The following is a 144,179-nucleotide window of genomic DNA, read 5'->3' as shown; positions in this document are numbered from 1 at the left end:
TCTAGCCTTAAAATGCCATATGTTGTGAGATGCCTGGCGCGAATTAACCTCCATGTCCTGTGCAGCTCTGCTAGTCCCTGGTGTCTTAGTTGCAATATGGTGCCACTAGAATGCACCAGGAGACTGATTATTAATTTGATATGCGAATATCTGGAGCTCCTGCAAACTTTTGAAGACTCATGGACCAAAGGGTGGGGTACATGGATTGCTAATATGGCAGCATATCTTAATGATGTTGGTATACCAACAACTTTAATGACAAAAGTGAAGTGCTAATACCATAAATGTGTAAATACATCAACATTGTGTCACTATGTGTATTAAAATGAGCTGAATAGTAATCGCCATAATATGGGGAATCGTCCATTTTATCACAAAGAGCAGATAGTCCAGATAGATCATTTCCACAATGGAAAGAACTTTCATTGGAGCAAAATCAATCTGAAATAGGCATGTATCACCTACCTTCCAAACTTCGGGTAGGGAAGATACAGCAAAACAAAGTGCTAGTATAGAGACCTTTTGATTTAAAGGTTATTTTAATAGAATTGCCCCTGTTCAAAGTCCACACATTAAAGCGTAACGTGTTTCAGACAAAAGTATGTCCTTTGTGTGTCTATTAGGCAGCATCTACCATTTTATTGTGCAAATTTTACAGAATTTTTTTTATATATGCCAACAAGCTTATTTGAGACATGGCCTCCTGTACAGTGAAACAACCAGCAAATCAAAAGTTATTTAAAGACAGTTGGTCCTTTCTAGGAAATGTTAAGACATTTACATAGTTTCCCAAACGTGGTCTTTAAGGATCCCCAACAGTTCAGCTGTGGGAGCAGGGGTTCCCAACCACTGTCCTCAAGGCACACTAACAGTCCAGGTTTTAGGGATAGCTTTACTTGATCGCAAGTGACTTAATTAGTACCTCAGTTATATTGATTTAACCATCTGTGCACAATTATGGATATCACTAAAACCACGACTGTTAGTGTGCCTTGAGGACTGAGGTTGGGAATCACTGTATTGGAGAGATCCATGGCACAGCACAGGTGACATAATTAGTACCTCAGTCAATTTGTTAACCACCTGTGCTCAACCATGGCTATCTCGGTACTTCCTCATCTTTGCGGCTCCCTGCTGGAGGTGCTGGTTACGCTACTTACATAAGTAGCGTAAAGATCAGCCAGTGTCCAACGTCATTCCCTACCATCCAAGTGGGCATGGAGGGGGAATATAGCCTTATGGCGAACAAAGCGAGCCCGCAAGGGGCTGAATGGTATTTCCTCATGTTTACGCATCTTCACTGACTAGTGAAGATACGTAAGTAGCGTAACCAGCGGGGGCTGAAAAGATGAGGAAGTGCCAATATCTCTAATACCTGAACTGTTGGTAATCATGCACAGGTGTGTTCATCTATTTTGCTGGGTCACTACATCTCACCTGCTTCCACAGACAAATCATCAACACATGTTGGAAAAACTTGAGGGTAGAGGTTGAGAACCACTGCTCTACAATACAATCATGCACATTTTGGAGTAATCAAGACTTTGTGAAATTCTACTGGCCTATGATGGCGCAAGAAGTCATACTTGATCCAAGGAGAAAGTAACCATGAAGCAGGGACCTTGTGCATGCTTACAATTGTTCAAGGATTGAATCCACAGGCTTCTCCCCCCTGCTTCTTGCTGTTTGACAGAGCCTAGACCAGGGGTGGCCGAGCCGCATGTAACTCTTTTGAGTTTCTGATGTGGCTCCTGGCTCGGCAGACAACCCACTAGTACTGGGAACGCTGGTCTCTGAAGCGATCAGAGATTACAGAAGCACGCGGGTGACATCGCCCACGATGTGAGGAGTCAGCGTGCCTGTCAGCAAGTAGCTGAAACGGCAGCAGCGATGCCGAGACTCAGGAGCCCTGATGGCGTGGAGCGGTGCCAGCATGAAGACAGGTAAGGTTCTTCATAGGGGTTTTGGTGGGGAGGAGGAGCTAGCACTACCTTAGAGGCATGACTACAGGGAACATTGCAGAAGGGGCAAAATTACTGGGGGCATTGCTTAATGGACACAGCTACAGGGGGCATTGCTTAATGGGTACAATTACAGGGGGCATTGCAGATGGGCCACAACTACTGGGGGCACAGCATAAAGGGCACTGGCTTTCTCATTGTATTTTATGTGGTTCTGAATTTAATATGTATTTGATGTGAATGTGTATTTTAAATGTATTCTGTGGATCTGGCCTATTTTATGTGAACGTGTTTTCTACAGTATATTGTATATTTTATGTGAATGTTTATTGTATTTTTGGTGTGTTTTATGCGAATTGCATTATTAGTATATGCTAATTAACTGTATTAATTGACCACCTTGAATACTTGTATTTTTAGTTTTTTATATTGCTCTGGCTTTTTCTTTCACTTGCAGGGGTATTCAATATGGGAGCGAAAACTCAGTTTTTGCGTTAATATCGTACCTATGATGTCATTATCTCAGGTTTTAGTTTTACACCGTATTCAATTTCAAAGACTTTTTCGCAGGTTCGAAAAGTCTTTGATAAAAAACGGGGATAACTTTTCACCATTGAATAGGTGTCGAAAAAAATTGCAGAATTGGGGTTTAGGGGTGCAGGCTATTTTTTTTAAGCCTGCACCCCTAAACCCCAATTCTGACATTTAAAAAAGAACTGTGTCAAAAAAGATAAAAAAAAAAAAAATAGGGACACTCCAAAAAATTAATGAAAAAATTGGGGTGAAAAAAAAAAAATGGGAAAAAATTGTTTAACAATAGGGAAATAGGTTCAGGGCTATTCTGCAAGTATATGGCAGGTGTTTTCTAGAATAGATTTATAGCGGCAGGTGCACATTGCAGAATTTTTAAAAACTTACTTTAGGGACATCAAAATATGCTAGTACCCATTTTCATGTACCCCAAATTTGATGGGGCCACTTAAATGAAAAAAATAACAAGTGCTCTTCTGCAACACTTCTTCAATGTCAGGAAAAAACACCTGCTGCCGCTATTTAAATCCCCAACTTTCATTTAAAGGCTAAAACGGGGGTACCCATAGTGATCCATGTTTTTACAACTTTAGGGGGTCGTACAATTTTTTAAAGAAATTTTGTAACTTTACGCAAATCCCACTTCGCAGGCTCCCGTTTTCGTTCGTTTCATATTGAATACGGGGATAAGCGGGCGCGCGCCCGCCCGATACTTTAACGCAGGTAAAAGCTCCGATATGAAACGTAAACTTCGACAGCGAAGTTTACGTTTCATATTGAATACCCCTCTTAAACAGTGAAAAAATTATATTGGGAAACTTATGTAAAATGTGTGTTCAATGTGCTGGGCTCACCCCCAGCATGACTAAAAACACAAGGTCATGCTCCTGCGAATGTTATACCAAAGGCGTGTGCACAAAAATGGGGTGTGACCTTGTGACTGCTAGGCCATGCCCCATTTTTTTTTGCATGCAATCGGATCTTTAACTTGACCATAGATATTTTTTGGGACTTTGCCTCTGACTGGTTGGCCATCCCTGGCCTAGACTCCCAGTTTTAATATAGGGTGTATCCATTACCTGCAATATATTGATAGATTAAAGCATACAGTGTCTGTCTAAAACTATTTATGTGAAGCCTTCGCAAAAGAGTGTGTGAAATCCTGAATTATAGCCTGTTGTCCTGATCCGATATTGATGGGTGTCCTGCAAGCACAAAGTTCTATATAATCGGTGACATCACCTACGCAAAGTGGTGGAAAAGATTAAGAAAGTTTCCCTAAATATGTAATTCAGTTATTAATGAGAAAACCAGCTAATCTGCATTCCATCTGCTTCCAGTACTGTACAAGCCCAATGTAGATGTTGTCATATTGCTTATGGCACTCAGCACTCCTAAAGGATACTACGTGGACTTGCTATGTTCTCTGTCGCATTGAAGGTGGGACAGAGTAGAATGTGGGACACTGAAAGCTATTTATTCCATTTTTGTCCTACTGAAGTGAGTTCTCCTGAGATGTCACTTGCTTGATTTGAGTATGAACATCTGATGGAGAAGGTTTGGCTGAGTATGTAGTTCCTTCTTTTCCACAGACAGTGCTTACCCCTTTTGAGGGCAGCCTAGGTAGTGGCACCTCCTAGCATTATCTAGTTAGCGTGATGAGGTTTCTTGCTGCCACACTGAAGTGCCAAGGCATAGTGTGGTGGGATGTGTAAAGAAAGGGGGGGGGGGGGGTCATTAGCAAATTAGGTGGGTAATGAAGCAGCCAAATCTTATTTTGTAGCGTGAGCTGCTAAAACGGACTGTTGGCCCATCTGTACAATAATCTGTTGAATATATACATATGGAAAGCCTATTTAATGAATTTCTTCTAATTCTTCCCCAGACTTTCATGTATTTGTTGGTTTGTTCCATGGACTATATACAGTCAGGTGCATAAATATTGGGACATTGACAGAATGTTCATATTTTGGCCTCTATTCACCACCATAATGGCTTTGAAATGAAACAAACAAGATGTGCTTTAACTGCAGACTTTCAGATTTAATTTGAGGGTAATTACATCCAAATCAGGTGAACGGTGTAGGAATTATAATGGTTTCTATATGTGCTGCCCACTTTTTAATTTATATGCAATATACCACTGTGCCACATTCCCATATCTTGTAGTTTGCTTAGAGTCTCAAAATTTACAAACTGTTTTAGTAGAGACTTCTTTGGGTAGAGTGTCCAATTGTTCGTTGAGAAAGGGAATTATTTAGCCAGGGCATTCAGCGCCCTTGATATCATAAACAAATAAAGTTGGAACTTTGCGATTTAGCATATGTTGCAGTTTTAGCAGTCTACAAGGAATATGAACACTTTTTTTTTTTCCTTAAAAATTGTTTGCCAGAAGATTAATTGAAAGTTTGAATTTGAAATTCAACTCAAACAGAACCCTCAAAAGGTGCCTTCTTGATACTAAAACTGTGTTCCGTTAACCTAAAAATATGCAGATAAAAAAAATTATACGAGATCTTTGGTCGGTTTGGACTATTCAGCACTTTGCCTCAGTATTTGATTGTAACTTAGTAGAGCATTGACTGTAAATGTGTGAGGTTGTGTCACTGCACCACAGCATGTGCAATATTTTAAATGGGAAAATGTTTTTGTTTTTATTTTCCAACCAGCAAAAGAGCAAGCAGTTGCCTTTCTTGTGGATTTTCTGCCCATATTGGACTAATATACCTAAAATGTAAGTGCACACACTTTGACGCTTCTGTCAACAAAACAGTTATCCTAAGGGGTTTTTGAATTTAAAGTATATTGCAGTTATTCATAAAAACATGTTTCATAAATGTCTTCATTTTAATTCAAAACTTTTGAACATTTGCTGCCATCTGAAAAGCCACCATTAACTTTGAATTAGACATGCAACCAATCGTACAAGGAAAACAAGTCAGTCTATTTTTATTCTCTGTTCTTGAAAACACATGGAGGGGGTTCAGCTTAGAGCCTTGCACATGGATGGCTTAATCCTTCTCGCCGTGCGTTATCCCTTAAGTGTGCACAGATGAGAAGTTTTTTTTTTTTTTAATCATAACATTTTATTGCATGTTCAAAAGAGAAGTTACAAAGGTGACATGGAAGTAAGAGCAAAAAATAGCAGCATTGACAACAGCTGTCTCATGTATACACAATAAAACAAACACTGACATAAGACATTTATGTGGTGATGAATGTTGTAGAAAAAAAGACGAAGAGGGAGGGCTACATATGAGGTGGGACTCCTAGGGGAGACAATTTGAAACAATTAGCAGAAAAATAATTAGCCAGAGCATCTGCGGATAATCTATTGTAAATACTCCCGGAGAGTCCAGGGGGATAGAAGGGACACAATGGCAGACAGGGGCAGAAAGGAGGGTAGGGATTGACCAGGCGTGAGAAGTTAGGGTGGTAGAAAATAAAAAGTTGGAGAAAGGAGAGGTGAAATGACCTGGGATTAAAATAAAGGAATAAAGAGCAAGTATTAAAACAAACAAACAAAAAAAAGAAAGGGAGGGAGAGGAGGATTAACAGTGGGAGAAGATGTTTAGAAATCAGGAGAGTAAAAGATGAGTGGTTAGGTAACAAAGTTTTTCAAGCCAGTCAAAATGTTGATGATGAACTGAAACATAATTTCCCTTTAAGGGTAATTTCTTGAGAGAAATTTACTTTCCTTCTACTAGCCTTGATGTATTGTGATGTCAGGATTAAACTCAGAGGCTCACACATGCGTGTACCTTACTACTGAGAATCGCTTAATAAAACAAGACTTGACAATCGCAGATGCAAGAAAAAGCCATGACCGCTGCATCATAGCACTTCATATACAGATGCAGATTAATTCGCACACAGATATCTGGAGATGCTCTGACATGTTTTGCCCCTACAAAAGGGGGGCTTTATCAAAGAGTCACTCTTTGATAAAACACCCATTTTGTAGGGGTGAAACGCGTCTGTCAGTCTTTGATAAAGCCCCCTTTTGTAGGGGTGAAACGTGTCAGTGCACCTCCGATTGTGAACTGCCTGAATTGGGATCTGATCCTGCCTGGCAGTATGCTGTAAGCTGCCTGGAGCCTGTGGGCTGATTAATTGAAGGCGGCCCTGATAATCAACAGCCGTCGGATGTACTCTGGGGGGAACCCCCTCGAGAGAGAGATTCTATTTACAAGACTGGTAAATATCTGGCGTATTTCCTGAACTTTGCAAATATATTCCATTTACTTATGTTGCCACACAGCGGTGCCTCCAGATTCCATGTGGATCAATCCATATAATTTATAAATTGATTGCACATGGACAGGATTTAAGCCATTGAACACTGTTACATGGGACTTTTAAAGCATCAGCTGCAGCTAAAGCATCTATGTTATGACAGAACAGCTTTGAGATATCATGTAGTGCTCACAATGGATAATATAAATGGTTGAACAGTTTTGGTTTACTAATGGATCCAATTACAGAAACGTATTGAAAGATTGCCCCAATTTCTGGCAAGGGTTGTAAATGGTTATAATGTTTATGATCATCATTTGACACACTTTTGTATGTACTACAGTACCTTATTACTTCTGAATACTAAAAGTTGTAAATTAAGTGTTGTTACGGGCCTGATTTATCAGAGTTTTATCATTCACAGAGAGTGATCAAACTTGTTGCCTATGAGAATGGTGCTCCAGGCAATCAGCTCCCAACTGTCATCTGTTTGAAAAATGACAGTTGGGAGCTGATTGGCTGGAGCATCATTTATCATACTGTTAAATTTGTAAATAAACCTTTTAATATATTCCTTCCTATAAACCTCTAAGACAAAACCCTGCCTATACCTTCTAAAACCACAAGATGTCGCTATTTTGATTATACCATTAATGAAATACCGAGACAGTTGAATAGCGGTCCGAAGCGCTAAAGATTATTATTAAGGTAAAAGTACAGATGTTACAACGCTATGATCTAATAATGAGCGCAAATAAATTGTACAAACATTAGGTCATAAGGTACAGTTAAAATACATGAAACTGTTATTAAAGATCAAAATACAATGAGCAATATGAGAAAGAGAGAGAGAGAGAGAGACATATTAAAATACAATGAGAGATATATCAATGTCTGCTGAGAGCACATGTTCAAGATGGCTGGTGATTGTGTGCGTGTTTGTGCGTGAGGGGGGTTGGGAATGCTTCCTGCCCTATTGTCCAAACCGCATGGTCTCTGAACCTACAACAGACCTCATCCAGTAGTCACTAGACCGTGGGGAGGGGGAAGGGCCGAAGCACATGTTTTTCCTTCGTTTGCAAGCCTCATGATCCCTAGGCAAACTCCATCCTGCACCAAGCTGCAACTCCGCAAATCATCCATCAATGACCACAACCACAACAAAGACAATATACCTATCTGACCCACACAACACCACAACTGGGCAGAATCACAATTTCCCTTGTTCACCCCACATGGAGGCAAGCCATCTCCAACAAACCGCAGACAACATACCCATCTGACTCACACAACACCACACGGCAACCACCCACGACCATTCAAAGCTGCCATCAATTCAACCTCCACGATACAACACGTGACACCACCCTATGATCACATTCATGAGTATACAGCACACACAAAGCCCATCTCTCCCAAGCAGAGATACCGTTCAAGCACACGGCAAGGCCCAAACACAGAACACATGGCAGGGCCCAAACACAGAACACATCAGAGGATCTCAATCAACCAGCATCAATCATTCACAAATATCACAACAATTCCACAATCAATCCCTTTCCTGCATGCTGACAACAGACCACTGTACCCTACAGTGCAGATGAAAAGCACAGACCAGACAACACATCATCCACTGCATGCCAACACAGACCCATGAATATCCTTAGAAAACTACAAACCACACACCATGCTAAGCTAATAACAGACTAACACCAAAAAGCCACAGACACCCAAATAGGCTAAATATTGCACAATTTATACTTAGCTACAACAACCCAGGGGAACTGAGATCCATATTCTTCCGTTGTCTGGTCAGGGAGTGTACCTCTCTCTTCCTCTAAAATTTGCAAGTGTGTCCCAGTCTGTTTCTCCAAGTGTGTGCCTGCTATGTTCCCGCCCCCTTTTATCTGTGAGGTCATCAGAAAGGGAGTATCCTTTTGGTTACCTGAATTAGATTCTACTCCCAGCTAGCTAGCTCTATTGTTTAGACTGGAATAACCAGTCCTTTGGAGAAAAATGTAAATAGGCCTACACCATGTTATTGTCTTTTGGTAAAGGTTAGAATTCTGTTACAGGGCATACAAATGGATACAAAAGGTCTCCAACCTCCTTTTGTATCCCCCAACATGCAAATCTAAGCTGCTATGGAAAACAACATTTCAAATAGATATTCTCTCTAACATTCATATTTCATAGCCGCATGTTCTGATCTTCATATTGATGTCACCGGAATGCTGTGGAAATAAGGTAGATCAGAACGGTTCCAAACACAGTTCAATTATCATTTACTAAGCCATAGTTACAGAAAACATCTCTTTACACAGTATACTGACATCGCGTTTAAACCAAGTAATAATTATCCTTTTTGCGTTACGGGACCATTGCTTTTAAATGTATGTATGCGGGGAAAACAGCACTGAATTGCATTGTGCGTCTGATTGCAAACAGATTCTGTCTTCGCCAATTATCCGGTTTTGACAATACGCAACAAGTTTTATCACTCTCTGTGATTGATAGGGCCTCATTATCAATGATTTTTAAGTCTTTTGCATTTCCTGATGTTCTGCAAATGGTACCTTTTATCTTCTGAGTTAGTTGTTGAGTATGATATTTCCAATGTACAATAAGCTACATAAACGGAGAAAAGAAAATTGTATCAGTGCCTCATTAGGAGCGAAATTACTTAAGGGTGTTTTATCAAAACTGCCATTTGTTTTGGTCTTTTTTTTTTTTTTTCTGGAAGGTTTGAAGCCACTGAATTTATTAAAGACGCTACAAAGCAATTTTTCAAACAGCACACAACACATCTCCATCCCATTTTCCAACTGTGAAGAATAGACACCACCATATGTATTAAGCGCCATAAAAACCATCAGAAAAAAGAGAGAGCTCAAGAATTATGCTGTTTTAGTGATCTGGCCAACTTAAAAATGACACCAGCCTGAGTAAGTGGATGGATGTGAAACGCGTAGCTTTTTATGGTGATTTTATGTATACTCTCATTTGAGCTCTTTTTAAACTGCTAGTACTAGTGTGCATTGTCTTGTATATATTTTTTTCATTTTTAATTAAATACTTTTCAAGCAGCATTCATGCAATAGTTTTACATCCTTTTCCAAAATTGTCTGCTTGGATCTATATTTGGTATTAAGTACCGACGGTCATCGGTTACTTGAAATGTCCAGAGAGATATATGAAGAGGGTGAGTATAATAACCCAACTGTTTCTAAATAACATCTTTATAACTGAGGTGTTCGATGTCTGGCAATCTGTCATTCCATTTGAGTTATCTAACATTGAAAGAATACTGCCGAACGAAGATCCAAAACATCCCTAACTGAACAGATGAGACTCTTCAGGAACGTGTGCCTGCATCTTGAATGATCTTCACCTGTTGCTTTTGCAACCACCGAAGGACATTGGTTTAAACACTGTCCAATGCCTGTATGTAATCCCAAAATTGTGAGTGTTCACCTTTATTTAAAAAGTGCCATATTACAAGACAGTGTCCCCTATATATTTTATCTTTTCTATATATATATATCAAATGATACCAATATACATGGCTATTTAAGAAGCGCCAGAACCAGATGAGAAAGCACAAAACATTCTGTATTGAATGAGATGGAAAATAACTTTAAATTAATAATGCCCCCATAAGATGATTTTTAATTAATAGAATACTTTTTTTTTTAATTAAATTTTGAAAAAAAAAAAAAACCTTTACACGTTGTCATTATGGGGTATTGTGTGTAGAATTTTGAGGACAAAAATTCATTTATTCCATTTTGGAATAAGGCTGTAAAATAACAAAATGTGGAAAAAGTGAAGCGTTGTGAATACTTTCCGGATGCACTGTAGGTGTAGCACCATGTATGTGGCTGGTAAGGGGTGGGGTGAGAGCTGCTTTGGGCCCGCGTTCAATTGGATAGGATAGGCTACATAGCAGTCTGTGCACAGGGTACACAGTGACATTGGTGTGAGTGGTGGGTGAAGGAACTGCTGCCACTAGTCTGTATAGCACTGCTGTTCATGTGGGCCACTCTCGTGACAGATCCCCTATGTAAAGCAATACAACTAGATTTCATCGTGGGTGAGGCCACAGGCAACAGCTAGCATTATTTATAAATCATATTAAGTTGCCAATAATAAATTATTGTTATTAGTGCCAATAAAAATATGATGGGGAAAGCGATTATTTTATGCCCTATAAACTGCGCGCACATCATAAAATAATATTGTTAAATCTTGTAACAAATCCTCGCATTAGTGAGCGGATACTAAAACAAAGTAACAGACACTTCCAATTATGCTAGCTCTGTCTAAGGATTCAAAACTAGGAGTTTGTGTCAATATAGTCCATTATCTTTACTGATAAGAGAAGACTAAAATATCTAGGAAAAGGAAGGTAGAATATTAACATCCTTTCCATTTAAAGCCTAAAGTAAGCCTCCTGGCAACAGGATTACAGTACCATGGGAGGATAGCATTACAGTAGCTGAAAATATACTGTATACTGTAGGGTGTACTCTACAATAAAAATCAGAACACAAGTGCATAATAAGTTTTTTAAATTAAATACATAAGATAACATCATATGACACATTTTAACACAATATTTATTGTTTATTAATTTTCTATATATGTTTTTATTTATCTGATTTTATTATTCCACAGTATCCAAATTTTAATTTAAGTAAAAAAAATTTAAATGTAAATAAATTTTACTTACAATAAGAGTATAAGTGGTAACACCTCTCTATTATTAATAATAAACAACAGTTCACCTCTAAAACATAAGTTATATGTAACTATATTAAGCAAGATCTCAAATAACTAGTACAATTTTCTTTTCTCCTATTTGACCACCATGTCCAATAAACAGTCAGGTTGCATCCCACATTTGTCCCTGGTGGGTTCTGATACCCCACATATAAGCCCACCTTCCATAATTATGCACTTTCCTAAAATACAAATTATTATGGGGTCCCGTTTTATGACCTCTCAAAGTTTGTTGTCTCAAGTTAATTAAGTCCCCCAGGTAATCATTAATTTTTCCTAATCTCGCTAGTTCCAGTGTAGGAGCTTGTAGTGGATTCTGCCCCAAATTAAGCCTAACCATATAATTCACTAGCAGCACAATGTGGCATAACAGTATGCAAGTATATGACTCATAGTGGGAGCTAATATCATCTAGCATTAGGGACCTCCGGTACAGAAACGCCTTGACGTGGCCTGGATGGCTTAAACATCTTTGCAAATATATGCAACAAAGATCTCTGGATTTCTATCATCATGTAGTATTCAAATCTTATTGCTGGTCTTTTGCAGTGTGCTGGGGGGAACATTTTTTTTTCTTCTAATATAGATTATACCCCTCCCTTTTCAAGCACCTGTGAAGGACCATTAATTTGATTTGAGCAGTCACTATTTTATTTTACTGTCCTGAGAGGCATAGATGGGGGCCTGCATTGAGAGAGTATGCAGTTCCTGTAGTGCTATTTGGAGGATTCTGGGGTACTTCCAAGTGAGTTGGCTCTCAATTTAGATATATTAATGTATGTGCTGTTATCATGTGGCATAACACACTGCAAGTATATTACCCAAAGTGTGTGCTATTATCATGGAGCGTTTGGGACCTCCGGTACAGAAATGCATTGACGTGGCCTGGATGGCTTAAGCTAGGTACACACTGACCGATATATTGGCCGATCAATTGATCGGCCAATATATCTGGTGCCCGTCGGCCAGTGTGTACTAGTGATATAATATTTTTGGCAAATCCCTAGTGAATGGCGCAAACCTAAAAGCAGCCTATACAATGATTCAACATGTGAAATCTCACCAAATTTCAATACAAATAAGTGAACAAACAAAAATAGAAAATGTAACTCAAAAAGAAGGCGCTAGTGAAAAAAATATAAAAAAAAAAATTATATGGAATATTACGTTCCTCAAACAGCACGTATCCATGGTGAAAATCTAGAGAATTCTTCCTTCTTTATCCTCCAGTGTACATAAATATCATAAAAAACAGAGGTATGTGTAGTACAGTTTATATCAAGTTTATAGATTATTCGTTGTAGAGAAGATAATTCATTCAACAGGGTGCAGGCGTACCCCAACTCACACTCAATTGTGTATTTTCAAATATCAAAAGGTTTCTTTAAAATCACCCCTGTGTAAAAAGGGCTATATGACCCAAAGCCAGGAAACAGGTATAAGAAAGGTGGCATACCCCACTCACTATAAAGGTGTAGGGTTGAAACACATCAAGGTATCTTTTAAAAGCCTCTACGAATTATGGGCGTACCCCACTCACGGTAAGTATAGATGGCTTCAAACGCATAAAGGTTTCTTTATCATTTTTCTTAGTAGTTTATTTTCCATATACAGCCACTCTCTCCACGAAATGGTTAGTCCCCAGAAAAATTTATTAAATCCAAGTGAATAAAAAAACAACTTTATTTTAACAATCACCCATAGAATGGGATAACAACAACTGATCATATATAAAAGAGTAGACATGACCTGGGAAAATGGTCAATCATACATCTGGGATATACAGTCAGGTCCATAAATATTGGGACATTGACAGAATTTTCATATTTTGGCCTCTTTTCACCACCACAATGGCTTTGAAATGAAACAAACAAGATGAGATTTAACTGCAGACTTTCAGATTTAATTTGAGGGTAATTACATCCAAATCAGGTGAACTGTGTAGGAATTACAACGGTTTCTATATGTGCCTCCCATTTTTTAAGGGGCCAAAAGTAATGGGACAAACTTAATCCTAAATCTAACTTTCACTTTTTAATACTTTGTTGCAAATCCTTTGCAGGCAATTACAGCCTGAAGTCTGGAACGCACAGACATCACCAGACGCTGGGTTTCATCCCTGGTGATGCTCTGCCAGGCCTCTACTGCAAATGTCTTCAGTTCCGGCTGTTCTTGGGGCATTTTCCCTTCAGTTTTGTCTTCATCAAGTGAAATGCATGCTCAATCGGATTCAGGTCGGGATTGACTTGGCCATTGCATAATATTCCACTTTTTAGCCTTAAAAAACTCTTCGGTTGCTTTTGCAGTATGCTTCGGGTCATTGTCCATCTGCACTGTGAAGCGCCATCCAATGATTTCTGAAGCATTTGACTGAATATGAGCATATAATATTGCCCGAAACATTTCAGAATTCATTCTGCTGCTTTTGTCAGCAGTCACATCATCAATAAATACAAGGGAACCAGTTCCATTGGCAGCCATACATGCCCACGCCATGACACTACCACCACCATGCTTCACTGATGAGGTGGTATGTTTTGGATCATGAGCAGTTCCTTTCCTTCTGCATACTCTTCTCTTCTCATCACTCTGGTACAAGTTGATCTTTGTCTCATCTGTCCATAGGATGTTGTTCCAGAACTGTAATGACTTTTTTAGATTATGTTTGGCAAACTCTAATCTGGTCTTCCTGTTTTTGTGGCTCACCAATGGTTTGCATCTTGTGGTGAACCCTCTATATTCACTCTTGTGAAGTCTTCTCTTGATTGTTGACTTTGACACATATACATCTACCTCCTGGAGAGTGTTCTTGATTTGGCCAACTGTTGTGAAGGGGGTTTTCTTCACCAGGGAAATAATTCTTTTGTCATCCACCACAGTTGTTTTCCGTGGTCTTCCGGGTCTTTTGGTGTTGCTGAGCTCTCCGGTGCGTTCTTTGTTTTTAAGAATGTTCCAAACAGTTGATTTGGCCACACCTAATGTTTTTGCTATCTCTCTGATGGGTTTGTTTTGATTTTTCAGCCTAATGATGGCTTGCTTCACTGATAGTGACAGCTCTTTGGATCTCATATTGAGAGTTGACAGCAACTGATTCCAAATGCAAATGTCATACCTAGAATCAAGTCCAGACCTTTTACCTGCTTAATTGATAATGAAATAATGAGGGAATAGCCCACACCTGTCCATGAAATAGCTTTTGAGTTGATAGTCCCATTACTTTTGGCCCTTTAAAAAGTGGGAGGCACATATTGAAACTCCTACACCGTTCACCCCGATTTGGATGTAATTACCCTCAAATTAAATCTGAAAGTCTGCAGTTAAAGCACATCTTGTTTGTTTCATTTCAAAACCATTGTGGTGGTGAATAGAGGCCAAAATCTGAAAATTCTGTCAATGTCCCAATATTTATGGACCTGACTGTATCTATAGATGGTATAAGTCCATAAAAAATAAAAATACACCAATAAAAGCACAAAAAATTCCAAAAAAAAAAAAAAAAAAAATGTAGGATAAAAATGGATGCAAACCTGATATTACAGGAAAAAAAGCTATTCACACTCATGGTACTGTCAACGCGTTTCGGCCTGTGGTAGGCCACAGACATCAAGACATATCTGGAGTGTGAAAGGGAATGTGTCTCAAGGCCCCTCTTGATGTTTCGTATATGTTCCCCTAATCTAATTTTGAGGGGCCGAGAAGTTCTTCCGATAAAAACTTTATCACATATGCAACGTATTGCATATACCATGTTTTTGGTGTTACAAATGATAAATTCCCTGATTTTATCCCTTTCAGCTCATTTTAAACAGTGTCATAACAGTGCTATTTCAGGTATAGCATCTTTTTGTGCCCTAAAAGCGGTTAATGGGGAATCCACGACACAAAGACTGTTCTAATGTATTAGCCAGAACTGAAATTAATTTAATTTTTGATTGTAAAACTCTTATGCCAGGAGGTTTAAACAATGATTTCGAGATTAAATGGTTTTTGTGATTTTGAAGTGTTTACATAATTTTTTCCTGGTGTAGACTCACATATATAGTGTATAAGATTATCTTGTGGGGGTTGATATATTTTAACTCATGTTTTTCAGTCTCTCTAGATCTTTACTGCAATCCATGGATTTGAGAACAATTAGGATAATAGATCCCCCCACTACAGAAAGAAAGAAAATTATATATTGTCATTTACTAGTATATATGTTTGTTATGTATCATGTTTTCGATTCTGTATTTTTCTTATTTTTTTGGTATATTCAGACTGTCTAGTTGATTGAACTTTAGTGTAATAATGTATAAGGGCATTGTTCCAATAGTTATCATGGCCGCCAATATATTTCTGGTTTTGCCGGGGAGATTTACCCCTTGGATTTAACAAGTAGATTGTTTGTTTGTTTTTTTTTCCCCTTGGATCCGGAAGTGACGTTTGAGTTCCACTGAATGCTGCGGGGCTGAACAAGGTGGACCGCGGCATCACTTCCGGTCGCTGATCTCCGTAGTTAGTCCTTTAAGTGAGGGGATGATCGCGTTAGAGCGGCGTGATATACTGGGATGAAAACAAAAATAATTCCTTGTGTCCGGACTTTAATACCAGTGCTCCGATCTGGGGATTGCTGCCGCGACACCACTTTCGGTTATTAGAATTCCGGAGTGTATCACCATTATGCGTCCCCCATGAACATATTTCTTATAATCGGTAGATATAAATATCCACTAACAATGATATTCATTGAAATCATTCGTTTTTCATATTGATCTAAAATTTATATATGGTTCTAATCATCAGCTATCCAGGGGAGAGCTAGAATACTTCCTGCAACACAAGTGGTTGCCATGGTAACACATGGAATTGGGATATTGCTTTTGGTCTGCGTATATTATTTATATGTATTGTAACCATTTATGATTCTTTGTCTCTCTGTCTTGTATCTGTATCTATTCATGGATGAATTTTGATATATTTTTGCTTGTTTATTACTAATTGGGGTTAATGACTGATGTCACTTCCCGGATGCTTAGGATTGGCTGTTCAGGGTTTAAATATTGGGCTACTTCACACTCCAGATATGTCTTGATAAAGGCCTACCACAGGCCGAAACGTGTTGACAGTACCACGAGTGTGAACAGCTTTTTTTCCTGTAATATCAGGTTTGCATCCATTTTTATCCTATATTTTTTAGTATTTTTCTTTTTGGAATTTTTTGTGTTTTTATTGGTGTATTTTTATTTTTTATGGACTTACACCATCTATAGATATATCCTAGATGTATGATTGACCATTTTCCCAGGTCATGTCTACTCTTTTATATGTGATCAGTTGTTATCCCATTCTATGGGTGATTGTTAAAATAAAGTCGTTTTTTTATTCACTTGGATTTAATTAATTTTTCTGGGGATTAACCATTTCGTGGAGAGAGTGGCTGTATATGGAAAATAAACTACTAAGAAAAATGATAAAGAAACCTTTATGCGTTTGAAGCCATCTATACTTACCGTGAGTGGGGTACGCCCATAATTCGTAGAGGCTTTTAAAAGATACCTTGATGTGTTTCAACCCTACACCTTTATAGTGAGTGGGGTACGCCACCTTTCTTATTCCCGTTTCCTGGCTTTGGGTCATATAGCCCTTTTTACACAGGGGTGATTTTAAAGTAACCTTTTGATATTTGAAAATACACAATTGAGTGTGAGTTGGGGTACGCCTGCACCAGTGCCAGATTAATGTCCACATGGGCCTGGAGCTGAAATTTATGAAGGGCCTAATGTGTGTCGCCAGGGCGGTGTGACCAGTGTTGTGTGGGTGTGGTCTACACAGGTGGTCTGGCCTGTGCTCCTGAGTGCCGCCTTCGTTTGCCTCATGTATGTATATCTTTATATAATGTATATATACACACACAGTATATACTCACACATGGTGGAAGCTAGGCTTTCTGTCACCTGAGGCAAAGACTCAGCTTGGCATCCCCACCCATTGGATAGTAGTCACTTCACTGCTTGAATACAGACGTCAGCATTGTAATTGTAATCTAATACCTCTTTTCCACTGCCCAAAATACCTGGGTTATTGCCGTGTCAACACGGCAGCGGCTCAGAGGAAAAGGGTCCTAGGAGGCTGTAATCTCTCTCTGCCCGGTGACAGCTGTCACAGACAGCCTCCCAAATGACTGCCCCCACTAGGAAGGACCCCCTCCCCTGGTGCCCGGTTTGCTCCGGTCCGGCATTCAGGGTGGAGTTTCCGGGACTTAGTGATGCCGTCATCGCCAAGCGCCAGCACAGCACCCGGGTGCAGTGTGAACGGAATCGACCGGGTCAACGCCATAATGGAGAAGGGGTAAATCCCGCATCTGACCCCGGCTTGGAACCATGTTCCAAATCCCGTGTCAGACCCAGGATTTTTGTTGGGGTATAAGTTCCTAGTGCATAACCAGAACTACTTCTGCTAATAGAGTATAAATTTAGAGGGATATGCTTTAAAAATAAACTAATATAACACTAAGGGGTCTATTTACTAAGCTGTGTTAGGAGATAAAGTGAAGTGTGATAAGGTACCAGCCAATCAGCTCCTAACTGCCATGTCACAGGTTGTGTTTGAAAAATGGCAGGTAGGAGCTGGTTGTCTGGTACCTTATCACCGTTCACTTTATCTCTTAACACAGCTTAGTAAATAGACCCCTAAATAGGTAAATTATGAGTAGTTTATCTAATGATGTAGGGGCTTACTTTTCAAATAATATTTGGAGGATATTCCCCGAATACACTAGTTTTTGGGAACTACCCCAAAATATTAAGGATCCCTTGAATGTATGAAGGTTCTTCCATTTCCGACAGCAGCTGCAGCCCCCATATGTTTCTATGGGGCTGTGAAGCTGTCAGATGAACCTTTCACATTTCGGAGCTTTCCCCGATAGGATAACGGCATCTCCAGATGGCGTTATCCTATAGTAGCCTATGGCCAAAAATTACAGGGAGAGGCCACCTCAGAAATGGCCTCCGCACATGCGTGGTCTGCTGACAGTGCATGCGCAGGACGGCCCCGGATATAGAAGAGAAATGATTCATTTTGTGATCATTTCCCTTCTTTACACATCGCAGGGACGAGCTCCTTTTGGAGTCCCTGTTCCTGCAGTTGATTTTTTTGTACATTTGGGGGAAAGTTAATTTCTTATTGCCGCAAATAGTGGCGATAAGAAATTCTAATTATTGGGTCTGAAACCTGATATGCCCCATAGAAATAATTGTAGATCTTATAGTTAAATAAAAATTAGAAATGTATGTTGTGATGGCCTGATACTGGTATACAAATTACACACTTACGACACAACATATAAGATTCATACAAAATAGTCAAATTAAAAAAATTTAAATATAGTTAAAAAAAGGAAAAGTCCACTCAGCCACTCAATAGGATTAGGCAGTGTAGACAGTGCTTAGAAGCTCCTGTAGAACCCTGTTAGTGAATTATACCCTTCTCACAGGTCCCTAATGTATATGTAAAGTGCTCTGTAACTCTGGGCCTGATTCAGAGCTGCTCGTAAGCGGCCGCTCGTTCGTTCCGAGCGATGTTCGCACATCTGCGCATGCGTATGGGTTGTAATACGCATGCGCGAACCAGTCAGTGCTGTCGGAAATCATGTGCTCGCAAAATAGCGAATGCCTGCTAATTTGAGTGACAGGGTGAGGCGTATGTGGGTGGTAACAGGGGAAGGTGCTTGAAAACGGGGAGTGGAATTCCGAACGCAGGTGTGCCAAAAGGTCAAAACGGGCGTTTTAAGGGTGTGCATAATTAACAAAGCAGCGTCATCGACCACGTCAGTTGGTTGTCTTTTAGTCTGAACTGCTCGCATGATTGCGGTAGGAAAATGCAACCACAAGAATAGCGAGCAGTTCATACGCCTTTCGATGTACTCGATTAATCTTATAAATAGCGGAGATGACGTATGATGCGAGCGGCCAGGGGGCGTTTTTAACAAAATAACGACCGCATGTTTTGTTCGCTCGTTCAGACATGGAGGCGTCAACAGACCGCAAAGAGCGAATGGTCACTTTAAATAGCGTCCGGCTCTGAATCAGGCCCTCTGGCCCTGATTCAGAGCCGGACGCTCTGACAGAACGCTCGCTCTGAATCAGGGCCGGCCTTCTTGTTTTTTAGAGCGGCCTCCTGGCTGCTCGCATAGCTGTGGGTGACCACCCACAGCTATAGCGAGCGGCCAGGAAGATGGTCGCGATGGTCAAGACCATTTCGACCATCGGGCTTGCGACGAGACCCTTGTGGTAAGGTCTCATTCATCGCAAGCCCCAGAGAGCTTTTGGCTCTAACAGAGCCGGAAGCTCTCCACTGACATCACTCGTGATGTCAGTGGGGCCGCCCCCAAATGGCAAGCATTCCCTCGGGAACGCCTCCGTTTGGGCAGCCACCCCCCACAGCCCGCCCACCAAACGGGGGAGTATTCACTCAACATCGACAGCTCGCCCCCTTTGGTGCGAGACCTGGAGTGACGGATTACCCATCACTAGCCAGGTCTCGCGCATGCGCACGACGGAGCCAGCTCCGTCATGCGCATGCGCTGTGGGCCACCATCGACCCGCTGCAGCCATTTTCCCGGTGACCAGCGCATCCTCTATAGACTCTGGGCGCACTCTAGTGCCCAGAGTCTATAACTCCGGCACTGGCCGCGCACAGCTCAGTGCGCTGCCGGACAGAGAGGAGGGGACCCATGTCGGAGACTGCACACGGGCCCCCTCCTCTCTAGAAACGCCCCTGGGTCCAGGTCACCACCCCCACTCGGTCTCCCAAACGCCACAGTATGGGACTGTGAGTGACCACGCAGGACTCGCATGCACACACCCACAAACATCCTAGATGTACATAAACCAATGGGACTCTGTATATCTCTGAATGTTCTTAAAACACAATATGCTGCCTGCATTACAGACAACTACAAGGAATACAACGAAGTACAGTAAGTAAAAATCGGTTGTACCACTGACTCACCCCTCCTGGGTTGCAGAGTTACTGTACAATGCTGTACTTGGTCCAGGGTCCAGGAACTGCTGCTCCCCAGAAAAAAACCAGGGGACCAGGGGGCTCCCACACTAGTGGCACATTTTCCAGGAGACCAGGGGAGGAGCTTAGCGAGACCAAGGCATAGCAGCACACTGAGGACACAGTGTCGTATGCCGGGGGCGGAGCTTACTGTGGCCAGGGGGCGGAGCTTACCTCGATAAGTGGGCGGAGCTTAAAGTGACAAGGTGGCTCCCCCGCTGTGGGAAAGGACTTCGGAAAGGCCAGGGACAGATCTTAGGGCAACCAGGAGGCAGCGTTTACCGCGACCAGGTGGCTCCTACACTAATGACACAAGTTTGGGGGCGGGGCTTTGGTGGTCAATGCTGGGGGGGGGTATGGAGTGGACGATTCCTTTGCCGGTCTGGAGGATAATGTGCTGGGCTGCTGGTGGTGACAGGAAAAACTGTTTCTGTCACCACTGTTACTGTGCACTGCAGGGGATCCTGTGTGGGCCTATTTTCATGGGAGGCTTGGAGCTGAAGCTCCACCCGCCCCATTGTTAATCCGGCCCTGGCCTGCACCCTGTTGAATGAATTATCTTCTCTACAACTAATAATCTATAAACTTGGTATAAAACTGTACTACACATACCTCTGTTTTTTATGATATTTATGTACACTGGAGGATAAAGAAGGAAGAATTCTCCAGATTTTTACCATGGACACGTGCTGTTTGAGGAACGTAATATTCCATATAAAATTTTTTTTTATTTTTTTCACTAGCGCGTCCTTTTTGTTTCACATTTTCAATTTTTGTTTGTACTAGTGATATGTCTGTGAACGACCCAACAAAAAAATTCAAATGAATGGCATAATTCACGGCTGAGTGACATAATGAATTTGTGCCACAGCTGTGTGGTATATTATGAATTGGTAGCAATGTGATGAGGTACATTATGATTTTGGTGCTCTGCTATGTGGCATATTCTATATAGTATATTATGAATTTGGGACACTACTGTGTGGCATATTATAAACTGGGGAGACTTATGCGTGGCATATTATGAAATGGAAGGAGCAGGGGCGGTTGGTGAAATCTTGTCTAGGGCGCTCAGAAACCTTGCACCGGCCCTGCCTACTCAGTCATAAGGAGACACAAGTGCCAGATATGCAGAAGCCTGCAATGTCACACATGTATGTGTTCTCCTTGTGGGCATACACACTTATTATTTGCACAATTGATGCTACACTAACTGTTGTAAGTCCAACTCAGTAGCAGGCCCAATGTCTTAAGCTCTAATAAAGGTTGAGTCTCTGATATCCAAACATACCGAAATACGGAATATTCCGAAATAGATTTTTTTTTTTTTTTTTTTTTTTGTTAGCATGATGAGATAGTGAAACCTTTTGCTTTTTGATGGTTCAATGTACACAAACTTTGTTTAAGGCACCAAATTATTAAAAATAATGTACAAAATTACCTTCATGCTCTTTGTATAAGGTGTATATGAAACATACATTAATGTCATGTGTGTACACAAACTTTGAGCCACCAAATTATTGAAAATATTGTGTAAAATTAACTGCAGGCTTTATGTATAACGGGTGTATAAAACATAAATGCATTCTGTGTTTAGATGTGGGTCCCTTTCCCAAGATATTTCATTATGGTATGCAAATATTCCAAAATACGGATTATTCCGATAACAAAAATACCCCTGGTCCCAAGCATTTTGGATATGGGAGACTCAAACTGTACTGCGCTACATCCTCATTTTTCTGACACACCTCTGTTGCACCTATGATTGAAACCATTTTTGTATGTGCAACAAACATTTGATATTAGGCACCAATTAAACTTCGAAAACCTGTGTAATGTAGCATTAACTCCCCATGGTACATGTGTAGTTCCACAGCAGCTGGAGTGCCACAAGTTGTCTACCCCTGCGCATTCATTATGTATTTTTCCACCCCCAATGTTGTGTGCAGGTGCTGATATTGCAGAGTTATGTAGACACACACACCGGCATATGACTCCAACTATGAACAGTCCAGTTACTTAATTAGTAGTAATGGTTTATTGAAAGATAACTGGTACTGCTGTACTCACTGTTTTACATAGTGGTAGATGTCGTGAAGCAGGGTCCTATATAGCTCATCAGCTGATGACTGTATGCTGCTAACTAGTAGAGATGCACGGCTGGAACAGCTGTATGCAGGTATACACTGGGGTCACTCACATAGAGCTAAGTAGAAGGCTTCTGTCTCCCACCATGCCATTCTGCACACCGTACTAAGATGGCTGTAGTCACATGTGCAGAAGCACCTCAGGTTAGAGAACAGACCTCCCTGCTGACTGCCCAGCATGTACACACAGAGGGGAGAAAGTGCGGACTGCTTTCTACCAAAAAGTACAAAGTATATGAGCACTCTGAATGAAAAGAGCTATCCTAGGTTTAAAAAAATAGATTTATTTCTAATACAGGGAAAAGATATATCCTACTGTACTGCAGACAAATGCAGTTACTGTACATGTTATTTGAACTCTCAAAATTATAAGTACATAAGTCAATGGGTCTAGTATAGACAGTATGGATTTGCTTCTTGGATATGATACTAGGTTGTCATAATAATAGCTTAATTAGGAAAATAAAATATTAATATTGTCGTTGTCTATACAAAGATTTGTAGCTAAAAAATGGTTTCAGCAAATTACTGTGTGTAAGCAAACAATAAGCTAATCTATTTTGATTAAGGAAATAGACTTTCTTTGGGGTCTTGAATGTATATTCAGAGATGATTACTTTCTGTGACAACAGTACAACTACTTTAATTGCCCTATTATGATTCCCAGGTGCTATCAAAGCTTGGCTAAAATACATTTGTGTAGAATACCACAAAGTAGTTCCCAAATTAATTTTATGCCAAACAGAATATGTCCCTAGGCAGTGTTATTTTAAATAGTACATGTTACACTCACTGCACTGCTTTGTCTTCTGGGGGTGGGCAAAAACATAGCACCCAACATTAGGGTGTCCCTGGGAGCAGGGGTGGTTTAAGAGAAGAGTGGACTTGTGTGTAGCGTCCGTGCGGGCCCCCTCCTCTCCGGCAGCATGGTAAACACTGACCCTGTTACGATCTCACACGATGAGATGAGACCGCAGGACTGCTGACTAGGACAAGACAGGATGGTGATGCGTCAGTCCTTCCACAACTGGCTAACTGGAGTGAGGCTGCAGGTAATCATACTAAAATAGGTGTAATGGACAGGGTACACCAGCAGCGACAGATGATGGGTCTCAGGAAGTCTAGGGACTATGGTGCAGCTAGGACACCAGATAAGGAGTGACTGGACAATAATAACTAGCTGCTAAGCAGGAGAGACCTGTCACGGCTGCCGACACTTAAGACTCCAGGAGGGAGGCAGGCGTACTATGCACAATAACCTGGGGTGATCTTAGGAATGACCTTTCCATAAAACTCAGTAGCACAGGATAAAAGTAAAATAGAATTTATTCACATATGATTATAAACAGCAAGGTCTCAAATAAAGTCTCAAACAGCACAGAGGTTCACATATGCAATAATATGTATAGTAGAGAATCCCCAAATATATATAAGCAGTCTTTAGCATATAGGAAATAACGTGGTAGGGAACCCCGAGTCCAGAATGAGGCTAACACCTCAGGATGACATTAAGGACCTTTGCCAGGGTAGAACCCTGTAGTAATGGAAATCCGAAGCAGAGCAGGACCTGCAGAATAATATAGTTCCGGGACAGGACCGAGCCCTGCGGTGCAGTGAGAGATGAAGCAAACTTGAGCCTTGTGGAGTAGTGAAGTCGGAGCAGGGTTAAGCCCTGTAAGATGATGAGATTCCAGGACAGGGTTGAGCCCTGCGGCGTGGCTACAGTTCGGAGCGGGGTTGCGCCCCATGATGCAGAGGATTGTAGCTGGGTTGAGCCCCATGATGCGGTGAAGATTGTAGCAGGGTTGAGCCCCGTGACGCAGACAAGATTGTAGCGGGGTTGAGCCCCGTGACGTGGAGAAGATTGTAGCGGGGTTGAGCCGTGTGATGCAGAGAAGATTGTAACGGGGTTGAGCCGTGTGATGCAGAGAAGATTGTAGCGGGGTTGAGCCCCGTGATGCGGAGAAGACTGTAGCAGGGTTGGGCCCTGTAGTGTGGCTAGGGTTCGGAGCGGGGTTGAGCCCCGTGATGCAGAGATTACACTGTAACGTTGCAGTTGACAACTGTAACAAGGATGAGTTCAATATCCACAGGAACGGAAAGACAACAGTCAAAGTAAATAGTGCAGCAAAATGGTGAAAGTGCAGTGATGGAGCAATCAGCAATACTTAGGCAATAGGAATGCTGGGCCCTGTAGTGCAGCGGGTGACTGACATCAGAAGTTCATCTGGAATACAACAAAGTCCACAGCAATCCACAGGCACAGCGCGAATCTGGCAGGAGTCCAAGAAAAGACCTGAAAGCAACGTTGCACGGACACTGAGAGACAGTTAGTAACAGGCTATATACTAGAGGTCTGTAATCCATAGGAAGTTTCAGAACATGTGACCCAAATGGAATCAGGTTTGAAATAATGAGCAATCTAGGAATCCCACAACGACACCTGGGAAACAGATGATCACTTTAACACTCTATCCCCTGAATGAGAAGCATGCCAGCAAGCAGGATAGCACCTCCAACGACCACAATGGAACTTTGGCAAAAGTAGTCTATCTTTATGTACTGAAATAGTCGCAGTCCTGACAAGACCAGAACTGTGGTATTGCAGGATTACAGACTGGACTAGACAAGACAGGACTGGCAAGGTACAGACAAGGACAAGAACTGGACAAACAAGACACAGACAAGATACAATGATAAGGCAAGAACACTGGCAGTGGTACAGACACCGTTCAAGGTGTAGCTAAAATGCTGAGATGGTTGCAGACTATGATGTTGCCTAGTTGTCAGAGACGAGACTTGAACAAAGTGGCCTTGAGGGCGTGTGACTGTAACAACTGAGATGCGGCTACTGAGCCGCCAAGGTACGGACAGAGTTCGGTGCAGCCTTGCGCGCCAAGATGCGGCTTAACTGAGGTGCGGCTACTGAGCCGCCAAGGTACGGACAGACTGATGCGGCTTAAACAGCTGGGATGCGGCTAGTGAGCCGTGATGATACAGGGTACGATGCGGCCTTGTGGGCCATGATGCAGCTTAGATAGCCGGGATGTGGCTACTGAGCGGTGAAGGTGCAGACAAAGAACAATGCGGCCTTGTGAGCCGTGATGCAGCTTAGACAGCAGGGATGCGGCTACTATGCTGTGATGGTACAGATAAAGTTCGATGTGGCCTTGCAGGCCGTGATGCAGCATAGACAGCCGGGGTGTGGCTACTGAGCCGTGATGGTACAAACAGAGTTTGATGCAGCCTTACAGGCCGAGGTGCAGGAACCAGTCGGCAGACAGGCACACTCAGGCGTGGCAGGCACACAAGCTGGAGGCAGCGAGGTGGAGAACACTGCAGAAGGATTAGCTAGAATTAAACAGACACAGCTTGATGCGGCATTGCAGGCAGAGGTGCAGGAACCAGATGGCAGGCAGGTGCACTCAGACATGGCTGGAGTCAGTGAGGTGGAGAATACTGTAGGTAGAATAGCTGGAACAAAACAGGCAAGGCTTGACAGGCTGTGGAATGGAAATGCTGCAGGGCTGGATACTGACAGGTTCAGGATACAAAACTGTAGAAATAGGTAGACCAGCTAGGACTACTGAGGACAGACCAACTAACATAGCATGTCAGACCATATTTTCGGCATGGAGTAAAGGGCTGGCTGTAACTTAAGGAATACAGGGTCCAATCAAAGCCATTTCCAGCAGAGCGCTAGTCCTAATCACAGGCTAGTGTGCACCTGAGCTGCACACAGACAGATGGTGATTAGTGAGAACCTGAGACAAACACACAGACAGGAATGACAGGCTATGTAGGAAACACAGACAAGACAGGAATCCGGCTTCCTGCAACAGCCGGAACATGGATCAGGACGAGATGCAGTGTCCCAGTGACAAGTCCTGTTCTGCCCTTGATACAGTTCTAGACTTTTTTGACACCTTTATATATTATTTTTGTGGAGGCTTAGACCACACCTGAGACCCCACTTGCACTTCATTGATATTGAGTGCCTGTATACTTTGTGCATCCTATATTTTCCCATCACATTCTTAATTTACAGCAGGCTAATAATTATATTAATTTCTTCCATAGGGGGTCCACAGGGATACCATGGGAAAATGTGGTTGGAGTGATCCAGGCACCAAACAGTTAAGCTTTCAGCTCCCAGGATGCCTCGGGTTCTCCTCCACATATACCCCACCCCTGGCCACATGCATTCAGTTTTTCGTTTGATGCGGCAGGATTCAGATGCACCTTTGTAACAGGGGAACTGCTCAGGCCTTGGCCGGCTCCAGAGCACCCTGTGCCAGCAATACAAATAGCTCTCTTACTAAGCCGCGTGCGAACAAAAATGGGGGCTTGGCCTTATTACCATAGGCCACACCCCATATGTGGCATCATTTGGAGGCGTGCCCGCATGGCATGCCTCCAAATGTCAGGCTGGGCTTCCCCCAGCCATCTCCCGTCACTGAATGGATGCCACGCGCATGCGCGCAGCATCCATTCAAACTCTGGGGTTCGGCCCACAGGTGGAACATCGGGATGTTGGGGAGGTGTGCGCCCTCTATGGGTGGTGCCCCTATTCGACCGCACTGGTCGAACACCCCTAGAGCCGGCCCTGGCTCAGGCAGTCCCAAGCTTTTTAGTTTAGGTTTTATTTTATTTATTTCACAGCAAGCAGCACTAGGCATCCTAAAGGATGCCTGTGCTGCTGCTACACCAATAACCAGACTGGTGATTTCGGCGGGCACCATCGGAGCTTGGCTAGCGGCGATGCTGGGACCCAGGGCTGCAGCTGGAAGCACGGGGATGCAGGTAAGGTGGTTCCCTGCTCGCGGGGAACCACGTGGAAGTCCGTACCTCTGGCAGTTGGAGACCTGCCGGTGGTTGCTGTAGTTGGGCGATCACTGCATCCGCTTCCCCACTAGACCACCGGGACAAGTCAGTCTAGCATTGGGGACAGTGGCGGCTGCCATGTTATAAGGCTAGCACACCCATGGGGTTAATACAGCATAGCGGACGTAGGCTCTCTCCGGCATCCCCTCCCCCAGCCCAGACGCCTATCCAGCTGAGTTTTTCCCGCGTCTGGGTTTTACCCTTCTCTGTATATGAGACGCCCAGCGACAACTATCAGTGCTCTGCTGTAGCTGCTGGTCTCAGGAGGTTTTGGGTCTAGTCTCCCTGTATACCTATCCCAAGAGGCCAGGTTATACAGTGCTCAAAATCCTACCAAACCTTGTTTTGGGTAGTTGATTCAGGACCCATTGCAAGTATATTGTATATGCATTGTATGTGACTTTTGCTACAGTAGCTCTGCTGTGTTATACCTGACAGTACAGAAAATAAAGGCAGTAACAACTATCACTACTATTTCTCCTCAACCCTTTTGCTACAGGTGTGTGGGGAATATTTTTTTGTTTTGTTTCTCAAAGCGTACTTCACATTTATTGTTGCTTGTGAAGGCAATCACATTTGCACCTATTTATTATGTCTAAGAATAAGGGGAAACAGGAAACTGAGGCACTGGGTTTTATATAAAAGTTGTTTGGTGGGCTTGTTCCCTCATGACTTTATAAAGGATGGTTTGTGTGCTATTCATTATACAGAACCACCTCACCAGTCCAGTCGATCAGCCCCTATACATGAGCCAACTTGGGTGTCCTCCTTGTATCAGGTTATGACACAGCTAGTGGACCATTTGGCGGCTCCCACAATGGGATACCCACAGCAGTTCCAGCCTACAATGTTGGCCCCCCCTATACATCCTTCCTAGATGGATGTTTATGCCCACTCAAGTCAGAGTACAGCTCAGTCAGCTGCTGTGTTACAACATATGTTGCAGGCAAACAGACCGGTAGCCATTAAAGCACCTAAGCGAACAATATAATTTTGTCTGTCTGCCCAGCATGTAGATTCAGACGCATCATTAGAGTCAGATAATATGCTGGGTTCTTCTCCAGGGTAGGAGAGGAGGACCATCCTTCTACAGTGGATGTCCCTTCTTTGGTGAGGGTGGTCAAATCAATCCTAAATATAAAGGATGATGAGCCAGCTCCTAGACCTAAGGCACCAGTGTTTAAACACCAGAGGGTGGTAAAAGCTGAGTTTCCTAAGTCTGACCAGCTTACTGAAATTATAGGAGAAGCATGGGGTACTCTGGTTAAACGGTTCCATGTTACAAAAAGATTAGCATCTTTGTATCCTTTTCCACCTACTGAATGTACTAAGTGGGAAGTCCCTCCTACTGTGGATGCTCATATGATGCATTTAGTCAGGAGTGCTACGTTGCCTATACCGTCCACATCTTCCCACAGATCGAAGACTCGAAACATGTCTTAAATTAGTGTTTTCATTGTCTGGAGCTGTTACCTGGCTGGCTATGGCTGTAGCCCGGGTATCCAAGGCGGTTGAAGAAGGGACAGGGGCATTGGAAAACACTCTACCAAATGCTACCAGAGAACAGCTGACATATCTCCCACATAGGGAAAGCAGCCTCATATTTGGGGGAAGCTGCAATAGATGCTGGACTCCTGACTTCTAACGCATCAGTTGTTGCTTGTAGAGCCCTTTGGTTAAGATACTGGAAAGCAGATGCTGGAATCCCTGCCTTTTTATGGAAACAAAATTATAAGATAGTGGTTATTCTGGCAGCCTCAAGATTTGCAGGTCTGCCATCAACAGCTACATCAAAGCCTAGGCAGTCCTCTTTTCGGTTCTTTTCACACTCAGGGAAGAGCAAAAGGACAGCCTTTCTGCAGACCGTCTAGTTCTCGCAGGACCACCGAGCCGCAAACTAAGAGGTATTGGCCGGTCAGACGTCCAGCTTCCAAGTCTGACAACAAACTCTTCGCCTGATGGGGTGAACCTCCTCCTGGGGGATCCCAGCGTGGGATGCCGATTTTTTCATTTTGCGGACTCCTGGCATCAAACAACAGATGCCTGGGTCCGAGAAATGGTCTCTCAGTGGTATTCCCTCACCTTCCCGGAGGCATCCTCCCTAGAAGTTATTTTTGGGTACAACTCCCCCATCAGATTCTATTAAGGCTTTGGCCCTCCAGGAGGCCATTTACTCCCTGTTTCGGGTACAGGTGATAATCCCGGTTCCTGTGGTTCAACAAGAAAAGGGTTATTTATTTCAATCTATTTTTGGTTCAGAAATCAAATGGGTCTCATCGCCCTATTCTGAATTTGAACTCTCTCAATAAATTTATCCGTGTACCCAAGTATGGATACTCTTCGGTCAATTATTCTGGCAATGTAACCTGGGGATGTTATGGCTTCCCTGTGCCTATTACGCCATCCCACCAACAATTTCTATGATTTGCTGTCCTGCAACAACATTACCAATTCCAGGCATTGCCCTTTGGTCTATCAACGGCCCCACAGGTCTTCACCAAAATAATGGCAGTTATGATGGCCCACCTCAGGCATCAAGGAGTCAGAATACTGCCATACTTGGACGACCTCCTGATATTGGCACAGTCTCCAGCTGTTTTACATCACCATCTCCAACTGACCATTGCCTGCCGACGCACGGCTGGATCATCAATTGGAAGAAGTCCTCCCTTTCTTCAATAGAGAGGATGCTACATCTGGGGGCATTTCTGGATTTGCAGGCACAATCTGCAAGGGGACAAGATTTCGGACCGATATTGCGAGTGTGCAAATTACTCCACAAGTGAAGGGTATCCATTCTATCAGCAATGCAGGTCCTGAGGTCAATGATATCCACTTTCGACATGGTGGAATATGTTCAGGTAGACTCTAGGCCTCTGCAACAATTAATCCTCCCCTGGTGGAATGGGCAGTATCATCTATTGCGGCTCCAGAGGATCCTTCTCACTCCAGAAGTTCGGCGCTCTCTCTTGTGGTGTCTACAAAAATCTCATCTGGACAAGGGTTGCCCATTTTGGATTCCATCTTGGGTGCTCCTCACCACGGACACTAGTCTTCACAGATGGGGGGTGGTGACAGGGTATCATATCAGGGAAAATGGACAAATCAGGAAAGTCACCTGCCCATAAATATCCTGGAGCTTCGTGCAGTATACAAAGCGTTCATCCTGGCACAGGACCTCCTTCAAGGCATGCCGGTCCAGATCCAGTCCAACAACACAACCACAGTAGCCAATCTCAATCATCAAGAAGGCACGCAAAGTCAGGCAGCCATGAGGGAAGTGACAAACATTCTGATCTGGGCAGAATGTCATCTTCCGGCTATCTCGGCTTTACTCATCCCGGGAGTCCTCAACTGGGAAGCGGACTTCCTAAGTCGTCAGGACATACACGCCGGAGAGTGGGCTCTCCACCTGGGAGTCTTTCAACTCCTTGTGAACAAATGGGTCCTACCAGACGTAAACCTCATGGCTTCATGTCACAACCACAAGGTCCCCCAGGTACAGGTCCAGGACGAGAGACCCCTCAGACGCCTTCGTGGGCGCGCTGGCAGTGAGGTGGGACTTTTAAGTTGGCATACCTCTTTTCTTTGATTTCCCTCCTCCCAAGGGTCCTCATGAAATGCAAGCAGGAAGGCAGCACAGTAGTACTGGTAGCTCCTGCTTGGCCCAGGCGCCAATGGTTCTCCGACATACGGAATCCATCCATAGACATTCAGTTTCCTCTTCCTCTATGGCCGGATCTGTTAGCGCAGGGTCCCTGCTTGTATCCGGACCTACCTCCTCTGTCTTTGACGGCGTGGCTTTTGAGTCTTCTCCAGCTCTGTGATTCAGAAGATGCTTAGGGAAAGAAAGCCTTCCTCTGTCCGCATCTATTAGTTTGGCACTCCTTTGGTCAATGGTGTTCCCAAAGAAAGTATGACCCTAAGGTTTTTAGGGTTTCCCGGATACTTGCTTTTCTCCAGGCTGGGTTAGATCTCAGTCTCCGCCTGGCCACCCTTAAAGTGCAGGTCTCTGCACTGTCAGTTTGGTTCCAGTGAAGGATCGCTTCTCTGACGGATGTTAGAACTTCGTTTCAGGGTAATCTCAGAGTTCAGCTACCTTTTGTCTCATCGGTGGCACAGTGGAATTTGTCTTTGGTTCTCAAGGGGCTACAGGCTCCCCCATTTGAACCTCTGGACTCAATAGATTTGAAGTGGTTGACAGCGGACATTTTTTCTCCTCGCTAACTCCTCTACCCGCAATGTCTCTGATTTGGCAGCACTCTCTTGTTGCTCCCCTTCTTTGATTTTCCATCAGGATAGAGCTGTCCTCCGTACACGGGTGAGTTACCCTCCTAAGGTAGTATCCTGTTTTCATGTGAAGAGATTGTGGTTCCAGCCTTCAGATCTTTCTTTAGGTGAAGCCTCCCTGGATGTGGTTCGTGTTCTCCTTATCTATGTGGATCGTACAAACTCTTTTAGAAAATTAGACACTCTTTTTATGTTGTTTGGTTTTCACAAGCGAGGTTGGCCAGCTAACAAACTCTGGCTCAATGGCTGCGCATGACTATCTCTCAGGCTTACGCGCAGGCAGATCTCACTGTTCTAAACACGGCGACAGCACATTCTACTCGGTTTATGGGACCATCGTCGGCGTTGCGACGTGGTGCCTCTGCTGAACAAATGTGCAAGGCGGCCACACGGTCTTCTGTCCACACTTTTCTTAGGTTCTACACCTTTGACATCTTTGCCTCTCAGGATACTTCCTTTTGGGTGGCTGATTTTCCTTTCTGCTCAGGAGCGTCCCCACCATTAAGGAAACTGCTTTTGGAAATCCCTGTGGGCCCCCTATGGACTCTGAAGAAGAAAATAAGAGTTAATGTAGACTTACCTTTGTTAACTCTTTTTCTTCATGGTCCATAGGGTCCACAGGGCACCCACCCTGACGTTCCTGGCTTCATTGGGTAATTTTTCTCTCTGTCACGGATTCCCTCATCTTCTGTGAGTGTTTCTGGTGTACATTGTCCTTCCTTCTCCTCTTCCCTTCTCCTGCAAGCGGCGGGGTATATGTGGAGGAGGACCCGAGGCATTATGGGAGCTGAAAGCTTAATTGTTTGGTGTCTGGATCACTCCAACCACATTTCCCCATGGTATCCCTGTGGACCCTATGGACCTCGAAGAAAAATAGTTAACAAAGGTACGTCTACCATAACTTTTATTTTTGTATTGTATGCATGCAATTTATTGTCTTTCTCAACTTGCATTCCAATAAAACTAAGAATGTAAAAAAAGACCTAAACACTGGAAGATTGCTCCATAATAAATAGTTTTCTTTTATTCTTTGCTATGATTAATAAAGGATCGTTCGGATTATTTAACATAGCATTTCAGGGGCATTGTTGCCATGCACATGGAAGCATGCAATAGAAAAAAAAATATACAACATAACATTATGTACCTATGCTTTTTGTTGTTCTTTGGAAAAATTTATATGACATGGACATTAAAGGGCATTATAAAACAACTACTAAAACAAATGTAAAAAGATTAAATATAAAAGTAATAAAAAAACAGTTTACTTTTGTGAGACTGCCCTAAATTTGGACTGTAAAGATGATGCTAACCATTCTTACTTATTACTCGTAGGCTACCCCCAACTACACAGATTACATAATTGTTCACATTTTCAATCGACAAGTAGAAATTTTTATTTACATTTTCTTAGTGCATGTAGATTTTATTTTAGTTTTCATACGGATAGTAAGTACAGATAGGTTGTGGAATTGTCCATTTCCTCCTCTGAGTGGTAGTACATATAAAATCCAGGAATTGCATTATAAAAAACAATATTCACATTCATTGATAGTGTTTGCTAAGAAGATTTCAGCCAGTCCTATTCTTTAAAATGTCACGCCCACGTGTCCTGCTTCACTTCAGTCGTATTTCAGGTTGTTTTTTTTTGGGGGGGGTTTACTTGAATATTTGTTGTTACCTTTTCCCAATCATTGATGACATTTCTGAGGTAGAAAAAAAAACACAAAATCTATAATCATTTTCCAAATAAAACCATGACCTTTCAATGTTATATTGATGCATATGCTAGATAAAACCTTTAACTGCATATAAGTCAATTAGATTAAGGATATAATTGACTTATTACTTAATGATTCTTAACTGACTTAATTAATGACTTACTCCTTGCCCCTATGCGAACTGTGGCTTATAAATTATACAGTTTCTAGGAAACGTGACTTAAACCTGATTATTGGATTTTTGTAAGTAAGACAATCACCTGCTTATAAAAAAAGAAAACTATTACGGTATTGTTTTTGCTTTTCCTCTTAGCGTAATGCCTACATCAAGTGTTTTATTCTTCAATTCAAAAAATATTACATATATTGACTAAAAAAGCATCAACTGTTATTTATTAAAAGGATGTGGAATAAAATACAATTTATCATGTAATGTTATTACCTGGTCAGTAACATGGGACAGCACAAAGCAGTATTTTAGAATGTAAATTGTGTGGTTATGTTGCAATGATTTCTGCTCAGGGGTGTAGTGTGAATACAGATGTGTCCTCACTCTTCTTTGCTGAAGTTGCACCAAACATCCCCTCCTGGCGCGCCTGGTCCTTTGAGACTCTGCAAGTGCCGGGAATCTTTTTATGCCGAAAATGTGTCTAAGGGCCGTATTCAATTAGAGGCAAAAAGTCCGAATCCGCGGAAAAGTATCGCAGGTGACGTCATTTCGCCAGGCGGAAACTTTTTGCTATGAATAGGAGGCGGAAAAAAGTGCAGAATTGCGGTGTTGGGGTACAAAGGTGGGGAAACCACCCTGCACCCTTGGGACAGTTCCCCAATGCTTAACCATGTCAATTTTTTTTTTTTTTAAAAAGTGAAGAACACACCAAAAAATGACTTTGAAAAATGGTGGAGAAAAAGTACAAAGTTGGGGTACAAACTTAAAAACTAGTGAAATAAGCTTTTGGTTGGGCTGCAAGTATGGGGAGGTGTTTTTTGATTGCAGATGCATGCTGAAGGTGCGTTTTTCAAGTTTTTTAAACTTCACTTTTGCGATTTTTAACCATGCTTGCACCCATTTTCATGTACCCCAAATTTGCTGGGACTAGTTATTTTTGCAAAAAAACCCTGCTAAATGCTATTCTTCACCACTTGTGCAAAGACGCTAATTAGCAGCTATTGAGAGCATTTAAGTACCCCAAATAGTTTCAGTAGAGCTGTTCGGGGCCAACTACATTGATCCCCAATGTTAGTGCATTTTTTGGGGGTGTCAGGCTGATTTCCCCAAAACTGACAGCACTTTTCGCCTGTTTGTGTTTCACCGGGTCCCATTTTTTGCATCCTTTGGAATTGCATTGGGTGAAAAGCAGGGGGGCGCCCGATAAGTTTCCGCTTCCAATACACGCGATGTAGGCGAAAAGTACAATTCGTCGACTGCAGCGAAATTATCATGGCTAATTGAATACGGCCCTAAGTCACAATACGATGCACCAGGAGACTGTGCTGATTAATTTGATATGTGACACTTGTATATCTATGTGCGACGTAGTCTCTCAATCAGTATGCGAAGCACAATAATGCAGCGGCCACAGCTTTTTTCCACACCAAGTTCCATTTACAGTCTCAGTCGCACACAGATATACAAGTGTCACATATCAAATTAATCAGCACAGTCTGCTGGTGCGTTCTAGTCACATTGCATCTTAAGACACATTTTCGTCCAAAAAAAACCCGGTGCTAGCATAGTGGCACGGGACCTTTCGGCTCACACATGCCAGGCATATCGCGCTGCATGATGTATTGAGGCTGTAACGACACATCTGTATGTCAGTAAATAACAAACAAGCAATGTCTTCATGTGCTTCTCTTGCCCCATGTGTTTTTCCTTCCCTTACTTTTACCTATGGCACCTAACCCTTGACTTCTGCCTCCGTAGTTCCTAATTTGAGGGATAAGACCGATGTTGCAGCAATGTTTATATACCATATCCTTGTCCTGCATTGACTTGTACTGTAAAGCAGCGTGTCCACTACGCGATGTTACAGGGCAAATGCACGATCACGACATCGTAATCGTGCAATCGCTCAGTAATCGTGCACAAATCGGGCACTATTATGTCGGAAATGACCAGCGATGCGCGCTCCCATTGTCATTTCCGACATCAATCATCTACTGAACATGCTGGTCAATCTGTCGATAACGACAGATTGACAAAAAATTAAAAATGGCAGCTGCTCAAATCAATCTGGCAGTACTCTTCAGGTGCATGAAAGGGAGGGGTCATACCAAGTAGAAAAAAGTGGGGGGTTTTAACCCCCTATTGTTCCTCAGCACACTGAATTGCACCTGCAACAATACATGAAGACTCTATGGTGATAGAAAATCAGAGATATTAGTTGCATGCATTTGCAAATCCATGGGAAGCTGCTAGACCATGTCACGGCTTCTCTGTTACTAGCAGTCCCTAACACTACGGGGTTCACGTCCGGGGCACAGGGCACACCAAAAAACGTCCAGCCCAGGACCCCCCAGGGCATCACACGAAAAATGAAGGGTGATGTTGAAGTGTAAAGTATAGATGTGTAAGACTAATTAAAAAAAAGTGTTGAAAAAGGGTTAAAAGTAGAGATGTGCGCAGACCCCCGTTTTGGTTCTGGATTGGTTTTACCAAAACCTCACCTCCGTGTTTTGTTTTCGTGTTTTGGTTCTGGATTTTTTCTCAAAAAAAAAAGCCAGCTAAAATCACATAAAATGGGCCTTTTTTTTGTTCCTACAGTATTAATAACCTCAATAACATTTACTTCCACTTGTTTCCAGTCAATTTTGACCACCTCACAATATTGTTTCTTTCATGTAGTTAAAGGGCCAAAAGGTTGCATCCAGCTTGCTGGCTCAAAACTGATTGATATAATTATTAATAGAGTTGAGAACTGTGCAAAGATCATGGTTGGGATACCCTTGAGGATTGAATAATTGATAGTTGATAGTTGTGCAGCCCCTGGCTGTAAAATTGATAAATTAATTAAAAAACAATTCATTGGGTGCAGCCCCTGGCTGAATAATTAATAAAAAGCAATTCATTGGGTGCAGCCCCTAGCTGTTTGATAGTAAATTAATTAAAAAAACAATTCATTGGGTGCAGCCCCTGGCTGTCTACATTGATAATAAATTAATTAAAAAACAATTCATTGGGTGCAGCCCCTGGCTGAATAATTAATAAAAAGAAATTAATTGGTACAGCCCGACTGTAAAATTGATAATAAATTAATTTAAAATAAATCTTTGGTTCCTAAACCAACCATAACATTAATTTAAAATGTCAGGCAGCAATGCCCCAACCAGCACATAATGGAAAGGAAAAAGGTGCAAGATGGAATAGTCCTTGGGCCCTCCCACCCACCCTTATGTTGTATACGAAACAGGACAGTTTAACAAACCAATCATTTCAGTGACAAGAACTGCCAATTGTAGCTGAAATGATTGGTTTTTTTGGACCCCCATAAAACAAGCTGTCAATGTGCATTGAACATGGAATGAAAATGATCCCATACACAAACTGGCTTTACATTACAAGTTGTGGTCGTCCTCCCCATCAGTGTGTACATCCTCTCCGTCACACAATATTAATTCGTCCCCGCTGGAATCCACCAAAGGCGCCTCTATAAGTTTTTGATGTAATTGTTGGTAGAGGTCTTCCTCATGGAATTTGTAATTAATTTTAATGAACATCATTTTTTCCACATTTTGAGGAAATAACCCCCTACACCGATCACTGACAAGGTTGCCAGCTGGACTGAAACGTCTTTCGGAGTACACACTGGAGGGTGGGCAACTTAAGCAATGCAAAGCCAGTTTGTGTATGGGACTCCAAATTGCCTCTTTTTCCTGCCAGAATTAAAAGGGACTGTCTGACATGCCTATTAGAATGTTATCTCTGAAATAGTCCTCCACCTTTCTGTGAATGGAGACCGTATCACACTTAGTCACGGTAGAAGACATGTCACTATTAGGCAGTTCTCTCAGGCCTGACCAGATGTCATTATTTGGTGAACGATCTGCATGACCAGCAGGCATTCTGTAAGGAAAATGTAGCTTTTTCCTGGCAGCTGCAGAAACTGAAGGAGGAAATTATGATGTTTCACATGCGGCTGCAGCTGACAATTTTTTTTACCAACAGCTCTTTGCACAGTTTTAGATTTGGGTCTGCTGGAAGAAAACTCACAAGGTAGGAATTAAACCTAGGATCCAGAATGGTCTCCAAAATATATTTTTCAGATTTCAATAGATTGACGACTCTTGGATCCTGGTGAAATAAATCAAGGGCTTGATCCACCAATCCGACATACTTTACGCAATCGCTCCGTTTCACCTCCTCCTTCAGTTTCTGAAGCTGTTTTTGCAAAAGTCTGATGAGAAGAATGACCTGACTCAAGCTGGCTGTGTCTGAACTAACTTCACGTGTGGCAAGTTCAAAGGGTTTGAAAACCTTGCACAACACACAAATTATTCTCCAATGCGCTTGAGTAAGGTGCATTCCCCCTCCACGGCCTGTCATAGGCCGTTGTACAGGCCTGGGTGGCCTTTTGCTGTTCCTCCATCCGCTGAAGCATATAGAGGGTAGAATTCCACCGAGTTACTACCTCTTGCTTCAGCTGATGGCAGGGAAAATTTAACAGTACTTGCTGGTCATGCAATCTTCGACAAGCGGTCGCTGAATGTCTAAAATGTCCAGAATATTTTGCTGGCCACCGAGAGCATCTCCTGCGCGACCGTGTCAGTTTCTAAAAAATGTTGCACCACCAAATTAATTGTGTAAGCAAAACATGGGACGTGTCCACATGTAATGCTCTCACAATATTGGTGGCATTGTCCAAAATCACAAATCCCAAGGAGAGTCCAAGTGGGGTAAGCCATTTAGCAAAGATTTCCCCTCATTTTTCTAAGAGGTTCTCAGCGGTATGCCTCTCAAGGTGCCCATACACGGGACAATTTTTAACACGATTTTGGCAGTTTCTACAGGTTGGACAGACCAATCATTTGAAAATAGATGTATTTTGAGTCTTCTGCAACCCCGATGCGTGTCCCCGCCATCATCTAGTTGGATCACAGATCAAATGGTTTTGCAGAGAGATCCCAACCGATCGTGTACGATGTGACACACTTCTATGCATCTTATCCTATGATCGTAAGGATCAATCTTACACCATTTGACCACATCTTATGAAAAATTTCAAATTAAGAATTTCAAGGACAATCGTCCAACTCATCTTACGAACTTTGAATCTTACCGTGTATGGAGGCCTTTAGTGAAACCAGTTATACAAAGCGTAGCCTGCCTCTGTATCAGCTGTCTTTTGGTAGATGTTGCTGTTGCTGGCAATACACCTACCCAGTGGGCTGTCACAGTCATGTAATCCTTAGTTTGCCCTGTCCCACTTGTCCACATATCAGTGGTCAAGTGGACAGTGGGTACAACGGCATTTCTGAGGACATTAATAAGGTTTTCTTCAATGTCCTTGTACAGACCTGGAATTGCTGTTCTAACGAAGTGGAATCTAGAAGGGATCTGGTAGTGAGGACACGATTAACTGTTGAAAACCCACTGCAGTAATGGCAGATACTGGACGTACATCTAATACCAGCATAGCTGTTATGGTGTCAGTAATCTGCTGTGCAAATGGGTGATTGCTGTCATACTTGTTTGCCCTTGCAAACGATTGTTTAACAGTTAATTGTTTTTTGGAGGATACGCTACAAGTAGTCTTCCTCCTGGTCCCCTTCTGGGATGAAGATCCACTCACAGCAACAGGCGTAGTCATCAAGGATCCTTCTGAGGAATCATGGATAGGAGAGGAGTCAATCATGCTTTGAATACCAACACTGGATGCAGCAGGACTACTCTTGATGACGAATGAGGATGTTGATGATGCAGGTGTTGGTGGTGGAGATCGAAGGCGCTTGGATCTCACAGAGAGGGAGCAGGTAGGTGACACTGGACTTATTACGTTTTGAGTTTTGGAACTTGGCGACATACACTTTGATATTTGATGAATGCGCTCCAAGTGACGTAACAAGGAGGAGGTTCCTATGTGGTTTAGGTCCCTCTCTCTACTCACTCTTGCTTGGCAACGGTCACATATGGCTTGACAACTGTTGTCCGGATCGGGGTGGAAATAATTCCACACGTGAGAAGTGTATTTTTTTGTCTTTTGTCCCGGCATGACAACAATGGGCTTTGGCTTTTTCAATCCATGGGCAACAGCTGTTGCCTTACTTACACAAAGGACATCCTTGTCATCAACATCCTTATCACCAACATCTTCATCATCCTTAGCACCTTCAACTACCAAAATATCCTCCTCCTCCATGTGCAATTCCACAGAAGCATCCTCGATGACTATGTCTGCAAGATGTTGACTGCCCTTACCCCCATTTACAGAGGGCACACAAATGTTGGAACTTGGAGGATCCTCCAGTACACTAGTATTTAGGTCTGGCTCACACATGGCAAACGCGGACACACTTGCACTCTCCTCGGGGATTTGTGATTTCGATTTCTCAAGGCACACAGTTGGTTTTTCTGAAGGGCTATCAGAATCAGAACCCGCAGTCTTCCTAAAGAAAGGCCAAGGCCTTATCCTTTCCTTATCACTTTGTGTAGTGAATGGCATATTGCCAATTTTTTGTTTCTCTAGAGGCAAATTTCCTTTCAATTTTTTTTTCTTAACTTCAGTAAAAGTAGCTTTACCATATGGATGGGCCTTCATAGAGGACGAGGAAGTTTACAGCCTTGCACTGCTGGTGGCAGCTACCACATGTGGTTCTTGGCCTTGCTCTCCTGTCATGTGACAACCCTCCATATTTTCTGCGGTCTTGAAGCAGTTGCGTTGCCGACTTGCTAGATCTTGTGCGGCTAAGCCTAACACGCACAGACAATTAGACAAAAAAAGACAATTTAAAAAAAAAAAAATTTCAGCTCCAAAACTTGGGTCCAGAGCACAGATTGATGACGACTGGAGTCGGGCAGCACTAGGTTGCGTTGCTGACTTGCTAGATCTTGTGCGGCTAAGCCTAACACGCACAGACAATTATTATACAAAAAAGACAATTTTTTAACAAAAAATTTCAGCTGCAGAACTTTGGCCCAGAGCGCCAATTGATAACTACTGGAGTCGGGCAGCACTAGGTTGCAACGTACTGTATATTGTGCGGCTAAGCCTAACACGCACGCACACACACACAGAAAATAAATTGACAATATATATTATTTTTTGGGGGGTCTAGAACTTGGGCCCAGATGGATGCAGCAGACAGCACAGCACCAGCCCAGATGGATCAGCAATAGCCCAGATGGACACAGCAGACAGCACAGCACCAGCCCAGAATGGATCAGCACCAGTCCAGGACACAGCAGACAGCACAGCACCAGCCCAGATGGATCAGCACCAGCCCAGATGGACGAAGCAGACAGCACCAGCCCAGATGGATCTGCAACAGCCCAAATGGACACAGCAGGCAGTACAGCACCGGCCCAGAATGGATCAGCACCAGCCCAGGACACAGCAGACAGCACAGCACCTCTCCCCAGCCCTACACTACCCTCCCTCCCTGTTCAGTCTCCACAGCCGGAGTGAAATGTTGCCCGGCGTGTCCCTTATATATGGAGACGAAAGCTCGCGAGCTGCAAGATTTAGTCTTTATGGTTTTGCCTCAATCTGAGAGATCCGAGTCAGGCGGGAAACTCCGAGCCGGCTTGGATCCGACTCGGATCTACAAAAATTCGGGTGGTTTCGGATCTCTTAGATCTGAACCCGCTCATCTCTAGTTAAAATATATGTTAAAAAATTACATGAATAAAAAACAAACATAAAAGGTTATATGAAAAGTGACTATGTGTATTAAGTGGTGATGCCCTCAATAGGCCCAGCCAGAGTAGCCCTGGGGGCCCTACATCCAAACGCTCACCCCAAAGATAATATATTTACCAATTATAAGGCCTCATGACAAAGGCACATATATATTTTATCAATTGTAAGGCCTCATGATAAAGGCACATACATAAATGGATCCAAATTGAGAGCCAGCTTACCTGGGAGTCACCCCTGGGAACTAAAACTAGCACTACTAGAACCAGCATGCCATACTATTGCTGGCTCATTCATGCATCTCACAACAACAAACAAAAAATGGCAGCTGCTCAAATCAATCTGGCAGTACTCTTCAGGTGCATGAAAGGAAGGTGTCATATCAAGTAGAAAAAAAGGGGGGAGGGGGTTAACCCCCTATTGTTCCTCAGCACACTGAATTGCACCTGTAACAATACATCAAGACTATATGGTGATAGAAATTCAAAGATATTAGTTGCATGCATTTGCAAATCCATGGGAAGCGTTTGGATGTAGGGCCCCTGGGGCTATTCTGGCTGGGCATCTTCAGCGCATCACCACTTAATACACACAGTCACTTTTCATATCCCCTTTTATGTTTGTTTTTTATTCATGTCATTTTTTCACATATATTTTAACCCTTTTTCAACACTTATTAATTAGTCTTACACATCTATACTTTACACTTCACTGTCACCCTTCTTCCTTTTTTCGTGTGATGCCCTGGGCTGGACATTTTCTGGGGTGCCCTGCGCCCCGGACATGAACCCCTTAGTATTAGGAACTGCTAGTAATAGAGAAGCCGTGACGTGGCCTAGTAGCTTCCCATGGATTTGCAAATGCATGCAACTAATATCTCTGAATTTCTATCACCATATAGGCTTCATGTATTGTTGCAGGTGCAATTCAGTGTGCTGAGGAACTATAGGGGGTTAAACCCCCTCCCCCCCTTTTTTCTACTTGATGACGACAGATTGCCCATGTTCAGAGATGATTGATATACCTACACTGAATGATCAATCGTTCAGTGTAGGTACTGCAGGGGAACAGCAACGACGGTATGATTACAATGTTGTAATCGTACTGTCATGCCGCCGTCATCTAGTGGATGTGCTGCTTAAGTCATTGTTCTCTTGTTCTCCTCAATTGTTTATGTACTGTGTAAGGTGCTGCTGAACCCTTGTGGTGCCATAGAAATAAAGGATAATAATGTGCTACAGAGACTTGTTGGGTAATATTTCATTAAAGAAATGACAGGAGATTGTGCATTTAGTGCAGTGGTCAGGGAACAGGGGTAAATTACCCCACATGTGGCAAAAATGAAATTCCTGGGGGTAATGGACGGACAACCGGGCTTGCATATGACTCATTCTATAATGATTCATATGAAAGCCCGGCTGTGCCGCAGGGAGGCTCTAAGCCGGACACCCACTGAGATGTTATTACCAGTGGGCGCCTGACTCCTTCCCTGCAGCGCCGCGTTAGCAGGAGGCTGGAGTTCTCTTCTGAACTCCAGCTTCCGGCTCTCTCCATGTGCACTATGGGAGAGATGTCATAACATCTCTCCCATAGTTCCGAGGAGCAGCCAGGCATACAGGACGGCAGCGGATGCAGGAGCGGGGATTAAGGCAAGTGTTTTTTTTTGTACAAGTGGAACTACAGGGGCACTACTACAGGGGCACTATATGGGGCACTACTACAGGGGCATAACTATGGGGGCACTACTACAGGGGCATTATATGGGGGCACTACTACAGGGGCATAACTACGGGGGCTCTACTACAGGGGCATTATATGGGGGCACTGTTTTGGAGGCGAAAACTTTTCGTGCGTGCTCCCAATTTACTCCGTATTCAATTCCCAAACAGGTGAAAACGGGACCCGTCGAATGTGAACCAGGTGAAAAGTGCAGGATGAATTGGGGGCCTAACTCTGTACCCCAGAAAAGGTGGGCTGACTTCGGAAATTATTATGGTAATTTAGTATTAGCCCTAATTGAACTAGTTAGGGGACTTACTGTAAGTGGTGGTAATTGCTTGCTATTAGCGTCTAGGTTAAAAGTGTTTAAGAATGGAATAAAGCAGTGTTTTTGAGAGAAAATAAGTAGTCCCATCAAATTTGGGGTACTTGAAAATGGGTGCTAACATATATTTATGTTTCTAAAGTGAAGTTTTAGATAAAGTGAAACTTCACATACAAGCACCTGCAATATCAAAAACACTTGGCCCCTTCTTAGAGCACCCCCAGAAGCTTATGTTGCTAGTTTTTGAAGTTGTCCCCCCACTTTTTTATTTTTGCCCCAAATTTCTAATTTCACAGAATTACTTACATATTAAAATGAGGATACGTTCATAATGTCCACATTTAAAAATGTAAACATAGTCATAATTTCAGCAGTGTGAATGACAACAAAATGATTTTAGGGCTAGGGTTAAGCTGCGGTTAGGGTTAGAGCTAGATGCAGAATCAATGATCAATGACATGTCAACTGTCAACATTCACAATGTCAAAATTATGTCCATTCTGTCCATGTTGACCTAATATACCACACCCTTTTAAAATGAGTTGTCAGAAACATACACTGTACAAAACCACAATAGGCCTAGATACCATTAGAGAAAAGCCAGTGCAGTGAGTGAAGAATAGATCACCTTGTCAACTTTTAGGCACAGGGGTAGCACTATTATGCTTAAGGATTGTGTAGCAGCCAGAGGCGCAGGAAACATAGTCCTGGTGCATTACCCTAAAAAGGAATCCGGGGAATGAGAAAGCAAAAAGAATGGCAGTGTGCTAAAGGAGCAGTTCTGTTAGTGGTTATAGCAGCACAAGAATAGGAACTAGGAAAAGTCCTAGAAAAAAAATATTTAACAAATTCATCCCTAAAATAAGTTGAAAATTTAAAATACAGGTTTATGCACCCTTTAAGGTTGTGTTATTTCATCCTGTGTTTTAGTAGTGCATACCATTTGTTTTTACTTTATATACACTATACAAATGCACAATGCATTTTATTATGTCTAAGTTTATATAACTTTATTTTTAATTTACAAATCATTGGCAAGACTTTGCAAGCATTCCAATCTATATTGGAGACCTTGCCAAGTGCTGGTGTTGAGGTCATTATATTGTTCGCCTACATAACAAAAAGAAAATGACAAGGCATTGACATTGATTACCACACTTACCATATGGTTACACGTACATGCCAATTTTTACATGTGTAATTGTAAGAAAATGGAAAACGGAAAACTGTCAGTAGATTCCACCAGGGAACCACACAGCCGTCGTATACTGCGATTTCACTCATTGCCTACTAGCCAGCTGGGTGTTGCCCATACTCAGTAGCTGGTGATTACTAAAGAACAGCAAACACCAAACAGAGTGATTCACTGCCTTTTGTGTGTACCGTAGATAGATAGATGTGAGATAGATATAGATAGATACTGTAGAGAGATAGATACTGTAGATCAGGGGTGGGGAACCTTTTTCCTGCCGAGGGCCATTTTGATATATATAGCATTATTTACAGGCCAGATGCAGGCCATGCCCCCTCTGTGTGTCATCGCATGGGGGCGGGGCCACAATCACCGGTGATTACAGCAATGCCCGGAGTATCCTGAGGATGCTCTGGGAGCTGTAAGGGCAGCACTGTGACCATCTGAAGTGTCCTAAGGATGTTCCAGGCGGCACTGCTGCATAGATTCTGGCTGCAGGATGCCATTCTAGGCACCCTGCTAGCCAAATGAGGCTAGCAGAAAAAAGCTCAGAGGGCCAGACCAAATGATTCCGCGGGCCTTATACGGCCCCCGGGCCTGAGGTTCCCCATCCCTGCTGTAGATAAATAGATGTGAAATAGGGGATGCAATCGGGAAACCGGCTGCCGTGATCCCAACAGCCGGCTACCCGACTGCTTTATGGATACTGTAGATAGATGTGAGATAGATATGAGATAGAAAGACAGAAAGAGATAGATGTGAGATAGATATATACTGTATAGATAGATATATGTGAGAGAGATATACAGTAGATAGATACCATAGATAGATGTGAGATAAATAGATAGATACTGGAGATAGGTAGATAGATATATACATACTGTAAATAGATAGATGTGAGATAGAGAAAGATACTGTAGATAGATAGATGTGAGATAGTAGATATATGTGAGATCGATACATAATGTAGATAGAGATATATATTGTTGTTAGATTGATGTGAAATATATAAATATGAGATAGCTAGATAGATACTGTAGATGTCTGATAGATACTGTAGATGTGAGACAGATAGAGAGAGAGATACTGTAAATAGATAGATACTGTAGATGTGAGATAGATAGATACTGTAGATAGAGATATATACAGGTTGAGTCTCCCATATCCAAATATTCCGAAATACGGAATATTCCGAAATACGGAATATTCCGAAATACGGAATAATTTTGGCATGACAGATAATGAAACCTTTGACTTTTGATGGTTCAATGTACACAAACTTTGTCTAAGGCACAAATTATTAAAATTAATGTATACAATTACCTTCAGGCTGTGTGTATAAGGTGTATATGAAACAAATGAATTTCATTTCTGTACATAAATTTAGCTTGAGCCACAATATTTTTGAAAATATTGTATAAACTTACCTGCAGGCTGTGTGTATAAGGTGTATATAACACATAAATGCATTCTGTGTGTATATTGGGGTCCCATTCCCAAGTTATTTCATTATGATATGCAAATATCCAAAATACGGAATATTCCATTATCCAAAATACCCCTGGTCCTAAGCATTTTGGATATGGGAGACTCAACCTGTACTGTAGTTAGATAGATGTGAAATAGCTAGATAGATACTGTAGATGTGAGATAGATACTGTAGATAGATAGTGTAGATGTGAGATAGATAGATATGAGATAGATAAATAGATGTGAGATAGATAGATATGAGATAGATAAATAGATGTGAGATAGATCGATACTGTGTAGATAGATGTGAGATAGATAGATAATGTAGATAGATATATATATGATTTAGATGGATAGAGGTACAATGTAGATAGATAGAGGTAGCATAATGTGAAATGTGGGCCCTATTGTGTGGCATAAAATTAAATGTGGGCACTACTGTGTGGCATAAAATAAATTGAAAGTACTATTGTATGGCATAATATGATCTGTGGGCAATAGCATGTGGTATAATGCGATATGTGGGCACTAGCATGTGAACTGGGCATAATTTGACAGCACATGTAATTTAATATTTCTTATATTAATGTATAAAAACTGTATATCAGTTTTAGCTCTGCACCCAAAATGTTGTCCTTCGAAATTAAAATGTGCCCTCCTCGATGATCAGCACCATGCCCAAAAATATCCTAAAGTGAATACTATTAATAAAACGTACCTGTGCATTTTATGGACAGCCTTTAAAATCTATATGACATTAAAATTGAATGTAGAAAAGAAGGATAAAAAAATTGTACAATGTAACTATTGGGGAGCAGAACAGCCCTTACTGGAGACTTTAGGGAATGTATGGCATTAATGGGATGAGTAACATATTTTAGTTATTACTGTTGCTCACACTTTCCAGTAAAGTTCTGAAATGCCTAATAAATGTAATAATAAACTTAATGTTGAGAAATTAAAAAAACAAAAAAAACACCAATAATTGAAAAGACTTGTTGGTTAGAAAGCTAGGTCTAGAGAATGAAAGTAGAAATGATGAACAATATTACCAAGAGCAGAGTCATCAGCAGGATAAACGTGACTAGGGCTGTCCAAGATGCCCTGGATGTCAATGCCACCAGCTGGAGCAGTCAGCAAGGAGTGCACTGGAGATCTAGGTCTAATTTCTTGGTTTTTGATGCGTTTCTTTGGAGAGGAGGTGTAACATGGTTCCACCAGGTATGAATTTTCTTTAAGGGAAAAAACAATTATAGATGTGAATAGAAAACATAAAACATGTTTTCTACATTTATCTAACATTGATGAAATACATCAGTTATCATCCCATTTTATACCATGGTCCTTCCATAAAAAAACCCTGGGCTTCATTCAGTATCCCACGGCTTAAGTTCTTCTTTGCTCTCCCTAGCTCACACACTGTCTCACCAAGTTCTGCAGATTATGTGGCTACCCTCATGGGTGCTGCAATGAGCCATGTGTTATTTCAATTCACTGCACACATCCTGCTTACATTGCTCAAGATCTTATTTCTTAAAATATAAATGTAGCCACAATTTAAATTTCTCTCTTCCACCCCTTTCCAATATAGAATTTTTGTTTCCCTTTATACTTAACTGTCCAGCTATTCCAGCCGGGATCAAGCAATACATTGGCTCTATTTGAAAGCCTTAGTTTTTGTACTGGATCTTCCCTGATATGTACAGAAACCAGCTTCCCCAGCCTTATGTGAACGACAGGAACAGTGCCAGATTAACAACAGGGTGGTCAACCAAAGGCCCACACACACAGCTATATCACCAGCGTGGAGGACAATGTGGCATAATATGAACTGGGAACATTACAGTGTGTTTAACACATTTGTGGCTCTGGGAATATGTACACATTATACCTAATATCATCACCAGCATATCATATTAACAATTTTATTGGTAGAGGCCCCCACAGGTTATTTGAACAATGTGACACCTTAGGGAATTTCGAACAGAGGTTAAAGTGGAAAACTCCTTTAAGAAACTGAAGTAACTGTGTATGCTTCCTACAGGGATCTCAAAGAGATTAGAGGTCTCTTTTTTCTCTGCAGATACTAAAACATTGTTGGATGTTGCAGATGGACAAAGCTGACACATGTAGTGGTAAGAGTATCTTGAATATAACAAAACAAAATAAAAAATAACACCACAATTTTATTATAGCAAAACAATATATATTTTTTTTCTCATTTGGTCATAATTTTGCAATTATCAAACACATCATACTTAGCCTTATGTCTGACTAGGCAACTACTGATGTCCCATGCATTGATGTGCTAATTTTAAAGCAGCTGCTACCTTGCAAATAAATATAAAAGAAAGTATTCTGTGCATGTTGTGTGTTTATGCCAAAGTTTTTGTTAGTATGTTTTTTTCCCTATTTGTGATGCTACATAATGACCAAGTAAAAAAAAAAAAACATAAAAACATTATTTTCTGTAATATTTTAGATTTGCTTGAAGGGCAGGTAAGTAGGAGTGTGCAAGTGGTGCCATCGTATAGTGTGCAGGGCCCTCGAGACATCAATGTAGCTGCCCCACGGCACCTGCATGTGGTTGGCAAGGTGCCTGGAATATCACTTCGGCGTGAAAAAAATAGTGTATATAAATTACACTTTGAATGTGAAATTCAAAACAAATATGTAATTCCCAATGCAATGTAAATAGGGGAAAAAAATTACTTTTTAATGCACCGTAAAATACCTTCCATGGAATCCATCTGGGGGACACTGCATATCTTGACAATGGGTAGAGGGGTCGGCACAGGAGTATAGGCACTAAATAGGATAGTGTGAAGCTCTGCCCCCTCCCACCTCCACAGGACCTGCTTAACCAAGCAGAAAGAGGAAGAAGAAACAGAACAACAAACCACAACTATGTAACAGGAATAACCAAGAACATAGAAGTAACAACAAATCAGGGAAGGAATGCAGTGTCCCCAAGATGGATTTCAAGGAAGGGATTTTACTTTGAGTAAATAATCCAATTTCCTCTATCATCCGATCTTGGGGGCAATGCATATCTTTTCAATGGGACTTCCCAAAGCAAGCCTAAAAGGGGGTTCTCAAATCCACTTGTCCAGGGCTTTGAAGGTCTCTGAAGAGCCTCCAAGACAAAGTTAAGATCCCACGGAGAAAGAGGAGACCTATATGGAGGCTGACTATGAAGCAACCCTTTGCAAAAATATCTGGACCTCTGGAAGTAGGGCTAAATGCTTTTAAAACAGAACAGACAAAGCTGACACTTTTCCCTGGATGGAAGAAAGGCAGCCTTTAGTCATCCCATCCTGAAGGAAATTAAGAGCCACGGTAGTTGAAAAGTAGCTGGGGAAATAGACTGTTGCACGCACCAAGATATATAAAGTTTCCAGATACAATGATAAATCTTGAAAGTAACTGGTTTACAAGTCTGAATCATGGTCTGAACTACTTTCCAGGAAAACCCTCTGGCCCTCAGGATCTGGGTTTCAAGAAATCTGGGTGTAGGCATGATCCCTGATGAACGAGATCGTCTCGGAGAGGAAGGCGTTAAGAAACGTCCGCTAGCATTTCCTGATGGATGGCGTACAAAGGACGACAGGGCCAGTCTGGGGCTACAAGGATCACAGGAAGACCCTCTCGTCAAACTCTTTGAAGAACCCTGGCCAGCATAGATATCAGTGGAGATATCCCAGCTGAAAAGACCAAGTCACCGTCACAACAGCGTCTACAAGAACTGCTTTAGGATCCCTTGAGCAAACCCTGTACACAAGAAGCTTTTTGTTTAAGCGCAAAGCCATCAGTCTCAGATCAGCTGACACACTGTCTGGGATGGATAGTGTGTCGACTGGGGAAGTCCACCTACCCATGCCTGGAATGTGAAGAGCAGAAATGGCAGTGACCCAGATTTCTGCCCAAGGAAGGATGTGAGACACCTCTGACATGGCTTAACTGTGTGTGTGTCCCTGGTTGTTGATATAGGCCACGGTAGTGGCATTATCTGATTAGACCTGAACGGTTCTTCCTTGCAAGACTGGTTGAGCCTGGACTAGTGCATTCCAGATCGCCCTCAACTCCAGGATGTTGATGGGGAGAGTGGATTTCCTCTCTGACTAGAGACCATAAAGTCAGAGGTCCAGAGTAACTACACTGGCATCTATAGTGTGCAGCACCCAGTCCCAAACTGAGATTGGGGATCCCTTTGGACAGATTGGGGGGTATGGAGCCACCAAAGAAGCTACTGGCGTGTCAGGGGTACAGACAGAAGAGCTGTAAATCCAGATGAGAACCGGTCCTGGACCACCGACGCAGGATCTGCCTCTGAAAAGGCCAAGCATGAAACCTAGAAAAGGGGACCACCTCATAGGAAGATACCATCTTCCCCAGAAGTTGCATACTTTGGAGAATAGAAACTCAAAGTAGCTGAAGAAGTGATAGCACCAATGACTGGAGAGCTTGGATCTTCTGAGGGGGAAGGAAAACTTTCTGACAGCGGGTGTCGAAAAAAAGACCCAAGAACACCATCCTCTGAGCGGGTGTGAAGTTGGACTTGGGGTAATTTAGAATCCAACCATGAGTCTCTAAGAAGCTTACCGCAAACCGCAGATGTTGTAGGGCGAAGTTCTGTGAAGGGGCCTTTATAAGGAGGTCAACCAAATAAGGAATAATGGTGATTCCCTTCTTGCTCTACAAGTAAACCATATGGGCCTTGGCCTCTCCAAATAGGAATGTGAAGGTAAGCGTTCTTGACATTTACAGATGCTAAAATTTGGCGCCCTCCATTGTGCTGATAACCGAGTGCAGAGACTACATCTTGAATTTTCCAAGAAAGATGTGGATTCAGCGGTTATAAATTCAGAATTGGATGAAATTACCTATCCGGCTTTCCCATAAGGAAGAGGTGAGTAAAACCCTTGGCCTTCTCGGGAAGATGAAATCGGAACAATAACTCTGGAATCTAAGGCCCGTAACCAATTTGAGGCGAAAAGTCTGGATTTGTGATACTTTTTCGCCGATGACGTCATTTTCGCCTGTTTTGCTTTTACCCCGTATTCAATTTGAAAGATTTTCTGCCTAGGTGGAAAGTCAATGCAATGTAATTCTATGAATAGCAGGCGGAAAAAAGTGCAGAATTGGGGTTTTGGGGTGCAACGTTGCGGGAACCCCCGTGCAGTCTTCAGACAGTCCCCCAGAGGTAAACTGTGTCAATTTAAACCAAAAAAACACTTAAGAACACCCCAAAAAATCACTTTCTTTTTGGGAGCGAAAAAAAAAAAAGTTGGGGGACAAAGCTAAAAACTAGCAAACTTAACTCTAGGGGGGGGGGTCCCCAATTATGCCCCAAGTGTTTTATTTAATTGCAGGTGCTTGCGGCAGGTGGATTTTTTACGATTTTTTCAACTTCACTTTAGTAACTTTTAAATATGCTGACCCCCATTTTCAAGTACCCCAAATTTGCTGGGAAAACTTATTTTTTGCAAAAAATACTACTGAATACTATTCTGCATCACGTATAGAAAAACGCTATTTAGCAGCTATTGAGCCCGTTTAAAAACACCAAATAACTTCAGCAAGCCAAATCGGGGGGTACCATAGGGAACCTCCATGTCATTGCATCTTTTGGGGGGTGTCAGGCTAATTTCCCCAAATCTGACAGTACTATCCGCCATTCAAGTTTCGTCCGGGTCCCGTTTTCGCGTACTTTCAAATTGAATACGGGGTAAAGCGGGCACGCGTGCGTGATACTTTTCCACCTACAAAACGGTCTGAAAAAAAAAAGTCTGGACCGTGAAAAAGTATTGCTGCTTGGCTCAAATTGAATACGGCTCTAAGAGAGAATTGACAGCTGACAGGAGAGATGTACATTTGGATGGCTCCTGGGGAAGAGGAGTGAGCATAACATTTGTGGGCAAGGGGCCTACTGAAGCCAGTCATCCCAGAACCTAAGCAGACAGGCCACTATCACTGGACGATGGGGTCCGATTACCTGGGAGTCATGCAGCTGGCTTAAGGGGTTTGGGCCCGGGTCGGCAAAAACTGGTTCCCCTTTGGGCGTAAATTGGAGCGTCTCTGAAGGTCTGAGATTTGCCCCTTCAAGAGAAGCGAAAGGAAAGAAACCGGGACGGTTTTGCTATTTAAAAAGTACCTTACTCCAAGGCACTAAATAAAAAACTAAGGTCTGGTGGAGGTGGTAGGCGTTAGAGGGGGCGGAGCCTCACACTTAACTGTCCCCCAGATTGGATGATGGAGGAAGAGGACTAGCTTAAAGCAATCAGAATTTAAATGACATAGTAATAAAAGCCAGCAGGCTGCACTTACTGCAGATTTCTGTTTGCACCCTCCTGAGATGCGAACAGAAACCAGCGATAAATAGGGCTTTCTGTCCTTACCACAGCCGCCACAAGTGCATTAACCCATAGCTTTGGGTACTTAACCTGGAATCTATGGGTGAACACGTGTTAGCTGTGGGGTTCCCGCAGGAGAAAACGGGCTTATAATTGAATAGCTCCAAGTGTTAAAGCTTGAGGCTATTTGCCAGTGGTAAGCACTGTGGCTAATGGAATATTACATTTAAAAAATATTCCTCTCTTTCCCCACAATGTTCCTGGCATGTTCCTCATTACAAGATATCACACAACAGCCACAATTTAAAAAAAATAAAAATAAATTCTGTTTTATAGAACTTTCTGGATAACGGGTCTTTGAGTAACAGATGCCATACCTGTATATACTATATACCCATTCCTAAACTCACCAGTGTTAATAATTGATATAAGTTGTTCTTGATCTTCAAGATCTTCTGTGTATAAAGTTAATGGTTCACTGAAAGCAGATAAAAGTGAATATCAGAGAATGGTTTAATATGAATCAGGCAATTTAGAACATAATATTCAATACTGTTGGGATATTTAGGGTAACTGCTGTAAAGCTTTCAAAATGAAATTCTGATATATTATTAGTCAAGTCATGTAACATTTTGCTTGGACTCAAAAATGGCAAAATCAATATACAAAATGACACCTATTTTGTGAAGAAGCATATTTTCAATCACATTTGACACTTACAATAAAACAAAAGAAAAATCTGCGCTTTTTGATCTGCGCGGGGACACCAGAATTATCAAAACATGAGAAATAGGTGATATAGATTTAATAAGCTGAAAATCAGCACAAGAGAACACATAAATACATAATAAAGAGTTGATCAGACTCTATTCAAAACAAACATACATATAACATTAAGTGTACAGACACTAAATAACAATATACAGTGTCCTGTATGGACACTAATAGAAAATGTTTTGTATATGGTTTACATCTGTGAGAATGATAGGATACAAACAGAATAAATTAAAAACTAAGATTCACAAATAACCAGACAAACACATCAATGTGAATATTGACCGGCTGGAAAGAATCACCTGTATAGCAAATTAACCCTTAAAATGAGGGAAAACAGTCTCGTATATGGCACCAGTCATATGGAATGTTTAAATGAGCAAAGGATATAATAATTTTCCCAAATGTTGGTACCACATCAGAGGTATTAGATCTCAGTCAATTGGCGTGGAGATTCCTTGTATTTAATCAATACAGTAATAATAAAAAAGTTACTTTGTAACAGAACAAATTTCTGCAAATGAAAGGGGAGTAACTGAAGGTGGTAATAAACTCACTAGATGCCTGCTGAGTACCGTGTCTGAATCACTACGGCTGAATGGTATCAAGATGGTAGATGGCTCTGGTAAGGTAACTCACGGGGGTATAATCCTCTCCAGATATCCTCAATCACCGGAGCACTGTAGATGGAAACAGTGGGCGGTATGAACGAACCGCAATATAACACCCGTTGGGCGCTTCAAGATAGTAGCGGCATTCAGGATGGCCGCAGCAGCCGGCTGCCAAGAGTCTCGAGGGATCAGCGTGAAGATGACTGCAATCAACCACCCGGACCAGAGCAGCAGTCAATCAGACAGGATCAGCCGTTCGAAAAACAAGGAGACCGGCACATAGGCAGTCAGGTAGGGACAGCTTCCGTCTCCAATAATATGAAGTAGACAGTAATGTAGCCAGTATGTTTGTCAGCTTTCCAATGAAGAAACAATGGGACAGATACTGACTCCAAACTACTTCAGTTGTACAGAGGGAAACAGCAACGCGTTTCGGCTACAGCTGTAGCCTTTTTCAAGCCAGGATGTTTCCCTATATCCATTATAGGGTTTAAACAGTGCTAGAACAGAGTTGATTGGTCAGTCAATTATCTAGTTTTAATTTAACCCCATATGGCATATTTAGAAGCAATATAATGAGCTCACAGTAATTAAAATTCAATACAAAAATATATTAAATGTACAATGTACAGAATTTGTTTTAACACAGGTTAAATAATTTTAATAAAAATAAATAAAAATTATATATAAAAATATGTAATGAAATTAAGACTAAAATTAGTCATAATAAATTAGACAACAATCATTATCAGCAAAAGGCTAATGTAAAAATCTGATGTCCCAGCGCAAACATGACCTGTTTTGTCATGGTATAACAATAATATTTATACTTACACATCAAGTATTCGCAGTCATCAATCAATAATATTGACAACAATACTATTAGTCTCGTTATCGTTAGAGATAAATCTATAGAATATCATTACATTTACCATAAGAAACAATATTGAAGGGAGAGGGTGTATGTATGAGGAACATCCTTATTTGATCTAATTCACACAATTTAGATCCATATCTCTCTAAGTAGACAAATAACAAACATACATATACACATACACACATATATATTCAAACACAGAAAGGGATCTGATACAGATATATCTAGGATACCAATGATACATGGAAAACCCGAAAGGGATAAGGGGCTGAACTAAATGAAAGGCTGAACTAAATAGGAGGAAAAGGGGCAGACCGAGACCGATCAACTGACCACACAGTACATGTCGAGTGGCGACGGTCCACCCCTTGTCCCCAATGAAACCAAATAAACCTAAACACATAGGTTCAGTTGCAAAATTCAAGTGCTTCATTCAAACCATCTGGAGAGAGGGTTTGAAGTTTGAAAATCCACTTAGATTCGGCTTCACATAATCTCCTATATCTATCACCGCCCCTACTAGTGGACCTATAAACTCCAACCCCATGACCCTCAAACAAGAAGGTTATTTTGGTGAACCTCAGCATAGTGTCTGGAGACACTATGTGTCACCAAACCTTTCTGGACATTCAATCTGTGTTCGCGAAAGCGTTCTTTTAATGTCCTAGTTGTACGACCAACATATTGTATGGGACAACCGCAACTAAGTGCGTACACCACATAAGAGGACTCGCAGTTAATAAAACTATCGATATCAAACTTATTGCCTGTTTTAACTGAAAGGACTTGTACATTTTTAGTAATATGTTTACATGTAAGACATCTCGTTCGATTACAGGGAAAACATCCTTTTGGTTTAATTGGGAGCCAGGTGTTAATACTAGTTGTTTCTTTTGAGCTTCTAGAAAAAGTGCTTGGGGCTAGAAAGCTTTTTAAATTTCTGTTCTTTTTGAAGACAATATGTGGTTTTGGGGCAATATTAGGAGAAAGTATTGGATCAAGCAATAAAGTTTAATAATTTTTAGTGATAATTGCTTTAATTTTATTTGACTCATTATTAAATTGAGAAATATAAAGTAAAGAAGTGTCTTTTTTTATTTTTTTAGATTTATTTATTATCTCTAAGGGTGCATCCGTAGTAATAACATCGTTTTCTAAAACACTCATAGAATCAACATTAGCACTGGTGTAGACATTATTATCATGTAATTGAGATTTGTGTGTCAAATCAGCATGCATAAAAGCACTATCCACCAACTCCAGGGGGTAACCTCTATTTAGGAAATTTACTTTCAATTTATCAGCATGTAAATAGAAATCTTCGTCTCTTGTACAATTCCGCCTAACTCTACCCATCTGACTCTTAGGAATATTGTCAATCCACGGACGATAATGTCCACTTTTATAATGAAGATACGAGCTAGAGTCCACTTTTTTGGTATAAAGAGTAGAGATAATTCTATCTTTTACAACTGATAGAGTGACATCCAAGAAATCAATAGAACTGTGACTAAAGTGCGAAGTGAAACATAAATTCATATTATTAGTGTTCAAAAAATTTGTGAATTTCTGGGCAGAAAGAAGATCCCCATCCCAAATAAAACATCTATGTAACGGCCATAGAACACCAGACTCGCTCCGGCTTGTCCATCCCAAATATAATGATCCTCAAATAAGCCCATGTACATGTTAACATAGCTCGGAGCGAATCTGGTGCCCATGGCTGTTCCGTGAATTTGTAAGTAGTGGGTCGAGTCAAAAACAAAATAATTGTGTGTCAAAATATAACGAATACAATTTAATAAAAATTCCCATAAATCATGAGGGGTATCAACATCCCTTTCCAAAATTTCTCTCACTGCCAAGATCCCAGCCTCATGTGGGATATTGGAGTAGAGAGCCTGCACATCCAAGGAAAAGAACGCATACCCTTGACGCCATGTGATAAGCTTCAATTTATTTATTAAATCCATAGTGTCTTGGATATGTGATCTCTGTGTGACAACAAATTTCTGTAAAAAGTGATCAACAAAAAAGGATAAATTAGAAGTGAGTGAATTAATACCCGAAATAATAGGATGCCCCGGTGGTAAAATTAAAGACTTGTGAATTTTGGGTAAATAATAAAACACCCGTGTAATAGGGTGACTAATAAACAAAAAATAAAATTCATCCTTATTAATAATATTTTTATCTTTAGCTTCATCCAATAATGTTTTTAATCTCTTCTGGAAAACTAAAGTTGGATCTCTCTCTAGAGTTAGATAAAATCTAGTATCCTGGAGTTGGTTCAAAGACTCCTTAATATAATCACTTGTATTCAGGATGACGACTCCACCACCTTTGTCCGCAGGCTTTATAGTAATGGAGTCATCATCCTGAAGAGCCCTTAGAGCCAACCTCTCACCATGTGACAAGTTTCTCTTACCAAAATCCCTATTTGAGTTGGAGTTACACAGTGTCTGGAACGCTTTAAATGTATTTTTATAGAATATTTGAATACTGGGGCTTTTGTGACACAAAGGATAAAAATTTGACTTTTTTTTAAATTTGGTTCTATCTAGAGGAACGGGAGGACCGTTTATATCAAACATTTTAATTTCATCCTCTCTGTCTCCCCCTTCAGCTTGTAAGGATTCTAATATAGAAAGACTTTCTAAATCATGTGCATCCAAAATAATCGGATCATCGGCCTTATCTAATTTTTCTTTTCTAGTTTTAGAAAAGAAATAACGTTGTCTGCACAATGATCTTACATAACGGTTGAGTTCTGTAAATAAATTGAAAAGGTTAGGGTTAGTACTAGGGGCAAAATTAAGGCCCTTCGAGAGCAACAATGTTTCAGTAGTGCTAAGGGACCTAGTGGACAAATTAAAAATACCTGATGTATCTAATAAAGTCTGGGACGTCTGGGATCTCCTCCCTCCCATTCCCCTCTTTCCCCTATTTCCCTTGTTCTTTTTGGGGTCCTTTCTTGGAGGGGTAGATATCGATTGCGGTATGGAAACGTTTTCCAATCCTTTTCTCGATTTGAAAAATCCTGTTGGTGGATTTGATTCAATTTATTTTTAGGTCTCGCTCCTGGATCTAAATAAGGGGATCTAATGGGAGCTGTAGCATTTCTATCCATGTTCAAAGGTTCATTTATAGATTTGGAATTAATATTCGTCCTAATTGATCTAAATCTAGGAGCAGACTATGGTGAACTAATTCTAAAATTGGGAAAATATTTCTGTTTTGGATGTGATCTTTTTTGATATCTTATTGGATGATTCTCATCCCTTAAAAGCTTTAACTTTTTCTTTGTTATAAGTTCTCTCTCATACCCCCCATAATGGTCTGATTTAATTCTGAATCTCTCCTATTAAAATCTGGATCATCCTTGAATTGTAATAGCTCTTTGTGGCTCTGTTCAATTTCTTTAGTAATTTTTTCTATTTTCCTTTCCCTATAACTGATCAATAGTTTAATCAGAGAGATAGAACAACGTTTAAGGGTTAAATCCCATTCCTTAGTTAATTCCAAATCATCATTGATGGATAAATGTTTATTAATCTGTAGACCTTTAGGTATCCTATCCAGTTCTAAATATTTGGACAGGAACACACTATCCAACCAATGTCTGCTTTCAGCCAACAAAAGAGACTCCAGCTCCAAGAAACCATGATTCATATCTGGTTTTAGATCAACAGGTATAACATAATTTTCAACATCAAATCTTGACAAAAATTCCTCTCTCCGGTTTTTCCTCTCTCTAATCCATGACAATTCGGTCATATTGATCCCCTATTTATAATGCAGCTGGGTTGACAAGATAAATATAACACAAAAAAAGGTACCGAGCTCTATATAAAAACAGGGAGATCAGAAAAAAATGCAGCAGAAAAAATAAGGTGATTGTCAACCTTATATAATAGATAAATAAAAGAAAAATCTGCGCTTTTTGATCTGCGCTGGGACACCAGAATTATCAAAACATGAGAAATAGGTGATATAGATTTAATAAGCTGAAAATCAGCACAAGAGAACACAAAGAGTTGATCAGACTCTATTCAAAACAAACATACATATAACATTAAGTGTACAGACACTAAATAACAATATACAGTGTCCTGTATGGACATTAATAGAAAATGTTTTGTATATGGTTTACATCTGTGAGAAGGATAGGATACAAACAGAATAAATTAAAAACTAGATTCACAAATAACCAGACAAACACATCAATGTGAATATTGACCGGCTGGAAAGAATCACCTGTATAGCAAATTAACCCTTAAAATGAGGGAAAACAGTCTCGTAAATGGCACCAGTCATATGGAATGTTTAAATGAGCAAATGATATAATAATTTTCCCAAATGTTGGTACCACATCAGAGGTATTAGATCTCAGTCAATTGGCGTGGAGATTCCTTGTATTTAATCAATACAGTAATAATAAAAAAGTTACTTTGTAACAGAACAAATTTCTGCAAATGAAAGGGGAGTAACTGAAGGTGGTAATAAACTCACTAGATGCCTGCTGAGTACCGTGTCTGAATCACTACGGCTGAATGGTATCAAGATGGTAGATGGCTCTGGTAAGGTAACTCACGGGGGGTATAATCCTCCAGATATCCTCAATCACCGGAGCACTGTAGCGCTCGGTACCTTTTTTTTTAATTACAATAAAACAGTCCCCATGTATAGTGTCTTGTGTACTAAATATATATATATATATATATATACACAGTATATATATATATATATATACACAGAGAGAGAGAGAGAGAGAGAGAGGGAATGGGTATGAAATCCCCCCCTAACCCTAACCCTCCTTGGGGGTGCCTAACCCTAACTTCACCCTCAAGTGCCTAACCCTAATCCCCCCTCTAAGTGCCTAACCCTAACCTCCCCCTTCCCCGCTACCTAAACCTAAGTCCCCCGGGGGGGGTGCCTAACCCTAACCCTCCCCCTAGCCTAACCCTAACCTAACCATCCTGGGGGGGTGTCTAACCCTAAGCCCCCCCCGGGAGCCCTAAACCTAACCCTCCCCCCCGGCAGCTGTCCACTCACGGTGCCCGGCATCACTACGATCGTGATGCCGGGCGCCGGTCTCCCGGCGTCGGGGAAATGCGGGCGTCTACATCTAGATGCCCGGCATTTCACCCTTGTCGGGATAAGACAGTCGGGAAGCCAGCTGCCGGTATACAGGCTTCCCGATTGCTTCCCATAGAGAGAGAGAGAGAGAGAGAGAAAAGTTCACAAGTCTTGCACACTCAAACAAATTATTTCATGGGTGCCTGGTCCAAATAGATAGATAAACAGAAATGTCCACGTCAATAGACAACCAGCACGCCAAAATGATTGCAAAAAGGTAAAAGTCTTTTTATATCACCACAGCATATTTCAATACAGCGCCAGTTCACAATAAAGTGCAACAGTGCAAAAAAAGAGGTTTAAATGTGATACTCATCAAGTCAGTGACCCATCGCTGTGGCATGGTGTGTAGCCCGGCCCGACAGCTGTTTCGGCACCCTCAGGCACCTTCCTCACGAGGCATAACCACACAATTACCAGCCTATGTTCTTATACCCTCTGTGAAGCACACCTGAAATCTATAATGATGATGTTCCATAACAATCACCTGTGTAGCTTGCATCCACTGGAACCTCCACATGTCAGAGCGACGCGTCCAACGGGGAACCGGAAGTGACGCGTGCGCTCCAACGGAGCTTGCTTTCCACAGCCCGGAAGTCATATTCCGGTTTTGCTGTCAATGCCTAATATTACGGTACATTACAAAATTATTCACAGGCTATTAAGTATTATATTCAGAGTCAGGTGATAGCATCATATAGTATAAGTTATGTCTCACAGAGGGCAAGAAACATACAAAAATTACAAATGTTAAAAAGACACAAACAGACATGGAAAGAGAAGATGTTATTAAATGCAACACTTTATAAGAAACAACTAAAATTTAATTCTTCTTTAAGCCCCAAAGGTGACAAGGAGCGTAAGTCATAAATCCAGCGACATTCATTCTGAAGCAGTTTTTTACCACGATCTCCGCCTCTGACAGAAGGAGGTATATGATCGATTGGCATCACTTTAAAATCCAAGAGACTATGACCCATGTCCACGAAATGCCTAGCAACTGGAGGAGTGTTGCCATCTACCACTGTAAACGCTTTACGTATGGATGAACGGTGTAGTGCAATCCGTTCTTTGAGCATGCGAACAGTCTTGCCCACATAAATACGATTACATGGGCATTTAATTATGTATACAACAAATTTGCTTTCACAATTTAATCGATGGTGAATTTTAAACACTCTTTTAGTTAACGGGTCCTCAAATTGATCACCGGTGATTAAAAATCTGCAATTAATGCATCCTGAGCAACGAAACACACCATTCTTCAAAGATAACCAGGTTTTTGATGATTTCGTTCCAACATTCATTTTTGTAACCATATCTTTGATGTTACTGCTACGTCTGTAGCTAATCAATGGTAAATCTTTACAGCTCTTTTTTAATGCTGGGTCTGTTTGCACAATATGCCAATGGCGAAAAATAGCACTCTTAATTATTTGTGAACTGACAGAAAAAGTGGTATTAAATACCAGTCGTTCCGGTTTCGCTACACATGCAGTTTTCTTATCATCCAACAGCGCGGTCCTATCAAGTTGCAGGCATTTTCCATTGCTTGTTTAATCTCCTTTTGGTCATAGCCTCTCTCAATAAACTTATTTGACATCTGTTGAAGAGCCATCGGTAATTATTTAGTATCTGAAGTTATGCGTGCGACACGTAATAATTGTGAAAAAGGTAGGCCCTTTTTAAGGGGTCTTGGATGGAAGCTATCCGCCTCCAAAAGTGTATTCTTATCTGTTGTTTTTGTGTATACAGATGTCTTAATTTTGTCACCAGTGAAATCAATCGTTACATCTAAATAATTAATCGATGTCGCACTAAAGCTACAGGTAAATCTAATAGTACTTTCAATAGAGTTAAGATAATTTGTAAACTCAAGTAAATAGTGTTCACCACCAGACCACACCATGAAAACATCATCGATGTAACGAACATAAAACAAAATATATTTATCTAACGGATGTAACATAATATATCTCTTTTCGTACTCATGCATGAATAAATTAGCATACGCCGGGGCCATGTTCGAACCCATCACGGTTCCCCGGCATTGCAAGTAAAAGGTGTTATCAAATAAAAAATAATTTTTATGTAATATAATATTTATCAATAACATGACAAAATCGACTGGTGGTCCATCATACTGTTGACTGGTGGTGATCATATCCCTAATTGCCTGCATTCCCTCCTCATGGGGAATGTTCATATACAGATTAACGAATTATCTTAACCCCCCCCCCAAAATCCCGATATGTGCGCGGGAAAAAAATGGGCGTGGTCACTTAAAAATGGGGCGTGTCAACATGACACACCCCTTTATTTTCACGCTGAACATTCCTATCCATATGCACCTTAATCCCAGTAGTACCCCTTATACAGTACCCCCAGTTTGCAGTTGTGGTCCCTCTTATGCAGGCCCATAGTAGTGCCCCTTATACAGTATCCCCAGTAGTGGTCTCCCTTATACAGCCCCCAATTAGTTCCCCTTTCTCAGTGCCCTATGTAGTGTTCCCACTTATGCAATGCCCCCAGTAGCAGTCCCCACAATGCAGTGCACCCAGTAGTGGTATCCCCTTATGCAGTGCCCTTTATATAGTGCCCCCAGTAGTAGTCACCCCCCCTATGCAGTGCCCTTTATATAGTGCCCCCAGCAGTAGTCCCCCCCATGCAGTTTTCCCAGTAGTGGTCCCCCTTATGCAGGCACCCAGTAGTGATCCCCCCTATCTAGTGCCCCCTGTAGTGGTCTCCGCAGTGCCCCTAGCAGTAAGCCATTTATATAGTGCCCCCAGCAGTAGTGCCCCCAGTAGTAGGCCACCTGATGCAGGCCCCCAGTCCAGTGGTCCCTGTAGTGGTCCTTCCTGTTATTGCCCCCAGTTGTGGTCCCCCCAGTGCAGTGCCCCTAGTAGTAGGCCCCATTTATAATGCCCCTAGTAGTAGTTCCCCCCCCCTCAAGTAGTGGTCCCCAGTTGCGGTTCCCCCTCCTGATTAAGTGCTCCCTGTAATAGCCCCCCCAGTAGAGGTCCTCCCAATACCCAGTAATAGCCCCCCCCCAGTAGAGGTCCTCCCAATAATGGTGCCCCCAGTGGTAGCCACCCTCCCCCCGTTGTGCCCCCACCCCAGTAGAGGTCCCCCCAGTGGTAGCCACCCCCCTCCCCAGTTGTGCCCCCAGTAGTGCTGACAGGTTTTTAAAAGAAAATATATAGAAACATACTTACCTGAGTCCACGCTGCTGCTCCGGACCGCGACACCTCTCCTGCCGCCGCCTGCCAGTCCTCCCGGGCTGGCGCGCTCAGCATTATGGGAGAGACGTCATGATGTCATGACGTCTGTCCCATTACCCACTGCAGGAGCCAGACGGAAGTCCGGCTCTTGCAGTGGGTGCTGCAGCTGTCAATGAGAGTCTGTCTGACTCTCATTGGCTGCTGTTTAACACACGCATCGCCGCCAGCGCTGGCGTCGATGCGTGTGTTATGCACAGCCTGAGCCTGCCTCCTGGCGCTATTGGGCAAGCGCTCAGGGGGAGGGAACGGGCTCATGTGTGTAGCACAGGACCGGCGCTGGAAGCCTGGCGCCGGTCCTGTGTAAATGTGTAGCGCTGACCGCACTCACTGCGGCCCGGACCGTGGCCAGCGGCGCCCCCCCGCGTCGCCGGTCCCACAGCACCCAGGGCACGCACCCTGCTCGCCCTGCCCTAGTTACGCCACTGTGTATGTATATATATATATATATATATATATGAATAAATAATGGGCAGTGTGTTTTAGGTAATTTAAAAAAAATTTGGGCTACAGTAGATCAGTTAAAAAGAAAATGTTTTATTTTTATTTTGTAAAGTGAAGTATAATTTTAAGAAATGTTTTGTCCACTAAAATATTATTTGAAAATTCTGTTATTTATTTATTTAATTGTTTTATTTAATACTTTAATTTTTTAGTAAACTTGGCAAATAATAGGTGGGTGCAGTATATACAGATGTGTCCTTGACTCCTTATACATCTTTGCTGCAGTTGTACTAAAGAGCTCCTCATGGTGCACCAGGTCCCGTCAGAATCTGCTAGCACTGGGCGACTATTTTTTGGACGCACCAGCAGATTGTGCTGATTAATTTGATATGCAACATATATCTGTGTGCGAATGAGTCTGTGAATCTGTATACGAAGTGCTACAATGTAGCAGCCGCAGCTGTTTTCATTCCAATCTCCATTGTGGTTCATATACAGACTCAGGTGCACAGAGATATACAAGTGCTGCTTATCACATTAATCAGCACAGTCTGCTGGTGTGTCCTAGTCACATCACATTGCAACTTATTTTCAGCGAAAAAAGACGCCTGATGCTGAGTCGCGCAAGACCTGGAGGCTCACCCATGCCAGGCTAGATGTATGAGGACACATCTTTGTAAGAACTCATTTATACACACACAAGAGTTTTGTTTGTGTGTGTATTATAGAAATAGAGCAATGACAATTCAGTGATAGAGTATAACGGTTTTGTAAATTACCCAGTTATCCATGGGGAGTAAATAAATAGAATCATATTTATTAAAACAGGAAGATTTTTCAATTAATTATTTGGAGGCAAATTTCTGAAATGGCCAAATTCATTTACCCATCTGTTTGCAACAGAAAATATCACTTTGAATTAATCATCATATCACTCACCTACTAAAACTTTCCGGCCTTGAACTGGAATCAGTTAGGTCTATTATAAGGGCTTCTCTGTGAAAATAAATAAAAAAAATTTGTGTGCGCTTTTTAAAATTTTTTATAAAAAACTTGCGTAATATTTATTGAAGTTTTGAAAAGTTACGACCATAACCAAATAAAAGAATATCACATACAATAATTATGGCAGATATGAAAAATTACACATACCAAGTTATGATTCAGATTCAATCAATGGGTATAGAAGCAATGAATTACATAATTTCATAACAAGGATGCCACAAGGATATGCAAAAGCACCATAAACTATACGGATAATCAGATGAGGACCCAAAGGAGCCATTCAGGTCCACGTGACATAGATCCAACATATATATGTCGCAAAAATAACAGCAACCTATATAGTTGTTTTGTGTGCTTTTATCATTAATTTATGCTATCCATCTAAACAAAAGTATAGATGCTGTGCTTGCTCCTCAAATATACCCTCAGTAGTGGAAAATGTACAGAGGTGCTGGAAATAGCTTCACGCAATACATATAAGTAGGGATTCTGTTACATCCATAAAGTGACTTATTCTTACTTGGAAACGTGTTCTGAGGTCTGGTCAATGCGCTTTCTTAGTTTCAAAGTAGCCTCTTCTTTATAAGGCAATGAAGATAAACTGTCTGAAAGATTTATGACATCCTCAGTTGGCTTTGCTATGTTATCGTTAACAGATGGCTGAAACATTGAAGCATCAGGTGAGTTAGTGAGTTTTAGAGGTGGTAATACAGATTCATAACTAAATGCACAAGTGCTAAACCAGAGTGAGACCTGACAGGAGTGGGGTCCCCCTGCTATACGGAAAACATGCCCCGGGCTGGTAAGACAATCGTGAGATTGTTAGCGAACTTATTTTGGGTATTCAGGCCCAGTGTTCCCCTGGTAAGTCACAGCTTCTAGGTTTGCTCTAATTAATACATGCACACACAACAATAACATCAAAGTAGCCCTTGGAAACCATAATAACACGGTAATCTTTGAGTTACAGTAAAGGAAAGAACAGTTTCAAAGCATTAGTTTAACATAATATTAAACTACAGTGAAAGCTACATATGTACATAATGTATACAGTTTCAGAAGTTATACTACTCACCTCGGTAGGCTTCGTGGTAATATTATTATTTGCCTTGATGTGCAGATTATAGTCACGCACAGGAAGGTCAGTAGGATAAGGGGAAGACACTGGAGCTGTTAGATAGAATTGTTTCATAGCCTTATCTTCTAAGACTGGACCTTTAAGCTCCTGAAAAGTGTACACATACAATGTATTCTTCATGTTCATAGACACTGATACAAATCCCCAATTTGTGTAATTAAATAGATTGATTGCATCAGTCAGCATGTATAAATTATACAAAACAAGCTTGGGATGCTATTCATAGACACACTCCTCACTAACAACCACTGATATCATATTACTGACATTTATAATGTTAGCAATTCATCTTCAGACATGAGGAACACTGTGCAACGTGTATGTCAATCTTTTATGAACATATTGAGTCAAATGTCAAATTCTTTTCAGACATAATATGGCAGAGGTCACATTCACTAATATAGTTTCCAACATTTACAAGTACATAAATACTGCATGCAAAGAGTAAAAAGCACATAAGAGACATATTGGAAGACATCTGTGAACTAGAGCGCAAGGAAAAGATGATGTAGTGCTTAGCAACTAGATCATAACTGTCTTTTGGTAGTACTGTTTAGGAAATGAAGGTGCATGTCATTGGTTATCCTGTGCATCAATTGTAATAAATGTTTGTGTCTCCAACCATAATGTCAAAATGCAGTTCAACCCATGGATACCCCAAGTACAAAAGTAGTCAAAACGTAAGAGTACTTTCTCACATTTACGAATAAAAGCAGCTGTAGTTGTGTACTATGGGGCTAATTCAGCATTGCAGCAAGTGCACTGCACAATTATCGGGAAACTGCGAGTGCGCAGGACCCATTCTGTAAATGTGTATAATTGGTCCTGCGTGATCGCACACAGCCCCTTCTATGCCTCTGCCTGTCAGGAACGGGGCCAGGGGCCTTGCAAGCCAGCCAGCCTGAGTAAGCTGAGGCTTAGCCAGTTGGCCGGCGGCCCGGCGCCGTCCACCATAACGAAAATCCCAGCCTGCAACCTCAGTCACAGTGCTGGGAACGCAAATGCAGCAGGGGTTGTCATACACATCCTACTGCATTTGCATAACAGCAAGGACGGAATTGCAAAGCTGCTATGCATGCTGAATCACCCCCTATGTCCAGGCTAGGGGAGGCCACTGCTGCTAATGTACTCACATTCATAGTGGTTGTACAGCATGGAATGGGATTGAAATGCCGGCGGCTGTTCAGCTACCTGCTCCTGGAGCAACTCTGGTCACTGTTTTTTTCAGGTTGATTTAATTTAAGCACAGTGTTTGTTTATTTTTTTACTTATTAGTGGTTACAGTTTTGCATCATCGCTTCATTACTGTATACATACAAAGCTGTGCACACATATATGCCATAATCAACATGTGTTTGAGAATACAATCTCTTCTGTGGATGCAGGGCCGTAGCTAGGGTAGTGCGGCCGGTGCCATCGCACAGGGCACCACAGGTCAGGGGGCACTGTTTGGGCTGTCAAATTTCTGTTTATTATCATTCTTGCGTGTAGCTTCCTCTTATTTCATCCCCAGCATCTCCTGGCCTCTCCTATCTCTTCCCTGGCCCTTCCCCATGAGGCCATTCCCCTTGTTTGGGTGCATTATGTCCCTTTGAAAAATGAGGGGGGCGCCAATGCTCTTTCTGGCACAGGGCACCAAAAAGTCTTGCTACGGCTCTGTGTGGATGTAATACTATTTTTTTTTCTTTACTTTACACTTCCTATAATATGTGAGACAGCATTGGCACCCGTGGTGTAGCTTATACGTCCAGAGTCTGCAGCATCTGTGTGGTATTTTCTTGTCTGTAAAGTGTTTAAAGCATGTGGATTTCATCTGTGTAAAGTGCATGTATGTATAGGTGAACATATTATAGAGTATGTGCAGAATCAACCTTAGGTAATGAAAATAAGGCAGACTTACAAAGAAATGGGCTCAGACGAAAATATGTTGGTGTGGTTTTAAACAGTTAATGAAACCTACAGTATATAAAAAAGTGTTGGTTGAAAGACTTAGGCCCTCATTCAGAGCCACTCGCTAGCGGCAGTACGCTCGTTCCGAGCGATGTTCGCACATCTGCGCATGCGTACGGTTTTTAGTACGCATGCGCGAACCAGTCAGTGCGGCCGAAAATCGTTGGTACGCAATATAGCGAGGGCCTGCTATTTTGAGTGACAGAATGAGGCGTATGTGGGTGGTAACAGGGGAAGGTGCTTGAAAACGGGGAGTGGAGATCCGAACGCAGGCGTGCTTAAAGGTCAAAACGGGCGTTTTAAGGGAGTGCATATTTAATACAGCAGCGTCATTGACCACGTCACTTGGTTTTTTTTAACTCAGAACTGCTCGCAAAATAGCGGTTGAAAACACCAACCACAAGAATAGCGAGCAGTTCATACGCTGTACGATGTACTCGATTAATCTAATAAATAGCGGACATGACGTATGGTGCGTGCGGCCAGGGGGCGTTTTTATCAAAAAAACGAGCGTATGTTTTGCTCGCTCGTTCAGACTTAGAGGTGGGAACAGACTGCAATTTGCGAACGGATCATTTGAATAGCCACCCCTTGTTTTTGAACGAACGACCACAAATAGTGAACGGCTCTGAATCAGGCCCTTATACCCTAATACAGAGCAGCCCAACTGACACAGACTCAATGCAAAATCTATTCTAATGAGCGGTTTACAACAGATGGTGACAATTCTCAACTAAATCATCTTTACATTATATACTATACATTTCATCCTATTTAAATCTATATGGCAGAATTATTTCTCAGTGTTGGTTATAGTGCACTGCAATAAGGGCATTTGCATTGGCCCAGTTATAGATATCACATTATCCCCAATATGTGTCTTGCCTTTAAGTCCAGTGTGTACTGTAACCTCAGGCACATTGCTTCTTGCTCCAGGCGTTGGATTACTGTTTGGCATTCTGACAACTGCAACAAAGTCTGCAAGAGATGGGGGAGGATTTATATTTATTTTTTCTCATTGCTCACAGACAAAAATTGGGGATCCATCATAGGGACACTGACCAATCCCAATATGTATCCCCTGTTTTTCATACATTCTATTAGAAGAGAGGCACTGATAAAATTCAAAATAATAATAGAAAAAAAACATTAAAAAGGTATTTATTGCTTTTAAAGGGGATTGCCCATATCTGAAGGATGAGGATGCTTTTACAGTCCCCCTTCCTCACAGGTGGAGAACGCTTACCTGACTTATTGGCTACATACAGCTGTCCTTTACATCATTTGTATTGTGGGTACTAATAACCACGGTAAAAGTGGAAGATCAAATGATTTGACTGACATCAGTTTCCTCTGGAAATCAGTGTGTGGGACGGCTGTATGTCAGAAAATCACCCACCGCCCCTGCCAAATATAGATAAACTGTGGGGTTCCATGCCAGGGTCCCTTGCAGTTAAGAGATAACTTACCTCTGCTGTTGCTTGTCCACCCTTCATTGACAGTACTGTGATCATTTCTACCCTTAGAAGCTAAGCAAACATTGTTTGGATTTACATTTTTCCAGGTTTTCAATATTGGCTGAGGCAGCATTGGAGTCTGGGGCACTGAGAATGGGGAAGGGGTCGAGTTACAAAGTATCCACAGGGCCGGATTGATGGCCACATGGGCCTGAAGCTGAAAATGACCAAGGGCCTATTATGAGAAGCAGAGGAGGCGTGACCAGTGCCATGTGGGCATGTACCCCCTATACTCTCAGCCCCAGTGTCTCCCTAAATATGTAAAGGAAAAAAAATCCTTCATTTTGTGAGGTAAATAGAAATACAATTTTACTACTTATGATTTATGGCTGAGCGTGTGGAGAGCAGATGGCCAGTTAACATCATGTTGTCATGACAATGGGCCTATTTTTATGTGGAGGCCTGGAGCTGTAGCTCCATCCGCCCCATTGTTAATCTGGCCCTGAGTATCCAAACCCCCAAAAAGATGGCACAGCCATGTTCCCCTCTGTGAGCGTAGCAGCACATAGCTTCCTGACCACACTCTTCTACGTATTGGGGCCTCCCTGCCTGAAGCAGAAGTGAGTACATTCTATGGAGTTGCAGGGATCCCTGGTACGAAGCACCTACACTCAGCAACACCATGAACAAAATCTGGTGTATTTTTTTTTAAATAAATAACTGGGTAGGATATAACAAGAATCTTGGCATTTACCATTTTCCTTTTTTATCTGTTAGACTGCTATTAACCACTTAACTGTCCATAGGTGTCATTGTAAAATGACCTCTCTCACCCAGTGTCAATAGATCCCCAGCAACAATAAATCCACCATTCCCCAGTGGCATTACCCTTCCACACCCTACTGGTGGTAGATCCCCAGTGGCAAAATCCATTCTGCCCCAGTGTCTATTGGTGTTAGTATCGTAAATGTGTCACTTTATATGTGAATAACTGCCCACCCTCTCTGTGGCAAAAGATCACCCTAACTTCATTACATCTCCTTCGCCATGGCAATACCCTTCCCTTTTGGCATTGCCCCCCCCCCCCACACACACACACTCCTGATGCACAGTGCAGCAGAGCATGGGTTAGCACGGGACTGATCATCATGTGAACGTGTCAGCAAAAGCCCAGGTGAACTTGCCAGGTAAGTGGTTAAAATGTATGATTCTGGACTACCATAGCAACCAGAATCACATGGCATATGATTAAGTGAGCAATTTGGTTTTGTAATGCCCATCTGAGCGCTGTTATATTCTCCCTCTGTGCCTGGCAGCCATTTGTCTACTACACAGATTATGAAAGGGAGATAATGATTTTTAGAAGGACAGCTAAGAAAAATTAGATACATACTTAAAAAGGTGCTTATCTTTGTATTTTAAGAGAATACATCTTCTATGTGGGCATGTTGCTTTAAGGGGCAGGTAATTTTACAAAATCTACACAGTAAGATTTTTTTGTCTTACAGTATCTATTTTTAATTTCAGTATATGAGTACAGAAGAGTATAGAAGGGGACTTATACGGAGTGACATACACGTCTTTTTGCTTGTAATGCATATCAACATTTGCCTGTGCTGTCAGCATTTCTTCTACGACTAATAAATGACCTGCAATGTATCTAGGAGGTTTGTCCTAGTCAGATGTAAAACAAGGCTATTTGCAGATCTGGGATACTTGGTGGCCCATTGTTTTGTTCGTCAGGACTTATGTTGTGGAGACAATCAGGTATTGGATAATGTATAGTTAGTACCCTGAATAGGAACTTCAGATAGGTTGCACAGTAGGAAACAGATCACGCGTGTTGGCTGGCGCTAGCTGGCGCTACACTGCACATCTAGCTCCTAGTTAATAAAATGGGGCTTCTGGAAAGTTGTGGATTAACTAGAGTTTGATACCAGGAAAAGATAGTTCCTCTTTAAGAAGGTTTGGTCAGTACCTTATGTCAGTGACTCAGTAATTGTCAGTAATTTATGTGCATCCGCTCAAACTAATGAATAGAAAAATGCTCACAATTTGAATAAATTCACAAATCTTGTGCATATTATTATAAGAATGTACTGTACTATTACAGCATTTAAAATACAAGAACACCGTTACCTTGTCCAGATGTGTTTCTCTGCTTGCCAAATTGCCTTTAAGAGTATCATTTTCAGATTTGAGGATCTCAACCAAATTAGACAGCTTATTCCTCTCAGCTGCTTCTTGTCCACATTCCTGCATTAACTTTGTTTTTTCCACTTTTTGATGCTGTTTATCCTTCCAAAAATAAACATGTAATGTCGGCGACACTGCACATCAACATTGAGAATATAACATTTCCCCAAAGTACATGTCTAATATAACAAGGGCATCTGATCAAGTTGGTAGTGATAAGGTAAGCCTCATATTTAGAGGTTATTTACCTACATTAAAAATGATGCATTACGTTTTTGAAATGTAAGGGGGTGTGGTCTGTTTTTTTGTGTACATATAGAGAATATAGAGAAAATAAATAGCCAGGAAGACCGACCTGAGCAATATAGACTACGGACTATTGAATCAAGCAGTTCAGTAACATAGCTTACAATCTGCCAGTTCTTCATTACTGCATTCTGGTAAATGGAGCACTTTAACCTTTATGAAGGGGTCTATGGTGCTAATTCATGCATTGGAACATTGGTGCCAAGAGCCGTATCCAGAAGCAGATTTTTACAGACTCTCATTGGTACTACCATATCAAAAAGAATTGCCTGCAAATTAAATATCTGCTCAGTATTGCTTGCCATGTAACTAAGGGCCTGTTTCAGACCCGCTCGCAAGCTGGTCGATGTCCGGGCAGTGCGCACGTGCGGCGTGAGTACTGCGCGTGTGCGCGAGCCCCGGAGCGAGTGAGAAATCACTCGCTCCGGGGCTCGCAGCAAAACGGGGCGGCTGTTGATGTTGATCGACAGCTCGCCCCGTTCTGTAGGCGGGGTGGGGGGGTGGCTGGACAAACGGAGGCGTTTCCAAAGGAACACCTGCCATTTGAGGGCGGCCCTACTGACATCACCAGTGATGTCAGTAGTGAGCTTCCGTCTCTATTAGAGCCGGAAGCTCACTGGGGCTTGCGGTAGACGAGACCCTACCAAAAGGGTCTCGTCGCAAGCACGATGGTCGCAACCATGACCTGGCCGCTCGCTAAGCACCCACAGCTTAGCGAGCGGCAAGCTCCTAAAAAAAACAAAACCCCGTCCTGATTAAGAGCGAGCGCTCTGAAAGAGCGTCCGGCTCTGAATCAGGGCCTAAGTGCTCTAAATGCAGCACACTGAACTTTTTGGGGAAATAACAAGGTGTACCTGTCACCAAAATGAATGAGAAACCGGGATATATAGTCACTGCGTACAAGTGGTACTTTGCACCTTATCCCTATGATATTACTAGTTCAAAGTAAACTGCTAGGTTGAATAAATTAGTTGACCTACAATATGGCTGCCTCCACTATGTTTAGGTCATACACACGCTTTAAATGAATGTATTTTAACGTACCGCAAATTTCTACACCAAAGAACCCCACAAACAGATAAGACCCAATAACAAACTATTATTATTTTACGTGTTTCATGTGGGGCTACAATACCAGAAAGATACCTTTACTGCATTGGATAGAGCCTCCTCCAAGAAATGAATCCTGCTTTGTAGTGTGTCTATCTGTTCTCTCTTGGCAGTGATTTTCTTTTGCATTCTCGTTGCAATTTTAATAGCTGAAAATAACATGATTATCTGTAAGTAACTATAAATTAATGAATAATGGTGATATAGGGGTGTAAAGCAGAAATAAATAATAATTCCTCTGCTTGGTAATATCCACCTACACACAGACAGGATCACTTGCTGTCACTGTGAGGAGCACTGCTAAACCATTAGGGAGAATGCCAGCGGCAGCACGGTGAAATAAAGGGGTGTTGTTAAATGTGTTTTATTAGATTTTTAGACAGAGGCTCCAAACTATGGGTAAAAAAAAGCCTAATCCAGGAAGCTCTCAAATATTCCATATGAAAGATCCCATTTATGTGTACAGTAAGTCCAATATGAGCATGATTATAGCATAAGATAAATGGTAATAAGCCTATAAAAATAGTCTGGCATACGCAACAGGTTTCACTCATGAGTACAAATTTATCTAAAATATGTTGTGAGCATTTGCATAAACATTATAATTCTTCAAAATTGCCCTGTGGTTTAAAGGTTATATTAAATAATAAAAGATTCCAAGAACATTATGGAGACTGGAAAGATTATTTTTTTTCATTGCTAGGTGACTGGACAATGATTGACGAATCTTACCATGACCATCACAATCTCCCACAGTCTTCAGAGTGTATTTGGTTTGCTCCAATTCAGCAATTGCTGTTTTCAGCTGCATTTTGAGTATGGTCGTCATGTGCTCCTTATCTCCATTCTGGTTTTGAGAATTCCTCTTCAATGCCTTGTAGTCTTCTGTAAAGCAAAAACTCATGCATTAAGTTTGCACATCTATTTTAAAATCATAACAAATTAAGACAACAGTTCTAAGGAAACAATGTGTGGCTTTTACTTTCCCCATTAAACCGATTCAACCGTCCCCCTCAACAACCTCAGTAAGCCACGTCCCAAATCTTTCTAGGACACTGTCTAAGTGGATCTAATGTAGGACAATAAAGGTAAACAGGAGCACTATATGTCAGTCCACTTGCAGCAAGCCACAAGCAGATTACCTGCCACAAGCAGACTGGGTTGACAACTCAAAAGGGGTCAATGCAATTATCTTGGCCCAGCAAGTAAGTGGCTGTAATTGTACAAAAATCAGTGAGTCCAGGGTGAGGTCAGGCCACAATATGAGGTGCCGTTGCTGGAGTTTACCAGCTAACTGAATTGATTATTTTATAAACATTTGCATACATAATATTTAATGACATATGTTAATATACTGTAAACCTGTAGTTGCATAGAGAGAATGCTGGGAAAAGTTACTGGAAATAAGCATTTCATAGTCTTATTAACATCTACATTGCTAGTGTGGCTCATAGTATGTTAATAGTGTCAATAGTGTGTCATGTTTACTGATTTTGCTATTTTCCTTACTGGCAGATATTTTTTACCTGTTTTTTTTAACGAAAGTAAATTTACTGACTGTTTGCAATCATGAACATCACTTCAACTATTTAGGCAAGGAGGAAGCTACTGGCATCAGTCTAAATTGCGAACTACATAAAAGTAAACGATAAAGGTTTTAGGGTAGAAGAAACTTAACTTATAACCAGTGACGTGAGTTTATTTTTCAGGGCTTGAACGGACACATAATATAGACAGGTACGATTGCAGGAAAAACAGCTTTCAGCTGTACGCATAAGCTTTTCGAAATTAAGGATGTAACCTCATGCTCAAAAGTCAATACTTTATAAACAAAATAAACTGTAAAGCACATGGAAATCTAAGGGGAATGAAATAGCAAAAAAACAGTCTAGCACTCTCCCTGACACACTGATGTTATCCGGATGCTCCTTGAACAGACTGAGCCTTTTATGGCACTACATACCATTTGTGGATTATAAAAGTACAGCTGTAGTTGGCCTCAGCCCTCCCCCATTCTGCTGTAAGTATGATCTTAGCAGGAGGCAAAGGAACTTGAGGCAACAGGTTTGCTCTATATTCCATGGACCCTGGAATGTCCATCTTGTACCTTCTTGTATATTGCAGCATACTATTAAAATACTTTGGTTGAGGACATTATTGTGAGAACTAACACAGACGTGTTATATACGGGATAATAATGAACTATGGGCCTGATTCAGTACGGATCGCAATTGCGAAATTGCACGCAACACAGCTGCGAAAATATGCTAATGCCTGCCACAGCTCAGCCAGCATAAAGAAGCCCACTGCTGCTTTCTCACATCCGTCCAACCTCGCACTCCTGCGTAAATATTGGTACCATCGACGCACATCGGCCAGTCACGCAGCATTTACAGCAGGTCTGACCAGCTGCAGAAACTACAAGTCATGTCACACGCAGAGAGCTCTCATGCTGCGTATGCAATCGCAGTGGCTAATTTATACACGCCCATGAAACAGAGTTCAAACGGACAGACACTCCTGCGTTTTTCCAACCACTCCCCCGTCACCTCCCCCAAACGCTGACAGCCTGTCACTCACTCTGCGATGGATTCCTCTGTGTGTGCGTAATCGCAGTGTGATCGCAGCGCACGCGCAGTGTGGCTTCTGTGCATGCGCAATGGCTAACAATCGCTCGATCTGCATACGTAGTTGCAATTGCGATCGCTGCTGAATCAGGCCCTGCGTCTGTTTCAGTGAGTGAATATAAAATGTACTGTGTAATCCTTCAAGGGCTACAGGTGAAGTTGTTTATATTATACTCATGATTAAACATAAGTTTAGAACAGTCAAAGTTGCTAATTTTGCAAAATAACAAAAACAATTAGCACTTAGTTTATGGTATAACAGCTGAAATAAATATCTGCATTGTGGAGCTGCAACTTTCGCTCTGTCTCAAAGAATTGTCATTTTTCCCTGTGCTGCTGATCAGTGCTGTTGGTTGGCATGAGCTACAGCATAGAACAAGGGAGATTACCTGTGATACCCAGCTAGATCCTGGTGGAGACACATAGGAGGAACACATATATAAATTATATTGTTAAGTGACTGTATATAGCAGGATCAGCGTATGCAGTCCCTTACCAGCTAAGTTTGTGAGATCACTCCTGGTTTCTCTGAGCTCAGCCATAAGTTCTTCTTTGTCTTTTCTCAGTTTCTTGGCTGCTAGAGCCTTCTTAGCGCTTGAATTGGTCAGTTTGGCTTTCTCCAGCTCCAGCACTGTGCATATTTCTTCCAGCTCAAAGATTCTCGCAGCTTTCTTATCTGCTGTTGTCTATAAAGTCAACATGGAAATAACCAGCCATAGATTATTTACATACTACCAATTCAAATGACTCCATGTTCTCCTCAGGATCAATTTCCTGGGTGCTCCACCCCGCTTATTTTACATGCCATCCAGCACTATCCTGCTCCAGGGGTCTGACGGACAAAATCAGGATTGTGCTGCGCTTATGTTACTATGACAGGCACAGTAACAGAGATCCCTCACCCATCCTTAAGAGGCAGGACACTTTTTGGATTATGCACACATTGCAGAAAGCATTGACGGAGAGTGTAGACATGTACTGGGTCTCAGCGTACAGCAATGTGTCTCAGCGTACAGCACCGTGTCTCAGCGTACAGCACCGTGTCTCAGCGTGCAGCACCGTGTCTCAGCGTGCAGCACCGTGTCTCAGCGTGCAGCACCGTGTCTCAGCGTGCAGCACCGTGTCTCAGCGTGCAGCACCGTGTCTCAGCGTGCAGCACCGTGTCTCAGCGTGCAGCACCGTGTCTCAGCGTGCAGCACCGTGTCTCAGCGTACAGCACCGTGTCTCAGCGTACAGCACCGTGTCTCAGCGTACAGCACCGTGTCTCAGCGTACAGCACCGTGTCTCAGCGTACAGCACCATGTCTCAGCGTACAGCACCGTGTCTCAGCGTACAGCACCGTGTCTCAGCGTACAGCACTGTGTCTCAGCGTACAGCACTGTGTCTCAGCGTGCATTGCTGGACACAATTATATCTGTATTCAGCTAGCAAGTAGGCAATATCTCCAAGGGTCTTTAAACATTATTTAATTTATAATTGTTAATCTTGAGTTCAAGTCAATATTAAGATTTCAATATTTTTCATTATTGTAAAGTATTACACTGCCCCGACCCGTCTACTCTTAATGCCACTCAGCTGGCAAAAATTTCTCTGGAGGGCACTGAGGACTGAAATATCAATTAAACAAAACCACATATATGATTAAGGAAACATTTTTGCTAATATTTAATATTTTTTATATCAAGCAAGTAACCTTGAAAAGCCTACTGTATGCAGGGAAGCGTGCTTTGAATGTTAATTTCTTGGGTAGAAATAATTACATTAATTTCTTGTGCCTGGAATTGTGGGGCTTTAGAAATGGACAGGCACATAAAAAGTAGTATAAATATACATCCATTATTAGTTTTTTTTTTTTTTTTTTTAAATCCTCTTTATCATGTACATTTTGGTTACTTTATTAATCCTTTGTACACCTTCCCTTATACATGTGTACAGTTTATTTTGCATTGTAGCACAATATACTATACATGGAGTTAAAATGTCAGGGGTTTCAGATTTTTTTACATTTTTTCATATATTTCTATATTTCAGAGGTACTTTTTTGCGTTTGCTAGAAATGGTATTTATATGTAAATTAAGGAAAGTGTGTTTTCTTACTGTTTATCTCTATGAAGCAAGTGTTGGACATTTAGGACATGGTCTTACCATTACTTCCTGTATTTCAGCTTTTCTAACAGTTACTTCCTCTAATAGCCGAGACCGTTCTGCTTCCAGTGCACCTAGTTTCTGGTTCCGCTGTCCAATCATCTGAGTAATGGCTCCAATCTGGCCACGAAGAGTTGTTATCATGTTATCCTTTTCCACCAAAAGCAGCTTTAGTGTATCCGAGTCTTTCTGTATCTCAGATATCTTTTCTGTGTCAATTTTCAGCTGCTGCAACTCGCGCCTTCTGTCTTCAGCATACAAACGCAGTTTCTTCAGCTCTCCAACAGCACTCTTTAATGCTTTATCTTTCTCGACCAGGAGGTCTTTTGATTCTGTTGCCCTTTTCTCAGCATTCTCCAGGCTCTGGGTTTTGACTGCTATCTCATCCGCTGTTTTCTGCAATGCATCTTTCATGGACACTAGCTGGGACGAGGTGAAGTTGAGACTAGCCGTTTTCTCCTTAATAGTTATTATCTTGTTAAGGAAATTACAAGAAAATAGGGATCATTTTAAAATATCTTGCAACTTTTTTTTTTTTTTTTGAGGTGTACAATAGTGCTATAATATACATAATAAATATATAAAAGCCTGTATATGTTGTCTAAAGCACTGGCAATGACAATACAATGCTGATCTTAACTACTCTAAGTGTCTATGTTTGACCTCACCTATTAACCAGTATAAAATCAAAAGAAACACAAAAAAAATCAAAACAAAATATAAACCACTCAGGCCGGGTACACATCAGAATGAAGTGTATCCCAGCCAACCCGACACCCCCGATGTATCGCGCGTCCATACACACTGCACGATCTGGTGTACGACCACGTGATATACCCTTCCATACCTCCATATCGTTATCAGCCTGGTTATCCCATCTGACATGCAGGACATCAGATGGGACGACGTTGTGAATGCGCAATTGAGCATACACACTGACTAATATGGACGATATATTATTCCGATTCGCGTTGGAACAATATATCACCTAAAGTGTACACCACCTTAGTCATACACTTTGATGAGATCAATGGCTTCCATTTATGTTGTGCACACAAGAACCCTTTCAATATTCTTTTAAACAAACCTGTGCCTCGCTCAGCATTCAAGATCTAAGTGGAAATAATTTTATAAATAGCAATAATGACTATCTGTATTTTCTGTTTATTTACTGATCCAAATCACTGACTTTGAATGTGAGAAGAACTTTTATGGAAAAATAGATGAACAATCTTTCAATCATTTAAAAGTTAGATGAAATGCCTACTTTGTTTTGTCTTGTCTTGGCGTTGCTTGACATGTCACATACTGATATAATATATAATATATAAGGAAACTTAGGGGTTCAGAAGGGAGATCTAATGCATGAATGAGGAACTGTCCCCCTCCTTCTTGCCTGGTTCGGGAGAGGCACCATTAAGTCTGGCACATAACATGCTTATCAGTATGTATAGCAGCTGGCCAGACAAGCTGAAAATGCATTAAGCCTGATTTGAAAACTACTTACTGGCACAACTGCCCATAAGCTTTACATCAGGTCAGGATGCCTGGTGGTTATTGTAGTGGCCATTTACAGCTCCATGGGAGATGCAGTATGTGTTAGCTCCCTACTGGTTCGTGCTGTCCCATCTCTTCTAGGTTATGCATGCAACATTGGTTTTTCTGCAGCCCAGGGAGTCTGTACAGTCACAGCCACAATGGAACCCAAGATTCCTCTTTGCGGCTCTGATTGTCACTCTAAACAAGAGTACAGGGCTGGTGAGCAAGTGACATAGTTCTGCCCAGTATGACATTAACATACTGGTGTCACTTCCTGCCTCTCTTCCAAGTGAACCAATATAATGAAGACATTCTCTTTTCCCCTTACAGTTTGACCAGCCACTTTTTTTAAACCAGAACCTGCCACGTACAGAACAGGTCATATTTAACACTGACTGCACAGCATCGAGTGATCGGCAAAGGACGCTGGAGCATAATAAGCTCTATAAGCATCCTGCCTGCATAGGACTGTCTCCATATCATTTTATGGTGGGAGAAATATAGTGCAGTGAAATAATATAATACATACTACTTTCCTTAACAAAGCAGAAATACCAACATGGATATACTGTAGCTGGGTCAGGAGAGATACTCATTACTACTTAGCCTTATTTGTTCACAGACATCGGCAGTCACATAACTTTCTCAACGGATAAAAAGGAGGAGATGAGGAAATTCGGGATGAAACTGGTCACTGTGACATTTCCCCTTTAGTTAAAATAATAAAATTCAGACAAAATCACAGCAGAATAAAAACACTACAAAATATAAGACCTGTTGTTCTGCCTTCTGCTGGCTCTCTTCCTTCACCATATTCACTATTGCTTGAAGCCGATCTACCTCCATGCTACGTTCAATCAACTCTCTACGTAAGTGTTCATTGGTGAGGCAGTTCACCGTTTCCCTTTCCCGTAATCGTTGGATGTGCTCTTTTTCCAAGCTCAGCTGTTTTTCACACATTTTTAAGGCTTCCTATAAGTTAAATTGTAATGTTAATAAAATCAGCAAGTTCAAGGCCTATTCTTTTACAAATGTTTTATATCTCTTCTACAGCTCTTTAATACTTTCATGATATTCAGTTTAATTAAGCAGAATAGGATAATACCATAAGTGGTAGTTCCGGAACTTAAACATAATGAGGATCACATACTGCTTTCTTACATGTAACTGCTGGAGTTCACCACCAAGATCTTGACTGCACTGGGCATGTTCTTTTTGGGCATTCTCCAGGGTAGAATTGGCTTCCATTAGTTGCTTTTTCAGCTCTTCTACCTAGATCAAACCCATAATAAACCACCGAGTAAAACATGCAACACATTCGTATAATTAAAAATAGTTTTCACATTAAATTTGCTCCAAATTCTTTTGCAGACCTCTGGGAAAAATATGACCTTCTGCACTCAAGTATTACTACATTCAACTGAAAAGTTTCATACTATTGCTAAAATAATCTTCTAAACTTCGATCTCTTCTAAACTACAATCTTAACCCAGAGTGAATGCAAATATAATTTATGTATAACACTGGTGGCTCTGGCTCTAAACTTTTATTGTATGGCACCATTGTCTCATCTTTCTCTACAGCTATAGAACCGTTTGAACAAGCATGGGAACAGGATCTGGGGATCTCGTTGGGTCGGCAAGCATGATAAAGGATTTGCTAGCATATAATAAAGTCATTAATACAGCTGTGAAAGAAAATGCTTACAAAGGTGAACATCAGATGGTACATTGGGCCTGATTCAGTACGGATGGCAAGTGCAATCGCCACTGTGATTACGCACACAGTCTCGCTGCAAAGATATGCTAATCCTCTGCCATCGTTATGCTGTCACAGCACAACATAAGGACGCCCACCTTACCTTGCACACATCCGTAATACTTAGCAAGACTGCGAACCATCAGTACCATCGCAGCCTCACGCACGCTTACACAAGGTCAGACCTTACTCAGAAATTGCTAACCTTCCGGTACGCAGTGAGAGCTCAGGCTGCTTATGGCATCACAGTGGCTAATTTATGCATGTCCCTGCAACGGCGTTCAAATGTACTGTAACACGTCCATTTCGTTGACCACCCCCAAGCGGTACTTCCTGTCAATCACTCTGCGATGGGTCTGTGTAGTCACTGAGATCGCAGTTCCGATCGCAGTGAGGCATTCGCGCACGCGCACTGTGATGCATACGCATGTGCAATAAGCAACAATCGGCCATCTGCATATGCTGTTGCAGTTGCGATCCTCGCTGAATCAGGCCCATAGTTCCTACAAAATTACACTCAATATGCCCTCAACCCCCCACAACATATTGGAGGAATTGTGATCAATGAGGTTTTTTTTATACATACAGTATATGGTGAGAATGCCCATTAATATCCCCCTTTTGGGGCAATATTTTTTATTTGATCATTCAAATTGCCACCATACAAATTGCCAAAACAGTCTTAAGGGGCACATCCACTAGACGATCTACTCCCTGTCCAATCTCTAAACGATTTTCCCTTGAAATTTTATCTTTCAGTCTGAACGATTTGCAAACTATCTTAATAGATCAAGTGAAATTGACCTGCATGTTCGGTCGACTGACGAGACGATCAAACGACCAGCGTGAGCGCGCATCATTGATCGTTAACAACCAAACACTGCACGATTTTTAAATGATTGAACGATAACGACGTCGTTATCGTTCAATCGCCTGCTAAAATCGTGTAGTGGATGCCTCCCTTTACTCTTATTCCACCCACTCAAGGCAATTAATACATTCTCTAATAAACTAATCCAACACATATGCAACAAAAACATAAAAAAAAAAAAAAAAAGACAACCCTCCAGTAATGTAGTCTTAGTTATGGTTATGGTATTACCAGCCTATTGCAAGAAAGATTAAAGAAAAAAAATCACTATTGGCAGGTAATTAGGCTATCGTTTTAGACACGTTTCATTGGTGTGCGCTATTTCTTCAGAGAATCATGTGTAGAACACAACGTTGACTACTGTATGCTCCATGTTGCTGTTCATGTTCCTACTATCAGAGCTCCAATTTTTCCACTTTTGGATCAATTGATTAGTGTCCTTCTCTTTATTTATAAATATATATATAAAATGCATTTTAATTTACATAACAAAGTCACTGTACAGCAGTCTAACAATGCTCCAAATATGTTTTTAAAAGTTATTTTTATATTTTTCCCAGTGTATCTGCATTTTATGTTGTTTTTCTCTATGATGGACTTGTTTATGTTCTTGAATGTGTGTGTTGTTTTTATTCTCTCTTAACAAATTTAATAAAACATATTTTGCACTAAAAATGCTCCAAATGTTTCTTCTTTGTGAACTTGCTGGCTATATTATTCAATTTCACAACTGAAATCCAGCTACCGTCACAAGTGACTTATAAGTAATTTATGTAATAATTGGATTAGAGATTCCATCTAACTGTAACAATTTTTAGCTTTGTTTTTTCTGTGATGTCTAATGTATATGTGATAATTTAGATAATCCGTGTCTGCATCTTTTGGCGGCCGCCCTCTGCAGCTTTTTGCAAACGCCTTGTCCTTCCCTGGTGTACATCAGTTTGTCCTTAATGACCAGGACTGAGACACCCACCTTCAGCATCTGAAATACCGATTGGCATGTCTTTAGATGCACCATCGAAACTTGCACCAGCCGATGGCAAGTGCAGTTCCTCCAATCAAGCATGGCCTCCTATGTGTGTGTTATGAGACACTCCCATAACGCATCCACTTGGCCCCATATTCCCTGGACCATCTTTCATACCTCTCTTGTCTATATTATTCATCATGTGTGATAATCCTATAATAAAATTGGTTTGGGTGTGGACTAGATGAAGGGGATGGTATGACTCATTTCAGGATAGGCTATAATGTCATATATGGTCCTGAAGTCTAAACATATAACAGAAGAGGAAAAAAATGGGAAATACACAGCTCTATATGTCTGCCTATAACCTGTGCAGGATTCAAATTAAGAATAAAAAAACATGTGAGGTCAGAGTGCCTTTAACACTGCTACTTTGGGTCTGCAAACAAGTCAAATGGCTGGAGCAAATATTCATAGATTTTCAGGGTCAAAATCAAAAGAACATTGAACTGTGGAAATTACACAATGAAACCTTTTTAGAGATAAATGATACATATTAACATTCATTACTGAGCTGTGTTAAGGGTAACAGAGTACTTGGTTAACTTGGAAAACAGAAACTTGCAATATCACAGTGGAATGATGTAACAAGGACTAAAAATAAGTTGAAGTTTGTGAGAACGAGCGATTGACTGGTCTGGAGTTCTGGTCTCATGCCAAGACCAGGAAAAGGGCACATACATAGCGTGTACGTGATAACTGAGCTCACTCTTGTAATGTCACACTTGTAATGTCAGCATAGACTGGACAGGATTCCTAACACAAACTGACATTTAGTGAGTTTAAAATGAACAGGACAAATGATACATTACATTTTCATGTCATTAATCAAAAAAATATATATATTTGAAACATTTTACATTTAAACAGTGTTTAAAAAGGATAATAAACTTGTAAACAAGTTATAGTTTTCTCTGAACAAATCATCTCAAACTTTTATAGTATCTGACAGTAACTGTTTATGTGGGAGTGGATTCCATATAATTATGTAGCTGGAGACTAAATCCTATTCTTCTAGCCACCATGAATGACCTGGTGTCCTCTGCAATTTTAAATTGAATATATTGACCAAGAACATTTGGTATGAGCCTTTAATATATACATACAGTGCATCCGGAAAGTATTCACAGCGTTTCACTTTTTCCACATTTTGTTATGTTACAGCCTTATTACAAAATGGAATAAATTCATATTTATCCTCAAAATTCTACACACAATACCCCATAATGACAACGTGTAAAAAGTTTTTTTTGAGATTTTTGCAAATTTAATAAAAAAACAACAACTAAGAAATCAAATGTACATAACATAATTTTTCACAGCCTTTCCCCAATACTTTGTTGATGCACCTTTGGCAGCAATTACAGCCTCAAGGCTTTTTGAATATGATGCCACTAGCTTGGCACACCTATCTTTGGGCAGTTTCGCCCATTCCTCTTTGCAGCACCTCTCAAGCTCCACCAGGTTGGATGGGAAGCATCGGTGCACAGCCATTTTCAGATCTCTCCAGAGATGTTCAATCAAATTCAAGTCTGGGCTCTGGCTGGGTCACTCAAGGACTTTCACAGAGTTGTCCCGAAGCCACTCCTTTGATATCTTGGCTGTGTGCTTAGGGTCGTTGTTCTGCTCAAAGATGAACCGTAGCCCCAGTCTGAGGTCAAGAGCGCTCTGGAACAAGTTTTCATCCAGGATGTCTCTGTACATTGCTGCATTAATCTTTCCCTCTATCCTGACTAGTCTTCCTGCCGCTGAAAAACATCCCCACAGCATGATGCTGCCACCACCATGCTTCACTGTAGGGATGGTATTGGCCTGGTGATGAGCGGTGCCTGGTTTCCTCCAAACAGAACGCCTGTCATTCACGCCAAAGAGTTCAATCTTTGTCTCATCAGACCAGAGAATTTTGTTTCTCAAGGTCTGAGTGTCCTTCAGGTGCATTTTGGCAAACTCCAGGTGGGCTACCATGTGCTTTTTACTAAGGAGTGGCTTCCGTCTGGCCGTTCTACCATACAGGCCTGATTGGTGGATTGCTACAGAGATGGTTGTCCTTCTGGAAGGTTCTCCTCTCTCCACAGGGGAATGCTGTAGCACTGACAGAGTGACCATTGGGTTCTTGGTCACCTCCCTGACTAGAGCCCTTCTCCCCCGATCGCTCAGTTTAGACGGCCGGCCAACTCTAGGAAGAGTCCTGGTGGTTCCGAACGTCTTCCATTTACGGATGATGGAGGCCACTGTGCTCATTGGGATCTTCAAAGCAGCAGATATTTTTCTGTACCCATCCCCAGATTTGTGCCTCGAGACAATCCTGTCTCGGAGGTCTACAGACAATTCCTTGGACTTCATGCTTGGTTTGTGCTCTGACATGCACTGTCAAGTGTGGGACCTTATATAGACAGGTGTTTGCTTTTCAAAATCATGTCCAATCAACTGAATTTACCACAGGTGGACTACAATTAAGCTGTAGGAACATCTCAAGGAAGATCAGTGGAAACAGGATGCACCTGTGCTCAATTTTGAGTTTCATGGCAAAGGTGGAATACTTATGTACATGTGATTTATTTTTTTATTAAATTTGCAAAAATCTCAAAAAAACTTTTTACATGTTGTCATTATGGGGTATTGTGTGTAGAGGACAAAAATTATTTCATTCCATTTTGGAATAAGGCTGTAACATAACAAAATGTGGAAAAAGTGAAGCGCTGTGAATACTTTCCGGAGCACTGTATACACTGTTGGCCTGATTCATCACGGATCGCAACTGCAACAGTGTACTCAGATCGGTTGATGGTGCGTACTGTGCATGCGTATGCACCGCAGTGCGTGTGCGTGAGTTAGCATTGTGATCACCTATGTAGATAGAAAGCCATCGCAGACTGGGGGACAGGACATCAGCGTTTGGGGGCGGTGACGGGGGAGTGGTAGAAGAAAAGCAGGCGTGCCTGTCCGTTTGAACGCTGTTGCATGAGCGTGCATAAATTAGCCACTGTGATGGCATATGCAACTAGGGTACTCACTGCATGCGACGAGGTTAGCAATTTCTGAGTAAGGTCAGACCGGCTGTTTGTGCGTGAGGGGCCGATGTTACTCGATGTATAAGCAGCACTGCAAGGTATTACGAAAGTGAGATAGCGGTAGTGGGCGTCTGTATGCTGGTTGTGCGATGGCTTTGCGATTGTATTCATTAGCATGTTTTCGCAGCAGACCTGCGTGCGTAATCGCAGCTGCGATCGCAATAGTGCTCCGTAGTGGATCAGGCCCTGTGACTGTATATTGTATTTTGTTGTACCTCCTATTAATTTAGTTCTATGTACATTTTATATTTGTGAACTGGCACCCAAAAGTGACCATTATATCCAAGGTGAGGCCACACTATTTGCCTTATAAATGGACATAATGATATGTTTTAGCTCTTCAATCTATTCCCCTTTTAACAAATAGTAATATCCATTCCTACTTGCTCACTCTGTGTGCAGAAGATTGGCTTTGTGTGCTACAATACCTAGATCCTTCTCCATCATATATTTACCCAAAAATGTACCACCTAATGTATAAAATGTATGTGTATGTAATCCCTCAAATGCACAACCTGCTCTATAAAATGCCCCACACAAGTCCTGATTTTTAAATCAGATACCCAAATTATTATTTAGCATACTCAGTTTGCTACTTATTATTGCTGCTTTATAATAATAATAATTATAGTTTTATTTATATAGCGCTTTTCTCCTAAAGGACAAGTGCTTTACATTTGCCTTTACAGCACAAAATACAAAATAAGCTTAAACAAGGGACATTAGTGAAATGCTTTGTCAGATACAATGTGTAGGTAGAATGATACGTAGGGACTTCAGAAAGAAAGTGATATCTTGTGTTTCATTATACAAAGTATACCGTATATACTCGAGTATAAGCCGAGTTTTTCAGCACAAAAAATGTGCTGAAAAAGTGCCCCCTCGGTTTATACTCGAGTCAAGTGTAGCGCTGACCGGACGGAGTTCGGTCAGCGCTACACACTGCCAAACACACAGCCGTCGGAGCCGGCAGCTGCGTGTTTGGTGTAATCAGCAGCCGCTGAGAGTCTGTCAGACTCGCAGCGGCTGCTGCTGCTCCCACTGCGGGAGCCATCTTCCGGCTCCCGCAGTGGGTGATGGGAGACACATCATCATGACGACGTCTCTCCCATGCAAAGCGACCGGAGGAGCGGACAGCGGCGGGACCAGGAGCGGGAGTTCCAGGTAAGTGATTTTTTTTTTAAATTCTTGTCATGTCTCTCTCTACTGGGGGGGGGGGGGGGGGACTACAGGGGGCACTACCAGGGGGCGATTACTACAGGGGGCATTATCAGGGGGCGATTACTACAGGGGGCACTAAAAGGGGTTATTACCACTGGGAGAACTACCAGGGGGGGATTACTACAGGGGGCACTACCAGGGGGGGATTACTACAGGGGGGGATTACTACAGGGGGCACTAAAAGGGGGGATTACCACTGGGGGAAATACCAGGGGGGGATTACTACAGGGGGCACTACCAGGGGGGGATTACTACAGGGGGGGATTACCACTGGGGGAACTACCAGGGGAGGATTACTACAGGGGGCACTACCAGTGGGGGATTACTACAGGGGGCACTAAAAGGGGGGGGATTACCACTGGGGGTATTACCAGGAGGGATTACTACTGGGGGCACAACCAGGGGGAATTACTACTGGGGGCACTACCAGCTGCTGCCATTTCCCACACTAGGCTTATACTTGAGTCAATAAGTTTTCCCAGTTTTTTGTGGTAAAAGTAGGTACCTCGGCTTATATTCGGGTCGGTTTATACTCGAGTATATACGGTATATCTCTACTGTTTTCCAAGTTCTGTACAAGCCCTGACAAAAACCACTGCTCTTCCCTAGACAAAGATCCATGATCATACCTTGTCTTTATGAAATTTCTTGCTGGTTTGCAGCTCAGAGTATAATTTGGACACTTTTAATTCCAGATTAGCTATATGTTCTGAATGTTGCGCATTCTGCTCTCTGGCAAGACAGAAACACAATATAAGAATAAAGAAAAAGAAATACCCCATTTTATGTCCAGTAAGGAATATAAATTATTCATTATTATCTGATTTTTTTTTTTTTAAATAGTAGAAAAGATGTTACCAGCTTTGAGCATACAGTATATAAATGCATCAGTCAGTGTTCTTTTAGCGGAACTTACCACTGCTGTTTTCAAAGGCGTCAAATACCAAATACATGCACAATATGTAAAGGTCATATTTACATTTTCAATGCTTTGTATTAATCTAGCTTTTTACAAAATCCAAGTCTCACAGCTTTAAGTATATAGATGTAGTGTTCAAAAGGTTTAACTGATATTTGCTGCTATATCCACCTTTGCATACATATTTATCAGTGGTACTAGTAACAGATTTATACAGAGCAGGATCTAAGGATTAGCTACACAGGTCCCAGAGTACTGCAGCAGCGTGCTGGTTTCATCACATTACCTTATTTGTTTGTTATGTATAGTCAGCATCATAAAGTGCAGTTATTATAAAATGCTGATAAAACACACTTATTCCTTTCATAGTGATTATATGTGAGCTGCAGGGCGTAACTAGTCTTTTTGGTGCCCTGTGCCAGAGAGAGCATTGGCGCCTCCCCCCCCATATTTTAAATAGGGACATAATATAGTGCACCTGAAAAAGGGCTATATCCTCATGGTGAAGGACCAGGGAAGAGACAGAGGAGGCCAGGAGATGCTGGGGATAAAAGAAGAGGGAGCTACAAGTGAGAATGATAATAAACAGGAAAATTGACAGGCCCAAACAGTGCCCCCTGCCCTGCGGTGCCCTGTGCCATGGCACTGGTCGCACCACCCTAGTTATGGCCCTGGTGAGCTGTATGGTGATCGGAAGGAGAAAGTGAAGTAGTAAATGCAGCCTAGTGAAACAAAAGGGTTACATCTGAGGCTGGCACTATACTTTTTAGACTTGGGGTTCAAACAAGACTGTTACTGTACATTTATGGCTAAATGTTTTTGTACTTTATTAAAACCCTTACTATGTATGTATGAAATCATTTTAATGCTGTATCAAAAATAAATAATCCTGTGTTCTTGTGTATATAAAAACAATATAATTTAAATAAGCATAGGACACTATATAATATGGAGAAGATAAAATCCCACATTAACATTTGGTAATTTTTATTTCATAGTGAGGTTCCACTAAAAGTAAAGGGGGGCATCCACTAGATGAATTTAGCAGGCGATTGAACGATAACGTCGTCGTTATCGTTCAATCATTTAAAAATCGTGCAGTGTTTGGTCGTTAACGATCAACGATGCGCGCTCCCGCTGGTCGTTTGATCGTCTCGTCAGTCGACTGAACATGCAGGTCAATTTCACTTGATCTATTAAGATAGTTAGCAAATCGTCTGCAAATCGTTTGCAAATCGGTCAGACTGAAAGATAAAATTTCAAGGGAAAAAATCAAGGGAAAATCGTTTAGAGATTGGACAGGGAGTAGATCGTCTAGTGGACGTGCCCCTTAAGTTACACATTCATGCAGTATATGGATCTAGTGGCATCTGCTGCCTGCCAGTGGGACTCACTCCATAGCTGATATATCCCAAATCAAATCGACATCAGTTCAAACATACCTAGTTATTTTATATTTTAATCATGTATCCAGCCACTTGTACTGACAAAATTGTTTTGTTTATAAAACTTCTTAATAGAAACAAAAGTAAATTATTAGTATTACAGAATTAGGGCCTGATTCAGAGCCGGACGCTCTGACCAGAGCGCTCGCTCTGAATCAGTGCCCTCCTACCTAACACCCACAGCATATGCGAGCGGCCTTGCGACGGAGACCCTGCGGTAGGGTCTCGCTGCCGCAAGCCCTGGAGTGATTTTGGCTCTATCAGAGCCAAAATCACTCCCACTGACATCACTACTGATGTCAGTGGGGCCGGCTTCAGGCGGTAGGCGTTCCCATGGGAGCGCCTCCGCCTGGCAGCCACGCCCCCGGCACGCCCACCAAAGGGGGCGTGCTGTCAATCAACATCGACAGCACGCCCCCTTTGGTGCGAGACCCGGAGCGACAGCTTGGCTGTCGTTGTCCGGGTCTCGCGCATGCGCATGACGGAGCTCCCTCCGTTGTGCGCATGCGCATTGGGGGAACATCGACCCGCTTGCGAGCGTCCTGCGCTCGCGAGCGGGTCTGAATAACCCCCTTAGTTTGTAGTATCAAGTAATCCATTAATGGCACAGATGCCAGGCAAGCTTAAATGAGTAGCCCAGCCTTAATGATAGTAATTTATTTTATCATGTCACATCATTAAAATTGGGAAAACCTAACATAAATACACATCGTCAACACTGATTAAATATCAATTTATGATTTCAATTGATACATTGAGCTAACATGACTTTTTATACTGTATATATATTGTTGGTATAATAAAAATATATAAAATGGTGTAATATATATTTCTTATAGTGGTGTTTTCTGCATTCTGCTTCTTATGTCTCCATGTTGCAGGTAGTATAAAAAGCTGGGATCCTGTCACATTACAGCGTATATTCCCTATGAAAGTTAAAGATATATGGTGGGTGCAGAACGTTAGGTTTTTGTAATTGTGTCTAACTATCTACAGCTTTATATCAGATTACCCCTGGTGCACACAACTATCTTTCCAATCATTTTCTCACATTGTAGAAAACCTACTGCAATGTTTCCATCTGATCCTGTATACTGCTTGCATGGCTCCTGGCAGCTCTTATTTCAGCACTGAGCACTGCCACCTTGTGTTCATGCTCATTAACAAGATTGTCACACCCAACACAAAAGAGAAAAACATTTGTTTCAAAATCAAATATACTTTAATTATAAAAATAATATGTTTGTCTAAAATGCAGGCTGTACATCAGTTAGGATAAATGTGTAACCTTCAACAATTGTGCAACTACAAGTCCCAGCCAGAAGCTGTCAGGACATTCCGGACTTTCTCATTACAGCCAGGGATCTGCAGGTACAGATGTGTCCTCGTACACCTAGCATCTGTGCACCATATTACCTGAGACATCCGGCGCGACTGAGACGGTCTGAGATGAGTGCTGTACTGACCTTTTCTTCAAATTTTGCATCTTAGTCGATTCGCAGACGCAGTGAAAAGCAGCTCACAGTGTATCAGAGACACTGGGCTGCTTCTTATGCGCACAGAACTTGGTATAACACACGTACAAAGTTGCAGATGAAGCACAACGGAACTTGGCGGGAGAAAAAGCCGCAGACGCCCGTATCGGAACCTTTTGTACACAGATACACACTCAGTATCGCACACAGATATACAGGTACCGCAAGTCTCAGTGGTCAGTGTACACTAGCAATAATATGAGATATGGTAAGAACTTACTCTTGTTATCTCTATTTCTACGAAGTCCATAGGGTTCCACAGGATACCTTGGGGGTATAGGTGTGACGTCAGTCGCTGGGCACCATAGAGTTAAGCTTTTCAGCCTCCCAGGATGCACTAGGGTCCCCCTCCTATACCCCGCCCCCGAGCCAAGGCACCTCAGTTAGTTATCAAGCCATAGGCCGGAGGAGGAGAAGGAAGAAAGAGAAAAAAGATCTGGACACATACAAGAATCACATTCTCACCAGAGGGAGACGGAAAACCGGTGACCAGAGCAAAGCCCATCTGCAGCACAGGTGCGACAGGGCGGGAGTCCTGTGGAACCCTATGGACTTCGTAGAAATAGAGATAACAAGGGTAAGTTCTTACCATATCTCATATTTTCTACTTCAGGGTCCATAGGGTATCCACAGGATACCTTGGGGATGTCCCAAAGCAGTATCCTTTAAGGGTGGGGATGCTCCTGTGCAGAAAGGAGAATCCGCCGCCCGAAGGAAGCATCCTGAGAGGCGAAGGTGTCAAACCTGTAATACCTCACGAAGGTATGGACAGAGGACCACGTAGCAGCCTTGCAGATCTGAACTGCCGAGGCACCACGTCGAGCTGCCCACGAAGGACCCACAGACCTAGTGGAATGAGCCTTCAGAGAAGGAGGAACCGGTAGGCCTTCATGAAGATAAGCTTCAGAAATAGCCATACGGATCCAGGCTGCCAAAGTTTGCTTTGAAGCAGGCCAACCCTTTTTACGGAAGCCATAGAGGACAAACAAAGCGTCCGACTTCCTAAACGAAGAAGTGCGGTCAAGATAAGTCCTTAAGGGCCGCACGACATCCAAAGAGGCCTCACCCACGGAAAGAACCGGTGGGTTAAAGGCCGGAACAACGATTTCCTCGTAAACATGAAACTGGGAAACAACTTTGGGAAGAAACTCGGGCCAAGTGCGGAGCACTGCCCTGTTCCCATGAAAAACCAAGAAAGAGCCCCTAACTAAGAAACACGTCTGGCCGAAGCAATAGCCAGAAGGAAAACAGTATTAGCTGTTACCCATTTAAGATCCACTGAGCCCAGTGGTTCAAACGGCGGTCCTTGGAGAGCCCTCAGGACCACAGCCAAATCCCAAGGCGCCACAGGTGGAACAAAGGGCGGCTGAATGCGTAGAACACCTTGCATAAAGGTGTGCACATCCGGGATTGTAGCAATCCTACGGTGAAACCAGACAGATAGGGCCGAAACCTGTACCTTCAAAGAAGCAAGGCGAAGCCCATGATCTAGACCCGCTTGCAGGAAGGCGAGAATCCGCGACAGACGAAACTCCCGCGGTGCATAACCTCTTGGTCGACACCACTGGAAGAACGTATGCCACACGCGATGGTATATCCTCGCGGAAGACGGTTTCCGAGCTCGCAACATGGTACGCACCACAGAGCTGGAAAACCCCCGGGACCTCAGCATGGCCGTCTCAACAGCCACGCCGTCAAAGACAGCGGGTGAAGACAAGGACCCTGAGACAGAAGGTCCGGTCATAGCGGCAACCGTAGAGGACTGTCCACGGACAGACCCTGAAGGTCTGAGAACCAGTGCCGTCTGGGCCACGCGGGAGCTATCAACAGGAGCGTCCCTCCTTCCTGTTTGAATTTCCGGATTACCCGTGGAAGAAGGGAGACCGGAGGGAACAGGTATGCGAACCGGAACGTCCACCGGACGGACAGAGCATCCACCAGAGACGCCCCTTCGTCTCTTGTGCGAGACCCGTACACAGGCAACTTGTTGTTGTGCCGGGACGCCATGAGGTCGATCTCTGGAAGACCCCACCTGTCCACCAGCAGTTGAAAAACGTCCGGGTGCAGGGACCATTCCCCCGGATGAACATCCTGGCGACTTAGAAAGTCCGCCTCCCAATTTAGCACTCCCGGGATGAAGACCGCTGATATGGCCGGAAGATTGCGCTCCGCCCAAACCAGGATCCGAGAGACCTCTACGAGAGCCGCCCGACTGAGAGTTCCTCCTTGCCTGTTTATGTAGGCCACGGTGGTAGCGTTGTCCGACTGGACCTGCACCGGGTGACCCTGGAGAAACCGATGTGCCTGCTGGAGAGCATTGAAGACCGCACGGAGTTCTAAGATATTTATTGGAAGCTCCGCTTCTGTCAGCGTCCACCTGCCCTGGAACAAGTGTAGACCCAAAACTGCTCCCCAGCCCCGAAGACTGGCGTCCGTTGTCAACAGGACCCAATTTGGAACCCAGAACGGACGTCCCTTGTTGAGGTGGGTCGTCTGTAACCACCACGCAAGGGACAGGCGAACCTCCGGGGTGATCACAATCGTCTGGGACTTCAGAGACTGAGGCAGCCCGTTCCACTTGGACAGGATCAGGTGCTTCAGAGGTCTGGAGTGAAACTGGGCGTATTCCACCATGTCGAATACCGACACCATGGAGCCCAGTAACCTCATCGCCGAGTGTAGGGACACCCAGCGGCTGTGCAGACAACTGCGCACCCTTGACTGTAAAGCAGAGATCTTGTCCTCTGTCACGAAGATCCTTTGCTGTCCCGAGTCCAATAAGGCTCCAAGATGCAGAATCCTCCGAGACGGGATTAGAGTGGACTTCTGCCAGTTGATTAGCCAGCCGTGCCATTGCAGCAGTGCAATGGTCAGGTCCAAGTGGCGTAACAGGAGCTCTGGAGATCCTGCCACCAATAACAGGTCGTCCAAGTACGGCAACATGCGGACTCCCTGCAGCCGCAGAGAAGCCGCCATGACCGCCATCACCTTGGTGAAAACACGTGGTGCTGTCGCCAGGCCAAAAGGTAACACCCGAAACTGGAAGTGGTCGCTTCGGATTGCAAACCTGAGGAACTGTTGATGGCGCAAAAGAATAGGGACATGCAGGTAAGCGTCCTGTATGTCCAATGACACCATGCAGTCCCCAGGTTCCAGCGCCAGAATGATGGACCGTAGGGTCTCCATCCGAAATTTCGGAACCCGCAAAGACTTGTTGAGTGCTTTGAGGTTGAGAATCGGACGATACGACCCATTGGGTTTCTGTACCAAAAATAGATTTTAATAGAAACCCTGGCCCCTCTGGGAGAATGGAACAGGCACTATAACTCCAGCCTGGAGCATAGTGTGCAATACCTTCCGCAGCTCTGTAGCCTTGTTCCGGTCTGATGGTAGGCCCGTGGTGAAGAATCGAGCCGGGGGTCTGTGCCGGAAGGAGAGGGCGTATCCGTGGGAAACCACCTCCAGAACCCAAGTGTCTGTCGTAGTGGCCGACCAACACTGGGCGAACTGCAGCAGGCGGCCTCCCACCCTGGGATCCCCCAAAGGGAGGCCCGGACCGTCAGGCCGCAGGCTTGTCATCTGGCTTGGGGGCCGGACGTCTGGTACTCCATGCCTGCTTCCGGGGCTTGGCCGATTTCTTAGGGCCAGCCTGTCGAGGAAACGACTGTGGTTTGGGCCTGCCTTGGGCCCTAGATGACCGAAAGGACGATGGTCCAGAACCAGAAGGAGCAGCGGCCGACGGGAGACAAGCCGATTTGGCTGCCGCCAGCGTGGCCACAATCTTATCCAGATCCGGACCGAAGAGAACTTCTCCGGTAAACGGTAACGCCTCCAGACCCTTTTTGGAATCTGCGTCCGCCTTCCAGGATCGCAGCCACAAGGTGCGATGAGCAGCCACCGCTGCTGAAGAAATTCTAGACACCAGAGTACTAATGTCTAGGGCCGCCTCGTTGATATAAGTGGCCGAATCACGGAGATTACCAATCAACTCCGCCTGTTCGGCCGGACAGTCGGAATCAAAAGAAGCCTCTAATGAATCCGCCCAGCGCTCCATCGCTCTGGCAACCCAGCATATGGCCATAGCCGGCCGTGCTGCCCCCCCCGCAAAGGAATAAGTGGACTTCAGGCAGATCTCCACCTTGCGGTCCGTGGCATCCTTAAGGGAGGACATAGATGGCATCGGCAATGTGGCACTACGGACAAGACGGGTCACATGAGAATCCACCTGTGGAGGGGATTCCCACTTTGCAAAATAATTATCCGCGAACGGATAAGCCACCGCCAGGCGTCTCTGCGGCTGGTATCTTTTGCCAGGCTGTTTCCACGCCTCTTCTAAATGGTCCACTAACTGACCCGAAAGAGGAAAGACTGTGGCATCGCCCTTCACATCTTTGAAAAAGGCATACTTAGATTTAGCCGCTGGGGGAACTTCGTCCTCAATCACCAAGGCTGTGCGGACCGCCCGAATAAGTCCAGGAATATATACTTTGGACTTAGCATCAGCGTCCTTAGTATGGAGAGGTTCCTGATCGTAAGGATCCAGAATCTCCCCATCATCGGACGTCCCCTCGTCATCCTCATAAGGAGCCGACAGAGACGTCACCGGCCGTTTATGCGGCCGCATCACAGACTCCCCTTGCAACACATCTGACAAGTGCTGTACAGAACTCGTCAGGGAGTTAACCCACGCTGGCTCCTGAGAAACCGGGAGCGGGGAAATAGGGAGACTGTGGGGTACCACCAATTGTCGTGGGAAACCCTGCATGGGTGACGACACCACTGACTGCTGGGATAAACCCATCGGTGTAAACGCGGGCTGCGGAGCTAACTGGCCCACTAAGGCTGTAAGCGCCTGAGCGAAACAAGCCCAGGGCGGCTCCTGTACCGGTGCTGTAACCGTAAGAGGCCGCGCCATGGACAAACACTGCCGGCAAAGGCCCTCCGCGCTACCCTCCCCCTCCGCTAACGGTACTTTACACGTAGTACACTGTAGCCGGAGGGGAAAATCACTTTCGGACATAATGGCACCACGTATGTGACCTCTCTCACCAATAATAACTTAAATAGGCGAGAGACCACCCTGCAGCACCGCACCGCAAGGGCTTAGCAGAAAGAACTGGGATAGTAATAAAGCTGACAGTTTAGAGAAAAGTTACAGGCAGCAGCGCTAGCACAGTCACATACAATGCAAAGAAAATCAATTCCTGCACTAACAGCGCTGATCACTCAACTACGCAGACACAGGGCCTGGTAGGACACAGCGGTGCATACACAGACCTGACCACAGCGGAGGAGAGGTATGCGGGGGGGACCCAGACCACGATGCTTCCGTCCAGCGCTTCCAGCAGCGTTCACCATGCGTTCTGAGAAGATGGCCGCCGAGGAGCAGAGAGGAGGCTGGCCTGGGGGAGGAGCGCTGCCACAGGACCAGTTGGGCTGTGTGCAGCGGGGGAGGCGCCGGCTGTGAGACAGGGAAGGCGCGCTCCCCTGGCATGCATTTAACCCCTGGGACGCCGCAGCGCTACCGCTCTGCTGCGGTCCGCTGTCCCAGGGGGTCGTGGAAAGCGCAAGTTGGTCGCCTGGCTCCACGCTGCAGCCAGTCCCCAGGGAGGGGGGCCTGGGGACTTAGGACCATGTGACCAGCGGGGACCCACCGCGGGACCCTGCTGCTTACCTTTGTCCCCCTTAGATCCGGCCATGGTCCGGAACATCTGGGGTCACCGCTAGCTGTGACCCCAGATGCTCACCAGCATCCCCGGATCGGTACCGGCGTTCTGGTACCGGCGGGGGTGTAGGGAAGACAGCATGGACGTCAGGACTGACTGTCCATGCTGTACATCCAGATGTGCAGCCACAGCTGCACTGAAGAAAGCTTCAGGGGCTCTTCTAGCCCCCACTCCGACAGGTGCACCCGACTCCGGCCGGGCACCAAACTAAACTGAGGTGCCTTGGCTCGGGGGCGGGGTATAGGAGGGGGACCCTAGTGCATCCTGGGAGGCTGAAAAGCTTAACTCTATGGTGCCCAGCGACTGACGTCACACCTATACCCCCAAGGTATCCTGTGGATACCCTATGGACCTTGAAGTAGAAATAGTTTTGTAACCTCTGGTTGTTTTATGTATGTGAACAAGATGCACACTTTGAGTGAAAAAAATGCTTGGTGCGGCCGAGTCAAAGGAAAGCAGCAGTGTATGACCACGCATCTGTATAAGCCACACAGCAGCCCCAGAAAATGTCATGTCAAAACATTTTATTCCTCTTTTTTTTCAATATATGGTTATTTATTCCTTTAAAAGTAAATTCTAACTTTTAGATAAAGAAGTGTGACCACAACATATCCTGTATGATCATATTTCAGTATGGGGATACATCATTAACAAAAACACACACTTTTGCTGTTATTTCATGAGAAGTTGCTTTCAGAGAATTCAATCAGTTCTATTTGACAATTTTCTTTTTCTTTGCACAGCCAGCATACACATCTGTACTTCACACATATGCAAGATGACTGCTGGTCGTCTGTGTAGTAAGCCAATTTCAATAACAGGCCATGTGTGATTTGATTCTATGGGGTATATTTACTAAAGGTCGATTTTTAGAAATTTTGATCGATTTTTAAATTGATGTTGTGTTTCTGGAGCTAAATCACACATTTACTTACAGACAATTTTTGTTTGTTTTTTTTAATCGTTAGTAAATGTGTGATTTAGACCAAGAAATACAACATCGATTTAGATTGATTTAAAATATATCAAAATCATACTTTAGTAAATATACCCCATTGTCTGAGTGCTGGACAGTCAGATTTGTCCAAATGGGGCACCAGGGTCTTTTGTTGGGAAACTCATCCCGTTACATAGATAAAATGTAGGCTAAATACTAACACAAAGAATAGATAAATAACAATGACCTGTAAAGGCGCTGGTTTTTGCTGCCTGAAGTGTGCAGCACTGAAATGTTGAGACTGCACTATTCATAGCTGTATCGATCCCCATTTATATTGCATACTGTAAGCAATATTGTTTGTAATGGCAAATACAGACAGAGTTGTTGGGTAGTAAGCTTTACACCAGAGGTTCCCAAATGCAGTCCTCAAGTCACCCAACAGTTCAGGTTTTAGAGATATCCATGGTTGAGCACAGGTGGTTAAATCAAATTGACTGAGGTACTAATATAAGTCACCTGTGATCTCCTTCACAGGCATGGATATCCTTAAAACCTAGACTGTTAGGGTGCCTTGAGGGCCAAGTTTGGGAACCTCTGCTTTACACCATTGCACAAAGAGGGTCTGCAAAAGATGATCAGAATCAAATTGACCTGACCTATCGATTCCATAAATGGGATTACAGCAATGTGTAAGTGTGCATGTTCCTCAACCACACAAAGGGCCCGATACAGACCCGCTTGCTAGATGCGTTCGCATGCAGCCAAAGTATGCAAATCCCACGATTGCACTGCAAGACATTAGCACAAGGGGCGATCACAGTGACTGGTTCACGCACACGCACTGCATCTTATACGCATGCGCAGATTGCAAATATCGGTAGGCTACGTGAGAACGCATCCTAGCGAGCGGGTCTGAAACGGGCCCTAACTCCTTTGCAGCAACAGAGTCACAAATTCCAACCTCCAATTTGTGCAAACTGGCCTCCGTTGTGGTCACTGGTGCTTAGAACTCATGCCGAGGAAAATAAAACAAATCTTACTGTGCTGGGAGCTGACAAGTTATATAATTAACACTGCCGTATCAAATGTAAAAACACAAACATTGTTAGAGAAACTACAGGCAACAGCTCACATACAGGGGTATTCAATATGGGAGCGAAAACATCGTTTTTGTGTTAATATCGCACTTTTGACATCATTATCGCAGGTTTGATTTTTACACCATATTCAATTTCAAAGACTTATCGCAGGTTCGAAAAGTCTTTGATAAAAAACGGGGATAACTTTTCACCATTGAATAGGTGTCGAAAAAAAGTGCAGAATTGGGGTTTAGGGGTGCAGGCTTAAAAAAAATAGCCTGCACCCCTGGGAATGACATTTAAAAAAGAACTGTTTCAAAAAAAGTTTAAAAAAAAATAGGGACACCCCAAAAAATTAATTTAAAAATTGGGGTGAAAAAAAAAACAAAAAAGGGAAAAAATTGTTTAACAATAGGGAAATAGGTTCAGGGCTATTCTGCAAGTATGTGGCAGGTGTTTTCTACAATAGATTTATAGCGGCAGGTGCACAATTGCAGAATTTTGAAAAACTTACTTTAGGGACTTAAAAATATGCTATTACCCATTTTCATGTACCCCAAATTTGATGGGGCCACTTAAAAAAATGAAAAAAATAACCTAAGTGCTCTTCTGCATCACTTCTTCAATGTCGGAAAAAAACACTTGCTGCGGCTATTTAAATCCCCGACTTTCATTTAAAGGCTAAAACGGGGGTACCCATAGTGATCCCCCATGTTTTTACAACTTTAGGGGGGTCCTACAATTTTTTTAAGGAAAAATTAGTAACTTTACGCAAATCCAACTTCGCAGACCCCCGTTTTCGTTAATTTCATATTGAATACGGGGATAAGCGGGCGTGTGCCCGATACTTTAACGCAGATAAAAACTCCGATATGAAACGTAAACTTCGACAGCGAAGTTTACGTTTCATATTGAATACCCCTCTTAATGTTCAATCCTCCTGCTCAAATAATAAAACAGCTTTACTGGGAGAAAGAGCAAAGGGTAGGTTCAATGTAGCACAGGTTGATGTAGTTCATAGGATGTGTTTAAAATATAACTTTTATTGATATTGTTAAAAATACTGATAGCAACACTGTTTCATAGCAAAATACTAAAAACCAATAGAACATGAGCTATAATAAAAGATCAATGTGTACTGTTCTTTACAAATTATTTCACTGCGTGTTTATATACAGTCCTTGGCTATTATGACCACTTGTCTTGGGTTGGGTATATCTGTGGGCAGCATCCACATAAATCCACACAAGAGCGTTCCAATTGGCTCACAAATTATGATTGATGTCTGTATTCAAATGCACCTTTATGTAAGTGCTTCAGATATTGCAACTTGACACTTAGGGGTATATTTATAAAGCTTCTAAAACAGACAAGGCATGATGTTGCCCATAGCAACCAATCAGATTCTGTGTATCATTTTCTAGAATGCAATAGAGAAATGATAGCTAGAATCTGGTTGGCTGCTATGGGCAACATCACCACTTTTCTGTTTTAGAAACTTTAGTAACTATACCCCTTAGCTCCTTAAGGAGTAATGTATGTTCTATATAGACATACCAGTATATGCTAGTTCTTTGTAATCAGATATATTTCAAATAGAATTTGCCATATGTCAGACCCAATTTAGATTATTAATTATTTTCATCTGCATTAATTAGCAGTACCAATAGTAGGGATGCAGTAGTAGGCCACCATGGTGAAGCAGCTGGTAGATCTCAGCATTGTATCTTATTGTAGGTAAGTTGTCATACAACCCTTGTACCTCAATATATAGGTCATCCTCATTGAGGCATGCATCGGTATAAAGCAGACACACAGGGCTGAGACACAGTTTAATCCAGTGTTTCATCTCTAATGACAATCACTCTCATATAGGTGTTAATTGCTTGTAATGTTTGGGATCCCGATAAAAGTCTCCATATTGTGATAAGATAAAAAAAAAACACCTGTGCTGTGCAAAGGGCAATGTTGGAATCATTCCTATATGGACTGTGTAACTCGTAAGGAAATATGCTTAGGTATAAGATATTAGTGTCCACAAATACATGATATTCCCCTACTAAATAAATGTACAATTAGCCCAATATATATGAAATATATTGATTACATACTCTGGGCCTGAGTCAGAGCCACTCGTAAGCAGCCGCTCGTTCGCTCCGAGCGATGTTTGCCCAACTGCGCATGCGTACGGATCGTTATACGCATGCGCGAACCAGTCAGTGCGGTCGAAATTCATGTGCTCGCAAGATAGCGAATGCCTGATAATTTGAGTGACAGAAAGAGGCTTATGTGGGTGGTAACAGGGGAAGGTGCTTGAAAACGGGGAGTGGAGATCCGATCGCAGGCGTGCTTAAAGGTCAAAACGGGCGTTTTATGGGTGTGCATAATTAAAACAACAGCGTCATTGACCACGTCACTGGGTTATTTTATAGCCAGAACTGCTGCTTGCTGGTAGCAAAAACCAACCCCAAGAATAGCGAGCAGTTCATACCCTGGTCGATGTACCCGATTAATCTAATAAATAGTGGACATGACGTAGGATGCGAGCGGCCAGGGGGCGTTGTTTCCCAAAAAACGACCGCAAGTTTTGTTCGCTCGTTCAGACCTAGAGGCGTGAACAGACCGCAAACAGCGAACGGTTCATTTGAATAGCCATGGACGAGCGAGCGCTAATTGCGTCCGGCTCTGAATCAGGCCCTCTGTTTTTAACTGATGCACTATGAAATGTCCTGTTCAGACTGAGCGGGTAGCATCATTTGCAGTTCTACTATATGTAGATTAATCGGTTAATATAAATACAGATAGATCATGCACTGCTGGATGGACAAATACAGTACATTAAGATAGAAATATACCATACAAGTTCCTGGTGTCTTAAATATATTTGGAAACTTAATAAATAATGGGAAGAACCCTAGACCAGGTACTCAATTATCTAGGAAGTATCTCTGCTATCAATGGTAATAACCCCTTGAGGTGATCTTGATCTCAGGTACTGCAGAGTACAGAGGTCCAGTTTATAGGACGGTTAGTAACAGCACAAAGAAATGGTCACTGAAATGCTTTCTGATACTCATTCTGCAAATGCTTAATCACATATTACCCTGATGGGTGGGTAAAAGCAGTTTAAAAAGTATCTGTATCCAATAGTTAATCCCTACGTCACCTAGCAGGAGCATGTATGGTTGTAAGTCTTTATAGTAACATTAAAAAACATAAATTGTCTTTATTCTAATGCGTAATAATAAATCTAAATATTACTAAATAACATAATTAGAAAGAATGTGTATCCAGTGTCAGAGTTATCCTTGGAATGGAGGTATCAGTTGTTAGCACCGTCTATCTAATATGACTGATCACTCTAAAGGACTAGTTAAGAGACCATTAAAAAGGCAGCACCTCTCAGTGACCTATAACCTGTCTCTAATGAGGAGAGTGGGTTGTATACTATTACTGTAATATTATATGTTTTGACCTGGTGCAATGGATCTTCCTAGTTTATAGATCCCAAATACAAGTAGGGTCTGATTCTGAGTCGCACGCTAGCTGCACACAATGCCGATGTTCACAAAGTTGGGCGATGTTATAAGTACTACGCATGCATCTGAGTCGCACTGCGCATGCATCGCGATGGTTACCACAGAGATGCAGGACGAATTTGGGAGCATGGAGTGTAGATTTTAGTGGGCATACCTGGGAGGTAACATGGGGGTAGTTACACAGACGTGAGCATGTTGCTGACAGCGGTAGCATCCAAAGACACAAAGCCCCTCACACAGGAGTCCATGTTCAGACGGAGAACCGACACCTGCCATATGGCTGGTGCAAGTTCCGATGGTGCGTCCGATGGTGTGTCTAAAGATAGGGGTGGATTTGCACCAATACAAAGTGCTCTAAGTGGCTGCCTTAGATTTAAAGTAATCTTTTCAATGCAACTCAGAATCAGAACTTAGTATTAACATCTACATGGAGCCCACTTTATGATAGATATGAGAGACTATAGAATATATTTATAATACTGGCTACTATGTCTGGTTGAATAACCCGCAAGTTAGTTTTCCATACATGTAGCTTAGTAGTTCATCAAAACATTCTATGAACCAGACAGAATTATCTTAGTCTATGGATGCCATTAATAAAATACAATTTTGCTTTATAAACCTAATATTGAAAAATATGTTAAATATATAGCAAGGTCACCTCTCTTGATATTGTTTCAGACAAGACTCTTTATCTTCCAATTCCCTCTTCAGAAAATCAAGTTGATCATTTGCCTATAACATAAAACAGAATATACATTATTAGTTTTGTTGTCCATTTTCAATAACAAAAAATTTATATTCAGGTTCTAACGTACTTACATAATCATATTCACCCATAACACATACACCTGAGCTTTTAATGTTACCATGAGCTGCTTTTATATCAAAGTACTGACTGAAAACTACAAGTAAAAATATTTTGAATAACATTTGTTGATCAATGTGATGAAACAAGGTGACAAGGCTGTCCTATTCCTCTGGTACCTTGCTTCACACAGGGGACAAGGATATGCCATCAAGAGCTTTTTGGTCTCCCTTCACCAGGAAGCAAATTAGGGTTGAGCTAGGACACACTCTGTCAAGTCTAAGGGGCATATTTACTAAAGTTCTTGTTTTTAGAAGTGGAGAAGCTGCCCATAGCAACCAATCAGATTTTACTTAACATTAATCTAGCACCTTCTAGAATATAATAGCTAGTATCTGATTGGTTGCTACGGGCACCCTCTCCACTTCTAAAAACCCGCACTTTAGTAAATATACCTCTTAATCTGTGTGCATATTTTATATTTGCCCACCCCACCCCCTGCAGTGCTAGTTTTAGTCAAACTCTGTGTCAGTGTTCTGCATATCAATTCTAAAAACAGAAAAAATTAAATGACATTTTACAAAAGAAAAGAAAAAGGAAAATGCTTACAGAGTGGATTTCTCTTTTGTGAACAGTCAACTCATTGGCCAGCTCCTGAAATAGGTTAGCCACAATTGCCCCCAGGTTGTCAAGATCAACATTGGCTTCTAAATTCTTCAGAGTCTGTTCATGGTAACTTAAGATAGCTCTTTGGATATCCTGGAGTACCAGATCATGTGCCTTTAACATCTCCTTCAGAATCTCAGTATAAATATGTGCCTGTTTCAACATCTCCTCCTGCATCACATTGCTGGCCTCTAGCTCCTGTACCCTGATATGCAGTTTCACATTTGTTTCTTCCAGGTCTTTTGCTGTCCTTAATCTGCATTAAACAGCACAGTACACAAGCATTAAAATAAATCAAATGTACAGTAAACACATTTCTATAGGGACTCTATACATTGGGATATAGGGTCTGATTCAGAGGTGGGCGGAGGTGCAGTAGCAGCTGTATCCCCTAATTTGCAGGGTCACGTGATCATGTTCCAGAACTCAGTAGATATAGAGCACTGCACAATCTCCGAGTTTCCTTCTGATCTTGCACATGGCAAAATGGTGGCTTTTCACCAGCAGTGGAGAAACTGACGCAGAAACTGGAATGTCAACTTTCTCATCCCTTACAATCATTTGTCTTTGTGCAGAGACAATACTTTATAAAATATATATGATCTCCATTTTACCGTTGGAAATTTAGATATGAGCAACTCAACACATACAAGTTTACTTTTTGTTGTGCAAGAAAACCATTATGTACGCTTTCAGAGAACAACATGTGCCAAACAGTAAATGAGGCTCTCGATACACAGTATAATTTTTTTGTACTGGGAACATTGTGCCAGCATGTGTGTACTATCTATTAGCTAGGCTATATGTATGTAATTTGAATGATAGTTCCACATGGCTATATACTGCACATTGTGCTAGAGCAGGGATGGGGAACCTCCTGCATGGGGGCCGTATAAGGCCCTCGGAATCATTTGGTCTGGCCCTCTGAGCATTTTTCTGCTAGTCTCATCTGGCTAGCAGGGTGCCTAGAATTGTACCCTGCAGCCAGAATCTATGCAGCAGTGCCATCTGGAGCATCCTTAGGACGCTTCAGACGGTCACACCGCTGCCTTACAGCTCCCTGGAGCATCCTCAGGATACTCTGGGCATTGCTGTAAGAACGACGATTGTGGCCCCACCCCCGTGTGACGTCAAAGGAAGGGGGCGCGGCCTGCACATTTTATATATAACAAAATGGCCTTCGGCTCTAGTAAGCAAGACTCCACAATAAATCCAACTAAGTACTACTGAAGGTCTGGAAATGCTTATATTATATATCGCACACACTGTATTCCATAAACAATCACAATATGCATTCATTTATACAGTCAGGTGCATAAATATTGGGACATTGACAGAATTTTCATATTTTGGCCTCTATTCACCACCACAATTGCTTTGAAATGAAACAAACAAGATGTTTTTTAACTGCAGACTTTCAGATTTAATTTGAGGGTAATTACATCCAAATCAGGCGAACGGTGTAGGAATTACAACGGTTTCTATATGTGCCTCCCACTTTTTAAGGGGCCAAAACTAAACAATCCTAAATCTAACTTTCACTTTTTAATACTTTGCTGCAAATTCTTTGCAGGCAATTATAGCCTGAAGTCTGGAACGCATAGACATCACCAGACGCTGGGTTTCATCCCTGGTGATGCACTGCCAGTTCCTGCTTGTTCTTGGGGCATTTTCCCTTCAGTTTTGTCTTCATCAAGTGAAATGCATGCTCAATCGGATTCGGGTCAAGGGATTGACTTGGCCATTGCATAACATTCCACTTTTTAGTCTTAAAAAACTCTTTGGTTGCTTTTGCAGTATGCTTCGGGTCATTGTCCATCTGCACTGTGAAGCGCCGTCCAATGAGTTCTGAAGCATTTAACTGAATATGAGCATATAATATTGCCCAAAACACTTCAGAATTCATTCTGCTGCTTTCGTCAGCAGTCACATCATCAATAAATACAAGGGAACCAGTTCCATTGGCAGCCATACATGCCCACGCCATGACACTACCACCACCATGCTTCACTGATGAGGTGGTATGTTTTGGATCATGAGCAGTTCCTTTCCTTATCCATAATCTCCTCTTCCCATCACTCTGGTACAAGTTGATAATTGTCTCATCTGTCCATAGGATGTTGTTCCAGAACTGTAATGGCTTTTTTAGATGTTGTTTGGCAAACTCTAATCTGGTCTTCCTGTTTTTGAGGCTCACCAATGGTTTACATCTTGTGGTGAACCCTCTATATTCACTCTTGTGAAGTCTTCTCTTGATTGTTGACTTTGACACATATACACCTACCTCCTGGAGAGTGTTCTTTATTTGGCCAACTGTTGTGAAGGGGTTTTTCTTCACCAGGGAAATAATTCTGTCATCCACCACAGTTGTTTTCCGTGGTCTTCCAGGTCTTTTGGTGTTGCTGAGCTCTCCGGTGCGTTCTTTCTTTTTAATTTGGCCACACCTAATGTTTTTGCTATCTCTCTGATGGGTTTGTTTTGATTTTTCAGCCTAATGATGGCTTGCTTCACTGATAGTGACACCTCTTTGGATCTCATATTGAGAGTCGACAGCAACTGATTCCAAATGCAAATGTCACACCTAGAATCAACTCCAGACCTTTTACCTGCTTAATTGATAATGAAATAATGAGGGAATAGCCCACACCTGTCCATGAAATAGCTTTTGAGTTGATAGTCCCATTACTTTTGGCCCCTTAAAAAGTGGGAGGCACATATAGAAACCGTTGTAACTCCTACACCGTTCACCTGATTTGGATGTAATTACCCTCAAATTAAATCTGAAACTCTGCAGTTAAAGCACATCTTGTTTGTTTCATTTCAAAGCCATTGTGGTGGTGAATAGAGGCCAAAATATGAAAATTCTGTCAATGTCCCAATATTTATGCACCTGACTGTATGTTCGGCTAATGGTTTTGTGTAAAATAGATTTTCCTGTGTGTTCTGTGTAACAGTTACGTCAGAGGTTCTACCAAATGATCCTCTCAATAATAGCCAGCCTGAATCTGACAGGGGGCTTAAACAATCCCAGTAATGACATGTTACTACACAACACATATTAATATAATAATTTATCCTAATTTCTGAGGTGTGATGTGTTTTTGATATAGTGTTTAGCCAAAATATGCGGCCATTACCACACACTTGAATAAGCAATGCACTTTAACTTGACTATTCTTCTAAACAGGTATAGTATTAGGAAATAAAGGGAACCTCTTACCTCATGTCCACCTCAAAGTTTTTCTCCTTCATCAGTTCCTGAATCTTTGAATCCAACCCACTGACTGCTTGTCTGACATGAGGTTGTGTATGGCCTGTGCTGTGACTGTTCTAAGAAAAACATAGGAAGAAGTTAGACATAAAAACTTTGCTTCATAAAGATGTGCATCTGACCCCACAATAATCATCAGTATGACAGAAGCCTGACATCAATACTGGACTCTTCTGTTGCTGGACTCTTCTAGTTCATAAAGCTGTGGTTTCATGCTTCTGTGGTTCTCAGTAACATTATCACACACATCCGTAGTGCTGCTGTGAGCAGTTGGATAATTGGATTGAAGTTATTCTATCCCTATAACCATACCTTAAAATAACATTAATCTTTCTGCAATAGTAAAACAATGCTGAATGTCATATCTGCGGACCTGATTCAGAGATGTACGCTAATGTAAAAGTAGCAGCCACCGGGATTTGTATTGAGAAGCCCACCAGTGGTAGGACGCAAGGCTCAGTGAAGGGGTCAGGCACTGTTTTGTTCGGTTCCAATCCCAATTATATGTACAAACAGAATTAAAAATATATATATATATATGCTGTTTGTAGAATGGGAGATCACTGGAATGCTTCCTCTTTCTACCCGGCAGTTCCGGGCTCATAATTATATAACATCTCTAGAGATTTCCTCCTGGTAACCAGGCCTGGTATCTTGTAATAACCGAGGACCCGATTCAGCTTGGATCGCAGTTGCTAATGTGCATGCGATTGTTGCGTTCTGCACATGCATCGCAGTGCACGAACTAGCTATTGCGATCAGGACTGCGATCGCAGAGGCTACACAGACCCCTCGCAGAAAAATTTACAGGAAGTGCCGTTTGTGGGTGGTGACGTGGGGGTGGTCGGGGAAACGCAGGCGTGCCAGTGCATGAGCATGCATAAATTATTCACTTTGATGCCTTACGCAGCCTGAGGCCTCATAGCGTGCGGTGAAGTTAGCAATTCCTGAGTAAGGTCAGAGCTTGTGCAAGTGTGCATGAGGCTACGATGGTACTCGATGTTACCTATGGTTTCGCTAAACATTACCGATGTGTGTAAGGTAAGGTGGGCGTCCTTATCTTGTGCTGAGATTGCACTGCGATCGCAATGAATTAGCATACTATAGCAGTTGGACTGCATACGTAATCGCAGCTGTGACTGCTATAGCGACCCAAGCTGAATCAGGCCCTGAATCAGCAAGCCCATGCAAGGCACTGGTCTAATAGTAACTGCTATGAATTATTCTTATTATAATTATAATCATCATCATTTATATAAATATATATAGTCCACAGTGCTGTATAATTGGGAACAAACAGATAATAGTAAAAGTCATTAACAGACAGATAAGTGCCACATATTGCATATCAGTTTATACAAGAAACAACAAAAAGTATTCCCCCAGCACTCAGAATGAAATCAGCAATAAGATTTGAAAAACTACATGGTGCTAGATAATTCAGAGATCTCAGTTGCATATATTTGCAAAAAATATGGCTAAGCCTCCGGGCCGCGTCACGGCGTCTCTGATAGTGAGAGACTAAAGTGTTAATATAGGATTAAAGGAAAAACTATGTGTTAATAAGTGAAGGTGTTAATAAAAGGCTAAGGGGTTGGTGTGGCTGGGCTGCTCTGGTGAGGCACACATTAACACTTTATTTAGCACTTTTACACTTTCCAATATATTTTGTGTATATATATATATATATATATATATTTTTTTTTTTTTTTCTTAGCCTTTTAATTACACCACTTTATTAACACATGGTTTTTCCTTTAATCCTATATTAACACTTTAGTCTCTCACTGGTGTGCTTCGCTGGGGTGGCTGGCTATCGCCGGCTTTTTTTGGGGTTCTGCACCCCAGATTCTGACCAAGTGATAGGGACCTCCGGTATCAGAGACGCCGTGACGCGGCCCGGAGGCTTAGCCATATCTTTGCAAATATATGCAACTGAGATCTCTGAATTATCTACCACCATGTAGTTTTTCAAATCTTATTGCTGATTTCATTCTGAATGCTGGGGGAATACTTTTTGATGTTTCCTGAATAGACTAACCCCTCCCTTACATGCACCTGAGTGATATTACTGAAGTGATTGAGCAGCTTCCAACTTGTATTTCTGCATATCAGTTTAGTCAGACTGCAAAGCTAAAAAGTGCCTAGCGTGCTAAATGATCTAGTAACACAGCAATATTGGACTAGGTGCCAGTAGGTTGTTTAACCACTTAACGGGCTAATATATTTTCAAAAAACGTCCCAAAAATTGTTGATTTCTTTTTATTAGCAAATATGTAAATAAGAGGTATTTAAACCTGATTCAATATTATTTTTTTTAACAAAATGTTAAATCAAGTTTAAATAGCTATTAATTACACCATGTGTTAATAAAAAAAAAAATGACCATTTTGGGGACGCTTTTGAAAAGCTCTCCCCTGTCTGTGATTAGATGGCGTGCGCATGCACATAAGAATACAGTGTGAGTGAGTGCTCATTAGTGTTACATGCAGCAGAGAGGTAAAGGGAAATTAGAAGAGAGTGATGTCCTTAAGAATTAATAGTGATCAAATCATTGACCTCCGTAGTGCAGTCTCTGCGAAGTGCTGGGATCAAAAGTCTGATTAAAGAGCAGTGGCACATGTAGGGGAGGTTAAGTAACCAGAATCCCCCCTGATGGACAGAATTATTTTACTAAGACGGAGACACTTGTCTTCATCTCTACAGTGAGTGGCCCACATTCGGAGCTCCATCCCCTTGCGGCCAAATATGCAAATCTATGAAAATTGTGTAATTTAGGCCCCACCCACTCACCACAGACTGACAAATAACGGCATTACGGCGAGGGGGTAGGGCCTAATGCTGCAAAGTGCCCACCCCATCAAGCAGACAGGCAATATAATAATTAGCATTTAATATAAAAACTGTAGTGTGGGGGGCGTGGCCTGACCGTTAATGGAGGAAGCCGCATCTTGTTAGAGCTCCGGGCCAGTGCAGAGGAAATCTAGCCTCTATAGCCCCATCCCGGTCAGCGGACACCTCCAGACCCTTGCTTACCTTCCCCTGGTTTGTCACTGGCCCAGCGGGTTGCAGCTGCGGAATCGGAAGGCGCAATAGGCGCTTCCGCGGGTTGCAGCTGGCCTGCTGCCCTTTGAGCCGGGGACTGGAGCGCGCGGACTGGCGGCTGTGGACTTCCGGCGGCGGCGTCATCTCTGTGGTGTGCGCCCGACGGAGTCCTCTCTGCCGCACATCGCGTGACCCCTCTCCGGCCCTCTAGCCTCGGCTGCCCTGCTGCTGTGTCAGGGCTGGTGTCCCTGCTTCCGGGGACTCCCAGGAGACATCTTTGGGAGGAAGCCCCAGCGTTCTGAAGCCCCCGGCGGCCATCTTTGATTCTCTCCCACGCTGTTGCTGCTGCTGGTTATTGCTGCCGGGATACTGGCAGTGCAACCCCGCTTGCTGACAGGATTATCTGCTGCCTGTGACTCCCTGGAGTAAGGGGAGGGTGGTGAGTCCCTGAGGGGAGATTATATTATATTGTATTTCTATATCCCACTGCTCCACCTGCTCCATTGTCACGTGACCTGTTGGCCCTTCTCTCTATGTCTGGAGCTCCTATATGACCACCTACACATATCCAGTTTATTTTTCACTAGCCTAACAGGTTCAAACCATATCAGCTACTTAGCTTGCTCTTTCCCTGACATTTTTTACTTTTGTGCTGGTGGATATTTGCCATTTACTCTACGCTGGCTCCCTCTTGTGGTCTTCTGTGATAATTACCTCAAGTACTATTTGCAGCCACAATTAGCGAACCTCCATGTGCTATTATATTTTCTGCCAGCCTTTCACACTCTTTTTTCTGAGGCTGAAGTTCTCCTGGATGGTGCCTCTCTGGAGTTAAAGATGTTCGCTTAATATTATCACCAAACTTGCCTGGACTATTATTGTAGAGCCCTGTGTCTCACCTTTTATACCGTAGTTTGTTTTGGTTTTTTTGTATTATTTCACTATGTCGCAGAGAGGTAAGAAACCTCCACCATCCTCTGCAAATTTCTTCGGATCTAAATCCAAGGGTTCACAGAGTTCGTCATTACCCCCAGAATCCCCCTCCTCCCCTTGCTCATCTGAAGCTGGTATTGATCCTCAAATTCAAGCGGTTATGACTGGTTTGTTGGAGGGAGTTCAATCCGCATTCAAGCAAGAACTGTCAAAGGCTATAACAGAATTTAAATCAGAATTGACATCTCTTGGCAACAGAACGGACGCGCTGGAATCTAAATCGGACGACTTATGCCGCTCCCAAAATCGTCTTGATAAAGAACTCTCTAGACTTCATGATGAGGTGGAGACACTCAAAGAAAGACAAGAGGACCAAGAGAATCGTTCCCGTCGCAACAACTTACGTATCCGTAATATAGCAAAATCAATTCTTGGTCCCTCCTTACCGTCATTTCTAAAAGACTTTTTTCAACACTTAGTTCCAGCCCTTACAAATGAAGATTGTTTATGTGATAGAGCCCATAGAGCACTCCGATCGAAGCCCTCTCCTACTCAACCTCCTAGAGACGTCATAGTTCGCCTGCACTATTTTCGTACAAAGGAACGGATCTTGTTAGCTACTCGAGACTCTCCAGTGATTCCTTTCCAAGATATGCAGTTACAAATCTTCCAGGACCTGGCTCCCTCTACTATTCAGAAACGGCGGGATCTTCAGCCAGTCACTAAGATTCTACGGCAGCATCAAATCCGATATCGCTGGGGATTCCCCTTTATGCTTCAGGTTTCAGCAAACAACACTGTACATAGTGTCAAGACTCTCACTCAAGGTCAAGATTTATTAGCCAAGCTTAATCTTCTTCCGACACCGACTTCTGATCCGGTGACTGATGCAGCCTCTCCCAAACCTCAACGCTCCCATCCTCCTTCACCGGACTGGACCAGGGTTTCCCGTCACCATGCTAAGGACTGTGACCCCACTTGAACTGTTCGGTCACTCCCTGGTGTATACTCTCTTTATAATAGGGTTTAAGCTTCCTACAATGTTCTTTTTGAATTTTGCTAGGAGGAACAGTCCTCCCCTCGTGGTTCTCTGCGACATAAATAGTTATTATTTGTATGAATATCCCGATGTTTAGATAATTTTTCTCTTTTCCCCTTGTCTTTCCCATTTTCCTTCTCCCTCCCTCCCCCTTTTTTTTTTGTTTTGTTTTGTTTCTATATACTGACACAGGTTTATGATCCCTGTTTTACAGGGATTTTTGTTTGATTTGGTTTTAGCCGATCTTATATTTAAGGGTCCAGGCAGTCCTTATTCTATTGGACGGTCCTTTCACTACCCCCCATGCTCCCTTTGATATTTTTGATTAATGTTATGTTGATTGATATTATTGCGGTCCTTGATTGGGACCCAATTTACCAGGGTTGTTACCCGAATGGGTTCTCTGTTTCTCTCCTTTTTTTGTGTGCCTTTCTTTCTCTGTGGCTCTCTTCTGTTTCTTTTTCCACTTTTTTTTTTTTTCTTTCTGTCCCTAAGGGTGGCTCTACTTGGGCCAAATTTTTGACTTATTATATCTGTGTGTTATGTCAGTAGCACCTCTTTATATATTTTTCCATGTCTCTTAAATTGCTATCAGTTAATGTAAACGGTCTTAATTCTCCTAAGAAACGTACTGTTCTCTTGGGGGCTTGTAGGAGGGAGAAAGCCGATGTTGCATTTCTACAAGAGACGCATCTTACGGGCCCGCATTCTCAGCTCCGAGGTAGGTGGTTTGCCCAGACCTTCTTTGCTTCAGCGAATTGTAAAAAACGTGGGGTAGCCATTTTAATTAGGCGTAATATCCCTTTTGTCCACATTAAAACTGTGACAGACCCAGAGGGTCGATTTCTTATAGTGATCGGTACTCTCCGTACTGAGATTTTCACTCTGGTGTCAGTGTACGCTCCTAATCAAGACCAGCCCCAATTCTTTGATTCTTTGTTCAGGCGTATTAGCAGAGTTGCGCAGGGCCATATTATTTTATGTGGGGATTTTAATACCATTATTGACCCCCTGTTAGACAGATCGAACCCGCCTTCAAACTCCTCGGGGATGTCTCTTCCTAGAGCTTCTCGTACTCTCCTGGCCTCCCTTAAACATTATGGCCTTAGTGATACCTGGCGTCTTAAACATCCTCACAGCAAAGACTATACTCATTTTTCAGCTCCACACCAACATTATTCCAGGATAGATATGATCCACATTTCCTCCACTATTACCTCTCTGGTTACGGAAGCCGGTATTTCCCCCTTTACATGGACAGACCATGCAGGTGTCTATATTCTTTTAGATGTACATCGCTCTCCTCGTAGGAAGCGTAACTGGCGTCTTGATGACTCCCTTTTACAACATCCCCCCGCTCTGCTAGAAATAAAATTGGCGATGACCCGCTATTTTGAGGAGAATACCTCCCCTGATATTTCCTCTAGTATCCTCTGGGAAGCCCATAAGGCTACTATACGGGGTTTTCTTATTTCTAAAACCTCAGCGGTTAGGAAAGCGGCTGCACAAGAAATTACTTCCCTTGAGTCACAAATTTCAGTACTATTGATTCAGCATAAAACATCCCCTAGCGCCTCCGTGCTAACCCAAATTGAGAAACTACGAGGTCAGCTTAATGCCCTTCTGTCTCGTCGCGCTGCGCTTATCTTGCAAAAACTTCGTCAACGCTTTTATGATAAATCTGACAAAATTGATTCTTTGTTAGCCAATAAACTGCGTCGCAGACAAGCATTAGGTGCGATAGACAAACTACACTCTCCGTCTTCTGGTTCTCTAACTTATGATCCTGAGGTTATGGCTGAGGAGTTTCGAACCTTTTATAGTTCCCTTTATAACTTATCAGATTTTTCTTATCCCACTTCTGCTGGAGCCGAGGGGGTGCACTCATATTTGTCCTCTACTTTCCTTCCGAGGCTCTCAGAATCCCAATTATCTACTCTCAATGACCGTATTTCAGATGAAGAGACAATAGCTGCTATTAGATCAATGCGTTCCTCTGCCGCCCCAGGCCCTGATGGATTTACAGCCCAATATTATAAACTGTTTGCAAAGGAACTTGCCCCACATCTTACATCTCTATTTAATGATATTTTGGAGGGCGCTTCTTTTGCTCCTGATACAACTCGGGCCGACATTGTAGTGATCCCTAAACCTGATCGTGATCCTACTCATTGTATTAACTATAGACCGATTTCATTATTAAACGTCGACCTGAAAATTTATGCTAAAATCCTAGCGACTCGGTTAGCTCCTTTGCTTTCTTATTTGATACATCCGGATCAGGTCGGGTTTATACCTGGAAGTCAGGCATCGGACAACACCAGACGGGCCATTGATCTGATACATTCTATTCATAAAAGGAAACTTCCTTCTCTGATTTTAGCTCTTGACGCGGAGAAGGCCTTCAATCGCATCTCCTGGCCCTTCATATTCGCTGTCTTAGACAAAATGGGATTTTCAGGCAAATTTTTAGATGGCGTTGCAGCACTTTACCGTTCCCCCTCAGCACGAGTTTCGGTTAATGGTGTCTATTCCTCTAGTTTTGGAATAACTAACGGTACTCGGCAGGGTTGTCCCCTCTCTCCCTTAATATTTGCTCTTATTATGGAACCCCTAGCGGCAAAGATCCGTTGTAATAGAGCTATCTCGGGAGTATCCACTGGCCCTTCGGAATATAAAATCGCATTATATGCCGACGATATTTTAGTCTCTCTCACTGACCCAGCTCGATCCCTAAATTCACTTCTAGAGGAAATAAATTCATATTCCCAACACTCGGGTTATAAAATTAATGTCACCAAGACTGAAGTTCTTGATTTCTATATCCCTGCTACCCTAAAGCAAACACTGGAGGCCATGCTCCCTTGTACCTGGCATAAAAAAAAGATTAAATATCTTGGTGTTTTCCTAACTCATCATCATCATCAGCTGTTTCAGGCAAATTTTCCCCGCCTTCTAGATTGTATTAAGTCTGATTTGTGTGACTGGTCCAATTATTTTATTTCTTGGATAGGTAGAATACATTCAGTTAAGATGAGCGTTCTCCCTCGGCTCTTGTATCTATTTCAGACCCTTCCGATCTACATCCTTCCATACGTGTTCAAATTCCTTCAGTACCAAACCTCATATTTCATATGGAACCGGAAACGCCCGCGGATCAGACTAAAGTTGCTTCAGCGGCCTTCTAGGGGTGGGGGTTTGGGAATTCCTGATTTTAAAAAATATTATTATGCTGCGCAGCTCTCTCATTGTGCTCAGTGGTGTAACTTGGGTGCGGGGAAGGTCTGGGCGGCTATCGAGGCCGAGGAGCTGGGACTGGCTACTGTATCCTCCCTCTTGTGGATCCCTAAGATTCATCGTCCCCGGACAGTTTCTTCTCATCCTGTAATTTCCCGTTCTTTAGCAATTTGGGATTTAACCAATAGATGTTTTAAGTTAGCTCCGGCCCCGTCCCCTTTGATACCTCTACTTCATAATCCATCTTTTCCTCCTGGTTTATGTAAGTCATCTTTTACTGCCTGGTCATCGAGCAATATCTATTATGTAAATGATATTACTATAGATACTAATTTCCCACAATTTTCTGACTTCCGGGATAGAGCAGCGGTTCCATCCAAAGATTTTTTTCGGTTCCTACAAATTAGACATTTCCACTCCAAAATTAGCTCGATTCTGATTAGCAGACCTTTGACTTCTTTTGAGTCCTTATGTTGGAGAAGACCCTCCACTAGGGGTCTTATTTCTACTATTTATTCCTTTCTAGGGGAAGAAGTAAGCTCTAATCGAGACCCTCATGAGTTAGCGTGGGAACGAGATTTGGGACACCCTATAGATGCTGAGGATTGGACGGAGATATGGGACAATGCTGCCACCAGCTCTATTTGCGTCAAAATTAAAGAAAATGTTTATAAATTGCTATACCGATGGTATTATGTACCATCGCGGCTACAAGCAATGTTTCCTGATGCTTCGGATAGATGTTGGAGGGGTTGCGGTGGAGAGGGCAGTTTTTTGCATATCTGGTGGACTTGTCCCAAACTATCTAGAATATGGCAGGAGGTTCTTGCTCTCCTCTCGCACCTCTTTGATATTACGATTCCCTCTGATCCTCAGCATTTTCTACTTCCCTTGGGTCTGCCTTCTCTGTCCCGGTGTCAGAATAGGTTATTCCGACATATAGTGTCTGCTATGACCTGCCAAATTGCCGCGGATTGGAAAAACCCTCATCCCTCTCCGATGCAGGCAATATTATCACGCATCTGGTATATATACAAGATGGAATATATGACAGCTTTATTACGTAATACATCCAAAACCTTTGATAAAATATGGTCTCCTTGGCTGACATACCAAAATGTTTCCTCTCCATTTAACAATTAATTTTTTCCTTTTATATATTTTCTCTAATATGTTTAATCTGAAAGAAAGTGATCCTATATGGAGTCCGCCCACCCTCTTCTCCTCTTATTCTCCTTTGTCTTTCCTAAAGTCTTTCTTTTCCTTTTTCCTCTTTATTTTTTTCTCTATTTCTTAAACGGATTGCCACACCGTTGCTGCAAGATTTTTCTCTTGCTTCTGAATTCCTTCTCTTTTTTATAATGAGAAAATTTTCTACTATATCATATTATTATTCTGAAATAGTACAGTTCCCATTATAAAAGTATGTTATGTGTTAATCCTTATTTTTGAATATTGGAATGTACTGTTTTTTCTGTGATTTGCTCAATAAAAAGAGTTTACAAAAAAAAACAAAAAAACAAACAAACTGTAGTGTGATATATGACCGTTTCCTTTTAACAAATGCACTTATATTAACTTCTGTTCATATGGCTTAAATGAATAGACAACTAAACAAAAAGTTGTTTTGTAGAACCTGTTTAGAAACTTTTGAATAAATGAAAATAATATATGTACTATACACTTGTAGCATGAATAGGTGTATAAGCAGCTGTGTTAGAAATCATAGTCACGGGAGACAGCAGCTTTTCACATTTGCAACTTAAGGTACAGAAGAGGCACTGAGTGCAGTGGACATGAATATCCTACTCCCTATAGACATGAGCAGATGTGCTGATGATTTTGCTTGAATAAGAGTCAGAAGAAGGCAGAGCAAGGTGCACTAGTGTGCAATGAGACACTTAAATGGCTTCTGTATGTTGCTGTCAAGCTGTAAAATTCTACCTACATTTGTACAAAACTCTAGATCCAGGGGTTGACGTATCAAGCAGTGAAAAGAGTGGAGAAGTTGCCCATAGCAACCATTCAGCATCTGCCTATCATTTTATATGATATATATGGTAAATGCTTCCTCAAAGCCAATTGGTTGCTATGGATGACTTCTCCTCTCTTTGCACTGCTTGATACATAAACCTCCCAGTTTGTTAACCAAGCAAATCAACTTTACTTTTAAACCTGTAGATGTTTTATAAAAACATCTGGTCAGTCAATATCTGCATAAATTGGCTCCTCTAACACTGACTATTACTGTGATGTTGTCAGACTTACTTGTTGAAGTCTTCCGTGTGAATCACTAAACAATGCTGGATAATCTCTCAGAGTTGTTGTGCCAGTGTGTGTATCAGCAGGGCAGCTGGTCCCATCCAAGCGTTTATGCATCACATTGCATTTTGTTGCTACACTACTTGCCCTTGGGCTTGTCTGACCTGCACACAGCGGTCTTTTTATTGTTAAAGTTTGGCTTGGGACTGATGAAAACACATTAGGATCCCCCCTTACTGAACTGGGAGCACGCGATCCTAAAGAGAAGGATAAGAATAGTGTTAAAGTTCAGTCACCTATTCCAGTACATGGTAGATATAGAAATGTCAGTCTCATGCCTTAAAAAAAAAGCTAAACTTTAATGTCTGATAGAGATTTTGTATCAAAATGTATATTTTACAGTTACTTTGAGGTGACTTTGCAAGTATTAAGGCATATTTTGGAGAAAGAGTATTGCATTTACTGTTTCCTCATTATTTACTTTCAGAAGACCATTTCATTTGCCTTAATGGAAGGAAGAAAGCTGGTACAGTATACAGTAATTACTATCCTGCAGTCAGTTATCTCACTTCCATCCTCCCTGCATCAAATCCTGTCACCTTTGAGGTGACAGAAGCCAGTTCTGTTGTTTTGAGCAGAGCTCTATTTTATGTAATACCAATGTGTCCTCACTCAGGAGCTCATTCAGACCTGCTCGCTAAGATGCAAACGCTCACTGCTGCCGATGGTATGCATTGTGTATGCAGTGTGTATTCATTGTGCGTATGTATCGCAGTGCATATAACTTAGCGAAAGTTCACAATGCATTCGCTCGCTGCACATAGACAGCCCAGCAGAGAGAGTGACAGGGGGAGCCGTCTGTAGGTGGTAACAGGGGCTGGCCATTAAAAACGGGGGAGTGGAGGTGCAAACGCAGGCGTGCCTGAGCATCTCAATGGCATTTTAGAGGTGTGCATAATTAAAAGACAGCATCATAGTACATGTCACCTGGCTTGTTTTTACAGTGAAGTGCTCGCAGTGCTTGCGGCAAACTATGGTCAACCTCAAGCGATGTGATAGCATCCGATGTTACCGGATGTACCGATGGTTGCATACACTTCCTGGACATGACGTGCACAAGTGAGCGTCTTAAGACAGACTGGTGGGTGTCTGCATACACTATGTGATCGCTCTCTAAGAAATACTGGCCATGCTAATGTATTGCTGAGCGATAGCACTGCCTACGCAATTTGCATACACATTGTGCGAGCAATCACATCTAGCGAGCGACTCTGAATCAGGCGTAAGTCCAGACCACACTCACCACAGGATGTGAGTGTGAGGGGTTGGGGGAGCACTATCTATGTGGAGTTTGCATGCTCTCCCCATGTTTGCATAGGTTCCCTCTAGGTGTTTTGGTTTCCCTCCATACGGATAGGTTAACTGGCTGCTGTGCTCCTGAATAGAGTAAAAATTGCTCCCTCATACAATGATAAGGGGAGAGCGATTCGCAGAAATGTCTTGTTTCCTTTTCACTTTTAAATTTAATTTTGCCATCTGGAAATGGCAAAATGTGCTGAAAAGTACCTCGCTGGAGAAGAGGGGAGCAGTGAAGTTCACTGTTCCTTCTCTTTCACCCATTGCTCTGCCCCTTATGTCCAGTGTCCGCTCTGTGACATGAGTGGATCCTGACGCACAAGGCACTTCTTACCGGATTGCGATAATTCATTCTCCGCAATGCTTGCTGTGATTGTGGAGGTCATCGCCGGACAGGTAAGTATTACTAAATGGCTACATAACATACATCTATATGAACAGAGCCAGACTATAAACTCCAATGGGGCAGGGACTTATGTGAATGATTCAGTATTATCTAGAATGTGCTATGCAAATAAACAATAATAAAAAGTATTTACTACAGCAATCTCTTGGGCAGTGGTTCTCAAACTCGGTCCTCAGGACCCCACACAGTTCATGTTTTCCAGGTCACCCAACATGTTCACAGGTGTAGTCATTACTCACTGACACATTTTAAAAGATCCACGGGTGGAGCTAATGATTTCACTTGTGATTCTGTGAGGAGACCTGGAAAACATGCACTACTTGGGGTCTTGAGGGCCGAGTTTGAGAACCTATGCTCTAGGGCAGGGATGGGGAACCTCAGGCCCGGGGGCCGTATAAGACCCTCGGAATCATCTGGTCTGGCCCGCTGAGCTTTTTTCTGCTAGCCACCCTGCAGCCAGAATCTATGCATCAATGCAGCCTGGAACGTCCTTAGGGCGCTTCAGATAGTCACAGCGCTACTCTTACAGCTCCCCGGAGCATCCTCAGGATGCTCTGGGCATTGCTGTAATCACTGGCAATTGTGGCCCCTCCCCCGTGTGATGTCACGTGAAGGGGGCATGGCCTGCAAATAATATTATATATATCATAATGGCCCTCGGCAGAAAATAGGTTCCCCACCCCTGCTCTATGACATGTACCACGGAAGAAAAAATTACAAAACCATAAAAGTTCTTCCCGATGGGGCAGGGACTGTTGAAGAAGCTATGATCTATGATTGTTTATGAAGACTTTTTATTTTTTTGCATCTGCAGTGCATATTTATGTAGGTTCCAGACTGGATTAGCAGAATTAGTGAAGACCAGTAACGGAGACTTTTTGTTTGCAGTTAGGACACAATCAAGAAAAAATAAAAGTTAAAATGTTTTTATGCCTGGAAATGAAGGTTATAACAATAAAATGTAAGGATCATGCATCTTCTTGTTGTTTTGGTGATTTATAATGTGAGTGCTCACAACGTCTGACTTGATTATTACTTTTAATTCACTAATTTAATAAGTAGTCAGTCAGGAATGATCTGACTCCCTCTTCAGACGCTGTAAATTCACAGGATTAGATAGCTGCCTATTGCTCCACAGCACAGCAAAGTATGGAAAATATATGGATAGTGGCGCCACCATGTGGTGAAAACCATTACAAAATCAATGAAAGAAAGAAAAAAAAAAAGATTTTGCAGGGACTCAGGGTTGGCAGTCTTATGTTGTCCTTTATTTTTATTGGGATTATATTTGCATCTTCATGACACACTTTGTTTGAAAGCAGCAATAAAAAACATAACGCACAACAGTACAAATAAAATCAGTCCTGATGTATTTCACTCTCATAATTAATTTAAACTATAGATGATGCTAAGCCACTAATCAATGATTTGACCACAGTCCAATGTCCTACAAGTCTCTCACTTCATACAAAGTGCCTGCCCTAAACAGCTCTAACTTCTCACTCATATGAAATGGCAGAATTTGAAAATGCACATTAAATTACCAATTACATATAAACAACATATATGAACTAAATGACTAACATAACAAAAATAAATAGCATACCACTAGGCATGTTGGTGCTATTGGTGATATTGCGGCAGTTCTCATGATAAGAGAGTGACAGCTGGTTTATAGTACTCTGTGTAGCTTGTTCCACTGCTTTTTGCAATTTTTGGATCTCATTAGTTTGTTCGTCCAACTTTGCCCTGAGAAGTCAATGAAACAATGGTGATAACTATGTAACAACGTAATTGAGAGGCAAGAAATAGAGAATTATAAGGCAATTTACCATGTACAATGTATTTGCAAATGGTAACAAGTGCTGCTTTTCCACATAAGCATTGTAAAATACATTGTGCTCTATAACAGAGCAAAAAAAGACGCATTTGAATGGAAAAAGTTGCACAAAAAGACGCTCAACGCTACTGAGTCACCCGACCGCATGGCGCGACTAGAAGGGCTGTTTAATGCGCCAGGAAGTAAGATGTATGTGCATACATCTGTATATATTGCATATTGGTCCAGCCAGATTGCAGAGGTCCTTGGTTGGCTGTATGATCCAGTCACACAGGAATGTTGGCCTGTCGTCAGCGGGATGTGTGAGTGTAGTAAGAGAAAATATGTGAAGTAATGTATGGACAATATAGAAGGGATGTAATTGGGTAGGATAGCTTATGGAGGTTACATGGGTGGTTCTGGAATTTGATAAGCTTGCTTGAAGAGGGGAGTTATAAGGGAATGCTTGATGGCTTGTAGGCTAGAAGAAAATCTTGTTGTGCATAGGAGGGCATTCCACAGAGTGTGTGCAGCCTGCCAAAAGTCCTGTGACCGTGAATGGGAGCAGGTAATATGTGTAGATGAGAGACACAGATCTTGCACAGAGCAGAGTGGTCGAGCTGGGACATATTTTGAGATAAGCCAAGAGATGTATGTTAGTGTAGTTTGGTTAATAGCCTTATGTGTAAAAGGAAGTATTTTATATTGAATTTGGTAGAATACAGGTAACCAATGGAGTGACTGACGATGGGAAGCAGCAGAAGATGAATGTTTAGCAAGGAAGGTCAGCCTCACAGCTGCATTCAAAATAGATTGTAGCGGTGAAAGTCTGTTTCAGGAAGACCAATAAAGGAGCCTATTGCAATAATCAATACAGAAGAGAAGGAGTGCATGTATTAGAGTTTTTACAGTTTCTTGTGTAAGATACGCAAGTATTCTGGATATGTTAACAAGATGTAACGGGATTTAGAACAAAGAACGATTCAGAGTCAAGGATGACACATACGCAGCGAGCTTGAGGGGTAGGGTTGATTGTCGTGTTATCAACAGTGACCTCAGGTTCATATCATGTATTGCCTCGTGGAAATATTACTATTCTATTTTGGAAAGCTTAAGTTTGAGGTGGCGAGATGATATCAGAGAGGAAATGGCATATAGACATTGAGGAAGGTGAATCAACACAAATGGTGACAAATCTTGAGCGGATAGATAGATTTGAATATCATCTGTATGATGATGTCACTCGGAGCACGAGATTTATGACACTGATGTTCTACATTACATGACAGGTTTTTATTAGGTGTCTTGTTACTTTAGAATGCAATGGTTGACATCTAAGTCTTTGTGAAGTGTGATGGGTAGCTGGAGCCATTCCATTGAGGGCTTATTCTAGAGTTTGAGTAAAATGTGGTACAGAAGTCTCCAGAGAATTACATGGCACTGGGTGATGCATAACACTCTTCACTAAATAAAGTATCAACATTTTATGTTATTTGATCACTCAGGAACCTTTTATATTATATTATTATTTGTTGAAGATCTGGTAACAATTACAGTGACAAATATGCAATAACGCAGAAACTCAGACTGCAGGAAAATACTTTTTCACAGTATTGTATAGTATAGTATAGTATAAAAGCCACTGATGAAAAATGTAGTGCAATTGAATGGATGAATAATAATAAGTAAATGAGGACAGCAGAGGCAACAAACTGTGGCTCAGATGTCGGGCTCCAATGACCTCCGAGATTTACATGCGATTATAACTTTACTATTTTATATTATGAGAACTACATTTTGCAGCACACAAATACATGAAATATAAAAGCATAAATTCCAACCCAGTTTTCTGGGGTTTTTTTCCAGTTTGCCTAATTTATACCACAACACCCATTTACGCATCTCCTAACCTCATTATACATGTACTTGTGTAACTCAGTGTTAATGTATATTGTTATTACTACCTTAATGCTAGGAGGTTTTGACTTGTCATTGTCCTGGTATCATCTGAAAGAAAATATAGATATGCTGATCACTGGTTACAACAAGCATTGTTAACATGGTGCAAGTAAATCAGGGTAGGAACTGTGAGGTCTCAATATATGCTAGGTGCTTAACATTCCTTTACTTTATCCAACTGTGACAATATGTCTCTTTAAATGGCATATGGGATTAAACACTTAAATTATCAACAATTGGTGAACCATGATTTAGTGTACTAGCCCACTATCATTGCATTAATATTGATTATTTGCAAATATATTTGTTTTCCTTATGAGGAATATGAGACATTACAAAATAAACAGTGACAAAGCGTACAGTCCATTCTTCACTAAACACCGTCTCTCTCAATAAGATATGGTGCCAGAGTCCATGTTAGATATTTGAATCTGGTGCCTTCACTAAAACTACAAAATGCAGATTCATGAGAAAAAAGACAAGATAATCACAGGGTGCCAAATATTGTTTAATGATTATTTCCTTCTCTCCCACATAAAGCTCTAAAAATCCTTTTTATTGAAGTCTATAGGGGAGTCATAAACAAGGTCCCTCTTCCAACGCTGTAAGCAGTAGTTCAGATTTTTGTTACATGGGGGCAGTGTACAGTTCTAGGGAGATACCCATACAAGGACAGATCCAGCTGTTCAGCTCATTAGGTCGGATCCTATCTTTTCAATTATGATGATCAGCGGAAACAGTTCTCTCATAAAAGATATCGCTATAAGAATTATGCTGAAATGTATCTAACTCATATTCATAAAAAAAATATTGGGATACTAAAGCTGGCCATACACGGTGCGATATGCAACGCGATGAGCGATCCGACGTCCGACATATCGGGCGGTCCCCACACACGGTGCGAATGGGTGGCCGCCCGCCTGATATGCCGGCTCCCCCCTCCCCCACAGCGCTGCATGGGATCGCATATCACATCCCCAGATCGACTGAACCTGCAGTAAGATCTAGGGGTGCAATGTACGACCCCATGGGTGCTCGCTCTGTCTGATATCATGCCCATACACTCGGGCACCTTAAGGGGGGGAATTCAAATAGCCGCAGTAACTTACCCCGTGCTAATTGCTCCCCCGTGGCTATTCAATTAGCCCCGTAGGCTACCGGCAGACTACACTTGTCGGGGATTTTTATCAGGGTCTGACCAAAAAGAAATCCACAGATAACGGGTGGAGCGAGGCACTTAACGCAAAGATCCATGATCTGAAACCGTGAGTTTCTATGAGTTGCCGCCCATTAACACCGTTATCATATTGATTTAACAGGCATTAACAAGCCGCTCAAGTGAAAAAGGGACTCTGTTTGCTTAGCCCTGGACGTTTACGAGGGGTAATTGAGTTCAGCCCTAAATTATAAAATAGGGAATATAACTGTAGAAGGTAAAGTGCATCTGAATAGCCACTTCCCAATCACCGACCTGGAATTTCCAATACATTTCTGATACCGTGCGTCTCAATTGCAGCTGCGTGTATACTTTGTGGGACGCATGCGCTGTACTAGTTTTTAGTGACTTAGATACATGCACGGTAGCAAAATAATCGCTAAACTCCATGAACATCTGCATTGCATGCAACTCACAATCAGGTCCTATTTCTCATATTTATAGACTCCCTCATAACATAACTCTGCTACAATACTGGTGGAAAACATTTATGTTACCGATCTTTAAATAAGGGAGGGAGAAATCGGAGTCAGGAAACGAAACACCATTGAGGTTGACTATTATAGTGGGTAGAATTACTGCAAGGGATTCTGATGGATACCATTTGATATATATTTAGGAAATAATTCACAGTGTCAGAATTGATTCACGGATAACTGGTCATTACTGGCTAATATGATTAGCTTCTTTGGGGGAACACATTTTAGACTGTGGGGCCTATTTAGTAAATAGCAGGTACAGTATGCCCACTGTTCAGTCACTGGCATCATCTCCTGCTTAGTAACGTTAATAAATCTGTGTGAAACCTAATTCTGCCTTAAACATGTGGAAACAGTTGTTTTCTCATGGTTTAAGAACAGCATTAGTCTGATAAATAGAACCCTTCATCTTGGTAGTACAATTAATTATATATATTTGAAATTTGTGGGAGTTAAATATTGTTACATATAACAGTCTATATACGAGGGTTGTTCAAAAAGTAATGCCTAAATGCTCACAACTAAAATGTTATTATAAATACAGATTTGAAAATTTGCAGTAATATACTTTGAAGTCTTATAGGGGAATTCAATATGAAGCGAAAACTCAGTTTTTTGCGTTAATATCGCACCTATGATGTCATTATCGCAGGTTTTAGTTTTACACTGTATTCAATTTCAAAGACTTTTCGCAGGTTCGAAAAGTCTTTGAAAAAAAACGGGGATAACTTTTCACCACTGAATAGGTGGCGAAAAAAGTGCAGAATTGGGGTTTAGGGGTGCAGGCTTAAAAAAAATAGCCTGCACCCCTGGGAATGACATTTTAAAAAGAACTGTGTCAAAAAAAGTTTTAAAAAAATAGGGACACCCCAAAAAATTTATTAAAAAATTGGGGTGAAAAAAAAAAAAAATGGGAACCACTTAAAAAAACAAAAAAAATAACCTAAGTGCTCTTCTGCAACACTTCTTCAATGTCGGGAAAAAACACCTGCTGCGGCTATTTAAATCCCCGACTTTCATTTGCAGGCTAAAACGGGGGTACCCATAGTGATCCCCCATGTTTTTACAACTTTAGGGGGGTCCTACAATTTTTTCAAGGAAAATTTCATTTTTTTACGCAAATCCCACTTCGCACCTTCCCGTTTTCGTAGATTTGATATTGAATACGGTGATAAAGTGGGCGCGCGCCCGATACTTTATCCCAGAAAAATCTCCGATATGAAACGTAAACTTCGACAGCGAAGTTTACGTTTCAAATTGAATACCCCTCTTAGTAACAGAATGACTCTACTCAAAATATTCACCATCTGCCCTCAAACATTTTCTCCACCTCTCAACCCAAGCTCACTGTTTACTAAAGTGCAGGTTTTTAGAAGTGGAGTTGTTACCTATAGCAACCAATCAGATATTACTTAGCATCTATCTAGCACTTTCTAGAAGATAGCTAAAATCTGATTGTTTGCTTATGGGCAACAACTCCACTTCTAAAAACCTGCACTTTAGTAAATATACCCCTAGGTCTCAGATTCCAGACTGTTAAGCTGGCTACACACTAGACCAACTTTTATCCAACCATCCAACTAGTTGATTGGTTGGAATGAAAATCTGGTAAGGAATGGGAGCAAATGATGATCAGCAATTTGCTCCTAAATACCAGAAAACAGATGAAAATGGTCGTCAGACAAGTTTGTTAAATGTTTGATCTAAACAATTTGTTCAAACAACAGTTTTTGTCCATTTTCCGGCATTTGGGAGCAAATTGCTGATTGTCATTTGCTTTCATACCTTACCAGGTTTTCATTCCAACCAATCAACTAGTTGGCTGGTTGGATGTAAGTTGGTCTAGTGTGTGGCCAGCTTAACTCTATTAGAGGGTCAGTTACCTGGTGGGGCTGGACCACTGATGAACATGTGTACTTGGTTCACTTCTATATAAATTACAACAAGATTCGCCCTCCTGACAATTAAAGTGGGTGGTCATGTCCCCTCCCTCCTATTGTTGATGGTGGGCTTTACCATAATGAACACAGTTTCTGCCAGTGATTGGAATGGAATTGTAGCTCTGCATTCATTCACTAAACTACAATTAAGTCATCCCAGTGGTAAGGGCTTAGACCAGAGGTTCCCAAACACGATCCTCAAGGCTCCCCAACAGTTCATGTTTTAGAGATATCCATGGTTGAGCACAGGTGGTAGATCAAATTGACTGAGGCACTAATTAAGTCAGCTGTGCTCAACCATGGATATCTCTAAAACCTGAACTGTTGGGGAGCCTTCAGGACCACGTTTGTGAACCTCTGGCTTAGACAGTTGAATTATTTATACAATGCATGTACAGTATTTCGCCTTTACTAGACCTAATGCAATTCTCATTGAGCTTTAGAAACTGGCGGTCAGTACCAGGGTGCCCTATCACATGTGCAATGCATTCATCTTATGGAATCGGTATGCAATGCCGGCTGTCGGGATGCCTCCTGTCACAATACCGACAGCGGCATCCCGATGGTTGGTAGCCCATCAGTGGTCGGATAAGTATACTTACCCTCCCCCCTACCCCTCCCTGCTTGTAGCCTAACCCTCCCCACCTCGCACCCTAACCGTTAGTGCCTAAAACTAACCTTCCCCCCTCCATGCCTAAACCTAACTCTCCCCCCTTAGTGCCTAACCACCCCCACAGTGGTGCCTAACCCTCCCCCCTAGAGTCCCTAATGCTAACCCCGCTATGTAAAGTAAACCTAAACCCCCCCCCCCATGGCTAACACTAAGGACACCCCGACTTACCTAGTTCGGGAAGCTGTCCTTCTGTGTTCCGGCATTGGGATTAAGATAGGTGTCTTTATTTCAACGCCTATCTTATATCCCTTGTCGGGATACAGCCGTCGGGAATTTAGACTCTGGTGACTATAACCCAGTCTTATATATAAAATTCATTGGTCTATTTGTTTGTCTGTCTGGTTATGCATTCGGACACCCCTGTACCAATTGGGATGAAACCAACGTGAGGTGTTCCAGTTGGATCCTGGTCAGGTTTTAGGGGGGTTAGGGTCCCGGTCGGACCGTCTGTTGGTGTACCCTGGGCAGAACTTTGATCCAGGGAGCCTGTTCTAGGCCTTCCACTAGATGGATTTGGATGAAAACTTCAGAGGGGTGGCAACTGGTCTGGGATTACTAATGGAGTGGTTGCGGTCCTGGACAGCTGAGTGCGCCAGGCAGAACTTTGACCCAGGGAGCCTGTTCTGGGCCTTCCACTTTAGATGGCATTTGCTCCTGCAGTCGCCGCTCATGCTGCTAGTCCCAGGTTGCGAAGAGGAACCCTTTTGATTCCTCCGCCCCTGTCGGGCTCCTCCCACCGGTCCACGGGGCTTTGTGTGCATGTGTGAACTCTAGTTTAGGCGAAGCCGTTCGGGGAGACAACTGATTTTTGGATCAGCTGTCTCAATGACGAATCTCACAGCGCTCAACGGGAGTTAGTATGATAATAAGCAGTTTCCGCTCAGAACCCGATAATTAACATGAATAAACCCCCAAATGTTAAAATATTAAATCCCGCAAATTACACAATCCAATCATGCAGTGATGCATCTTTAAGATACTATTTCGGGTCACCAAAATACAACACTGAATAAAAGTAAAATATTAGTTGCACATGATCCCCTGCTTCCTGAACCTGTTGATCCCCTGTAACAGTAGCCTCATGTGCAGGGCTGCCAAGAGAAATCCTGGGCCCCAGTACAGCAACTTCCCAGGGTCCCCCCTGGAGGGGTGTGGCCACAGCATGTTAGGGAGAGGGCTGCACCTATTTGGGGGCGTGTCTAGCATGTGAGAAGCACCCACAGGAGCATGACATGGCTACCAGTAGCTGGGACATAAGTATTCACTATGAAGATCATACCTCCCAACAATGGTGATTCAGCGGTCGCCCCAAAAAAGGGGCATGGTATGATGACAAGTACCCGTTACATCACTCCAAGGGCGAGCCCAGCATCCCCGGAGATGCTGGGCTTCCCCCAGGCCCTGCATGCACAGTGAAGAGATGATGTGCGTATGCGCACGGCATTTATTCACCCGCCAGCGGTGAAATTGATTTCTCTTAACACTGCGGCCCGCGCGTGGAACGGCGGGACCATACCTAAATATAGGGAGAGAGAGGGAGAGGGAGAGGGAGAGGGAGAGAGAGGGAAATCTATCCACACATATGTTTTACATTTATCCACACATATAAAATATATATTACACACGTTTAGATAGATATAACTATTATATACATATTAGACAGTATATATATATATATATATATATATATATATACACAGTCAGGTGCATAAATATTGGGACATTGACAGAATTTTCATATTTTAGCCTCCACCACCACAATGGCTTTGAAATGAAACAAACAAGATGTGCTTTAACTGCAGACTTTCAGATTTAATTTGAGGGTAATTACATCCAAATCAGGTGAATGGTGCAGGAATTACAACGGTTTCTATATGTGCCTCCCACTTTTTAAGGGGCCAAAGGTAATGGGACTATCGACTCAAAAGCTATTTCATGGACAGGTGTGGGCTATTCCCTCGTTATTTCATTATCAATTAAGCAGGTAAAAGGTCTGGAGTTGATTCTAGGTGTGACATTTGCATTTGGAATCAGTTGCTGTCGACTCTCAATATGAGATCTAAAGAGCTGTCACTATCAGTGAAGCAAGCCATCATTAGGCTGAAAAATCAAAACAAACCCAGAGAGATAGCAAAAACATTAGGTGTGGCCAAATCAACTGTTTGGAACATTCTTAAAAAGAAAGAACGCACCGGAGAGCTCAGCAACACCAAAAGACCCAGAAGACCACGGAAAACATCTGTGGTGGATGACAGAAGAATTATTTCCCTGGTGAAGAAAAACCCCTTCACAACAGTTGGCCAATTCAAGAACACTCTCCAGGAGGTAGGTGTATATGTGTCAAAGTCAACAATCAAGAGAAGACTTCACAAGAGTGGATATAGAGGGTTCACCACAAGATGTAAACCATTGGTGAGCCTCAAAAACAGGAAGACCAGATTAGAGTTTGCCAAACAACATCTAAAAAAGCCATTACAGTTCTGGAACAACATCCTATGGACAGATGAGACAAAGATCAACTTGTACCAGAGTGTTGGGAAGAGAAGAGTATAGGAAGGAAAGGAACTGCTCATGATCCAAAACATACCACCTCATCAGTGAAGCATGGTGGTGGTAGTGTCATGGCGTGGGCATATATGGCTGCCAATGGAACTGGTTCCCTTGTATTTATTGATGATGTGACTGCTGACAAAAGCAGCAGAATTAATTCTGAAGTGTTTCGGGCAATATTATATCCTCATATTCAGTCAAATGCTTTAGAACTCATTGGACAGCGCTTCACAGTGCAGATGGACAATGACCCAAAGCGTACTGCAAAAGCAACCAAAGACTTTTTTAAGGCTAAAAAGTGGAATGTTATGCAATGGCCAAGTCAATCCCTTGACCTGAATCCGATTGAGCATGCATTTCACTTGATGAAGACAAAACTGAAGGGAAAATGTCCCAAGAACAAGCAGGAACTGGAGACATTTGTAGTAGAGGCCTGGCAGAGCATCACCAGGGATGAAACCCAGCGTCTGGTGATGTCTATGCGTTCCAGACTTCAGGCTGTAATTGCCTGCAAAGGATTTGCAACAAAGTATTAAAAAGTGAAAGTTAGATTTAGGATTGTTTAGTTTGTCCCATTACTTTTGGCCCCTTAAAAAGTGGGAGGCACATATAGAAACCGTTGTAATTCCTACACCGTTCACCTGATTTGGATGTAATTACCCTTAAATTAAATCTGAAAGTCTGCAGTTAAAGCACATCTTGTTTGTTTCATTTCAAAGCCATTGTGGTAGTGAATAGAGGCCAAAATATGAAAATTCTGTCAATGTCCCAATATTTATGCACCTGTGTGTGTGTGTGTGTGTGTGTATAATATACATATATACACACACACATATTATATACACATATAAACAGGGGTGCCAAGAGGGGGGGGAGCGGGTACAGATTACCTGGGCATGGCAGGGGGCCCGAGCCGCCCGCAGCACTTCACTTTTTTTATTTAATCTTGCCTGTGTATATATATTATATGTGTTTATAGGGGCCCCCACAAGGTTGTTGTCCTGGGGCCCCCGCAGACCTTAATCCGGCCCTGTATGTGTCTGTCACAGGGTCACACAGACAGTGCACTATCACTCACAAGTCACTTGTCTTGCAGGGCAGAATGCAGCCGCGCCGCTGCGGAGCTGGTGCTCTCGCGAGATGATGACGTCATCATCTCACGAGGCTCTCAGTATCAGTTCCAGGCTCCGAGCAGTGGGCGGAGTTGATATTGAGAGGGAGGGAGGAAGAGGACCGCGGGCAGCCTACAGTATGTGACAGACAGTGAGTCGGACTGTCATTATGAAGGGAAGAGCCAAGCGCACTACTGACTGGCTGCTAGGTTGTCGCTGCAAATCTGTGTAAGTGGACTTTGATACTGTGATCCTGTTGCAAGTTGTAAATCTATGAATGCTATATAATTTATATATATAATGCATCACCATTAGTGTATATTAATAATGATATATCTAATAAACAGTAATGATTGCAATATATATATTTATGTGTATATAACGTGTGTGTGTGTGTGTGTATATATATATATATATATATATATATACTGTCTAATATGTATATAATAGTTACATCTATCTAAACGTGTGTAATATATATTTTATATGTGCATGATAAACACATATATATGTGTGGATACATGTAATACATATGTGTGGATAGATTTCCCTCTCCCTCCCTCTATTTAGGTACGGTCCCGCCGTCCCACCCGCGGGCCGCAGTGTTAGGAGAAATTAATTTCACCGCTGGCGGGTGAATAAATGCCGTGCGCATGCGCACATCATCTCTTCACTGTGCGTGCAGGGCCTGGGGGAAGCCCAGCATCTCCGGTGATGCTGGGCTTGTCCTTGGAGTGATGTAACGGGTACTTGTCATCATATCATGCCCCTTTTTTGGGGCGACCGCTGAATCACCATTGTTGGGAGGTATGATCTTCATAGTGAATACTTATGTCCCAGCTGCTGGTAGCCATGTCATGCTCCTGTGGGTGCTTCTCACATGCTAGACACGCCCCCAAAGAGGTGCAGCCCTGTCCCTAACATGCTGTGGCCACACCCCTCCAGGGGGGGCCCTGGGAAGTTGCTGTACCGGGGCCCAGGATTTCTCTTGGCAGCCCTGCATATAAATATATATATATTGCAATCATTACTGTGTATTAGATATATCATATATAATTATTAATATACACTAATGGTGATGCATTATATATATAAATTATATAGCATTCATAGATTTACAACTTGCAACAGGATCACAGTATCAAAGTCCACTTACACAGATTTGCAGCGACAACCTAGCAGCCAGTCAGTAGTGCGCTTGGCTCTTCCCTTCATAGTGACAGTCCGACTCACTGTCTGTCACATACTGTAGGCTGCCCGCGGTCCTCTTCCTCCCTCCCTCTCAATATCAACTCCGCCCACCGCTCGGAGCCTGGAACTGATACTGAGAGCCTCGTGAGATGATGACGTCATCATCTCGCGAGAGCACCAGCTCCGCAGCTGCATTCTGCCCTGCAAGACAAGTGACTCGTGAGTGATAGTGCACTGTCTGTGTGACCCTGTGACAGACACATACAGGGCCGGATTAAGGTCTGCAGGGGCCCCAGGACAACAACCTTGTGGGGGCCCCTATAAACACATATAATATATATACACAGGCAAGATGACATAAAAAAAAAAGTGATGTGCTGCGGGCGGCCCGGGCCCCCTGCCATGCCCGGGCCCAGGTAATCTGTACCCACCCCCCCCCCTCTTGGCGCCCCTGCTCATGTGCAGCACTAATGTCCCCTCATTCTCCCCCCTATACAGCACAGACACTACTTTGCACATCAATAGTATGATAAAGATGTTATTGTGAAAGGTTTTCAATAGGAAAATGCACTTAATGACTCGGTTTCCTGGACCCCAGTGAAGATTCCCCTGCTCAGGACAGGTGCAACATGCATCAGCACTAGCAGCAGTAACGTGAGAGCCAAGTGGAAGCAACTCCATCGTTCCGGTTTTCATCCAATCCCTCTTATATATGCCTATACATTGAGCTGCTCCCACTGACCCACACGTATACATAGCTAAACATGGAGTCTCACCTGGCCGCCCAGTAACCGGTCACATCCAGGACTCTCTATGAATGATGGCGCTGGGGGATATGTGATACTCTCCGCCCCCCTCCTGTGTGCCGTTGGTTTGGCCGGGACGCTTCCCTGTTGCCGTGGAGACACCCCAAGCGGCAGCCTGCGGGGTGGATGTGGGACCCGCCTATTCCCAGTGTGTGCCTGGACTGAATAGGTCATCTATAGAGTAGACATCTAGTACTGAGTGTCACGCTTATTTGCCAGCACCTCTTCCATACACTGTAAGTGTACATCTCATTGTTGTGTCCTAAACTCCTGTTCATTTCATTCCTCCCTCATTTGCTGTTATATATAAGAACAGTTTAATATAATTTGCTACGAAAGTTATACAGTGCTGTTTTTATTCGTTTTACTTTAAAGATACATCCAGCCACTTTCCAATTAAACCTTCTCTGGAAGTCCCTCTGTATACTGATACTTTAATAACAAAAGTGTCCTGCTAGGAAATGTGGCATTATATAAGGAGGATGACACCTACTTCTTTCTAAAGATGTCATTTCCAGAATTCCTTACAAAGTGAACATGGATGGATTGTAGTGTATATACTAACTGTTGCCCGTGGCTTCGCCCACGATGAAATTGCTTCTGCCAACATTTTTGTTATTAGAGGGGTCCTGTCGTGGAAGCTGCCATTGTGACCAGCAGCGGCTTCACCCACCACTCACACCAATGTCACTGTGTGCCGTGTGCATAGACTGCTATGTAGCCTATCCTGTTCAAGTGAACACGGAACCAAAGCACCTCTCCACCCATCCATTACCAGACATGCCAATGTTTTTGTCAGCATTTAATTGAAGGATTGAGATGAAACAAAGTGCAGGTTATTTCTAGGAATTTCCCATACAAAATGATGCAGTTTTCATGAAAATCAGTTCAGTAGTTCTTGCATCAGTTTTGAAAAAAAACAGAATGATCTTTATTATCACCCCAAGGGGTCTAGTTACTTAGCAGTGTTAGACAGAGGCCCTGATTCAGAGCCGGTCGCTCTGACAGAGCGCTCGCTCTGAATCAGGGCCGATCTTTTTTTTTTTTTAAGAACGGCCTCCTGGCCGCTCGCATAGCTGTGGGTGACCACCCACAGCTATAGCGAGCGGTCATGATGATGGTTGCGATGGTCAAGACCATCGCGATCTTCGGGCTTGCGACCAGACCCTTGTGGTAGGGTCTCGTGGCCGCAAGCCCCAGAGAGCTTTCGGCTCAAACAGAGCTGAAAGCTCTCCCACTGACATCACTTGTGATGCCAGTGGGGCCGCCCCCAGACGGTAGGCGTTCTCATGGGAATGCCTCCGTCTGGGCAGTCACCAAAGGGGGTGTGCTGTCACTCAACATCGACAGCACGCCCTCTTTGGCGCGAGATCCGGAGCGACGGATTGCCCGTCGCTATCCAGGTCTCGCACATGCACACGACGAAGCCGGCTCCGTCGCGTGCATGCGCTCTGGGCCACCATTGACCCGGTTGCGAGCGCTCAGCGTTTGCGACCGGGTCTGAATCAGGCCCAGAGTGAAAAGTGATAAGTGATAAGGTGCCAGCCAATCAGCTCCCAACTGCCATCTCACTGTGTTTGAGAAATAACAGTTGGGAGCTGATTGGCTGGCACCTTATCACTTTTCACTCTGTCTCCTAACACTGCTTAGTAACTAGACCCCCAAGATTGTTAAGGTGCCCACACACATACCGATATACTTATGATCTGACTATTTGTCCGATTTCCCTTTAAACTCTCCCCGGCAGCTCAGCACACAACCAGCACACATTGCTGTCCAATCTTCATACGATCTCCTGCAGCCAGACTTTTTTTTTACAGTGCCTTGTCATTCCTAGATTGTCAGACCTGCCATACTGCACGGCAGATCTGAAGATGCAATGTGCGACCAGCGGGGGCGCGCATCGTGAGTGGGGACTCACGATTTGGGCATTTTTTACCCGATCTGTCGTTCCAAGTTGTCGGAATCGACCAGACCGGGAAAAAAAACGCTATGTGTGTAGGCACCTTCAGTTGCCAAAAGCAGACTTAAGCAATTAGCGCACTGTGAAAACATTAGTACATGCCATTTGTTTTGCACAGTATTCAACTTTTCTATCCTACATATACTAACTTACATTTCTATTAATTCAATTTAAGATCCAAGATTTCTCATTTAATTTACCCCTTATGAGGTACCTGACCCTCCAACCAGGTATTAAATTTTTTCAGTCACATGTGCATACAAGATTTTTAGTAGCTTCCATAAACTGGACAAGTGCTCAGATGCTTATTTTATTCATGTCTGAAATTATTTCACAGATTTGGACCTGTACTGGTGGAGAAGTCATACCTCCCAACCGTCCCGATTTTAGCAGGACAGTCCTACTTTTCAGGCACTGCCCTGCTGACCACAGTGTCCCACTGGCTTTTGGGAGGTTTAGGGATACTCTCTGTCACTGCTGGCTCTGCTCTGCATATCAAGCAGTGCAGCGGTGTCGATGAATGGATGGCGTGGTCATAACGGACAAAGAAGCCACCCTTTTCATATTCACGTGAAGTCATACTTGCCTACTCTCCCGGAAGTCGTGGGAGGCTCCTGATTTTTTCGGGTAGCCCCCGCACCACCGAAGGTGTAGGCAGATCTCCCATATCCTGCTCACTTCCTAGTGAAGATTTTACTAGGACTTCATGGGTCCATCAGGAGGGGGCGGGGCTAAATTACGCAAATTGCGTTATTTAGCCCCACCCCCTCCTTGCAGATCCACAAATTGCAGTCTTTTCGCTGTCTCTTTTTAATGACGTCTATAGTCCCCCGAAAATGTTTGCAGAATTCTTCTACGGGCTGCTCCTGTGGAGGAGTTCTGTAAAGTCGTCAATTATGCGTGAAGTCCTGACTCAAGAATATTAGGCAGTGAGAGTGAGTACATACTGTACATACCTTAGAGCAGGGGCGGATTGGCCCTTTTGCGGGAAAAATCCTGGTGGGCCAAATGGTTTGTGGAGCTGATTCTCAATTGTGGCTCCGCCCCCCGAATAACGCCACACGGCTTTTATTTTTATTAGCATGACAGGCAGCTTGGCCCGGCTGCCTGTCACTGTCAGCGGCCCGCCCAAGCCTCTATCGCGAGAAGAGACTTTCCTATTAAAACCCCACACAGTATACCTGCTGTGCTGTGTCGGACGCTGTGGTGACAGTGAGGAGAAGTGCAGTGAAGCACTGGCCAGGCGCAGATCCGCAGGTGCTGGTGTGGAGTAAGTTGCGGAGTCGGGGGCCACCCAGGCAGTCACCCCGATTGTCTCCCCTCCACAACCTGGGGATGCAGAGTGGAGAGGAGACAATTGGGCTGACTGCAGTGCCTGGTAGACAGCCCAGCATCTGGGCTGGGGGTTTATTTAAAAATCATGAGATCCCTGGCCGGGGAAGCTGGCCCACAGTGCAGTAGGAACAACGGGGCTGAGCTGGTTGCCTGGGAGACTCAGACACTACCACGGGCACCTGAAGGACTGTGTCAGGTGGTGACAGGTCAGGCTGATAGGGAGATGGAGTCTGGAGAGATATCTCTCATCTGTATTAGGGGGATCTGAGAGGGGGATTGGGGGTTGTTCTGTACTAAGGAGAGATGATCTGTCTGGGTGGGAGAGTCAGAAGGAGCTAATTTTTGCTAATGGAAGAGGATCTGTCTGAGGGCAATGGGGGATCTGCTGTACTAGGGGGTCAGGGGAGATGATCTGGCTGGTGGGGGGTTATACTGGGGTAAGGGGAAATGATCTGTCTGAAAAGGGCTATTCTGTGCTAGGGGAGATTATGATGTCTGAGGGGGAGGGGGGTTTGCTGTAATAGGGGGAGATGATGATATGCCTGAGGGGGAAGGGGGTCTGCTGTACTAGGGTGAGATTATGATCTGTCTGTGGGGCTGGGTAATTTTGTGCTAAGGGGACATGTTGATATGTCTGTGGAGGAGGGGGGCTATTTCATGCTAGGGCAGGATGATGGCGCTGGGGAGATGCAGGATGATGTCATTGGGGAGACACAGAAGGATGGTGCTGGAGAGAAGCAGGGGGTGGCGCTGGAGAGACACATGGGGGATGGGCTGGAGACACACATAGAGGATGATAGGACTGCTGGTACAATTAGAAGAAAAGACTGGGGGACAGTAATCATCAGTAAGACAACAATTCTAATGAAACCATGTTACTGATGCAAATAGTACCATATGAACAAATATATTTTATTCATATAAAATTGTTTGATATGGGAAACTCACATTTTGTTCTGCCCCAAAACTTCTGTTACTATCTGGTTGAACCTCTGTTGCATAATGATGACATTGGCTTTATTGCGACACAACAGACAACTTCCAGACCATGTGATCTGCTGCATGAATAGTGAATACCGACTCAATACACTTCCTGTCCTGGGAGGATCAATTTCTTTAGAGGTTCCCCATTGCAGAGAAATTATATAGGTAAGAAAATATTAATTCACATGCTTGCTGTACCTATTCACTGAAGAGATGGACTCTGGGCATGGCCATCAGCTCCTGGAACGGCGGGCATGCCCTCAGCATGACTAAAATAGGGAGAGTTGCTTGCGGGCATGGCATTTCACATCAGGCCACACCCACTTTTCTAGAAGTGCTCCTTTGGTGCACGCACATTCAGGGCCACTTTCAGAGTCTTTTCCAGGGCCGCTTTAAATTCCCAGGCCGCCCCAGTACATCTTTATGGAATCATTTAGGAGGCAATCATTTAGGAGGCAATACAATATGCAGCTTGGCCACGTTCCAGAACAGCTCATAGAGACCAGCAACATACCTAGTTTTTCCTTGCTCTACATAGAAAAGTGCAGGAAAAATAGCAATGCTAAGCCTATCATAATAGGTGTATACGTGCACAGCCAAACATCACAGAATATTCGGCGCCACATCAACACTAATTTTAAGAATGTGTAACGATACATCACTCAGTCATATGCCAGATTGTTTAGATATTTTAGATCTTTACATCTAGCATCTAGCAACACAGACAAAATGTTTCCTATTAAATCCTTCACTAATTACAATAGTTCTTATGTTATATACTTACTGAAATGCAGTTGTCACATAAAGTATGTAGGCAGAACAGTCAGAAGCCTAAAAGCATGATTCCTTGAACATAGGAGAAATATTCTTAAATCAGCCCTCTTATGGTGCATACACACGGTCAGATTTTCCTTCAGATCTGTACAATAACTATTTTAAAAATTGTTCAATCGTTCATATCTGAAGGAAAATCAGACGTTTGTCAGATGATCGATGTGCGTTTCCGGTTGTCAGATAACGATATCTGACATCTGATGTGTTTGCAGACAGTTTTGGACAATTCCATTCATTTTAATACAGGGAAAAATCATTCATCTGACATATCTGACCGTGTGTATGCACCATTAGACTGTGTGTAATGTATTAAGGAGAACTGGCACATGGATTCAGTCAAGTAACATGGTGCATGTGTTGATTTTCCAAAAGATTTTTTCCCCTACAATGAGGTTATGTAAAACGGAAAGTGTATGTATAATTTAGAGTGATATCTTTTTTGAATACTGTACTTGCTGGCTAGAGAGTATGCACAAATGTTAAGATGCATGATGGACATGATCAATAAACTACAATTCAACTTCTAGAAAGCATAATAATGTGAATTATTCCTCTCCCAAACTGCCCCAACATTAAATCAATAGCACCCTTGTTTAAAACTGGGTCCACACAATAAGATCCATCGTATAGTGTGTATGCACGATCTGCCATTCCCAGCGATCGTTCATTGCATCATCCCCTCTGTATCCTACATGTCAGATGGGATGAACGATGCAGTGAAAGACGCGGCGTAGTTACATGCAACATGAGTTATATGCCTATTCGAATACACACTGCTGCATGATATATCAATAGCCTAGTTTCATGTTTATTTTTATCTGCATTTGTGTTTCATATCTGATTCTTTAGGTACTTATGTGTATTGCAAATCCTGCAGTATCAGGATCTACTGTATATGCCTATTTCAATATACCCTGCTGCAAGATATACTGTTTTAACATCAGTGGTTTTATGTTACTGTTTTATTTGTAATTGTGTTGCCTATTTTATTTGTTACTTATTTAGTACCAATTGGGATACCCGGCGTTGCCCGGGTTGAAGACTGGACCCTAAAGTACACCTACAGCCTTTATTTGTTTAACTTGTCCACGTCAAAACCTCATTCCATTGATCCTGAAAAGGACCCCACTGTTTTCTAACAAGAATGCAAACAGAAGCATACTACTGTGGGTGCAAGGGGTACGGCTGCTATGGTGCCCGAGCTGCCTCTGTGGCCCATAGCTCCCCCTGCACCCAGTGACGCACACAAGGTGGGATGGACCAGTCAGGGCCGCCGAGGGGTCCCGGGTGTTATCAGAGGTGATTTGGTGCCGGCCCATGAGTTGATTACAGCTGGCGCACCAGTAGGCAGACATGGAGAGATAGCACCACCGGTTGCGAGGCAATCAGAGCTCGTGGACTGGCAGCAAATCAGTAGTGGTGACTCCTTATTGGCTACCGGTCCGCGAGTTCCGATTGGCTCGCAACAGGTGCCAGATTCAAATTGCACTGGCACTGTTTGTTTATGCATGCTACTGCCTGCCAGTGCGCCAGCTGTAATTTGAGTAATTTAAAGGTGCCTACACACTAGATCACCTGCAAAATTCAATGTCATCAACGATTTCCCTTGAACTCTCCCCGGCACTCCTGGAGTAATGGGTATGAAGTCCCGACGGCTGAATATCCCGACACTGGCAGCCCGAACGGAGATCCTGACAGGGCAGCAAAGTACTCTCTATCCCTCCCTTAGAGGTGCCTAACCCCTCTTACTGCTCCCTAAACATAACCCTCACGGGGGGTGCCTAACCCTAACCTCCCCCCTAGGAGTGCCTAACCCTAACCTCCTCCCCCCAAACCTAACCCTGCTACGCTACCTAAACCCCACCCCCGGCTAACGCTAAGGGCACCTCGGACTTACCTCATTCGGGTAGGCATCCTTTGGCATTCCGGCTTTGGGATTAAGATAGGTGTCGGTATTTTGATGCCTATCTTAACACCCTTTCTGACGTCATAACTACATCCCCTCCAGGACACCATATGGTGCTAAAAAGTGTCCAATCTGACTAACGATCTATCGTGCGTCGATACCGATTTGCAAATCGGAAGATCGTGCACGTTATATAGTTTGTTTACCAAAACACCTGACGATTATCTTCAAGATATCAGCAAAATTTAAATAATGGGTGGGCCTAACTAGGGGGTATATAAAGCAGGCGCCATTTTAGGTCTGTGCTCTTCTGCTCTGTGACTAGTGAGGCTTGGTGTATACCTGAAAATTGCTATTGTGCTTTGTTTTGCCTGGCATACTGCATTCTGTCCTGTATTCTATCCTGCATTCTGTGGTAATGGATCCCTATCGCTATAGAGTTCTGCTAGACTATGCTGGGGCTAAGGAGGTGAAGGAGAGGGCCCAGCAATGGAGGAGAGCTTGTTGTACGAAGGAGTGGCTGCAGCAGTGGGATAGATGCTCTCAGATGTCGCTGCTGATGAGATTCGGGAAAACAATCCTGACTACCGCAACTTTCTGCGCATGGATGACGACACCTTCCAGGAGTTGCTGCGTCTTGTGACCCCCTATATCCAGAGGCAGGATACTTAGCTGTGGAGGGCCATCCCTGCTGAAAAGAGGCTGGTGGCTACCCTGAGGTACCTGGCTACAGGAAGGTCCCTGGCTGACCTGAAGTTTGGGTCCCTCATCTCCCCTCAAGCTTTGGGCCTCATCATCCCGGAGACCTGCAAAGCTATTGTGAAAGTTCTGCAGTACCAGTTTTGTAAGGTAAGAGAAAACACACTACACATTTAATTATTGTGAAAGAAAAAACAATTATTCCGAAATGTTATTTTTTAATGTAGAAAATTAGTGTCAAAACACTTTTCAAAACAGCTAAATATTTGCTGTCAACATGGCTGCATATAATCAAATTGTCTTCATGACAACAGTATACAATTTACATTCCAAACATGGAACAAATAACTCTGAAAATGCATATTATTTTAAATTTATATGCATACATAATGTAAAAGGCAATTATCAACAAGTTTTATCAGTCCCAATAGCTATGCTGCTCTATGATACAGTCAGGTGCATAAATATTGGAACATTGACCAAATTTTCATATTTTGGCCTCTATTCACCACCACAATGGCTTTGAAATTAAACAAACAAGATGTGCTTTAACTGCAGACTTTCAGATTTAATTTGAGGGTAATTACATTCAAATCAGGTGAACGGTGTAGGAATTACAACGGTTTCTATATGTGCCTCCTACTTTTTAAGGGGCCAAAGGTAATGGGACTATCGACTCAAAAGCTATTTCATGGACAGGTGTGGGCTATTCCCTCGTTATTTCATTATCAATTAAGCAGGTAAAAGGTCTGGAGTTGATTCTAGGTGTGACATTTGCATTTGGAATTAGTTGCTGTCGACTCTCAATATGAGATCTAAAGAGCTGTCACTATCAGTGAAGCAAGCCATCATTAGGCTGAAAAATCAAAACAAACCCATCAGAGAGATAGCAAAAACATTAGGTGTGGCCAAATCAACTGTTTGGAACATTCTTAAAAAGAAAGAACGCACCGGAGAGCTCAGCAACACCAAAAGACCCGGAAGACCACAGAAAACAACAACTGTGGTGGATGACAGAATAATTATTTCACTGGTGAAGAAAAACCCCTTCACAACAGTTGGCCAAATCAAGAACACTCTCCAGGAGGTAGGTGTATATGTGTCAAAGTCAACAATCAAGAGAAGACTTCACAAGAGTGAATATAGAGGGTTCACCACAAGATGTAAACCATTGGTGAGCCACAAAAACAGGAAGACCAGATTAGAGTTTGCCAAACAACATCTAAAAAAGCCATTACAGTTCTGGAACAACATCCTATGGACAGATGAGACAAAGATCAACTTGTACCAGGGGGATGGGAAGAGAAGAGTATGGAGAAGGAAAGGAACTGCTCATGATCCAAAACATACCTCCTCATCAGTAAAGCATGGTGGTGGTAGTGTCATGGCGTGGGCATGTATGGCTGCCAATGGAACTGGTTCCCTTGTATTTATTGATGATGTGACTGCTGACAAAAGCAGCAGAATGAATTCTGAAGTGTTTCGGGCAATATTATATGCTCATATTCAGTCAAATGCTTCAGAACTCGTTGGATGGCGCTTCACAGTGCAGATGGACAATGACCCGAAGCATACTGCAAAAGCAACCAAACAGTTTTTTAAGGCTAAAAAGTGGAATGTTATGCAATGGCCAAGTCAATCCCCTGACCTGAATCCGATTGAGCATGCATTTCACTTGTTGAAGACAAAACTAAAGGGAAAATGCCCCAAGAACAAGCAGGAACTGAATACATTTGCAGTAGAGGCCTGGCAGAGCATCACCAGGGATAAAACCCAGCGTTTGGTGATGTCTATGCGTTCCAGAAAGTAAGAAGCGCACTGTGCGGTCCCTGCAGCGCCGGAGGTCGGACCTGAGCCCTGATTCAGAGACGGAAGCTCTGAAAGTCGCTCGCTCTAAATCTGTGCGTTTTTTTTTTTTGTACGGCCTCCTGGCCGTTCGCATAGCTGTGGGTGACTACCCACAGCTATTGTGAGCGGCCAGGATGATGGTCGCGATGGTCAAGACCATCACGACCATCGGGGCTTGCGACAAGACCCTTGTGGTAGGGTCTCGTGGCCACAAGCCCCAGAGCGCTTCTGGCTCGAATAGAGCCGGAAGCTCTCCCACTGACATCACTGGTGATGTCAGTGGGGCCGCCCACAAACGGCAGGCTTTCGCACGGGAACACCTCCGTTTGTGAAGCCATCCACCCGCCTACAAAACGGGGCGAGCTGTCTATCAATATCGACAGCCGCCCTTTTTGTAGTGAGCCACGGAGCAAGATAATTTCTCTCTCGCTACGGGGCTTGTGCACGTGCAGTGCGGACGCTGCACGCGCGCAGAGCACACCATCGACCGGCTCGCGAGCGCTCAAGCGCTTGCGAGCGGGTCTGAATCAGACCCTAGGTGCGCAGGGATATGCCATGTTTGAATCGGATAAGAAGGCGCCTCCTACACAGTATACAGTACAGTAACAAATACAATGCACTACTGTGACATACTGTACTGTGGGGTGTGGGATAACTGAGTCATTACCTCGCACCCACATGATTGACAGACATTTGATTGACAGGGTACTTAGATCGACATGGACTAATGGGCAACACACTATTGGTCGATATGGGGCTTGTTTGCCATGGTCACATTTACAGTAATTAGGTCAACAAACATTGTCGACGTGGCCCAAATTTGTAATACAGTATGACCCTCTCTACAGAACCCTAACCTCCCCTTGGTGCCTAACCCTAACTGTCCCTTCTAGTGCCTAACCCTAGCCATCTGGTAAGCACCTGCTGTAACATAACAAATGTACTGAACATTTAACCTAACAGTAAGTGTGGCGATAATGACTGTATTTTGTAGTCAAAAATATTTTGGCAACATTTCATCCATTGCCATGTCGGCAAATACTGTGTTGATCCCAGTCAACCTAATGCCTAGAGGAGGAGGAGAAGGCCTAGTTCCTGTTGGGCAAAGGAGTGGCTGTTGCGGAGGGAAACCATGTTGCATATGCCCCTCTTGAGGGAGATACGAGAGAATAATCCTGAGGATTTCAGGAATTTCTTACGTATGGACGAGGAGACTTTCCAGGAATTGTTGAGGCTTGTTACCCCTGTCATCCAGAGGCAGGATACTTCCAAGCTGAGAGCCATATCTGCTGAGGAGAGACTTGTGAATTGTGCGACTGGTGTTTTCTAGAATGCAGATGGTAGCGGCAGGTGCAATATTTAAGATTTAAAAAAAAAAAATAAATCTTTTATGGTCAAAATAATATGCTTGCACTCATTTTCATGTACCCCAAATCTGATTAAAAAAAAAGTAGGTGGTGCCTATGAACACATGTCGGGGAGAATTAAATATCCTTTATTAAAATCTCATATATCTGAGTATAAATTAACATCAAAAAGCATATAATAAAACTCCCGGGAGTATAAAAATATATAAACAGCGTGTACTAAAATGAACACAGAATAT

At 42.6% G+C, this 144,179-nt stretch overlaps 1 protein-coding gene across 3 annotated transcripts; it reads right to left on the bottom strand.

The window, feature by feature from the left end:
• Nucleotides 1–32,769: 32,769 nt before the first annotated feature.
• LOC148508125 (coiled-coil domain-containing protein 158-like) lies at nucleotides 32,770–133,138 on the bottom strand. Of its 3 annotated transcripts, none has more exons than XM_088445016.1 (22): nucleotides 132,975–133,138; nucleotides 123,043–123,085; nucleotides 120,866–121,008; nucleotides 117,504–117,754; nucleotides 106,931–107,040; nucleotides 103,654–103,966; nucleotides 102,898–102,971; nucleotides 87,683–87,785; nucleotides 80,267–80,377; nucleotides 79,880–80,077; nucleotides 77,567–78,040; nucleotides 75,918–76,107; nucleotides 73,527–73,679; nucleotides 72,831–72,943; nucleotides 71,322–71,480; nucleotides 68,611–68,703; nucleotides 65,713–65,862; nucleotides 65,158–65,297; nucleotides 64,572–64,628; nucleotides 52,920–52,987; nucleotides 47,209–47,388; nucleotides 32,770–33,579 (listed from the first exon to the last, which is right to left on the bottom strand). In XM_088445016.1, exons 2-22 carry the CDS (start codon nucleotides 123,069–123,071, stop codon nucleotides 33,551–33,553), a joined length of 3,138 nt encoding a protein of 1,045 aa, XP_088301142.1. In that variant the 5' UTR covers nucleotides 123,072–123,085; nucleotides 132,975–133,138; the 3' UTR covers nucleotides 32,770–33,550. The 3 variants fall into 3 exon arrangements, with proteins under 3 accessions (XP_088301142.1, XP_088301144.1, XP_088301143.1); XM_088445018.1 differs by lacking the exon at nucleotides 132,975–133,138 and adding an exon at nucleotides 132,770–132,825; XM_088445017.1 differs by lacking the exon at nucleotides 132,975–133,138 and adding an exon at nucleotides 132,164–132,246.
• Nucleotides 133,139–144,179: the final 11,041 nt, after the last annotated feature.

The sequence above is a fragment of the Taudactylus pleione genome, unplaced genomic scaffold (assembly GCF_031769625.1).
Source record: "Taudactylus pleione unplaced genomic scaffold, aTauple2 ptg000376l, whole genome shotgun sequence".
Lineage (NCBI taxonomy): Eukaryota > Metazoa > Chordata > Amphibia > Anura > Myobatrachidae > Taudactylus > Taudactylus pleione.
Note: the sequence above shows the minus strand (reverse complement) of the source record. Positions and strands in the feature narration are given on the sequence as shown.

Excerpts from the sequence above, each read along its gene's own strand:
- LOC148508125 (XM_088445016.1), bottom strand. The coding sequence starts at position 123,071 with ATGACAAGTCAAAACCTCCTAGCATTAAG. Across the intron at positions 117,755-120,865 it reads TAGCACCAACATGCCTAGTG|GATCGCGTGCTCCCAGTTCA; the intron begins GTATGCTATTTA and ends CCTTCTCTTTAG. Across the intron at positions 80,078-80,266 it reads GTGAACTCCAGCAGTTACAT|GAAGCCTTAAAAATGTGTGA; the intron begins GTAAGAAAGCAG and ends TTTAACTTATAG.